General features: G+C 33.2%; 16 protein-coding genes, 1 long non-coding RNA gene and 1 other non-coding gene across 19 annotated transcripts in view; 10 read left to right on the top strand and 8 right to left on the bottom strand.

Annotated features, from left to right (window-relative positions):
* LOC122587259 (heavy metal-associated isoprenylated plant protein 7-like) overlaps window positions 1–648 on the bottom strand; it is a 2,254-nt gene extending 1,606 nt beyond the window's left edge. The window contains exons 1-3 of the mRNA XM_043759374.1: window positions 494–648; window positions 172–391; window positions 1–80 (exon numbers count right to left, since the gene is read on the bottom strand). The exon at window positions 1–80 is cut by the window's left edge and continues 123 nt beyond it. Coding sequence (XP_043615309.1) covers window positions 1–80; window positions 172–391; window positions 494–502 — 309 coding nt within the window. The 5' untranslated portion in view covers window positions 503–648. The remainder of the gene's footprint in view (window positions 81–171; window positions 392–493) is intronic.
* A 19,899-nt stretch (window positions 649–20,547) lies between these two features.
* On the top strand, window positions 20,548–22,371 carry LOC122588393 (UDP-arabinopyranose mutase 1-like). Its single transcript, XM_043760498.1, has 4 exons — window positions 20,548–20,927; window positions 21,233–21,483; window positions 21,556–21,724; window positions 21,820–22,371. The coding sequence occupies exons 1-4, from the start codon at window positions 20,604–20,606 to the stop codon at window positions 22,177–22,179; spliced, it is 1,104 nt and encodes a 367-aa protein (XP_043616433.1). The 5' UTR covers window positions 20,548–20,603; the 3' UTR covers window positions 22,180–22,371.
* A 158-nt stretch (window positions 22,372–22,529) lies between these two features.
* On the bottom strand, window positions 22,530–26,897 carry LOC122587487 (SUMO-activating enzyme subunit 1B-1-like). Its single transcript, XM_043759673.1, is given in 11 exon segments — window positions 22,530–22,817; window positions 22,901–23,005; window positions 23,091–23,194; window positions 23,271–23,337; window positions 24,419–24,469; window positions 25,040–25,156; window positions 25,306–25,385; window positions 25,503–25,698; window positions 26,503–26,554; window positions 26,673–26,692; window positions 26,694–26,897. Coding segments are annotated over 11 exon segments (960 nt in total). The 5' UTR covers window positions 26,757–26,897; the 3' UTR covers window positions 22,530–22,712.
* A 3,277-nt stretch (window positions 26,898–30,174) lies between these two features.
* LOC122586703 (squamosa promoter-binding-like protein 13A) lies at window positions 30,175–31,722 on the top strand. The gene is made up of 4 exons (XM_043758686.1): window positions 30,175–30,474; window positions 30,595–30,862; window positions 30,971–31,083; window positions 31,174–31,722. Exons 2-4 carry the CDS (start codon window positions 30,693–30,695, stop codon window positions 31,536–31,538), a joined length of 648 nt encoding a protein of 215 aa, XP_043614621.1. The 5' UTR covers window positions 30,175–30,474; window positions 30,595–30,692; the 3' UTR covers window positions 31,539–31,722.
* Window positions 31,723–31,938: 216 nt separating this feature from the next.
* On the bottom strand, window positions 31,939–35,616 carry LOC122586702 (gamma carbonic anhydrase-like 2, mitochondrial). Its single transcript, XM_043758685.1, has 2 exons — window positions 35,156–35,616; window positions 31,939–32,504 (listed from the first exon to the last, which is right to left on the bottom strand). The coding sequence occupies exons 1-2, from the start codon at window positions 35,538–35,540 to the stop codon at window positions 32,128–32,130; spliced, it is 762 nt and encodes a 253-aa protein (XP_043614620.1). The 5' UTR covers window positions 35,541–35,616; the 3' UTR covers window positions 31,939–32,127.
* Window positions 35,617–42,661: 7,045 nt separating this feature from the next.
* On the bottom strand, window positions 42,662–44,485 carry LOC122586705 (truncated transcription factor CAULIFLOWER D-like). Of its 2 annotated transcripts, none has more exons than XM_043758687.1 (8): window positions 44,277–44,485; window positions 44,085–44,166; window positions 43,867–43,928; window positions 43,666–43,765; window positions 43,495–43,536; window positions 43,201–43,242; window positions 42,990–43,066; window positions 42,662–42,712 (listed from the first exon to the last, which is right to left on the bottom strand). In XM_043758687.1, exons 1-8 carry the CDS (start codon window positions 44,456–44,458, stop codon window positions 42,670–42,672), a joined length of 630 nt encoding a protein of 209 aa, XP_043614622.1. In that variant the 5' UTR covers window positions 44,459–44,485; the 3' UTR covers window positions 42,662–42,669. The 2 variants fall into 2 exon arrangements, with proteins under 2 accessions (XP_043614622.1, XP_043614623.1); XM_043758688.1 differs by having other exon boundaries at window positions 42,990–43,060.
* A 9,338-nt stretch (window positions 44,486–53,823) lies between these two features.
* Window positions 53,824–59,398, top strand: LOC122586920 (CBS domain-containing protein CBSCBSPB1-like). The gene is made up of 15 exons (XM_043758946.1): window positions 53,824–53,985; window positions 54,090–54,242; window positions 54,777–54,945; window positions 55,030–55,162; window positions 55,252–55,422; window positions 55,795–55,873; window positions 55,989–56,102; window positions 56,205–56,271; window positions 56,354–56,459; window positions 56,651–56,709; window positions 56,974–57,083; window positions 57,187–57,317; window positions 57,410–57,495; window positions 57,568–57,657; window positions 58,958–59,398. Exons 2-15 carry the CDS (start codon window positions 54,130–54,132, stop codon window positions 59,156–59,158), a joined length of 1,629 nt encoding a protein of 542 aa, XP_043614881.1. The 5' UTR covers window positions 53,824–53,985; window positions 54,090–54,129; the 3' UTR covers window positions 59,159–59,398.
* Window positions 59,399–68,190: 8,792 nt separating this feature from the next.
* LOC122586960 (non-specific phospholipase C6) lies at window positions 68,191–70,529 on the top strand. Its single transcript, XM_043759005.1, has 3 exons — window positions 68,191–69,447; window positions 69,532–69,708; window positions 70,074–70,529. Exons 1-3 carry the CDS (start codon window positions 68,349–68,351, stop codon window positions 70,370–70,372), a joined length of 1,575 nt encoding a protein of 524 aa, XP_043614940.1. The 5' UTR covers window positions 68,191–68,348; the 3' UTR covers window positions 70,373–70,529.
* Window positions 70,530–70,935: 406 nt separating this feature from the next.
* Window positions 70,936–71,017, bottom strand: TRNAS-UGA. The gene has a single exon. It is a non-coding gene; the product is annotated as a tRNA-Ser (tRNA).
* A 909-nt stretch (window positions 71,018–71,926) lies between these two features.
* LOC122586961 (mediator of RNA polymerase II transcription subunit 30) lies at window positions 71,927–75,177 on the bottom strand. The gene is made up of 3 exons (XM_043759006.1): window positions 74,758–75,177; window positions 72,370–72,453; window positions 71,927–72,270 (listed from the first exon to the last, which is right to left on the bottom strand). The coding sequence occupies exons 1-3, from the start codon at window positions 75,115–75,117 to the stop codon at window positions 72,172–72,174; spliced, it is 543 nt and encodes a 180-aa protein (XP_043614941.1). The 5' UTR covers window positions 75,118–75,177; the 3' UTR covers window positions 71,927–72,171.
* Window positions 75,178–79,459: 4,282 nt separating this feature from the next.
* Window positions 79,460–83,156, top strand: LOC122587342 (protein NUCLEAR FUSION DEFECTIVE 4-like). The gene is made up of 3 exons (XM_043759478.1): window positions 79,460–79,988; window positions 81,188–82,104; window positions 82,427–83,156. Exons 1-3 carry the CDS (start codon window positions 79,656–79,658, stop codon window positions 82,902–82,904), a joined length of 1,728 nt encoding a protein of 575 aa, XP_043615413.1. The 5' UTR covers window positions 79,460–79,655; the 3' UTR covers window positions 82,905–83,156.
* Window positions 83,157–93,755: 10,599 nt separating this feature from the next.
* On the top strand, window positions 93,756–100,606 carry LOC122588439 (protein NUCLEAR FUSION DEFECTIVE 4-like). Its single transcript, XM_043760554.1, has 6 exons — window positions 93,756–94,266; window positions 94,726–95,636; window positions 95,729–96,963; window positions 97,185–97,500; window positions 100,086–100,188; window positions 100,277–100,606. Exons 1-3 carry the CDS (start codon window positions 93,934–93,936, stop codon window positions 96,186–96,188), a joined length of 1,704 nt encoding a protein of 567 aa, XP_043616489.1. The 5' UTR covers window positions 93,756–93,933; the 3' UTR covers window positions 96,189–96,963; window positions 97,185–97,500; window positions 100,086–100,188; window positions 100,277–100,606.
* Window positions 100,607–103,803: 3,197 nt separating this feature from the next.
* Window positions 103,804–109,815, top strand: LOC122590212 (probable stress-associated endoplasmic reticulum protein). Its single transcript, XM_043762546.1, has 3 exons — window positions 103,804–103,927; window positions 107,886–108,042; window positions 109,467–109,815. Exons 1-3 carry the CDS (start codon window positions 103,925–103,927, stop codon window positions 109,511–109,513), a joined length of 207 nt encoding a protein of 68 aa, XP_043618481.1. The 5' UTR covers window positions 103,804–103,924; the 3' UTR covers window positions 109,514–109,815.
* A 4,232-nt stretch (window positions 109,816–114,047) lies between these two features.
* Window positions 114,048–116,349, top strand: LOC122586589 (acetolactate synthase 1, chloroplastic). Its single transcript, XM_043758572.1, has one exon. It carries the CDS (start codon window positions 114,191–114,193, stop codon window positions 116,150–116,152), a length of 1,962 nt encoding a protein of 653 aa, XP_043614507.1. The 5' UTR covers window positions 114,048–114,190; the 3' UTR covers window positions 116,153–116,349.
* Window positions 116,350–117,391: 1,042 nt separating this feature from the next.
* LOC122589889 lies at window positions 117,392–118,858 on the bottom strand. The gene is made up of 3 exons (XM_043762219.1): window positions 118,706–118,858; window positions 118,531–118,608; window positions 117,392–118,440 (listed from the first exon to the last, which is right to left on the bottom strand). The coding sequence occupies exons 1-3, from the start codon at window positions 118,754–118,756 to the stop codon at window positions 117,508–117,510; spliced, it is 1,062 nt and encodes a 353-aa protein (XP_043618154.1). The 5' UTR covers window positions 118,757–118,858; the 3' UTR covers window positions 117,392–117,507.
* LOC122589890 lies at window positions 118,003–118,690 on the top strand. Its single transcript, XR_006322372.1, has 3 exons — window positions 118,003–118,064; window positions 118,150–118,257; window positions 118,347–118,690. It is a non-coding gene; the product is annotated as an uncharacterized LOC122589890 (long non-coding RNA).
* Window positions 118,859–127,167: 8,309 nt separating the features above from the next.
* LOC122589960 (probable methyltransferase At1g27930) lies at window positions 127,168–128,254 on the top strand. The gene has a single exon (XM_043762289.1). It carries the CDS (start codon window positions 127,225–127,227, stop codon window positions 128,107–128,109), a length of 885 nt encoding a protein of 294 aa, XP_043618224.1. The 5' UTR covers window positions 127,168–127,224; the 3' UTR covers window positions 128,110–128,254.
* A 9,483-nt stretch (window positions 128,255–137,737) lies between these two features.
* LOC122589722 (protein indeterminate-domain 16) lies at window positions 137,738–138,488 on the bottom strand. The gene has a single exon (XM_043762048.1). The coding sequence runs from the start codon at window positions 138,439–138,441 to the stop codon at window positions 137,896–137,898; it is 546 nt and encodes a 181-aa protein (XP_043617983.1). The 5' UTR covers window positions 138,442–138,488; the 3' UTR covers window positions 137,738–137,895.
* Window positions 138,489–144,179: the final 5,691 nt, after the last annotated feature.

The following is a 144,179-nucleotide window of genomic DNA, read 5'->3' as shown; positions in this document are numbered from 1 at the left end:
TAGAACCTTTAATGGATCTGCTTTTTCTCCTTTCACAACAACCTTATGTGTCTTACAATCTGTTTGTATATCCTCCACACCTATAATTATTTTTAATTAAAACTAACATTAATTAATTACAATTAAATATAATAAAAAGTTTTAAAACCAAAACAAATTCAATTAACAAACCATCAAAGCCTCTAAGGCAACGACGGACTTTCCTAGCACATCCTTCACAATGCATGAAAACTCTCAAAACAATCTCTTGCGGCGGAGGTGGGGGCGGCGGCGTCTCTTCTTTTTTCTCATCCGCCGCCGGCGCCGCCTCCCCCTTTTTCTCTTCAGTCTTCACAGGCTCTTCTTTTTTCTCTTCCTCTGGTTTCTTTTCCTCCGGTGGCTTTTCAACTTGCTGTAAAAAAACATAACCACATCAGATATATAACAAAGAAAAAAAAAGATTCACACTTTAAAAATAAAAATAAAAATTAATGTAAAGATACAAAAAACAAACCTCCCCCATTCTCTCTTTTAAGAAAAAAGGATTAAAGTTTGAGCACACACACTTTTTAAGTGTGTGTAAATGTAATATATATTTGTTTTTATTTTATTTTTTGAAAGTAGTGAGAAGGGAATTAAAGGTTGTATGGTATGGTGTGATGATTAATAAGAAATAGAAATGGAGATGGGAGATCTACTATAAAAGAAGGGCACTCATTACCCGTCATCACTGCAACCGACGTGGCTTTTTTTATTTATGCCACGTGAAATTGGGCTATATCGAGGACATCGTTCACGTACATCCTCTTTTTCTCGTTCATTTTTTCATAAACGAATCCCGTTTATAGCTGAAAATGATTTGCATTACTTGCTAATTTGTGTGTTAGACAAATATATTAATAAAATTGTTGTAAATGAATAAAACTGATCATATGAGTTAATCACTATCCAACCGTTAAAAGTAACTATATATAGATAATTATCAAATTACAGTACTTTTGCTATTTTGTTAAATCTTTTAGGGAAATGTTAAGGGCTGTATTTAACATGCATAAAAATATTTGTACCTTTTATATTAAAAGCTCACCCCCTGATTTTCATGGTAAATGTACAAATAGTTTATGCACCTTAAATACAGCCCTTGTATTTAGCAAACCCGAAGATTTTATATACTTCTTTGGTTGATTTAAGCTAAATTACAAGTACTGTATCAAATACTTATTTTTTAAGTAAATAAATGATCTAGATTACAATTTTGATTATAATGTATAGTTACCATTACAACTAACACAACTAGTAACAACTACCCTTACTACCTGTAGCTGGTTTTTGGCCAAACTTAATTTTTTAAACAAATTACTAATTTTTATTATGTAGAATTGTATAAGGTTAAGTTTTAGGGTTGATTTGTGATTTATACGGGTTTTTTTATTGCTAGAAAGATTAGTTTGCTATTATAACTTTATAAAGATTAGTTTGACCTATGATGTAAGGAAAATAGAGTATGTAGACTATTTTCGCCGAAGGTTTGTTACAACGTCGTTTGTGTAATGGTGTTTATTTTTAGAATAATATCGAGTACAATTGAGTTGCAACAGTGGTCCCCAGCCATATCAATTTATATACCCTCTGATGTGATAGCTACATGGTAGATCAAATAGTCAAATTATTGACTTTACGGTCTAGTGGCGGGAACTATTTTACCACCAATAGTAGTATGCCAATATTAATACACACAAGGTATTTTACTATTTTGTTAATACAAAGTTTAAAATATGCATGGCATCATAAAACTTACAAAAAGTCAAATGTACGTTTCGTATTTTACGAGAGAACATATTGTTTACGTATTTATATATATACTAAAAACAAATTGCTTTTTTACAAGTTTCTGGTACAACTATACATACATGCAACTTTGAACTATTTACCTTTTAACCCCTTATAGATTTTACCTTTTATATTTAAACCCATCACCTTTTACTACTTTACATTTTAACTCCTTAAAGTTTTCTCTTTACTTTTTAACCCCCAAAGTTTTTTCTATTTACAATTTAGCCCATCAACTTTTACATCTTTACCTTTTAACCCCCTAAAGTTTTTATCTTTTACATTTTAGCCTATCAATAAAATGCTTTATTGTTACAATGTCAAATAAATGTTTGTTGGTGATTTTATCAAATTTGTACCAAAACATTGTCATCTGAAAAGATAACCTACTTGAGTCTCGCCGCAAAATGTGTAATATAATCTGCGGCAACGTGTTTAAGCTTAATGAATCATTGTCCACGACGTTACTATAAGAGCTCCGCGGCAACACGCTGGTGTTTATTTCTAGTGTTATACTAGCTCCAACACTAATAACATCTATCTTCAGATATCACATTATATCTGTACAATTTATTTTCTAACTATACAACATCCGTACATATCTTAAGATACGCCAAAACGTTACATAAAAAATTCTTTAGCTTTGTACAAGTTAAGAACATGCCTTTAATTAAGTAAAAACATACACCAAAAATATTTAGTTTTATACAAACTTCAATCGCAAATGATATCCATGCCACTAAAGACACCTAATGACCTTGCATTGGAGATAGTCTTAAATTGTATCTATATATGTACCGATTCTATGACAGTATGCTTATATTATTATGTGTATAGGTAAAATAAAACGCACGGTGATCATATGCTAGCGAAAACTAACAAAGATATTATATAGTGTGATGGTTTAATTTTGATAAAATAAAATTGGATTCTATGTGAAAAAGGTATATATGATACATATGGAAGGTTAAAATTTTGTGGATGTGATAGATATAGTGATTGAAATGTTTAACGAAAGCGTATTATGTTATTAACTCTTAACATGAGGCAGTGTTGACTTAAGGTTTTGGGGGCATTAAACGAGATTAAATTTAAATGCCTACTACATTAGAATGTTAGTTAAAGTAACAAAAAAACAGTAGCTTAATTAATTTATGATGTTAAACTATTAATAAAAAATGTGTAGAGGTTGATACACAAACCAGTATAAGTCCATACACTGAGCCTGTTATATAAAAATTGGAGGTCTAAAGCGATTGCTTAGCACCTGATAACTATTGAGCCGCCTATGACATGAGGTAATGATTCTCAATTCAACGGCCGAAATACCTAATAGCTGCAATAAATAGTGGAGAAATAATATGTTGAAGTATCATAAAGAACACCATATTGGGGTTCTTAACTCTTAACTTGTGAATAATTGATCAAATGTGTTATTAAAAGAAAGAAAAACTCTTAAAAATGATAAGACTATAATTCATTAACGAAGTATATATTTATGAAAACACAAATGATATCTACCAAATAAAGTATGATATCCATTAAAATAATCTTATTAACCTAGCTTTTTATGTAGAACAAACGTACAATTTTATGAATATGAATGGGACCTTAATTACTTGTTCTTCAAACTTCATTTTCATAAGCTCTCGAACTCACGTGGCTTTTACCTTTACAAAATACATAATCTTGGTTTTCTTTCAGTTTAAAATGCTAAATACATAGCATACTTTAGCACAAATAATCACTTTATGACAAATCCACAGTCACTTTCAATGTAATCGTCACAATTATGGTATGTTACAACTTACAAATAATAAAAGATACGTATAGATAACGGAAGGAGAAAAAGAAAAGGTAGAACACAATACGGAAAAAGAAGCCATACACAAAATGGGTTAGGCAAATATAAAAAGACGGATGACAAGATGTATACATAACATAACATGAGGACGAAAAGATAAAAAGTAGCGAGAGTAGTATTGTCGTCGTCATGTTTTTGTCGCCACCACTGGAATCATGAGTTTGTTCAAACATTTTGTTCATGATATATTGAAATAAGCTTTCCATATCAACATTTGGCTTTTTTAAATTTATTTATTGATAACTCTAACTGTATTATTGTCATGTTCGATCACAAGAACTTGCGTTTTCAGGAACATGACTTCCTTGATTTCGTTTCCCTTTCTGTTCATATTAAATAATTGTTTTATTTGGTTTAAGTTATAGTATTAGTTTTGAATTGTAAAAAATATTAATATTTGTCTTCATAGTTAAATGTTGAGAAATCTACAATGCTAAAATAAAATTTTGTCGTACTTTCTCTTATAGCTCAATGCATCAGTTTTTCATTTTGGAAGTCTCGAGTTCGAGTCATGTGAAGAATATTCTAAGGTGTTTCACAAATAAAGTCCTCCAATGAAACAGATTTGAGTCTTGCAAAGGGGACAACATTTGATCCAAATTAAATATCGTGCTTTCGGGCGGTTTAGTTGGGGGTTTCTCCTTATACTTGGTATTAAGGGTGGGGAAGCTCTCTAGTGATATATATGTCATATGCTAGTTAACTATTAGTTAAGTTTATATCAAGTTAACTCATAATTAAGTAACAAAAACTCGAATAAACTACTCTTTTGGATAACAAACACATCAACTAAATGCTCCAGTAGTCATTAATTAATCAGTTTTGTTAATGACACTCCTAAAGATTGTAGGGTTTGTTATGTGAAAGCCTGAGCATGTGTTTTTAATGTATAGAGTATTAATTTTTATGTGTGTAATAAGCTAATAATAACAACCATTAGTTAGGGATATCATTATCATTTTTTATAATTAATTTAAAACTTTAGGCCATTTACGTCTAATAAACGTCGTCACGTACTGATTAGGTTGCCATCAATTCTACAAGCACAAACAAAATATTTGAAGTTATTGACTAATTGATTGAATTCAGTTGCCACATATTAATCATAATTAAATACACACGATTTGTCTCACTTATAATGTTGATTGAAACGTTTATATCGGAAAGAAAAAGACAACAATGACACAACAATATTGACATGCAATCAAAAAAGCATTTGAGAAAAAACATTTTCCATAAAAAGTGGCAAGTCATATGCAAAATAAACCTAGTATTACAATTGGGTATAAAACCAAATTAGCTCGTACTCGTTTCTTGCTACCATTCCGTGGCCAAGTGAAATTGGTTTAACAAGGACAAAATAATAACTAATTTAATAATAAGGTTATTCTTGTATTTTGTTCGTAAAAGGTAATCAATCTATCGACTATATTGAGAACAAGCAGGACAGCACGCAACTTTGAAAAGCTCATAGATTTCATTCAATCCTTTAGAAACTCTTAATTGAAAATAAGCAAATTTATCGGTCTATATATGAGACACTTTGTCGCATGTATTATATATGTCAGTGACGTGGTATTTGAGTCGGCCTTTTTGTACGTGTCTAGTCCAAACAAATTCCAAGCTTACCAATCCCTTCTATTCCAGATAGCGGCCATGTATTATGCGAGTAAATTTTATCAGAATTATGAGACTTTTGTCTATACAACGAGTCTTTTTTAATAATGGTATTAGATAAATTTGCTTATGACATATGGCCGGTTAGGCTTTAGATTGCACCAGCGGATAATTCATCTTAGCGGAGCAAAATTAATTTGAAATGTCGGACAAACTAGCTTGTGAAAACTGAAAACTAACCTTATATTTTTTTCAAATCAAACCATCCAAACTTATGTATGAGACTAAAGAATCACAAGCAATCAAGCCAATTTAGTTCTTGCGACAGTAGTAAGTAGTTACTAATATTTATAGTGCAGCAAATATGAATTAACATGTAAGTAACTAAGTACGTACCATACTAATGTTTACCAACTTCATATGCTTCATAGAACATATGTCAAAACTACTAATCCATTGATTATCCATGAGTAGAAAGTAGGAGCAATATTTTGACTTATTTAAGTATACTACGAGTATAAAACTTTGCTTGTCCATAAAAAGAATTCATGCTTTCCTGATATAAGTCTTAAAAATGACAATGTATGACATTGACACCAAATTATATATATATAAAATAAAGAATTCATGCTAGAGTATAATTTTTGTCTTCATTTGTAGTTTTAAGTTAATTAAATACAATAATTGTCATATAAAACAACAAAGTACAGCTTGGTGTGGTGTTTTGACTTTCTCCGTAATGAAGATGAAGTCGTGGGTTCAAAACCTTTCTCCTCCATTTTTTTTTCTTTTGTTGTTTTTCTTTTTACACTTTGCTCCCTCCTTTTCTTTCCTGCTCCCTCTTTTTTCTCTTTTTTTTCTTTCCTTTACTGCTCCTCCTTTTCTCCTTTTCTTTTTTGCCCCTTCTGTTTTCTTCATATTACTTTTACCCCCTAACCTTGTATAATTTGAGGCTTAACATTTGTTTTTTTTATACCTTTTTCTACACTTTACATTTTGTTCTTTTATAACTTTTAAAAATATTATATATTTTATTCAAGTGTTATATATTTATTTTTTATAAAACTCCCGCAACAACGCACGAGTTTGTTTTCTAGTTACGAAACATAGAATATTGGCGTACGTACATAACTAGAAAAAGCAGAGAAATGGTTTGGCTATACTAAACTTAACTTCAAAAATCGAAAAAAAGTTGATAACTTCTAAATTTTTTTTTACCATCCAACGACTGTGATTTGACGGGTTCATTTACTTTCTACCACACCGTGTGCATCAGTTATTTAATGATATATTACGAGAGGAGATTCTTTCAAGTTTCCCTAACATAACATGTTAGGGTAATCTTGATATTTGGGTAAAAATTAAAGGCCAAGATTCAAAAATATGACACTTCTTATTTATAAAAAATTTAAACAAAAATTAAAAAATATATAAACTCTGCCACATAATTTTCACGGGACTGCTTGTCATAAAGTTAATTGATGTTTTACCACATACCAACCAAGGCATTATCAAGTTATTCCCCATTATTGTAAATCCATGAAATCATGACTAAAGTTGTAAGTTGTAACCAATCTCTTTTTATGGATTTTGTACCTTTCTAACAAATTGTTGTTGAATAGCCTTCACTTCACCAAAAACCTTATATAGAATGAATTCGTGCATTTAACGACTTTTATCATGATGATGGTTGGATGATGTGAGAATGATTATTATGTTGGCATGTTTAATATGCTAAATGACAAGGAGATCGATGAAGCTCTTCCTCTAATCAACATACAGTAAATAATGTATACATTATTAGATTATTAGGCAGGTACTCGTACAATGTAATAATTGCGGCGCAGTGGTGGTGGTGACGGCAGTGGTGGCGGCGCGGTGGGCGGGGGCGGTGTGATTACTGATGTAAAAGTGATTGATTTAAAGGGTTAATGTATTTATTTTTATGGATGAAGAATGTATGTTGTAAAGTATGTCATTAAGGGTATTATAACTATATTAGATAAGCATATATAAATTAATGAATAAAGAAAATGAGTAATTTGGATTTAGCACGTTTTTTATAGAAAAAATAAAATCTTAAAAGAAGTATCTACCAATAAACTAAAACATTATTGAGATATTTTTGAAACGACACGTGGCGCAATCTTTGATCGACACTTATCTTTTTAATTTTATTTTTTCTATTAAATTAACTTTTTTAATTGTATATAATTTCAGATAATTATTAGAGTTAGAATTAAACTCAAATTTTTGATAGTCTAGAAATCTTCAAAAACCTTCTAAAATTCTAACTCTTGCAATTATTCGAATCATGTATGAGATTATGAGACATATTTGAATTTTTTAATAATACAATCTATATAGTTACTGTACATTATACGGGTATTAGAAGTAGTATGATATATATAGATTAATTATTTTGAGAATGATGAATTGCAAAGAGATAAAACTAACTATTCGAGGAGTTATAAATCTTAGCTCGATTTCAGCTATCAAATTAAACAACACAACGAATAAAAGCACAAGATTTATTGTTCACCGTGTGGTTTGGCTTTCTCTTTGTGCCAAATCACAATATTTTTATATCGAGATAACAATTTAAAAAAGGATAGATAGGCTCGGAAGAATGATATATGGCGTTTTGCCGCTAAGAGCATCCATATATTCTTAATAATTTCTTTATCACGTGGAATTCACTTCAGTAAATTACATTTGATTTTCTGGAAGGATTTTTGTGATAGAGAGGTTTCAATCTCTATAACCTTTTAGAAATAAAGAGGTTCTTTAGGCCCATCCTTCATGCGATGTTTACGTACCAACCCCTAATAATATTCATCAACAAAAAATTCACTGGGCTTGTAAAAGTAAAAAAATGATGTAACTTTTTAAACTTTAGCTTAATAATCAATTTTTCTACTTCTTTGAAAATTTAACATATGTAATGCATTTTTTTTATTATCTTATTATTTGATTTTTACATATATCATATTTATATGATTAAAAAATTATTAAAATGACAAATTATAACTTTTTATTTTAAAACGACAAGTGTTAGATGTTAATGATTCGAAACCCCAACAGTGATATCCAAGGTGTGCAGTATGCTGGAAGTTGAGACCCGCGTACTCCTGCAGAACATGAGTGATAACACATATGCCTACACGGTAAAGAGGTAAATGTTCGAAACCATGAATATTCAAGATTTGATCACAGGTCTCCAAACCAACATTGCCTCCGCCAGGTTAGATAATTTATAAATGGATAATGATATATATACCTAATTTATATGCATAAAGATATGCATACTCCATACATTAGATGACACATGTTTTTCACTAATTCTCTTTCATCATTGTTATCTTTAATCTTGCCCCATGATTTGATCTCTTTTAGGTATATCTTTAGATATATCAATTAGACATGTTAATCATTTTTCTTTATAATTTATTAGCTGAAAAATGAAATTAAAAATCCCATAACCAATGATGACCATTTATTACAAATTAACAAGTCTACCTACAACTAAAGTTGCTCTAGTATTTGTTTAACCAACAACTCTAGTAAAATTTCCTAAAGTAAAAAGTTGTAATAAAGAAACGAGAAATGATGACGAGTTAGAATTTGCGGTCTAATGAAATGACTTTGGAGGTGACAAATCAGCTGATTCATTTCCGACCCTCGTACTACCTTTCTTTTCTCACTTACTACCACCATAGGCTTGCATTTATACTCCCTTTTTTAACCACAGATTCCTAATACCTCAATCATCCTATACGGCCGCCCCTCGGTAATATAACAATAGTTTAAGTTTATTTTATTGAATAATGATTAATATTTAATAGGACCTAATAACAAGATGATTATATATTACATAATGCATGGTAAAAATTAGGAGAGAAAAAAAAGGGGCGGGGAGGGGCGCCTCACACCTCGAGTTTTTTTTTTTTGCGATTTAAGGGGTATATTATTTTTGTGTAAAAAAATTTCGATATACTCGGTTTTAACCTCCCATTTTTAAAAAAATAGTGTTAAATAAAATTTAGATCCCAAACCCCACTGAAAATTTTCAAGCTTCACCACTGCTTATGATACACATGTCAAATATCTATTTCATTAGGCATATTTTTAGGTTCATGTTAGAAGGATTTTTAGGCTATTTTGTTAAGAAGATTAATTATTTTCCTTATATTATATTACCAATTTGTACCGTCACTACACAATCTTTTCATTATATATGTTTATAAAAAATGATGATAAGGATATCAAATATTTTTCATTTTGATCTAGTGCTTCAAGGAAGGCACAAGCCAATAAATTTTTGATAAAGTGCTATAAAATGACATATTTTCTATTTAAAAAAAAAAAACTAAATTCAAATCCAATAATGTTTTATTACTAATTTTAGGATAACTAACTATAACCAAGGCTGAGGAATCCGTGATTTGGATTCGACTATGCAAGAAGGGGAGTCAAGAGTTTTGGAGAACCAGGCTCGACTCGGGAAGAATTTGGATTGAAATTTTATATACAAACATAAGTATTTTTGAAATGGGGAAAGTGAATATGGGGCTGGAAAGCTTACCAACATATTATTTCTCGTTATTTAAAGTTCCGGATAAGGTAGTAAACGGATTGGAGGTCATTATTAGAAGGTTTCTCTAGAGAGGATTGACAGAAAATAAAAAAATTCACTGGGTTGCATGGGATCGTGTCGCTTCACCTATCGCCTCGGGTCGGGTGGGGTCGGCCTTTGTAAATCTAAGGATTATAATTTAGCTATTTTGTCTAAATGGGGATGGAGATACCAGAACGAAAATAAAGCGTTATGGAAGGAAGTGACAAGATGCTTCACATAACACGAAAAGATGTTAGGAACCTTTACCAGTGAATCATTCCATCACCTGGGTCTGAAAAATATTGTGAAGTCAATAGGTAAAGTCACTGTGGCAGGGGTTAGATTGAATAATATGTTCAACGGTCTCTGTGGTTCGCGCACTCACATAAGGTTCTAGTTAGACATTTGGGCATGAGAGGTTCCCTAAAAAGATCGTTTTCCGAGGCTTTTTATGCTGGACAAAGATAAGAAAGTTTGTGTTGAGAGTCGCATATGTAACACAACGGGACAGTTTGGAAGTAAATGTAACTGGTCTCGTGATCCGGTTACTGTGGAGGAACTAAATGAGTGGCAGAATATTTCGTGTTTACTTGATGATGTGGTTATGAAGGGTGGCCCAAATAAATGGGCTTGGGTTGGAGGGAATCAAGCCTCATTTACTGTCAAGGGTGTAAAAGACTTCCTTAGAAGTGGTTCTGACTACAGTGGCAGGTTCATTTTTTAAGTGGTCAAAATGGGTAACTAAGAACTGTAACATCTTTATGTGAAAAGTCTCCATGGATAGGCTCCCTACCTTGGTCGCCCTCAAATCTAGAATCTGTTTTTTCGACGACATTTACTGCCTTCTATGCGATGGAACTGAAGAATCATTCTTTGTAGTTGTGAGTTAGCGACTACCATCTGGTACAGGGTGAGCATATGGTGCAAGGCACGTCCCATTTTTTTTCTTTTCCATTAAAGATTTGTTCGAGATACACAAATTCGTGGGGCTCGGAAAAAAGGAAAGAAAGGTTTTCAAAGGTATAATATTTCTTTTTTGCTGGTGTATATGGAGGGAAAGGAATGAAAGGAGGTTCAACGAGGGGACATGTAACACCCTAATAACTTTAAGGTAATAAATTAACATTTTTATAGTTTTGACGTTAAAATAAGTTTCTAGTATTTTATTTTTGGATATGAGGTTAATTTAGTTGAAACTTTAGCGCATAGCGGGTAATATACCCACAAACTTGAAAAAGGGGCGTGGCAAGCCCATAATGTGCCAGCCATCCTTTTCCTTGTGAGTCATATTTTTCCACTCACTCAATCCTTTCCTTCTCAAATCTTTTCTTCTCATTTCTTCTAAATCAATCTTAACTCTTCAAACAATTAAAAATCTTCTAATCATCAACAAGAATAATAACAACCTTATATCATTCAAGAAATTGAAAAATTAGGGTTTGTGGTGATAGTGGTGGTGGCCGAATTTCAAGAGAAAAAAAAAAGAAGGAAGAAGAATTTTTAACCTAGAGTCTTGAATTAGTTCATTGAATTCCTTGAGGTAATGATTCCTTAACCTAATGTCTTTCCCCTTTTTAAGAATTAAGGTTCTTAAGAGGTTGAATTTGGGGATTTTGCTAGTATTGGGTTATTATATGATTTTCTCCTAAATTCCTGTATCCTATAGTTTGTTACTGAGTTGCTTGATAAATTTAATTATGACTTTGAATGTTTGGCATTGAAACTTTGTTTGTGAAAGAATGGTGATTTTTGTTAGTTGAGTGGAATGATGATGAACTTGATGAGTTGAATTCATTTAAGTAAATTTTTGAAAGAAATGCAACTCAATAGCAAAATAAGATGGTTGGGTTAGGAATGTTAGTGAATGGTTAGTTTGGCTATTATGAAATAGCTAAGAATGTGAATATTGTCTTATATGCGTATTATGATATTTTGATAGGTTGAAAGCTTGAATTATTGGATTTGCGGTTATCTTGATTTGATTGTTGTGTCGCGAAAGAGGTGAGTATACTTGCATATCTTTGTATATTCGTCGGGTCAATTACCATACGATGGTGGATTACGTGTGTGGTAATTGATTTGGCGTTGAGCCTAATTGGGGGTCGTCTTTGATTACAGGCCTAATAGGTGGCCATAGCTCATGTGGAGCATTATTACTGTATAATTTGATTGTGATTGTAATCATTTGCTTATATGGATCCATGTAATGCGTTGGCACAAAGGTGAGTATTATAGATATGACACGACGGTGTCATAGTCTATATGCAATAGACTTTTGTGCATTGCCGTCCTTCATTTATATGATTGTATGCAAGCATATTTACTAAGCATTCACTTACTTTTTAGTTGTTTACCATTTTATAGGTAGTTCCGAAAGAAGGAACTAGTGATAGTTGATTTGGATTGCTAGTCGATTTGAAGGTATTTTGACCATTCGTGGAAGAATGGTACTCTTTGGTTAGAGACTTAGATATCCTTCCTCACTATGGCTCTTGGCACATATTTGGATTTTTGGTAGTCATGTTTTGGTACATTTCTGTAAATTGACCATATGTAGGTCTTTTGGTTTTGCAAATCTTGCATTTTGGTTTGAAAAGTGTCAATTTGGGTAAACGACCCATATGGTTGTGTAAATGAATGCGGATTAAATGGATGTTATAAATATGTTTGTAAACGTGTCGAATACTTGTATGAACATAGAATTGTGGGTTATGAAGCTTGGTTTCTGAATTGGAAAGATGTAGGTTGATCAAAGAGTCAAAATTTGAAGTTGTGTTGTTGCTGATCTGGGTGCCCGCTGCGGCGCAGTGGGGATAAGTCCTCCCATTGCGGCGCAATGGGAAGTCTCGGCTCCGAGGGGGGTTTTGTTCCCAGTTCCCACTGCGGTGCAGTGGGGAATGCAACCTCCCACTGCGGCGCAGTGGGATACTACTGTTAAAAAAAAAATCTTAATTATTTTAAATCGGGTCGTGTCGTTTCAGGACAACATGTAGCGGGAAGATGTTTCAAGATATCAAAATTACTAGCTTTTTATGGTACAAGATCAGAACTAGAGATAGTTTTTTATTAGTTGGGACGATTGGAATCGTTTTAATGTGGGTATGTAAATGAAGGTACTCTAAAGTGTATTGTTTACCACTCCACATTTTGTGTGAGTTTTGGCTCTGTGAATAATAGTTACTTTAAAAAAAAATGTAACAGAACTTTAAAAATATATTATAAACTTCAAATTTAAACATAATTGTTTTAATTAAAATATTAACATAATAATTAAAACTTGAAAATTAAACATTAGATATATTAATTGATAGATTAACGCTTCATCATCATTTTGTTAATATTTTTCATTATAAAAATAAATAATATAGTATATTTCATTTCAAATTAACCAGCTCGTTTTGATAGGCATAATCATTTTTTTTGGTCTTCATGAGTTAATAGTTATCATTTTTCATTTATGAAATAAATAAATACACTTCATTTCAAGCCAGTTCGTTTTGTTATGGATAATCATTTTATTTTTGTCTTCATGACTTATACCAACGTGTAAAATGTTTTGCCTACTCATATCAGAAACTGTTGCATTTTTCAATAGATTGGTTTCCGTCGTCTTTTTATTTGAAAAAGAAAGTTATTTCTGAATTTTATCTATCAAACAAATAAAGAATAATGTATTTTAAGTTTAGGTTATAAGAAGAATGTGAGTCTTCCTACCAAAAACTAGAAGTCGTAAAAATCAGGTTAAGTGTAAAGAATGATCTTGAAAAAATGTGAATGTTTATTCACCTAGACACCTACCATTTACATGTTTTTTAAGAGTTAAAAAAAAGGAAGTTAAAGGAGAAAATGATACAAGAAGCTACCAAGAAGGAAGTGAATAGTCTAGTAGTGTAATTTTGGCCTACTTTTACATTGGGCCAATACTTATTCCGGTTGAATATATAGTTATATACATGTGATTTACGTGTTGGTGGGTGATGCACCACACGGTCTCTATAGTCTACACAAAGGCTTAGTTGTTACAAGTCATTCACTGAATCTGTATTTTTGATTGTCATAATCATTCCATGCACGAGTTACGACACGTTTAACTATTTAACTCACGTTGGTGTTGCCAGATATTATGTAGTTTTCGATAACTTTGAGATGATAATCTTAATTAACAAGTGTTTCATGTCAATCTGACCGTACAACTCTTCGGTTTTAAAATTTTGAAAATACATAGAAAACTTTTAAGAATTCATGATAAATTTTCAATTTCGAAGGAAACATTAGCCCCCGTTTCACCCTTTGGCATTATCTTTGTACGTAAGTTCAAAAGAAAATGAACCATCATAATAAGTAAAATTCCCTATAACTTTTATATAAGATTTCGTGTTTTTTCCTACACCTAAAGTAGAACCAAAACTGCAAAAATTTTAGTTTGAATGATAGCTAACGACTACAACTTCCAATGAAGACCTAATACATAGTTTTTGTCTACGTATAAGTTAATAGTAATGATAGACATCTAAGACTAGAAATAAAAAGGGCATTAGTAAAACTTTTCATCTCAATCTAGCGACACACTGTCCGACAGTGAGACTCCAAAAATCTTACACTTTTATTCTGTAAATTTATACTAACAATTTTTTGTGGCATTACCTAGCTAATATGTTAGTTTCTATATATATTTTTTAATTTTATCTTATAAAACTTTTATTTATTTATCTATATATATATATATATTTAAAATCTCTCCTAGCTTCCATTATTTATATGTTAGCCTTAGCTTGGAAATAATTGTGCTAATATTGACACCAAGGTACGTTACACTTACACAATTACATTTAATGAAAATATATGTAAAGTAGTTATAGTTACTTTTACACAAACAAATCAAGACACCAAACATGTAAATGGTAATCCCTATTGGATAGTGCATCATCTCCTTGTTTGGTGGAAAATGTCGTGCTATACATATATAGCTTGATTACATGTAGGTGTGTAGATTCAAGTATTCCGAGCAAAGCAATCAAATCATCATTGTTCATTTGGTTTATATAACAATTAGTCAATGCTTTCTTCCACTTTTGATGTTTAGTGGGATCAACTGAAGCTAACAGTAATTTTAAATCAATCATATATATTCCAATTTCAAAGTGATTTAAGTTATTAAAGTTGTTTGATTGAATGTTATTACGTACAGTTTCAGATACATTAACAAACTAATATTTAGGACTGAACAATTAGCTATACGTACAATCTTCTAGATATAAATATACATAGTCCATAAAGAGATTGAAGTTGTCATGTAATTTTGTTAGGAAAAACAAGGCAAACATTATGTATGTAATGTATGTATGGGGCTTAAAAGATAACAAGCGATAAAATAAAATTAATGATTGAGACATAAAATGAAACAAGTGGAGCCAATGACATGATAATAGGAACCACTTGTGACCCAATAATTTTATTCCATTTTATCTTTTTAAGAATGTGTGGATCAAGATTGATAGAGATGTTTCGAGGTCAACATTATCTCCGTTATCGTATTGTTCTATTTTCCTCTTTATACTATATGTATATTAATATTAGTTAACATGAGATGCATGATTAGATTTTGTTATACATATGCATTAATATATTATATTTTTCAATCTTTTTTTAAATCTCATCAAATGGATATATTACACTAAAATCGAGAGTTGGAGCATCATTCATATATGGATAAATAAATGAGTTATCAAACTAAATGTGAAGATGATGTTTGGAACAAGTGGACAGTACTACTGGACAGATGAAGTGGTTCGGTTCCACATACATCTTTTAAGTTAAAGGCTTCAAAATCATTGTCGAGTTTTGTTTTTCATTTCTTGCTGGGAGTGGGACCTATGAAGTCCAAAAGCTTTAAGTTAGGGATTATTCATGTCAATTCCAATGATTTAACAAATTTTAGTTACGGATCAGATGAATATTTTGTATATGTATATGATTCAAGCGACCCTTATGATTTTATTGCACTAAAAGAACACATTGTGAATTTTGATCCTTCTCATTTCTCTAGAATAGTTTCATATACTGTATCCAGATTCTTGATATTAGTAGTGGGATCTCATACTATTCAGATAGACTGAACTTGTCTGAGTATTTGACTCATGTGACATTGTTACTCATTCGTTGCAACTTACCGTTTTTATTACCATTAGAAGTTTGAAATCCACTAAAATTTGCAAATAGGGCTAAGTTGAAGTAGACATAATTCAGTAATCGGGTTAGTATATGGATCGTGGGCTTGTAGTTAGTCCAAAACTTACTAACCTTTTGGGTTGTCAAACAAAAAAAAGAGTTGTATGTAGATTTGGGCTAGCATTGAGTTTGCTCTTAATTTCTAAATATGTTATCCACAAGACCACAACTCTAAATTGCCAATCTCAAGTTTCGTGGGCTGCGACACATCTGGAGAAAAAAAAATATATATACTCCTCACTCCCATGAAAAATGTCCAATTTTAAATATTCAAAGTTAATATTTATAATCTTTGACCATAAATATATTTTTTTGTGTTATATATAACTTGATTAAAGTTATACTAAAGAAAACACCTCTTAAACCACAATCAATTCATATAACTTTCATCAAACATTATCTAACACGAAGAAAATTAAAGAAGGTCAAAGTTAGAAATATTAGACTTTAAAAATTCATAACATGACATTTTTAGTGGGATGGAGGGAGTAAAACTTTTAATCTCTAGAATAACACTCCGGTGAGAACACTTTTAAAATAAGAACGGTGAGAACATTTAAAAACATCATTTTGATGCATTAATAGTCCATAAAACTAACATAGTGCATAACTAATTATCATTATTTAAGTGTTTAACAACACATTGATCCTTCAAAATCGTAAAAATCACTTTTTTTTGTGCATCTATCTTGGATGCATATTATCAAAATGATGCATCTAACAAAAAACGTGATTTTTTTCGATTTTGATGGATCCATGTGTTGTTAAACACTTAAATAATGATAATTAGTTATGCACTATGTTAGTTTTATGGACTTTTAATGCATCAAAATGATGTTTTTAAGTGTTCTCATTTGTTCTCATTTTAAGTTGGTTCTCATTTGATTGCCACCCTTCATCTCTATTTTGAAGGTTTTTTAAAAAAAGTTTCTTCTACAAAATACTTTTTTATATCATTCCACATGTGATCCAATACATAATTTGAGAGTTCTTATGATTCTTACAAAACAAATGATTCTCAAAATAAGGAAAGTCTATATGTCTATATATATGGGAAAAGTGAATATGAGGTTATTTTCCATCTAAGCTTAGATGAGGAACACCTCACAATCAAATATTTTAATATTTTTTGTAATTTAAATAAAACCATGACCCCCCACAATTTTTTTGATTAAAAAAATTAAATGTGAGATGTTCCCCATCTAAGTTTAGATGGGGGACAACCCCATACTCACTCCCATATATATATATATATATATATATTTAAATTTATGTATGAAACCTTTCATATTTTAATATTTTGATCTATAAAAAAAATGAGACCCTAATAATTTATAGAGGTGTTATACCTAAACTTAGATATATGACAACCTTATATTCACTTTTCTGTATTAAGTTAGGAATCCGAAAAACTGCAGAAACTCTCAGGGTGCGTTTAACTGTGCAAAATGCTTTCTAGTTTTTCATTTATATTTTTCCAGAAAAATGGAATGAGTTTCCATCTCTTGAAAACAAATGAAAATTTTAAAAACGCATTTAAAACTATTACATGTTATTTTTATTTTCCATATTAAAAACATTTTATAATATACTTGGTTAAGTGGGAGGTTGGGGCGGGGGTGACGAGGGCAGGCCGAGAGGGGACGGGGGCGAGAGAGGAGAAAGGGAGAGGAAGGGGGGGGGGGGGGTTTAATATAATTTGAAGGGGGGGGGGAGGAGCAATTTTTCTTTATCATGAAAAACATTTTTTAAAAACTATAATTTAATCGTGTTTTATGTTTTCAATCTTTCTTGTAAAACAAAAATGAAAAACATAGGTATTTTCTCCAACTAAACATCCTTTTAGAAACTTTTTAAATAATCTAAAAAAAGCAAAGTTAAAGAATCCATAAGAAAAAAATATCAAAAAGGGACAATTTAAAAATACATTTAAAAAACTTACAAATCCATTAAAAAAAATTCTAAATTTCAATGATTAAATATAAATTTTAAGGGGCATTGACCTCTCTCACTCCCCTCTAGTACCACTCTTGTGTAAACCTATTGTTTCATAATATCTGAATAATTATTAGCATTTTAAACTTGTTAATAATTACCTTTTCAAGTCAAACTATAATTTTAATAACCCCTTCCTGTAGAAGTGTTTTAGTTTAAATTTTTAAAGTTTTTTTTTTAAATAACTTTTTTTTGGTTATATAACATTTGGTGAAAGTTATATGAATTAATTCGGTTTTAAATGTATTTTTATCCGTATATTTTTTATCTAAATTTTATATAACACAAAAAATTATATTTAAAGTCAAAGTTTAAATAAAGAAATTTAAAAATTCAAACTAAGACCGTTTTCATGGAACGGAGGGAATAACATATATTAGGCTAACTAATTTATACTGCTAGGCCGGATGTATATGATTTGCTTCTTACTCCAGTTTCATCAATCAAATTATAGATTTTGTTGTCATTTTCAAGGTACCGACGACCACTTTTGTTATCATCAAATAACCCATTGTTGTCACCAACTTCATCACAAGTTGTTTTTTTTTTTTTTTTATGAAATATATATGTCATGATAAAAGTTGAAAAAAAGTGACAAATTGGTGAAACACGACATGGGTTTCAAAAACCAACAAATTACATGCGTTTTCTAAAACACACATGTTACATGTTCATTTTACTCGTATATAGCGTACTTGTTTTGATTATTGAAGTAACTTTTTGACATCTTGTAAGGAAAATATATTGAGTATGATTTTAAAAAGAACTAAAGGACTAAAATGAAACCTAACTTAGTGTCGAAAAACAAGATTTAGAGGGTTATAGCGACTTACCTTTATTGGTCACATGGGGCATGTTATTAATTTGCACTATCCCAAGCAAAGTAACTCCATTCCTGAATTAACTCGTTTTATTACGTGACCCTTAAGCAATTACTTCTGTCAAACCAGTCGTCCTAGAAACTTACAATCATTTATTGTCATTGTTATACATATATACATACAAGGACAGTCATATATCATCCATTTAAATCTGCCAGTCTTTTCACATGGTTTACATAAAACTCTATAAATCACACAAAAATGAATATAACTTTTATTGCAATCGGTAAATATATATACAGACTTTTTTATTTGATTCGACCCATATATATAGGGTAACACTCTGGTAGAACACTCTTAAAATAAAAATGGTAAAAATACTTAAATGCATGATTTTGATGTATTAAAAGTCCATAAGACTAACATAGTGCATAACTAATTATCATTGTTTAAGTGTTTAACAACACATTGATCCATCAAAATAAAAAAATCACGTTTTTTGTTGGATGCCCATTTTGATGAATATCTAAGATGGATGCACAAAACACGTGAGTTTTTTTCGAAAAAAAAATAAAAAATGATGCATCCAACAAAAAACGTGATTTTCCAATTTTAACGGATCAATGTGTTGTTAAACACTTAAATAATGATAATTAGTTTTACACTATGTTAGTTTTATGCATCAAAATGATGTTTTTAAGTGTTCTCACCGTGTTATTATTTTAAGGGTGTTCTTACTGAAGTGTTACCATATATATATAGTTTTAAAAAAGTTATATATGTTTAAAATCATTATCTTTAAGTATTATAAAACAAGTCAAATGTTTTAGAACGTTTGGCTTTATACACTAAACATTTTGCTTTATACACTAATATCAAACCATCAAAATACGAATGAAAAAAAAAAGAAAAAAGGGCTACCCAACTTCTTTTCTAAAAGTTTGTCTTGTGCGGAAATAAAATGTAGATAGAATAACACTATCTAAGATTATGTTCACATACCAAACGATAAATGTTTATAGCCATAAGTGGATTTGTAATGAAATTTTGTGGAATTAGAAAAGTGCATCGATTCCAAATGTAAATTTCGGATTCAAATGTGTTTGCATCATACATTCATTATGCGATTTCGACAATATAATCAAGTTTCATGTTTTTTCCCTCCTCAATTTACAATATAGATCTAGACCAAAAAAAATGACAGCAAAACATATATAGCAACTTCCAAGCATATGTTGACACAAGTTAAAGCATATATAAATGGAATCAAAAATTAAACGTGCAGGACAACATGAAGAGGGGGGCACATTCATGATTCAATCGCAACTGCTCTCTTTGTAGGCATATTTTTGTTCGACAGCTGTGTCTTCTTAATTATTACCGAGTATTATATATAAAAATTTAAAAGTCGCTAGTAAAAATTATATTGAATATTTTAATTTTCTAAAAAGAATAAAAATAATCACTACGTAACCCCCCCCTAGTTAACGTGGTTACACCACTGCCCCCATGTGACTTCACATTTCTTCTTCACCTTCATTCCTTGTATATAAATATATAGATATGACTCCCTCTCTAATACAGTATCAATTACCATCAAAACACCACAACTCTCTTTCTCTCATATTCGCTCCATAATAAGAATTTCGATATGTCTGTGCCTGCGTCGACCGTGAAACCACCACTGGCCGATGAGCTAGATATCGTGATTCCTACGATTAGGAATCTTGATTTTCTTGAGCAGTGGAGAGCTTTTTTCCAGCCTTACCATTTGATCATTGTTCAAGATGGAGATCCTACTAAAACCATCAAGGTACCTGAGGGTTTCGATTATGAGTTGTATAACCGTAACGATATCAACAGGATCCTAGGTCCCAAAGCTAGCTGCATTTCCTTCAAAGATTCCGCTTGCCGCTGCTTTGGATTCCTCGTCTCCAAGAAAAAGTACATCTTCACCATTGATGATGATTGCTTTGTAAGTCTCCAAAATTCACTAAATTCTTAATCAATCACACTAATATGATAGATGTCTGCTAGCACGATTTACACTAAGGGTTGTATTTTATATCTTTTATGCCATATCCTCATACATATATGATGACACGAGTTAAAATGTCACCCAGATCTAGATATAGATATAATAAGTCTAGGTAGGAAGGAAATTCCTAATACTAGTCCTTCGGTTACAAGTCGAAGCATTGTAATTTAAAATTGGATATTTTAGCTCCGGAAGTAATATATATATTTAAATAATAATAATAATTTTGTGTTGGAATGAAGGTAGCTAAGGATCCATCTGGACAAGAGATCAATGCATTGGCTCAGCACATCAATAACCTGCTAACACCAGCAACACCCTTCTTCTTCAACACATTGTATGATCCATACAGGGAAGGTGCAGATTTCGTTAGGGGTTACCCCTTCAGTTTAAGGGAAGGTGTTACCACTGCCATCTCCCATGGTCTTTGGCTTAACATCCCCGACTACGATGCACCAACGCAACTAGTGAAGCCCCTTGAGCGTAACACCAGGTCTGTGATTCATATCTCTGTATATCATCTTGACTTAAGTCGATCAGTAATACCCTAATAATAATAATGCAGGTATGTGGATGCTGTTCTGACAATCCCTAAAGGAACTTTGTTCCCAATGTGTGGGATGAACCTTGGGTTCCACAGGGAATTGATTGGACCAGCCATGTACTTTGGTCTCATGGGTGATGGTCAGCCTATTGGTCGTTACGACGATATGTGGGCTGGTTGGTGTGCTAAGGTTCGTAGTCTATATCTGTTTCATGTATATAATCAAATCATATCAAGATAACGTGGTTATATGTATTGATGGAAATATACGATGAATGAATGTAGGTGATATGTGACCATTTGGGACTGGGGGTAAAGACAGGATTGCCATACCTATGGCATAGCAAAGCTAGCAACCCTTTTGTTAACTTAAAGAAAGAGTACAAGGGTATCTACTGGCAAGAAGAGATCATCCCATTTTTCCAATCTGCGGTTCTATCAAAAGAATGCACAACCCCACAGAAATGCTATATTGAGCTCTCTAAACTTGTGAAGGAGAAGCTTGGACCTATTGATCCTTACTTCGGGAAGCTTGCAGATGAAATGGTTACATGGATCGATTGCTGGAATGAACTCAACCCTGCCACCAATGGAACCGAAGTGGCCCCAGCCAAGAAGACCGATGCTGCACCCAAAAAGAAGTAAGCTTGGTGCAAGAGTGGCGTTATTGACCTATGGTTTACCATCCTTATGATTCATTATACTTGGTTGCTATATGTTGATCAATTTTTAGTATTTATCATTGTTGGAATAATGTTTCTTCAGAAACTGTTTGTTCAGCGGCGTTTATTAATCTTTTGAGGATATTAAGGAGCTCTAACTTATTTTTCTTTGAAATTCACATATGAATCAATCTATAATTATATTTTAGTGATGCTTGTGTTTTTGATATATATTTGAACATATAAGAGTTCTCCCTAATATATCTTCGAATGCAACGCATTGATCACTTATAACCTGCCTGGCATTTGGAAGTGTTGAAACTATCAAGAGCATGACAGAATAATAATACTTAAATTTGATTCTCATTAAACAATGTCACCATTAGAAGAACCGATAAAAGCTGCCCCCAAAGAGGATATCCCTTAACTAAAAACAGATCCCTCAAATCTAACAATTCAGGTTACAAACTTCAGCTAGTTTCTAGAGTTAATTCCTGACCTGGATGGATCTCAGTTTTAAAATGTGGAAATGTCCTCTATGACACCTTTGCCGTCCACCGAGTCAAAGAAGAAGAAATTTTTTAGAGGATCACCTTTGCCAGATATCGCTTTAATTACTTCCTGTATAATAAAATTGAAATGAAACAGGGTAAGTATAATCCAAAAAGGCACACACAAAAAAAAACTAGATTAATAATAATAACCTGGCCGAGAATTCCCCCAAGTACTGCAGAGACAGGAGGAAATTCTTTTGATGACACAACCAATCTCTCTAGAAGAGGGTCTGGAATCTGTGATTCGTTAAGCGACTGCAATATCACAAAATAGCATATATGAAAAGAGTGAAATCAACTTTTTTGGTTGACCAAAAAAGAAAAATCTGATTAGCATTACATGTGCTTGGCATAGTTCATTTCTAAGCTTCAAGACATTTGGCAGATCCTCAATGGATGTCTCTCCAGGTTTGCGCCTTTCCACCTCTTCAAATCTTTCAACCACTAAGAAATAATAAAAAACATAAGCATTTTTAACTATAAAAGGAAACTAAAGCTGAAGAATGCACAGTTCACTTACCTCTCATTGCAAAATAAAGCTTTGCCACTCGCTTTGGAAGTGACCTCCAGGGTATTGCAATTGCTTCCTACAAAATAAATACAATTTTCCTTTTTATATACTTGACCATGTGCAATTATCTTCAAACTGATTATTCAAGAAAAAAAAAAATAAAGTCTTAAAAGCATATTCAACAAATCACAGATGTAGGACTGTCAATGGATGGATATGGATCAGATAATAATCCGATCCATAAGTGATATGACTTAATGGAACATATCTGATCCATAATCCGACATAAAGAATAGCAATCCGATCCATATCCAAAAACTTTAGACGGATGGATCACGGTCTGCATCGGTCCATTAAAATCATATAAATTTTTTTAACAAGTTTAGTTATGTACAATTTTTTGTTTTAATAGTTTTATACTTATTCTTATCTTCGATCAATTCAAAAACTTTTAGATATACAAAAAGAAGTTTATTTCTGTCTTTAAGCTGCATAATCACAGTATACCATAATTATATCAAAATTGATATGAAAATTGTCAAAGGAATCTACTACAAAGCCGATGATGTTAATTACTCTGTCTATTATACAAAATAATAAAAACATTATTATTACTAGTATTATAATTATTTATTTATTTAATATTAAATGCATACCTATATCTATACTCAACAATTAAAATAAATCAGAGATGCTGCCAGAGTAGCACTAAAAGGAAAAAAAGTTGCTATTAATGTTGGAAAAGACGACCTCGATGGCAGACTTGAAAGTGGGGCAGCATTTTTTAAAATTGATAGATCCGGCTGGATCATTGATCCAAGTAGCTCATTGGATAAATCGGGCAATCCATTGGACTAGTTAATGGATTGATTGATAAAGTTTTTGATCCATTTAGTAAAATATATATGGATTGGATCAGATTGGGATTTTGATTTAGATCCAATCCAGTGACAAGCCTACACAGAAGTATTCAAAAGTTACAACAATATATGTCTTACGTAGTTCCTTATTCTTTTTATATGTCGGGTTTGTTAACAACTACCAAATCTTGTATAGAAAATATGTCACAAGCGAGGAAGACATAATGATAGGTCAACTTGAACCATCAAGGTGATCTTAACAAGACCGTGTCAGAATAGTACTCGATTAAATCATACCTCAAATGATGGATAGTGCAATTGGCATTCAACGGTCTCATCGGCCTTTTTCTGCAGGGAAAAAAAAATTAATATTAGAAATAAAATATTCTTCGCAATCTAATTACCATTTCCAGTGCTTGTAGTTTTTTCCCCTTAGTTATGATACTGAAGCAAAATTCAATACCAACAGACTTGTGTGTGTGTGTGTCTGGGGGGGATGATGTAAGAAATGGGCTCTGAAAATGCATGTTTTATCTACTAATGTATCAGATAGAAATTAGTTGATTCATTTGATTAACATATGAAGACAACACACATGAACTAGTAGCTGGAGGCATATTCACACAAAGTACAAAATATTAAACCCAGATTTGACGTAGTAGACGATCTACAAACAAAAAGAGTTGCTACAAAATGTGTTATCTGATCTTTACTAGAAACCTATTTTTTATGTTCTTTAAATATTAATTCCAACTTTATTCACAATGAGGTTCAAATGAAGAAAACTATATGTTGAGGCAAGACCAATACGTTTTTAACATAACTAAGACCAACCGAAAAGTTACACAAGTAATATCAACCAATATTGAAGTACTATACTCCAAGAAACTCTAAGCAAGAGGTAAATAATGACTTCACCTTGGCATAAGAATAGTTATGCAGATCCACAAATATTTCACCACAAGAGTCTCTACAATCTACAGTGTAAAACGCAACTCGCTTAGACAACTTGCGACATTTCTCGTTAACTGATTTCTGTAGCATAAGAAAAACAGAATGAAACTGGTTAATGGATGCAATGTCTATCACCAGAGGTACACTCATATAGGTATGCAAATAAAATACTACAAACACATTGGGGTAAAATTTCCTTTCTAAAAGCTAATACGAAAAAAGAGCTATACCTTGGATGCAAGTGAGCAGCAACTGATGACCACAATGTCGAATTTTTCAAAAAAATCTACATCAAAGCTTGACAAATCACCTGTAAAAAGAATAATAACAATATGCACTTAGTAGGCTTCAGCACCATACTCATAAAAAAGAGATTTGTAACATATATAATGCGGTAAGGCTAAGACCAAATAACCAAAAAGCGAACCTTTTTCAACAGAAACATGAACCATCGGATTAAAATCTTTCAAAGAATCACAGCAAAGCTCCGCAAGAGAACCTCCACCACCCATATTTTCATCAAAGGGAATTAAGAAATTAGCAGCTAGTGCTTCTCCTGTGACTGGGTTATCATCGTTCAAGGTCAAACTTCCTACCCCTGCCAGAACAATGTTCTTGCAGAACTGCACTCATAAACCCACAACAATTCAAAATGTTATGATATACATTGACCTATTAAAACAAGACCAATATATAATGAAAATCCTTGCATAGATTAACTTCGAAACTTTTATAGTAGTTAACTTCATATATATAATCATATACACACAAGAAACGTTTGAGACATACATTAATGTCCAAGCTTAGTCAGTGTACTTTACTTATGTAAGAATTAAGAAAACTTGTACCAATTATTATTAAAAAAAAAACTTTCTTACTAGTTACACATAACCTTTGGAACATTCCATCCCTTACGTGTTTTCGGTCCAGATACAAAATTCTCCAAAATAGTAAGTTGTATGCACCTATTTTTGCAAAGAAGTTCACCTATGGTACGAGTAAAGGGTAACGTCATATACTCCAAAACTTGCTTTACACGTTACTACTTTGATAAAAGAAAATTCTCACACACCCATAAGGCCATAAACACCTACGTCTCAACCCCGAGACAAAAACCCACAACCACTTAGTAGATGGGTCACCAACATACCGCCACACCAAAGGAATGTGACTCCTTTGAAGATACTCCTAACAAGCATTTGACACAACATAAAGAATTATTCATAAATGAAACATGATTTCTATTTCTAATAAACCCGACTTCGAACCTCACTGGCTAAACATCTTTGGAATGCCCCCCACCCACCCCCCAAAAAAGAGTCTACTAGACGGACACGAAAATACTGGTTAGGCCTCAAAGTCTAAATAAACATAATACATACATACATATCTATATCTACATGTGTGTGTGAGAGAGATAAAATTACCTCAACAGCAGTGCCTTTGAGTCCACTGACAAATACGTGAGATTTGCTCAGCCTAAAATAGATATATATATATATATATATATCAAGGGAAAAACCATATATCAATTAAATCACATTTCATATTATAATGATAATAATAACTCTTAATCGAATAATAATAATAATAATACCTTCGCTGGGCATCAACCCCCCCAAACCCTAATTTGGCGATCATACAAAGCGGTTTCCTGCTCGGTCAACTCTTCTCCGTTCATTGCCGCCGTCAGTCAAACTAATCAGACTTTCGCTGAATAATTTAAAGAAATCAAAAGATACGTTCTATTACACACCGATGAGAATGAGAATTAAATTAAATTAGAAGCTTCTATATTTGGTTGAAAGTATTTAATTTATGTATAATGCATCTATTTATCTATGGCCTATATGGGGATGGGGGTAAAATTTTTAGACTTCGGATTAAAAACTTTCAGAATCTTTCGAATACTTTGGGCCATTAGAATTAGGCCCAACATATTTTATTTCTTTTTAATTTGCTTTTTAATAAAATTAAATCTTAAAAAATTAAATAAAGTATATGACATCATCATGTTGATCTAATATCTCTAATTAAAACTTAAGGGTTCAAACTTCTCTATTTTAAAATTAAGGTTCTCGATCTTTATATATGTTTAGAAATATAAATTTTCTTCCTAAGAAAATATCTTAATCTTAATATGTACTATTGTGATTCTCATGATCGCATTGAGATTCTACTGAATCTCATTACCATTCTAAAGATCTCATTACAATTTTGTTGGTTTATTGCGATTTTTTTAACTATTTTGTGAAAAGCTAAAAAACTTGTTTTTTTTTTTTTTTTTTTTTTTTTTTTATGATGATGAGATGTGCTATTCATGTAAATGTTTTGATTGGTCTCAAAATTCACATGAATTTTCTCACATATGACTAATTTTTTTATTACCTACATTAGAGTTTTTACTTTTGTCTTTATCTCATCGAAATATTTCGTATTCATACTCCATTAATAAGCAAACCACCTCACCCACCTTTTAACACCTCTACCTTTAAAATGTCTTTTATGTCTTCCTAATTTACACTATCCTAATTTTCTCCATCACGCTCATTACACACACATACGTTCATCCGATTTCCGATTTTCTCTCCCTCCCCCCTTCTCTGATTTTCTCCTCCCATAAACACCATCCACCACCGCCCCAAATACCACCATCCACCGCCGCAATCTACCTTCTATGTACGCTATCCCCCATAAACACCATCCACCACGGCCCCAAAAACCACCATCAAACCACCATCCACTGTCGTCGGCTTATTTTTTTTTTCTTTTTCATCGCCGCCGCCCCACAAACCACCGGCGTTTTTTTTTAATTTCCTGCTGCATCGCGCGGGTACAACGCTAGTAATCCAAGAAACAAACTAAATTGACATACGAGTATTTTGTTAGGAAATATCTACATGTTGGGTCAAACTAATTGAGTGACGAGTGAAATTGATGATAAATAATCAATGTCACTACTTTGTAGTCCATCTTGAATTTTGTAAAAAATAATCAATGTGTGAAATGCATTTGAAAGCCTAGTACGATTAATAAATAATAACTAGTTTTTTTTTTTCCACCGGCGTTGCCCTGTGAGACATTACATAACATCTACACATGTGACAAAAATTATATAAAATGAAACTTGCGTGACAAAAGTTAAAGTGAAAAGTTATGTGATAAAAAGTAAAGAAAATAAAACTTTGGTGGTTAAAGTTGAGAAATTTAAAGTTATGGGGTAAAAAGTTAAGAATATAAAACTTTGTTGACAAATGGAAAAAAAATCTAAAAGTTATGTGGTCAAAAGTAAAGAAAATGAAACTTTCTTAAAAGTTACAAAATTGAAAGTTATGTCGCAAAAACTCAAAGTTATGTGGTAAAAAGTAAAGGAATATGAAACTTTGGTGACCGAACTTGAAATACTTAAAGTTATATGGTAAAAGGTTAAGAAAATAAAACTTCGTTGACAAAAGTTATAACTCTAAAAGTTATGTGGTAAAAAGTAAAGAAAATGAAACATTCGTGTTGATCAAAGTTATGTGTAAAAACAAAGTAAAATGAAGCTTTCGTGGCAAAAAAATAAAAAAAACTAAAAGTTATGTGGTAAAAATTAACAAAAGTTATGTGGTAAAAAGTAAGCGAATGAAGTTTTCGTGACAAAAATTAGAAAAGTAAAGGTATAAAAGCTAGATAAATAAAACAAAACTTTCATTCGAAAAGTAATATAAACGAAAGTGATGTGACAAAAAATAAAAGGACGAAAACTTTAATAATTTATGTGATAAAAAATAAAGAGAATGAAACTTTCACGGCAAAAATTAAAAAAAACGAAAATTAATTAAAAAAAATAAAAAAAATAAATTCAAACCGGCAAACAGACTGCTCAATCAGCAGCCCTGGTTGCTCTACTGTTCCTAAGCGGACTAAATAATAATAGTAGGATGCAACTACTCCATGAAATATTGTTCCTTATATATACATTTCATTGGCTAATTAAGTTATTGTAGCTAAATCACATAAGTTATCAATTTTCAATTTGATTGAGCCATTAGGATGAGAGTGGATATGTGGTGGTGAACAACCTTTAATTTGGTCTCTCTCAAGACCCCTTACCAAATACCGACCTTCGGTCTCGGTTTACATTACAATACAGAATTGTTAAATGATGTAACACCACCAAATTAACTATTTCCTTTATTTTTTGTCATTAATTTATAGACCATTATTATGTAAAGCATAGAAAAGTTCTCCTTTTATTTATTTTTTCTTAAAAAGCAACTGCCATAGCCATAGCCATAGCCATTAGCCCCTTCTAGTTCAAATGGTCTAAAATTTTGAGCTACCGTGTTTAGCACCTATAAGTACTTATGGGTCCTTATTGTGACAATACCACTGAAGTACAAATTTCGGCCATCAACTATTCACCAAAAGTGGTATACCCTTTTTATGGCGGTTTACATTGACAGGTCAATTACATGTTCATTTTGAATGTCATTAATCAAGTGTACCCCATAGAAGTTGGGCCAAATTTGAACCGTAGACCTATGGTTTATATCGTAATTCTTGACGTTTAAGATCACGAATCACGCAATCACTAAAAAAAAAAACGAAAAATCTATATCTAATGATATGAAAGTAGTGATGTAAAACTAGAAATGAATGGAAATCCGAAATAAGGAACTTACGATTCAAACGACATAAACTAACTAATGTCATGGAATGTTAAATGACCATTTCCTCTTTGTACACAACATGCAAAACATTATGTCAAAAAGAGGATGCTATAACCTTACATTATCATTTTAGATTTTAAAAAAAAAAAAAAAACACTTAATGCATGTGTGTCAAAACATTAAATATCATTACACAATGTAATTTGCTAATTTTTACCGAAAAAGCAAACAAACACTTAACATTCTTAAAGAAAAAACAACACATAATGTCATTAATCATTATCATCCATGGACAGTCATTCGAAAATGAGAAAATAAAAATATCAAACTAAGACAGCTTTCCAAAAATCAACAGGAAACCAACCTCACTAAACAAACTCTATTATTATTGTTTAACATAAATAGCCACTTCCCTAGTTCCCTTCCTCCCTACTACCATTTTGGAATACAGTAGTAAAAATACTGCCCAACCCCCCTTTCTTCTTTTGGATTCCCTGCTGCACAATTGATGTCAATAATTTCTGCATAATCCAAGATGAGCCCATCATGTGAAATAGGTCCCAGAGGAGACAGCTTCATATGATGCACGCCATCCTCAACTTCTTGTCTCTTTCCTTTTTTCTTTTGACTTTAACTGCCATCTTTCCTATTAGGGAATATCCTTTTTCACAGGTTGCAAAACATAATAGCACTTTTTTCTTTTTGGAACATACTTAGAACATAAGAGTCTTTGATAATTTCTAAGTAAGTTATATATGTTACTGTACTCTATTTGGTTAATTAATGTTAACTGCCTTTGTTTTACTATATTTAAAGAACCATATATGTTTTTGTGATGTTTTTTTTATTACTCTATGATTATAGAATAAGTAGCTAAAGATTGGAAGATTATATCACATTAGTGGCCGGATTGAGTAAAGTGTATTGATTGTTTGAAGAATACATTTATAAGTTCGTCCAAAATGGAGCTTTCGCCTGCAGTAGTAGTCATTTGTATTGTGGATGGATGTGGATCAGACCTTGGTGACTGCAGAAAGTATTACCAGCGCCATAAGGTTTGCGAACTGCATTCCAAGAGCCCACAAGTTTCGATTAATGGCCAACACCTACGCTTCTGCCAGCAATGTAGCCGGTACCACTTTGTTAATATATATCTCCATGTTTTTGCTTCCAAGTTTGGTGTTGTAATTTCTAGTGCACTAAGAATCAACAATGATTTTGTGACTATATATATACATAGATTTCATCCGCTAGAGGAATTTGACAACGGAAAACGAAGCTGCAGAAAGCGTCTTGACGGGCATAATAGAAGAAGAAGAAAGCCCAGACCGTATCTTTTATCCCCTCACAATGGTCTGGCTTATATTTTTTGTATGGCTAAGTTATACTAGATTGAATGTTGTAGCATTTTGTTAGCTATACTTAAAAGTTGTTACCTTTTAGGGATCAATATGTTGCAGCTTACTAGTCCACCGGTGCACCCAGCCATATCCCTCACGACCCCTCTATGGAGCGGTGTTGTGGAGTCTCCAGCTTGGATAAATCACTTGGACTACGCTCCCTCTCTTCTGTCATCATCTGTGTCACCACCGCAGACAATTGATACAACCCCAAGCCACGTGCTGCACCCACAATCTGGTCCTGCTTCAGTTTCTACAACGGAAAGTTCATTGGATCCAGGACAAAGTTCTGGCGGTTGGGAGAATGATTGTGATGTGGGTTGGGGTGGTATGACCGATACGAATACTCATCATCAAGCGTCTTTTGATCACGAGAATCCTGAAAGATTTCCCTTTGATTGGCACTGATAGCAACTGCATCTTTTTCATTCCATTTTCATATGTATCTGAATAAATTGATAGTATATATGTTTGGTTGGCATTTGTTTTAGCAGGTGACTAGATTTAAAAACAATGTCTTAGAATAAGTAGAACAGTTATAAACCACCTTATCAGATGGCAAGAGAATTGCATATAAATTTTTTTATATAAAGGTATGCTTATATATCGATATATAGTTATAGGTATGAACTATAAAGGTATTGTCCTTATTGTGTGTGCGAAGTAAAAAATTAATTGGTGGCAAATCAAATCCCTTATCAGATGATCTTATATCTGATTTTAGGTGCCACTTTATATTTCTTGCAAGTTCGCACCTGGTATAACTGTCTGAGAATTGGTTTATAATTTGCATCAACACGGTTGTAAATTTGCTAGTACAAGCTTGATGTCATGAATATAAGCCCAGAAAGGCCAAAGGAAGTCACCAAAGAGTCGGGAACCAGTCCTCGCACTGGTTCTTGAAATCAAGATACAAAAACAAGCAAACTCATTTAGATAGTCCCCTTAAAGAGTTTCTTATTTCTTCCTTTCAAGGAAAACTGATACAAAAAGAGTTTTAAATTGAAATCCCATGAGACTTCATCATCTTCTCGACTTCCAAATATATGGTTGAGTAAGGTAAATACTCATTGAAATATTCTTTGCTGAGATCATTTATGGCAACAGCAAGTTTTGGGATTTCCAAGGTTTCTTCGTGAGTCAGTTTCCTCACAAACTTAGCAGGATTACCAGCCCATAATTCACCAGTTGGAATTCTCCTTCCTGGAGGCAATACGGACCCAGCTTCAAGAATAGAGTGGGTTTCAACTAAAGACCCTTCCATCAATATTGAATGTTGCCCAATTATGCACTCTGGCTCGATTGTGCATGACCTTAATAAGCAGTAGGCTCCAACTGTCACAAACCTTTCGATCATAGTCTCTGCTGGTAAACCTATAAGCCAAATCACAAGTTAAGTGACATATGATGATATGAATAGTTCCATTTGTTAATAATGTATGACCACCTCTACTGGTGAACAACTTCCAAAATAATTTATGTTATAATACGATTAAAATAATTAAAAACTTTTCATGGTTAGAACATAGTCTGATCTATGCTCCGAAGTAGAAAGAAAAAAGAGTGGAATTTACAGATGTCAAATAACGATAATAATACACTGATCCTAGCATCAATCTAAGTTGGTTATCCAGTAGGCTGTAGTATAAACTAGTTTTGTCTATTGTCTACGCTAGCACAAAACATAATTCCAATATAAACACAAATAAACAATCCTTGTTATTTGGTTTGTGGGTAGGGGAAGGGGACTAGCGGCTTGCTCACCCATACTATGACTGCAAGTCTCATCTTTAATTTGGTATATGTAAGTGTCTAAAATGTAAGTATGAAACTGACCAAAATATTATCTGCCTATTCTACTCAGCTATCCAAGTATCTTTCTTGATATCCAACTTGTGGCTATATATTTTGGAAAAGCAAGGAAACCAAAAATGTTGAAGCTATCTGGAAGCTGGGAACAGAACCTGATACTTCCTATGGAAGTATCCCAAGTGTTTGCCACTTGGCCATGCTAAAATAGCTATATGTATATGTTTGTTCCCCAATATTTACCCCGTTAGCTATAGTATGTCAAAGCTGCAACCTGCATAGCTTATAAATTTCCTATCACAAAAGACCATTAAGCCTGTATGTGCATGCTTGTTCCCCAAATATTACCACGCAAGCTATGGTGCGTCAAGGGCCAACCTGCATAGCTTGTGAATTCCCTATCACAAAAGACCATTGAGCCTGTCATCTTTTTATCCACCCTACTCTTTTCCTATCTTTGGCATTTTATCGTTCTAAATTGTGAATTTTAGATCATAAAAAAAAGCTCCTAGTAACTCTTCTGTAAAAGCGTACTTAACACTTGCTACACTGATCATTAATGCCGCTGGTACAGTGGTACTGCCATTCATGTATGCCACTGATAAGTCTCCATATTATTTATTATTATTAGTATTATTATTATTAGGAAAGTATTTTATTGATTAATTTATGATATATTTATTAATATTATTATTTAGTTAGCTGGCTAACCAAGCTATAGGATTAGTATAAAAAGAATATTAGGGCTGTAATTCTGGAGTGTGGAATATTATTATCAGTTTATTGTTCTTGTTTAATCAATTTAGGAGTTTACTGGTTCTCGAATACCAGCCTATCCTTCTTATTGTTCTTATCATTTGATACAAGCCATTGGTTCATATCAGCCACTTTTTTCCAGATAAACCTAACATCGTATTCACGAGTTATTTTTTTGGACAGAGAAGAGACAAAGTGAAAAAGGAAAAGAGACTAGAATTTATGTCTGGTTAGAAAAAATTGGAGTGAAGAAAAAGGAACAAGAAGGGATAATCTGAGTATTATTTCCCACCATAACTCCTGATTTAACTAATCCATCTAGAAGTTGAAGGGTATGAACCTCGGGTAAAACTCAACAGATCAAGCATAAGCACAATGTCCAGTCTCATTAATCAACAAAGATAGCATAAATATAAGGAATATCTGTTTTTCATGCATACACCCATATTCAAAATCAAACTAAAAAAGATTTTAAAGATAGCGATTGATGTACCATAAAGTAACAAAGAAAAACAGCCATCACCCACACAACATTAAACTTATCACTATGGTATCATACATATTTGCGAGTTCCTTCACCTTTCATGTCATACTAACCTTTTTAGGTTCCTTGTATGCACAGACTGGTTAATAAAACAGTGTCCGTTGTAGATAGATAACGAATAAGATAGATCCAGTTCAGGACACTGTGCTCTACACACTTTACCTATGTTCAATGAAATACCGAATTCTTTGACACAAGTCTTGCTAACATTAACAATATCATATCATACATTTCTTTCCTCGATAGTGAGAGTATTTTTTTCACACCTCTTCTTTTAAGTAGAAATAAAACAAGGTACCACTCCTCAATTTGAGTGAACATCGGTTATGACTTGAGGATACAACTAGACAGTCTACTTAGCAGCTACCTTTTCAAGGTGATTTCAAACTCTATCGAAATGCCATTATATCCTTATGATTTACCTACAAAATTAATTCCTTCACATCCAACACCCGAACTCTTTGTATGAATATCATCAAGTTCCCACTCTCCTTAACTACAATCATTGGACAACTTATTATACAAATAAACCATTCGTTGTTCCGTAATATCATTTCTTCGACTTGGGGATGGCGTTACCCATCTGGATTAGTGCCATAAAGGGGTTTTGGAACCACAAAATGGTTTGGAGGGCCGCTGGGTTTGGCAATTGGCATCCGGCTCCTCCCCGAGATCATACCCCATGGCCCTACTAAACGCTTAAAATTACTATGTAGTTACAAAATCAATTGTCTCATTTCTAAAAGTATTAAGTTCTAAATTCAATAGATCCATCTATCTATATAACATATCACTTAACTTATTTTCCTGAAAAAACAAACAATTATTCTAAAAATCAATCAAGACCCCAAAATTTAAAAAAATTAAGTAAACATAAAAAAAAAAAATCAAAGATCAAAAAGGAGAAAGGTGATACCAGTGGGAGAAGACCAAGCAGCATGAACAACACATTTTTCTTGAACATTAGAGCAAAACCCAACAGTTATCTTATTAAGATCTCCTCTCAAAACGGCGCCGTTCCACACTGAAGATCCATCAAGAACGTTGACCTGACCAGCCAATACAACGTTAGGTGCAACATAAGCATCAACCGCTATCTTGGGTAGCCATTGACCTAAAGGAATGATCTTTCTTTGTCCTCTGTAGTCCCATTTCACTCGATCTGGATTTTCCGTTATCTTTACTGACGACGGCGGCGGTGGGGATTGTTTCACGGCGACTGCTTCAGTTGCAAGTGCACGGCTGAGCAGGTGGCGGTGGGTAGTTAGGGTTTTTCTTGTTAGCCGTGATAGTGACGCCATTTTTGTTTGTGTTTAGTTATTAGTAAAGAGGACCTGAAATGTAAGAAGTTAACAGAGAAAACACTACTTGTGTAACATCTCATCTTTCCTTTTTCCCTTTTGTTTTGGATATGTGTTTGTGTGCCTTTATGTTTACAAGTGTTACACATTAAGCCCTTTGAAAGATTTTGTTTTACTATGTGATAATTTAGGAGTCTAAACTTGATAAGATACCTCGCGATCGGCTCACGACGGACTTGAAATTGAATCGACTTGAGTCAATTTTATCTTGAAATCAAGTTACTCAACTCTTTCATGTCAACATAAAGCCAGTGTTGGGTTTGTCTTTCCTTAACCCATGAGATTAAAACCTACATATTAAGCTCATATCCAAGAGTTCTTTGACTTTTTTTGACTTATAACTTTAAAGCATCACTCGATAAGGTTTTGATACAATCATTTATCAAGTGTACACTAAAAAGATCAATAATAGAAAGAGAAAGATTGTAACACCCCAACAAGACGGAATAATGGGATATCACAAGAAAAAGCACAGCACGACATGGAAATTAAGTAGAGACAATCCTAGATGCATTAATAGGATTGGAAATCCATACAATATAACCAATTACAAATCCGATATCATACAAAAATGCATAAGGAGCATGACCATCAAACGTTTACAAAAGAGAGTACAAAAGATGGCAAAAGATCCTAAGCATAACCCATGAGCGGGAACTATGAATCACGGATCCATGATAAAGCCCAAGTCCAATCCTAGCATGCAAACAACCAATCATCATCCAACACGTCTTTGATTTACCTGTTCACCTGAAAAGTGTACTAAAACGGGTCAACATAAAGTTGGTGAGTTCGTAGGTTTGAGTAATAAGAGTAAGTGTCGGGATAACAACCGTCAACAATTCACGTGGAAGTTAATACCTAGTCACATTCGTACCAATCAACACAACCAACGTTTACGTTTAGTGATAGTTAGGCAAGGCACGACTTACATAATAAATAATGCGCGATAACCGGCACAACTTACATGATGAACAATGCGCGATAACAGGCACGACTTACATGATAAACATTGCGCGATAACAGGCACGACGTACATGATAAACATTGCGCGATAACACGTTACGACTTACATATATTTCAAATGCGTGATAATAGGCACGACTTACGTGATAAACATTGCGCGATAACATGTTACGGCTTACATATATTTCAAATGCGTCATTTCACATAGCATGGCATAACAATCATTACAACCGATAACCGTTAAGTAAAGAGTACACTTTTCACCCCGAAATATAAGAGAAAATGGGGCTACGGAACTCACCTTTGCCTTACGTGTTGTAGGAGTTGACTAAGCAGGTATGCGGGGAGCACGACGGTCACAACCTATTATAGAATTATTAAGTCATCACATTAGGGTCTACGTTACAATATAAGTCACTCTAGGCCTTTAGAAGACACCCCAAGGTCGGATGTTGAATTCACGGTTGGAGAAACGAGGGATTCGGGAAAAATGGTGATGGGTTCTCATAAAAAGGATGTTACTACGAGAAACTAGACTCTCATACGATTCTAACGATAGGTCATACACCTAAAACGGACTTACGGATCAAAAGTTATGAACGTTTGAAGTTGACAAAAGAGAACAAGTGGGTCGCAGATTCTCACTGCGCCGCAGTCAGGACCAAGCAATCCCACTGCGCCGCAGTGAGACTCGAAGCAGTCAAGGCCGTGAAATACCACTGCGCCGCAGTGGGTTTTGGTCTTTCCACTACGTCGCAGTGGCCAGGTACTGAAGCCAGACAGCAGTAGATCAGCAACAAAAACAACCAAAAATTCAACTTTTGACATCCAAATCGACTAGTGGCTGCTTCAAGACTAGCTTTTAGGCTTAAACAAACATCATTAAGTATAACTAAACATATTTCATCCATCAAATCCAATCCTTTAACACAATTACATGTCCAAATCGTTCTTGACCCAAACTAACCCTAATGAAACCCTAAATTGACCCATTTCAGGTTTTAGCCCGATTTTGACCAAGGGTTTCTTAGACATGACCAGTAATGATGTTATAAACATAAAGGAAAGGATTTAAGACGAATTTAACTTACCAAGAGGGTCGAAATCTTCCAAATTCGGGTTTAGGGCAAAAACTTGTATGAACACTTTTAAACCTTGATTTTTTTGAAGAGTGATTATTATTATTATTAGGGTTACTTGATTTTGTTAATTTACTACTACTAACACAAGATTTAGGGAAATTATGGAGAATTTATAATGATTTTGGGTGGTGGTTGAAAGAAAGAAAGAAAGAGTAAATGAGGGAGAGAGAGAGAGATGAAGTAAATGGGTAAGGGAAGTGAATGAAGTGTGTGAGTGAGAGGGGAATGGGAGCCGGCCTAGGGAGTTCATTTTTGGGCTCCCGCTCCGCTAAATTCGACAAATAGCTAAACGTTAACCATTTAAACGCTAAAACGAGACCGTTTACACAATTAGACTTCACGTTACGTTACTATGCAACAAAACGTTCGATAATTCATGTAAACTAACAAATTCGCTCATTTTCAAATATCATTTAGTTACAAGTCAATTAAGTCAAAAATCATGAGTGTTACAAAGATCAAAAGAGAAAAGTTTCATATCCCATTTTTATAAGGACCGGACTCGATAAATCGAAAATACTTAATTTTTTTTTTACCCCCACTGCGCCGCAGTGGTTTGAGAACTCCCCACTGCGCCGCAATGGAAAAACTCGGCACAGGAAGGAAAGAGCCCACTGCGCCGCAGTGGGTTTATCACACTCCCACTGCGCCGCAGTGAAAGGAATATGAATTCTGGTCCGAAGAAATCCACTGCGCCGCAGTGGGCAAAGCTAGCCTCACTGCGCCGCAGTGGCCTATCTGAACAGCAACCTTCAAAAAAACAATTTTTGAACCAAACCAAAACGCCCCAAATTACAACCCAACTTCAACATCTGACGTATAGCAGAATTTCAAACGAGTATTCGACATCATAACATACATATTCACCAACATCGTTTGACCCAAGAACAACTACACCATCAATTGGGTCAATTACCCATTTTGACGTTTTCATAACCATAAGGAGTAAACTTTGCCAAGTTCACAAGACATAAAAGGAACCATTTACAAGAATGTACCAAAATATGACATAAAACTACCAATGTACCAAGAGCCAAAGTCGGGAGGGACGTCTAAGTGTCTAACCAAAAGAATGCCATTCTTTCGAGAATAGCCAAATACCTTCCAAACCACTAGCAACCTTCACTCTAGCTTCCAACCAATTCAAACCTAGTTCCTTCTTCAGGAACTACCTATAACAAAAGGAAAACATCTAAAAGGTAAGCGAAAAGCTTAGCGAATATGCTTGCATATAATCATATAAACGAAGGAGGGCCAATGCACAAAGGACTATTGCATATAGACTATGACACCGTCGTGTCATATCTATAGTGCTCACCTTTGTGTCAAGCGCATTACATGGATCCATATAAGCAAATGATTACATAAACAATAGACATCACAATAACAATGCTCCTCATGAGCTATGGCCACCTATTAGGCCCGTAATCAAAGAAAGCCACTACTTAAGCTTAACGCCAAATCAATTACCACACATGGAACGACTCAACATCGTATGGTAATTGACCCGACGATTATACAAAGATATGCAAGTATACTCACCTCCTTCTCGACACAACAACAAATCAATATAACCGCAATTTACAACAATTCAAGCTTTCAACCTATCAACATATCATATGCACATATAAGATAACATTCACATTTCCTAACTATTTCACTAAAGCTAAGTCATCCTTTCACTAGCATTCCTAACCTTAATCCCTCCCATTAAGTTAGTGAGTTGCTTACTTAACAAAAACTCATATTAATCCAAGAATTCATCATCATCATCAACATCATCATTTAGCTAGCAAAGTCACCATTTCCATATTTGGGGTTTTAATACCAACATTCTCATTATTAACGATTTCAACATGCAACTCAATGACATAATCATAATATACAAGAATTTTGGGGAAAAATTCATATAGACACCCATTACTAGCAAAATCCCCAAATTTCACCTTACAAGAACCTTAATTCATAGAAAGGAAAAGAAATTAGGTTAAGAATTCTATACCTCAATGATGGAAGATAAAAGATTAGGGTTTTTGAACCACAATTCCACCCCTTTTCTTCCTTAATTTCGGCACCACCACCACACTCCAACTCAAACCCTAACTTTTTGATTTCTAATTTAATTTGAGATAGTTAATGTTATTAATCTTGGATGAATTACTTGAGTTGCATGAAGGGAATAGATTCTTGATTGATTTGAATTAAGAGGAAGGTTGGAGAAGAGTTCTTGAAGGAAATGGAATTATGAGTCATAGACAAGAAGTTGGCTGGCACTTCTCCTGAGTGCCACGCCCTTACTCACAAAATAGAGGGTATTTTACCCGCTATCCACTAAAGTTCCAACTAAATTAACCCCATATCTAAAAATAAAATACTAGGAACTTATTTTAATGTCAAAATTATAAAAAAGTTAATTTATTACCTTAAAATTCTTGGGGTGTTACAATTTTTAACTACAACAATCCAGAAAACTAAAGATCCCTAGAGATTGAACTGTTAGATCGTCTTGGTTTTTGGTCAGTATGTTCCTATCATCTAGGCCAACATTTTGGAAAGTTGAATTCGTCCAAAGTGTTCTAAAAATTCGAGTTACAGTGGTTGTTAAAGAGGACAGAAAAATTGGTGATATTGTTCTTCTTTTGTCTTTGTTTTATTTTCATACATCTTGATGTTTCATTCCAAGTGTATGATAATTGTTATATGCCTCTAGTATATCTAGGGAAGTTCTGATTTATTGCTTTTATTATTGGTAGCAGTAGATTCTAAGCGGCCTAAGGGTCTCGTGGTTTTTACTCTCACTTTGAGAGGTTTTCCACTAAAAGATTTTGTGTTTGTGTGTATGCTTGCTGATTTTATTACCTTTAGGGGCTGTTTTGGGTGCATTTGATATTCCCTATTTGTAAGTTTCCCATTGGTTTATACGGGTTGTGAAAGTGTTGCCAAACAAAAGGGTTGTTCAGTATTTGTGTTAAGAATGAGATTCTCAAATAGACATTCAAGTTAAGGTCGAGAAACAAAATACTTGGCTTGATCCTCCTCTAAATATCGTGCTTACTCAGATTCTGATTGGGCATCGTGCCTTATTTCCGTCGTTCAGTCATAGCCTATGTTATTCTATTTGGATGTTTTCCAATTAGTTGGAAGTCCAAAAATCGGTCTACCATTTCTGGTTCTTCGTTAGAGGCTGAATATCGTGTCATGGCCAATGTTGCTGCTGAACTTACATGGCTGGTTCGTTTATCGGAAGAGTTTGGTGTCACCAATTTAAAACCAGCCACTGCACTCTTCATTGTGATAACCAGTCTGCTCTTCACATCGCGAAGAATCATGTTTTGCATGAGCATATGAAACACACATTGAGCTTGATGGTCACTTTACAAGAGAAAAAATCATGAAAGGATTTATCAAGGTCACCTACCTACCAACACATAATCAAATCGGTTTCAACAATTGTTATCCAAATTGGAAATGTCAAAATATCATCCTCCATCTTGAAGGGTGATATGTAGAATTATGTTTATATATATTATATGTATACTACTATAGGGTCTTTTGATCATTAGCTAATAATTATAAGCTAGCTAGACTTAATTTGTAATTATTTTGTTTTTCATTGTATTTAAGCTAAAAAAAAGATAGAAGTAATGTTATAAAAGATTCTTGATCATGAATAATTCTCCTTTTCTATCATTTATCAACATCAAAACTATATTTTTTTGGTTATAACTATTACAGCTTTAAGGGTTATAGCAATTAATATTATTTAATACGAGAATAGTACTCGCGCGTTACGACAGTGATGTAATGGTGGCAGTGACGGGTGGTGGCGGTAGCAACGGAGGTGCCAACAGAGATTGGTGGTGGTGGTGACGCCAGTGAGTAGTGGAAGTTATTAATTTAATGTGGCTATGATGTATGATATATCATGCAATAGAATGTGTACATAGTTAAAACTTAAAATAATATTGAAATTTTAAGTTCAATGTTGAAAATCAAAAGTAGATTTGTTTTATAATATAGTATAGATAGATAAGATAGATAGATAATTAGATTAGGGTTTGACGATAGATTTGTATGGATTGAAATTGTTAGGGGTATTTTAGGTACACTAATGGATAGTTGAGAAAAAAAAGTTTAAATTGTGGGGGTAATTTAGGTATTTCAAAATCTTAATTAGGTAAGGAGAAGAGTTGGGTTTGTTTTATAAGGAATTATTATGTTATAAATAATTGTATTCTTGGATGTGAAAATGTATAGTTTTTATAATATGCATTAACTACATACATATATCCATTATGTGGGCCCTAGAGATGAGTTTTTCCCAAGGTCTCGGGTTCGAGTCTTGGGTTTCTGATTTCAAGGTATTTTCCATAAGGTGGGGGGTTGGAGGTCCAGTGATTTGTTGGTTAAAATTGCCTCCAGCACATCTGAATCAAAACTAACTTTAAAAAAAAACAACTACGTACATATATCCCTTAATTAGGGTTGTTTTAAATAATTTTTTTGTTTTCTTTTAACGACCAATAAATAAATTCTGGTTATTGGATATCATAAAAAGGGAACTTTGAACTCATATGCACAAATTAAAATACATCATAACTTGTATATATACCGAAATACATGTGTGAACATTAATTATTATACATTGCATGCATTCTTTTATATGCATGGACGAGAATTTTGTATATTACAAATCCAAACTTACGGAAGTATCACTCGATATACTATATAGCAAACAAGCTTAATTATAAACATTCATTCCCACTTTTGTAATGATATTGAAGGGAGATTCTCGGACGGGGAAAAGCGGCACTCAACATCTATTAAACAAGACCAAGAACAAAGCTATACCATGCCCTCGGGAGAAACTAGTGATGATTGCCATACATATATGATGGTAGTTAAATAAACATATATGAGACAATCAAATAACCAGCTGCATATTTTATAAACAAGTTGGGTCATGTTGGGAGGTGAAAGAGAGGCTGCCCTTCTGGAATAAACCTGCAAAATTCATCATATTGATTGTAGACTAATTAATGTTAACTTCTAGCTAGACGCCGTCTGAAGCTTATATGGGCCTAAGCGAAATTTGAAATTAAAGTAGGGTCTTTTGTTGTGGTATATATATAGTACTGTATAAAACTATATAAAGAATTTTTCTTGTACATTATGTAGAGTCTAATTAATGTTTTATCAACTTAATTTACTTTTAATTAAGACGCCGGTTTGTCAACTAAACTTAATTATCTGTGTTCCCAAGACTAAAAAAAAACACTACCTTTGAATAACATGATCGGATGATGAATCTAACTCTGAGTTTTCATCAGCCTCGCTCTGCAGCTCACATAGCTTGATCTCAAATATCCAACAAAATATGCCTTTCAGTAAAAGTTTATATAGACAGTAACTAAATAAAGCCAATAGCGTAAAAGTGTTTTTAGATAACATTTAAGTATATATATATATACTCCAAGGGAATATATGCTCACTTTTTTCTGAAGATTGCAGTTTTCTTCTTGCAAAGTTCTATGCTGCACATAGACACAGTAGAAAAATCAAGTTATTTTAATTTACTTATTTCCGTGAAGTTGAAATGGCAAAATATATCTATAACTGTATAGACAAGTCCAACAAAGGATCAAAGCCGCGATATGTAAAGAAAAATACCAGTATATAGTAAAAAAAAAAAAAAATAGATCTATAACCAAAATAATTATTTGTAAATTTTATTTGCACATATAGGTGTATCTTAATTTCTAATTATAATTTTAAGAGTCACGTACATTTCTCTTCAACATACTTATGTGCTCCGATAAAAGACGCCACTGTCCAAATTCATTTATTAAAAATATATTAGGATTTCACAGATGAGAATTATTTATAGGCAAAATATCACAAATGATATGCAATAGAAATACTTCTTTCGTAAACATATGTATATATACATATAGTACCTTCTTAGAACGTACACGATCAACTCCGATCCTCAGTTGGCGCTCGAGTTGTTTCAGTTCTTTTATACCTAATGTTGATAGATCCTCTCCAGCCAAGTGCCTTCAAAAGTAAAACATAAAGATATATATATAGCAATGTATTAGTATAATTAATTAATTATGTCGATCAACTGATGATAACTAATGATGCTTGATTAATACTTGTGTTTCATTTCTAGCGTGTCGATTGTTTTCTTCATCTCATCCATTTCGTTCTTCCACACCTTTAACACACCAAATCTTTTCTTAATTAAACAGAACGTGCGGCATATATACAAAACTATTGAAAACATAGACGACACATATTTTTAGTTAAATAGCTAGCTAGATCGATACAATTAATCATATTTTGAAATGACTCTGAACATATAGCTAGATACCTCAGTGGTTCTGACTCCATGGCTGTTCATATTATGTAGATCACCCTTTTCATTTCTGTACCTCCTGATTGTCCTATCCATGCTGCAACATATATATATATATATATATGTTGAGAAATTAATTAAGATGTATATATATGTAGATAGATAGATAGAAAGATACTGCGCGCAGAGAGTAATTAGTACACGTACTCATGGCTAGAGAAGTGATAAGCTTTGCCAGAGGGGGAGAAGATAATAAGAGCAACCTCAGCATCACAAAGGATAGAGAGTTCAATGGCTTTCTTGACCAAACCATCTCTTCTTTTGGAGAAGGTGACTTGCCTATTGGTTGGGTTTTCTATTCTCTTTAGCTCTACTTTTCCCCTACCCATACTATTTTCTTCACTTCAATTCTTAGCTAATTTCTGTCTTCATCAATGTCTTATGTGTGTCTATATATATATAAATATGCATATGCATCTACTAACTAACTTGCGTTAAGTTTAAAGTGAGCTATTACCCACTTGATGATGTAATTAATCACGTAAATATATATAGATTAAAGAAATGCCAAGTAATAAATAAAGTATATAAATATTGACATGCCAGTAGCTAGTGTCTCTTTAATTTTCTTATATATATCTCTTTTGTGAAAAATTAATTTGTCTTATGATATGACTTTGGCACTATATATTGGTAGGCCAGTTGTTTCAGGTACATATAGCATTTATACGAGGTAGTGATTCTCCTACCAAAGTATCAATATATCAGCTTGTCGTTAGTGCTCCAACACTATGTTTACAAAATATACTATAGTTTTTGCTAGAGACATATATACTCCGTATAAATTTAGTAAAACATATATATCTCCAAGATGCTGCATGGCTTATCTAGCTAGATTAGACGTTATACCTACAGAGGTCAAATGTTCGATCCCCATCCTATACAAAGGTAGAAGGTCAATTTCCACCATTTAAGTAGAACATAGAAGCAACCTCTAGGGTCTGCCTACATGCATCTTGTCCTTCTTTTACATCGCAGTGAGCATGAATTATACTAGCTAGGTTTTAATTTTTTTTTGGAAAGGCAATACTAGCTAAGATTAAATGATATTGACTTATTGAGATCAAATAACTGATGTCATTTGTAGAGTGTAAAGGCCAAAGGGGACATAATTGTAGTCTATTTAGGAGCATAAGATGCTTAATGAATGGGATGAGTGATCGAATAGATACTTGACAAGTGTCATCCAAAAGCAAAGCTTTAACCTAGAAAAATCCGAAAGCTAGATTAATCACTTTAATGATAATATAAGGATGCATGATATATAGGTACATCATATCCTGCTACATGGGAACACCTCCTCCCATGATCAAAACTATCTATAATTAATACTAGGTTGATTTCACCAGTATATTTAGATGTATAATTGTGTTCGAATAACTCTTTGTCAGATACGACCAATATATGTCTTCCACGTGTCAATCTCTATTTTTTTTTACCGGCCTTTTCATTTTTACTTTTTAACAGATCGATTTTACCTTATTGCCGACTGCAAATTTAGCTCACCTGGGCACCTGCAGGCTTAATAAAAATTCCCACCGCAATTGATTTTACGCATCAATGGAAGAACATTATTATATATGTTCAAAATGCTTGTCAAAACAGTTCAAAATTAATGATCCACTTTATTTTTGAATTCCATGTGAATTGTCTAGAGATTTTAAAGCTACTTTAATTGGCAAATTACTTTGACAGTTTGACTTAACAGTTTAATCATTGGATATTAAGTTAAAGAAGATAGATATAGTTTTATATGTTCCTGATAATAACAAGATAATTTAACTTTACGTAAAGTTTAATTAACAATTAGGAAGTACTGTAGTTTCCTCTAATAATATGAACGTCAGACCCTTACTCGATTAAAAGCCGTCAAATGTACGTATAATTAACTTTATAACTTGACCTTTTAATTAGAAGAATAAATAAATTAACATTCTTTTAGTTGCATGCATTAAGTACTTAATTAGATTGCACTGTATAGTTAAAGATAAATTGTGCTGTGTTCGTTTTATATGATATCAGCATATAGTCGACCATTAAGGTCAAATAAGCGTCACTGAATTATTTATTATTAGATAGTATTTTATCTGGTGAGTTGGTGTCATGCATAATTACAATAAAATAATCAGATATCAGTAGAAAATGGTGGGAAAAAGTTGGGATAAGATAAATGGGCTTGAAAATATTATAAAGCCTCACCAAACAAAACGGAGACACGTCAAGATATACTTTTTGAAAAAAACATACAAAGATGGTGAAAGTGGGCCACTTGTGTAAGTATAGATTACACTAGCATGAAAGCCAATATAATATTATGTAACGTTCTTCGGGACATGATTTGAGCTAGTGGGTCGACTTTGACATTAATGGTGGGCCCATCAAACTTAAAAGGCCCAATAGAAACTCGTTATTTTGTTTCAAATTCCTTGTTATCACTTTGAGATGGTTGCAATACCACCTTAAATTTATACTCGTATTTTACAACATACATGTTAATTTACACAATAGTAGGGTGATCATCAAACCGTTAAAAATGAACCAAATCGGAGTATATGGATTAGTTTAGTCGAATTGAATTACTAAATTCTGACAATTTTTGTTTTGAAAATTGGGTTCATTGGTTCGATTATGGTTTAAACAGATAAAAAACCGTCATAAACCGAACCAGACTAAAAAGTATATATGTATATAACTTTTGATGGTATCTAGCCATTATTAAAAAGGAAAAATATATGTGCATGTATTTTACGATAATATGATGGTACTTCAATGGATATAATATAACTTATGTAAATATTTTATTTCGACCTTGTATGTTTGTTGAGAAATTGAACTTTTGACTGTAAATCAAATTACGTGGATCTATATGGAAAGTATTATATGATTAATGTCTTCTGATTGTAGGCTTACATATATTGTGTTCTAATAATGTCATAAATGTTTTAATTTTAAGTGTTCGTTATGACTCCTTGTCACAAATTACACAAGATTATATGGAAATAAAAGAAGGAAATAAGATTTTAAAACCGTCAAACCGGACCGGCTCACATGGTATGGTCTGGTTCGGTTTGACAACATATTTGATCTGATTTGGTTTAATATATATTTAAACTGAGGATATCGGTTTGGTTTGAGATTTAGTCAAAACCGAACCAAATCAGTCCGTGAACACCCTACACAATACGACATAAATGTTAGTTGCGATGGTGGTGTGCTACTAAGGCTAATGGGAGCAAGGTTTTATGAGGAAGCCCCACATAGGGGCATCTTTTGACAAGTGACAATCTACTCATCAAGGGGCTTCCTCTCATTTTATTTTAGAGCAAAGCTTCTCAAAGGAAGCCCTTCTTGTGGGCCAAACTTGGGCCTTTGGTGTGGGGTTCATTTGACAACGGATATTTATGGAGCATTGAAAAGAGCGTTTCATTTGTCACGCCTCCTAACTTTTTTTTGTCCAATAGCGCCCTTTGGGGCAATGTACATAGCTTTCTTGGGCTTCTTATGGCTTCTTATAGCAAAAAATTGGAAAAATGGCGCCCTATAAAGCCTTATACCGTTTAGTCTAACGATGACAACTATAACTACGACTATTGTAAGTTATTAATATAAACTCATAATAAAAGAGTATTCTAACTATTTTAAGAGTTGAAATATATGAATTGTTTTTATTAAAGGTATTTTTCTATAAACCATGTTTATTAGATGTTAGTTATTTTAATTGTAAAAGTGCAATTTAGGCGTCATTAACTTCAATCTTTTAGCCGTGTATCCTTGACAAAGTATTAGAAACACATTCGGCTATGTGTTTTATACTTAACTTAAGGTCATTTCCAACTATATATTTACGAGAGGTGTGAAATTTTTGCCAACATTTTTCTACAAACTGATATGGACTGTGACGTGGCATATCCACATCATTTCACTCTTAAAAATATGTTGTTCCTGTTTTGACTCATTATTTTTTTTTCTCTTTTTAAAAAGACTAAACCTCCATCTTTTTCACAAAACACAAATCTTCAAGATTTCCCCCAACAACATAATTAGGGATGTTGGAATGTTGTGGGTTTTTGGCATTTATTGTTCTATATCCACATCATTCCACTCTTAAAAATATTTTGTTCCTGTTTTGACTCATTATTTTTTTTCTCTTTTAAAAAAAACTAAACCTCCATCTTTTCCACAAAACACAAATCTTCAAGATTTTCCCCAACAACATAATTAGGGATGTTGGAATGTTGTGGGTTTTTTGCATTTATTGTTCTAGGGTTTTATGCTACTATGAGGTTCTTCACATGAGCATAGTTGGTTAGTGCTGACTCAGTCTATAATTCACGTGGAGTACAACGTGGAGAAAAGTGGCTTAAAATTCTCGGTCAAATAAAGAACGTGTTAACGTTTTAGTTCCTGGATAATAGTAGGAGTTTTGTTATTCAGTTATTTTTTTATGTTATTAAAAGAGCATGTGGCCTAGTAGTTTTTTGCAATTTCCACTAGTCGAAATCTCCAGTGTATATTATTATCTTTCATTTGTAAACCCAAAATCATTTGGCTGAATTGTCATTTCACTTTTGTACATGAATTAAACCTTGTTTATCCAACATTTGGTATCAGAGCCTCGTTTAACCTTCCATTTTTATGCCAAAATTCATCAAAACCCAACAAATGTCAATAGTTACAACCTCTCAAAATCAACCCAAAGAAAGCCCAGTTTCATTTCAATGCCCTATCCTCACTTCTTCTAATTATACAACATGGGCTATCAAGATGGAGGCTATAATGGATGCCCAAGGGTTGTGGGAATCTGTTGAACATGCAGACGATGTTGTTGCAGACGAGAAAAAGATCAAGATGGCTCGAGCCTTTATTTTCCAGGCCATACCGGAAGATATTTTGATGCAAGTTGTGAAGAAGAAGACCGCGAAAGAGGTGTGGGAGTCCCTAAAAACAAGGTTTGTAGGGGCTGACCGGGTTCAAAAGGCTCGCCTACATACGTTGAAAAGCGAGTTCGAGGGGTTGCGGATGAAAGACGGAGAGTCCATTGACGAGTATGCTGGTAAACTCTCCGACATGATTTCGCGATACAATAGTGTTGGTGCGACACTTGAAGACGAAGAGTTGATTCGTAAGCTATTCGATACGGTTACTGAAAAATATATCCATCTCGTTGCGTCGATGGAACAATATTCAGATTTAGAGAAGATGCCGTTCGAGGAAGCCATTGGTCGGTTAAAGGCTTATGAAGATCGTCTAAGAGTATGGTTGGGTGGCCCGAATAATGACGGCGTGTTATTGCTTACAGAATCATAAAGTTCGGGTGGCGTTAAAGGCAACAAAGGTGCATATCAGAACCGTGGGGGTCATGGTTCACGTGGAGGAAGGTCCAGTTCAAAGGGAGGCAGAAACGAGGGTCGTGCTAGGGGTGACAAGAGTGCTATGTCATCTCGAGAGGGTAACACCTCTACAAGAAAGCCACGAGACAAGTCTAAAGTGAAGTGTTATGCGTGTAACCAACTGGGTCACTACGCATATGAGTGCAAGAATGAAAAGAAGCAAGACAATGAAGCTCATTTGACACAAGAAAGTGATGATGAACCTGCTTTACTACGCATATGAGTGCAAGAATGAAAAGAAGCAAGACAATGAAGCTCATTTGACACAAGAAAGTGATGACGAACCTGCTTTACTCTTGACGGTGTGTGGGGTGGAAACCGTCACAGATGTGTTCTTAGATGAAGAAAAAGTTTACTTGCACAATGAAGGTCGAAGCGATCAGTCCAAAAACACATGGTATTTGGATAATGGTGCAACAAATCATATGACGGGGGAAAGAGTTTTTCGCTGAGTTAGACACACACATCACTGGACATGTGAAGTTTGGTGACGGATCAAGTGTAGAGATTAAAGGAAAGGGAACGATTCTTTTTCAATGCAAAAATGGGGATCAATTGGTGGTCCGGGAAGTGTATTTCATACCTGCATTGAAGAGCAATATATTGAGTCTTGGTCAAATGGAGGAAGCTGGTTATAAAGTCTCCATGGAAGATGAGTTTTTGAAGTTGAGAGATGCAAAGAAAATGCTCCTGATGAAGGTACCAAGAGGTAGAAATAGATTGTACAAAATTGTTCTAAATTGTACAAAACCCATTTGTCTTGCAACTAAACTTGAAGAAGATCAGTGGTTGTGGCATGCAAGATTTGGTCATGCAAACTTTCAAGTGTTGGAAGAAATGTCAAAGGGGAGCATGTAGTGGGACTTCCTGTGATTTCACATCTAAGGCAAATGTGTGAGGCTTGTATGGTGACAAAACAAGCAAGGGGAAGTTATAAACATGAAGCACAGTGGAGAGCATCTCACCCATTGGAACTTATACATGCTGATTTGTGTAGACCCATCACCCCATCATCAATTGGAGGTAATGTTGATGAGGAACCCATACAAGGTTATAGATTTCTTGAAGAAATTTATGACAAAACAAATCCTCTAACTGAAGAAAAAGTTCAAGCTCTTTATGAAAATGAAGAATTGTTATTTATTGGTGATGAACCTAGCAATTATTCAGAGGTTGCTCAAGATGTTCATTGGAAGAAAGCTATGCAATCAGAACTTAATTCCATCATGAAGAACAAAACTTGGTCGTTGGCTAACTTGCCAAAAGATCACAAAGCCATCGGTTTGAAGTGGATTTTCAAGCTAAAACGGGATGCAACCGGAAAGGTGGTCAAGCACAAAGCTCGTTTGGTGGCCAAAGGGTATGTGCAACAGAAAGGTATTGATTTCGATGATGTGTTTGCTCCTGTAGCAAGGCTGGAAACCATCCGACTTTTGCTAGCATTAGCCACTACGGAGGGTTGGCTTGTGCATCAACTTGATGTCAAGTCCGCTTTCCTAAACGGTGAGCTTAAGGAGGAGGTTTATGTGACTCAGCCGGTTGGATTCAAAGTCAAAGGTAAAGAGACCATGGTTTATCGGTTGCATAAGGCTTTATATGGTTTGAAGCAGGCTCCAAGAGCTTGGAATATGAAGCTCGATAAAGCTCTCAAGAACCTTGGTTTCCAAAGATGTGTCCATGATCAAGCAGTTTACAAGTTGCATAAATCCAACTCAATTCTTATAGTTGAAATATATGTTGATGACATGATACTAATGGGTTCAAGTGAGAAAGAGGTGGCAGCTTTCAAGACAAAAATGAAGAGTATTTTTGAGATGAGTGATATGGGTAAACTTAGTTACTACTTGGGAATTGAAGTAACTCAGGCACCTGATGCAATTACTATCTCACAAGAGGCTTATGCTAAGAGGATTGTGAAAATGATGTGTATGAGTAATTGGAACCCAACTCAATGGCCAATGGATCCTAAGTTGCAGTTGACTAAGGATGAAGATGGCAAGCCGGTGAATGCTACGGAGTATAGAAGAGTCATTGGAAGTCTTCGGTATTTGATTCACACTCGTCCCGATTTAAGCTACTCAGTTGGGGTGGTGAGTAGATTCATGCAGTCTCCTAAAGAATCTCATTTGGCAACAATAAAGCAGATTTTGAGGTATCTTAAAGGAACTACATCTTATGGTTTGAAGTATTTTAAAGGTGGTGATGCTCGTCTTGTCGGGTATAGTGATAGCAACCACGGGATGGATGTGGAGGACAGGAGAGGCACAACGGGAATGGCTGTTTATTACTCAGGTAAGTTGATTACTTGGTCATCCCAAAAGCAGAAAACTGTAGCACTTAGTTCGTGTGAAGCTGAGTTCATGGCAGCAACATCGGCGGCGTGTCAAGCTCTATGGTTGAGAAGCTTGATTCATGAGTTAACGGGTAGAAAAGCTCAAAAGGTACTCTTGATGGTTGATAACGAGTCCGCAATCGCGTTGATGAAAAATCCCGTTTTTCATGGTCGTAGCAAACACATTGACACGTGGTACCATTTCATTCGTAAATGTGTTGAACGGGAGCAGATTGAAGTCAAGCATGTGAGTGGTGATTTGCAAAAGGCGGACACGTTAACAAAAGCTCTACCTCGGATCAAGTTCACTGAAATGAGGAGTCTTATTGGTATGGAAGATGTGAACTATGGAGCCAACACTAAGGGGGAGAGTGTTGGCTAGTGCTGTCTCAGTCTATAATTCACGTGGAGTACAACGTAGAGAAAAGTGGCTTAAAATTCTCGGTCAAATAAAGAACGTGTTAACGTTTTAGTTCCTGGATAATAGTAGGAGTTTTGTTATTCAGTTATTTTTTTATGTTATTTAAAGGGCATGTGGCCTAGTAGTTTTTTGCAATTTCCACTAGTCGAAATCTCCAGTGTATATTATTATCTTTCATTTGTAAAACAAAAATCATTTGGCTGAATAATATACACATTTTGATTATTTTGTCGTCACTTACAATTCATTCTTTAGTTGTCATTTCACTTTTGTACATGAATTAAACTTTATTTATCCAACAAGCATCGAGATTTTATTGATCGACTTTGATGTCCAGCTTCCTCCATTCGAAAGTCATCTCAAACCATGGCAAGGCCTAATATTAAATTTTAAAAAGGTTGTAATAATGATTACAAAGATCACGGTATCTTTTATTAGTATTCAATTGTTTAAGAATCTTTTTGCCCAATGTTTGTCAAAATTACAAAGCCATGAACCTTAAAATATTAGGAATTATAGCCACTATTGTTGCGATTGCCGAAAATATTGTAGTTGAATGTGGATACAAATGATTTACAATATCGAATCTTAAGTATATGAGTGCAGAGCAACACCTTTTAGATAATATTATAGAGTGAGGGAGAGAAAACTAATTATTGTTAATTTATTTAACCTAGATTAATTGACCCATTTAAGTAATAGAAAATGACGTGGATATGTCACATTACAATCCACGTAAGTTTGTAAAAAAGTTGTTAGTATAATGTTTGTCATTTTAGCATTTTCGTATATTTATTTTTATCTTATAATGATAAATACAATAATGTACTACTCTAAAAAGTGGTTTTTGAGTATAAGTAGTAATTTTTTGAAGTATAAGTAGTAATCTCCGATGTTCACAATTGGTATCTAAATATGAAAAATAATCCTTCATCATATAAAATCAATCTGATAATCTTCATAACAATTTGATTATAATATTTAGTAAAATCCAATATGGATTTAAGATATAAAATAAATGAATTATACTTGTCATGTGATTAAATGGTTAAGAGGACTATCAAGTTGATTTATTAAGAGATATTGTGTGAGTTCTAACTTAGAACATATTACCCACCTTAGATGTTATTGCAAGGTTTGAATAACTAACATCTAACATTTGTCATAAAATTAAAAAGATATATTATAATTTTTTTTATATTTGGAAAATGATATAAAGAGGTTTTTTTTATCCTCTATCTGCATTGTAAATTTGTAATATACCGGAAAGCCCATTTATTGGAAAGCCCAATTATTATTATTTTGATAAACTTTGAATCAGAACTAAAGGGACCAAAACCGCGTGTCTCTGGTTAAAATGTCTGGTGTAGCAATTAGTGATAAGTTGGACTTTGACTGGGTTGGTCAAATCATTTTGTAATCCCGCTATCATCAAAATATAAAAACTCCCACAAATATAAACACATTTCGTTTGACTTTCTTTGATTTCGTCATTTCGTGTGAAACCAAAATATCACGCACCAATAAATCAATATAATTTTATAAAAAAAATTAAGTTCCTATTTTTTTTTTTTCGAAAATAGATTGTAAGAAGAAAAGAAGATTCTTTCTGGCAGCGCAGTAACGAATTCGTGCGTCATCATCCAGTCAATCAATCAAAGTTTCTGCAACCAACCAACTAACTTGCTTGTTTTTAGGGTTTGTTTTTGCCAGGTGTGTTTACTTCATCTTTCCAATTCTATTGGAATATATATATATATATAATTTTATTATGTTTGTAACTAGAAATATATATATATTGGGTGATTGATTGATAGATAGTTGGTGGTGAATAATAATAATAAGAAGAAGAAGAAGATGAGTGGTAGTCAATCATCTAGAAGAAGCAGTATGGCTTTGAACGCTAGAAAAAAAACTTCTGAAAATGGTGCTGATTCAACCAGACGATCCATCACTACTCCCCGTCCCGTGTAAGTGTTTTTTTTCTTTTTTATTTCTCAATTTGTATTTTTAGCAATTGTTTGAATATAGAGGTAGTATGAGTAGTGAATGAACAAAACTATTGATTCATTATGATCAACCAACAACAATACCCCCAATACTCGAGTTCGGTAGAGAGATTATTGTTTCCAGATTAGGCTGACCATTTTTCATTAATCACCAGTCAAAACTAAATGATTAGGTGATGATTGCTGATAGTTGCAGATGACAGACAAACCGTACCGTTTCAAAAATATAATCGGTGTTTAGCCTTTATAATCGTTGCTTATATGCTTTAAAATACTCACTTTATTATGAAGTAACAAACCGAAAGTGGCTTTAAATCCTCTAAACAGCGAGGCAAGTATTTTCAAAACTCGAGCTCAAACACATACCTGACCAAATTTGCATACTACAGTATTATTTTGGAAATATCAAAATCGAGGAAAGGTTATAGAGTTATAGATGAATTAGCTTCACTTCGTATTGTTTAGTCTTTTTAAAACGTTGTTCTTTTTAAACAGGGGACTAACAGGAGAACGCACCGTGAAACGTTTGCGTCTCTCTAAAGCCTTAACGGCACCTGAATCTACAACTGTTATTGAAGCCTGTCGTCGCATGGCTTCTCGTAAAGTTGATGCTCTTTTGCTCACAGACTCTAATGCCTTACTCTGTGGCATATTGACCGACAGGGTTTGTTAATTGTTATTTTTGTTTTCTAATCGTTGTGTTAATTGATATCATGTTCTTGCTAACTAGCTATTGGTTTAAGTGAAGGATATTGCAACAAGAGTTGTTGCTCGTGAGCTTGATCTTGAGACCACTCCTGTCTCGGCAGTGATGACAAGGAACCCCATTTTTGTAATTTCAGATACTCTTGCTGTTGAAGCCTTACAGAAAATGGTCATAGGTGTGTATCAGTTTGATAAACGTGTTAACACAGTGACATTTGGAAGTTTCATGTTAAAAATTTGGAAATTTTAAAACTCTGTTCTGCAGGAAAATTTAGACACTTGCCTGTCATAGAAAATGGTGAGGTTGTCGCGATTCTTGATATAGGAAGATGTTTAAATGATGCAATAGCTCGTATGGAAAGAGCTTCTGAAAAGGGGAAAGCCATCGCTGCTGCTGTTGAAGGTGTTGAAAAGCAATGGGGAACCTCTGTTTCTGGTTGGTCGATTCTATTTTTTTTGTTTTCGCTTTTATATATGATGAAAGGTTGAAATACACGGGGCTCTTTAAATTCATTTCGAAACTCATTATATAAGATGGTAAATAATGAATTAAATAATTGGCCGTAATAGAATGGACTACAAGTTCTGGTGTTTGGATATGATTTTATTCTCTGGCAATCTGGCATTGTTCTAGTAAACTAATAAATAGAGCGATAAAAAGAATTTTCTTTTGTATTAATGAAATAGTAAATCTAAAAATCTCATAGCAGGTATCTCTTGAACTTTGAACTGACTAATCAAACTGTTCCACAAATTTGCAGAAGATGTTCTAATCATATGTTATTTTTATTTACTTGTTATTGTATAGGTTCAAACACATTTATTGAAACACTTCGAGAGCGACTGTTTAAGCCATCTTTATCGACCATAATCTCTGAAAATTCAAAGTAGGTAATACCTTTTTTTTGATAATTAGTTCACCAGTTCGTTTGCACAACCTATTTTGATGATTTCCACACCAGAATAAGTTACTTATTCTATATTTACTTATTTGTCTCCTAGGCTTGTGACTGTTTCGCCATCAGACACAGTGTTAATGGCAACAAAAGCGATGCTGGAGTCTCATATTCACTCTGCTGTTGTAACAGTAGATAACAAACCACGCGGGATATTAACGTTAGTCTCTTAATGCTACACATAATCTATATATGTATTTATTGAAAAGATACGTGGTTTAAGTTACCTACATCATAAAGTTGTGATTTTTATGTATAATAGGTCAAAGGATATTTTGATGCGCGTTATAGCACTGGGTCTTCCTCCTGATTCAACCTTGGTGGAAAAGGTTAATTACTATTATATTTCTTTTATGCAAACTAAAGTGTTTTTCCAGAATATTTTTTGTTCACGCTTCACTTATTACCCAGGTGATGACTCCAAATCCTGAATGTGCCTCCATCGACACACCAATCGTTGAGGCTCTGCATACTATGCATAATGGGAAATTTTTACATCTTCCTGTTGTTGATAGAGGTGAATGCTTTATAATAATAAAATCGTTTTCTTAATTTGTTGTTTGTAAGTTTCATTCAAAGCTTAATTGTTTCATACACCTTTTTTATGATTCATACTAGATCTGATTTAAGTGCAACTAAACTAGGTTGAGAAAAGTTATATGTCAGTTTAAACTATTGATCTCTATATGTGTTGTATGTTTGGTGCAGATGGAAATGTTGTTGCACTTACTGATGTACTCCACACCGTTCATGCAGCTGTAGCCTCGGTATGTGAAACTGTCGCTTGTGATTAGAAATGGCAAGACGGGTGGGTTGGGTAACGGGTCAAACTGGGTTCATATTCAGCTGAGCGGGGTTAATTTTTAGAACTTATTTTGGAAAATTGATATGTTGATTATGATTTGAAGAACAACAGTTTTACTATAGTAATTGAAGTTTTGAATACAACGAGTTAGGAGGTTTTTATACTATAGCACAAGCCTTTTGTATTTGAAGCTGATCTGGTATTATTATTCTTACGCGTAAGTTAGGTCGGAAGTACAGCTGGAATTGATAATGATGCTGCAAGTTCAATGATGCAAAAGTTTTGGGACTCTGCCATGGCAGCACCTCCCGCAGATGATGATAGTGATACTAGGAGGTAATTAATATGCCATGCCGGATTTAACTCACTGTAGTTTACAGTGTTTACTAGTTTTAAACCTATTTGTTGGTTGATATAAACGTAACTGGTGATTTTGCAGTGAGACTTCTTTCAAGTTGGCTTCTGAAGGCGCGGATATGGGAAAAGCTATTTATCCTTCACCTATACTAGCAAATACATTTGCTTTCAAGATTCAAGATAAAAAGGGTCGGATGCATAGATTTATTTGTGGTATGTCTCTTATTTAGTACAATCGCTATAAAAGTTGATGTTACAAGGGCTCATTGACCTGATCTAATGTTTGTTGTTTTTGTTGAGGTTAGAAACTCATAGTTTGACGGATCTTATCACTGCAATAGTACAAAGAGTAGGTGGTGAAATTGACCGCAACAACCTCCCACAGATTCTGGTATTTCTCATCTAAAAGGTGTTTCAGTTAACTTTGACAACTTTGCTCAACAATTTTCATTTTTTTTTTCAGTATGAAGATGAAGACAAGGACATGGTGATACTTGCAACAGATAGCGATCTTGTTGCAGCTGTGGAACATGCAAGATCAGCCGGTTGGAAGGTGCGTGCAATCTGCCTCTTTTTTCTATTCATCATTCTAATCTCATGGAGGTGAGGTAATGGGTGGGTTGGAAAATGGGTCAATACAACACAAGTCCAAATGGGTGACTTTTGTTTGCTGGTCAAATGGGTCTGCTGGTCTGATCCTTCAACACCCGGGTTCTTTATTCTTTCCATTTTTTTTGTATCTGAGAAAATTGATGCTGTAGAATATACGAAAACTATATTATTAAAAAAAATCGAATAAAGCTTTTTTAGGAAATTAACTAAAGACATTGTCGGCACTTGAGTTCAAGTTAGGCAATTGTTGACACAGTTATGCTTTTGAACCACTTTATCTTTTGCTAATATTCTATGTTTGACCGGTTATCATTTAAGTACAAAACTTTACACAATCAATGTGTGTGTTGAGATCGCCACCTCTTCAAGTCTGTAACCTTAATGTACATGTGCATCTTGCATCCCCATAGGGACTTGACAAATTCTCAGAGTTTAAGTTTAACTTTTGGAATAGCTTCTCATTTGTACAAAAAAAAAATGTGGATTTTTTTGGAACAAGGAATTATCTTCTCTTTTCCCTTCAAGAACAAAGAGATAAATAGATTTCAAATTACACCACAAATCTTAAGAGACCATTAAGCGCTAAAATAAACATCAACGCATTACATGATTATGAAAACTGCAACATGTTTTTGACAATATTTTGATGTGGCTGTTTGGATGCGTGATATGAAACAAATTAGCTGATTATCTCGACTTGAAGTCATGATGGTCTAGTTTTGGAGTTTGGTGTTTGAATGAGTGAGCCTCGTTATGGTTATCATTATTTAGGGACAAAAAAATCACTACTGGATTACCAGATGCTCAAAAATTATTGTTCTTAGTGAAAAACAAAAGTACTTATTTACTTTTTTTTATCTAGTCTATTTTAGATGATTTTCATCTATATTTCCCCTTTTCTTATATTACCGAAGAGAATTGTTTAAATTTTGTTTTTATAATAAAGTTACATTCTTGTAGCTAATAGAACATAACTTGTCATATTTTGAATTCATACTTTAGTTGTCCAATATAATGCCTTATATGGTCATTTTGTGTATTACTTAAATATATTAAAAGAAATGATCAAAGTATCAAATACTCGACTAATTACCTGATAATCACAAACAACAGTAGCACATTTTTGAATTCATACTTTAGTTGTCCAACATAATGCCTTATTTGGTCATTTTGCGTGAGCAATCTCTCTTTGATTTTGTGGTATATCAAGTATCTAAGTTGTTAGTGGTGAATGTGAACAGGGATTAAAATTGCATCTAGATTACTCTGGGATGCCTAGAAGTCAGAAAGGTAAACCAGCAGTGATTACAAGAGGAGGTGGGGGTGGTGGTCTGGAGCATGCTCACGCAGATGCGTGGGCTTCTGCATACAGTTCTGTTGCAGCCGGAGCTGCATTAGTGGCTGGTTTAGGCGTATTAGCGTTTTTGAAAAGATCTGGGTAATCACACCGATTTCTAATGTTTTTCTTTGAAATCTTTCAAGGATTATGCTTTTCCTTGTGAACATTGAGGCGGGGACTACAGTGATTGATAATGTCGAAAAATTACTTGATTAGTTGGCCAGGTTAACTCTGTGCCTATTCTTGTGGATCTAAATTGTATACAAAGATAATGAGATAAACAAGAATGCCTTTGTTTGGGTTTCTCTATACTTGAGAGTTTAATAGAAGCGCTTGTCTTGCACGATGATTGTATTTTACTTTGAGTTATGATGCATTTCAATTTCCTTTAAGAAGCAAAGATGAGCACAGTTCAGTTTGATTGGTTATACAACACTTATAACAAACTAGTAAGACCTGTTCGAAAGGCTCACACATCAGGATTGTCTAAACCGCACAAACTAGTTTAGGTTGGCTGCGTTGGTGGTTAGTTTCTATACAAACCCGTAAATATCTTCTTCTTGCAGCATAAACATATTTACGAAATGAGAAAAGTATTAGAAGATATAAAAGGGGTTCATAAAAAAAATGAAGAGCTGTCTGTCAAGTCGTAATCGTTACCGTGTATATTTATCGATACATTTCAGACATCATCACAAAATATTATAGTGATCGAAGACATGTTGAGATGTTATTCGATAATCCCAATCTCATGTCCTTTAAACAATGGGTGGATAATATTATTTTACTTTTTTTATGGAGTCAAAACGAAAGGAAAACACTAATACGAAAGTACAAATTGAAATAATGATCGAGCTTTCTTTAAAGAAAGAAATAATTAGAATTCTAAATCTTCTTGTTTAGTGAAGACCACACGCTGGTTGGACTTTGGGTGTAACCTATGGTCCCACCGATTAGGTGTCGTTGTCGGTGTTAAGTGTCGGTGCGGTGAGGATCTAATCTAACGTACCAGCTTCCTTCTATACGTAAATGCCAGACCATGTGATACTGCTTTTGCATTAATACCTTGCTACTCAATATTTGTAACCAGCTAGTTTTGTAACTTTGTCATTTATAAACTTTAAAGTACTACAATAAATAAGTTAAATACAGAATGTGGTAAAGATATTTAATATTTTGTACTTGTACACCCATACTAGCTTTACCGCCAGGATAGAGTCTCTTGGACCGTATAAATGAACCTAACGATATCTTGTTCATGTTTAATTACTCTGATACTCGATAGTTGTTCTATTTATCAATAATTTGCCATCAGTACTGATCATTATTTAATACTATACATATCGCACAATAGAATGTGCGTTTAGACCAGATCATATCCCTTGAATCAAATTAAAAGTTTGTGTGAATGTACCATCTAAAACCATTACGTGTAGATGGAATTTTACCAAATTATTTCTGTATGTTTACCAAAAGTTGACTTTGCCATAATATCATTCCGTAACCAAACAATTTGAAAAAAAACATTCATCTATAATTATATGTGTAGCAGTGTAGTGCATATATATAGTTTTATCAAAGCCTCGACGTATAATTTACATTACGATGTTATTTGCAAGTAACAATAATAAGTACTGCGCACTACTCCTTCAATATAGTTACACTTTTTTTTTTATGTAAAGATGAATGGTTGTTCTAAAACAGTTGCTTTCACATGATTGTGAGTGAATATGAGATTTGTGATGATGATATATATATATGATCAAGATACGCGAGATATGTCTTTGAAAATTTTAAATGATAACGACTTTCCTTTTTTCCAAGCTACCTAACTGTGACGTGAACATCTTAATATGGTCTAGTCACTAATTGCGCTACTTTTATTGAGCAAATATTCATCTATTTTTGTTATTAACAACATAATGTTCAAAAGACAAACTGAATAACATAAGTTTGTATGTAATATGTGACATGGTTTTGGCCGAGTGAGTATTTATCATTAGGGGTTTTTTTGGGGCACATGTTAAGAATCATTGAGTGAACTAAAAATTGTCAAATAAAAAAAATTTATTTAATATTTATTAATAAATTATTATAAAATACTCGTATATCATTTTGAGATATTGTTTATGCCAATGGTTATATACATATGTGTTAAAGATTACAACTCTAATTACCAAAATTCTTACACACTTATTAGTATTTTCAGGTTTGGATGCTATATGACAAGAGTTACATACTTGAAGGATAAAACGTAATTATGAAACTTTTAGACCAGTTGTGATAAAAGAAAAAGGAGGAGGACTGAATAAAGACATATGCATACTTGTTGTGTATATATACCCGATTAGGGTTTCTGGAGAAGTAGTTGAAGATATTTTACACACACATAAAGTTATATGGGAAAATGATCCGTACTGCAGACTTTACCTAAGCTTATGTACTGCCACATTAAAAAAAGTTACATATTAAACCTTTGAATTTAATAAACATACATAACCCCCCCTAAATTTTACATAAACTCCCCCTGAATTTTACATAATCACCCCCTGCTTTACCTAAGATAGGTACTGCATGCTTTATCTAACCTTTTCCCAAGTTATATTTGATTTTCTCTCATATATTTGTTCGATTATTATTCTGTATAATTTGATCATCTAGATCAAATTATTTTTCTGTTGTTGATCTTAATCTTGTGATTAAAGATCTTATATTCATATTGTAAGAACGATAAACATTAATAATAATAATAATAATAAGGTCGTCTTAATCGGGCCGACTGATTCATTATATTGATTGTTTGGATTTCGTTCATGGTATCAGAGACAGGTTACTCTGATTGGTGATTCTGAGTTAGGTTGTTTTTATTCAAGGCGTATTTCGATCTTCGAAACCCTGATTTGAAAACCCTAATTTTTAGGGGTTTTTTATTTGGTGTTCGATCTTGTTGATTCCGCTGCTTATTATTTCAGATCCTTCTTCTTATTGACTAAGCGAATCAAGAAGTAAGTTAGGGTTCTTCATCTTCTGATCCTGGTTGTGCTTATTGACTAAGTGAATCAAGAAGTAAACTAGGGTTCCTATTATTCATCCGAGAGCACTGTATTGTTATTCTCTTCCCTTTTCTCTTTTTATTTGTGGTTAAATATGTTTTAGATTTCTTCTCAGATTAAATTTTTCTATATATATATATATATATATCAATTTTTTTTAATCTTTTTCTCATAAAAACACCTGAGTTAATACTTGACCTACCTTCCTGAAAGGGCAGGAATCCTGTCACTGATTCTGGTGTGAGATTAAGATATATTTTATTAATTTTTTTTTCTCTTGAAAAGAAGTCATTAGTTGATTCTTTGTTTCTTATTTGTCTAATTGTGTGTGTTCTGTTTGCTTATTTGCTTCTTCATATTGGTTGTTTTAGTCTGTGTTTCTATTCTAAGTGATTATTGTTGTCTCTTTTTTGATTGTTTTAAAATGGTTAATACTCCTCCTGGTTCTGTTCATGGTAATACACCTCCTAATTCACCTCATGTTTCTGTGCATAATGAAAAGTCTGATTCTGAAAGTGAATTTGATAATCAAAGTACTAAGATAAGTAAACTTGATTTTGGAAATCCTTTGTATCTTCATGCTAGTGATATTACAAACATACCTCTCATCAGTTTGAAATTAAAAGGAACTGAAAATTACAATGTTTGGAGTTGTGCTATGTTGCTTGCATTAGAAACTAAGAATAAAAAGGGTTTTATTGATGGAACTTGTCTTAGGCCTGTTCATAATGATATGCTTGCCTAGCAATGGGATAGATGTAATGCTGTAGTTTTGTCTTGGATACTTAATTGTGTAACTGAAGAATTGTATCTGGGTCAAATTTTCTCAAAAAATGCTTCTGTTGTTTGGAATGAGCTTAAGGAAACTTATGACAAAGTGGATGGTGTTGTTACTTTTAATCTGCATAATAAGATTAACTCATTATGTCAAAATGGCACTTCATTATCTGAATATTATCATAAACTCAATTCTTTGTGGAAACAGTTTGATGCATTAATTAAACTTCCTGCTTGTGTGTGTCATGCTGCTAAAGACTTTCAAGAGCATAATCAATTAATTAAACTGATGCAATTTCTGATGGGATTGGATGATTCTTATAGTTCTGTTAGGAGTCAAATTCTTACTCATGATCCTTTGCCTACTGTGAAATCTGCTTATGCATTGTTGTCTAGAGAAGAATCTCATAGGACTGCTTCTGTTAGTTCTGTTGCTAGTAAATCTAATTCTAATTCCTTTGTGTCTAAATTTGTGGATAATAAAAGAAGGTTTAATAGTAACAATAACTATAATAGAGTACCTAATTCCATTCTTACTTGTACTAATTGTAAAGCTGTTGGGCATACTATTGATAGGTGTTTTGAATTAGTTGGTTATCCACTTGGTTATAAAAAGAAACCTGTTTTTCAAAATAATCAACATGCCCAAAGAAATACTTATAATAACAATGTTGTTTCTGATAAGATTATGCATTCTAATGATAAGACTGGTCCTAGTTCTTCTACTACTCTCTCTCTTTCTAGTGAGCAGATGGCTAAGCTTATGAATCTTTTGAGTGATAAAAAAGATATTTCTGTGAATCATGCCAATATGGCAGGTAATTTTTACAATGCTAATACCTATTTCAATCAAAATTTTGATAATTTTTTTTGTGCAAACAATGATAATTCAAAAGTTAAACATCATGGGTGGATTTCAGACTCAGGGGCTAATCAGCATATGACTTTTTGTTCTGAAAAATTTGAAAATGGCATTGATGTTTCTAATATGAATTTAAGTGTTGGTCTCCCTAATGGTACAGTTGCTAAGATTATTATGATTGGTAATCTAAAATTGAATAATATGGTTACTTTGTTTGATGTCCTTGTTATACCTGAATATTGTGTAAATCTGTTAAGTATACACAAACTTGCTAAAGATAGTAAGAGATTTATTGGTTTTGATGAAAACAAGTGTTATATTCAGGATTTGAAATCAAGAACAACTCTATGGACTGGTAGTCAGAAAGGTGGTTTATATATGGTTGATGATCATGCTACTTATCAAGGTGTGTCAAATAATTGTGTTTATACTTGTTATGTGTCTCAATCTCTTTGGCATAGTAGATTAGGTCACCCTGCAAATCAAGTTTTAACAATACTAAATGATGAGATCAATGTTGATGTTAGTTCTGATACTTTACCTTGTGATGTTTGTCACAAGGCAAAGCAAACCAGGGAGCCTTTCCCTTTAAGTGACCATACCTCTAGAAATGTTGGTGATCTTGTGCACATGGATTTGTGGGAGCCTTATAAGGTTATGAGTAAAGATGGGTACAGATTTTTTCTTACTATTGTGGATGATTTTTCTAGAGCTGTTTGGACTTATCTCATTAAAACTAAAGATGAAGTTTTTTTAAATGTTAAAAAGTATACTTTACTTTTAGAAAATCAGTTTGATAAGAAAATAAAAGTCATAAGAACTGATAATGGTACAAAGTTTGTTAATCTAAATATGAAACAGTTTTGTAGTGGTAGAGGCATTGTTCATCAAACTTCTATTGCTTACACTCCTCAACAAAATGGAATTGTAGAAAGGAAACATAGGCACCTACTAAATGTTGCAAGGTCCCTTATGTTTCAGGGGGGGATTACCTCTTAATATGTGGACTGAGTGTATTCTGACTGCAACTTATTTAATTAACAGGCTTCCTTCTTCTGTGCTAAATGGTGTTTCTCCTTATTATATGATTTATAATGTTAATCCTTCTTTGTCCCATTTGAGGTCTTTTGGTTGTCTTTGTTATGCTACTGTCCTAAATAATTTTGATAAGTTTAGTAATAGAGCTGAAAAAAGTGTTTTTATTGGTTATGGTAATGCTAAAAAAGGTTATAGACTTTATAGTTTGGATTCAAAAAGAGTTTTTTACTCAAGAGATGTGAAGTTTTATGAAACTGTCTACCCTTTTAAAATGAAACATTCTGAAAATATTTCAACTAATGTTGAAGATTCTTCTGTTAATCATTTAAATTTTTTTAATAATTGGTTTTCTAATAATTACAACTTTAATGATCACAATCCCTATGATGAAGAGAAAGACAAAGACATAAGTGATGGCAAGGGTTCTCATCTGTCTGGTAGTCATAGAACTCAGTCTAAATCTACCACAGTTCATGAATTGGATAATTCAGAACTGTCTGGCAGTAATAGTGAGGGTTCTAAGACTGTTACAGATCATGAATCTATTGCAACACTTGATGATAATAATAATTCTGAGGGAATCAATGCTGATATCTTTGATGAAACTATTATGCAAGAAAATAGTATTCAAGAAGCTAATGCTAGAAGATCTGAAAGGACTCATAGAGTGCCAAATCATTTTAAAGATTATGTTGTTGGAAATGTTAAGTATAACATTGATAAAGTACTTTGTTATTCAAATTTGAGTTCTGAAATTTTTTGAGGCTTCAAAAGACTTGAATTGGATTCAAGCTATGAATAATGAAATGGAAGCTTTACATAGGAATAATACTTGGGAAGTTGTTGATCTTCCTAAAGGAAGAGAACCCATTGGTTGTAAGTGGATTTATAAAATCAAGTATAAAGCAAATGGTGAAATAGAAAGGTATAAAGCAAGGCTTGTTGCTAAAGGGTATAGTCAAAGGGCTGGTTTAGACTATGATGAAACTTTCTCTCTTGTTGTTAAGATGGTTACTATTAGATGTTTACTTTCTATTGTTGTGCATAATAACTGGCCTTTGTTTCAATTGGATATTAATAATGCATTTTTGTATGGAGATCTTCATGAAGAAGTCTATATGTCTTTACCTGAAGGTTATTATGACAGTAACAGTAATAAGGTATGTAGATTGATTAAGTCTTTATATGGCTTAAAGCAAGCTCCTAGACAATGGAATGAGAAACTCAATGATGCTTTATGTGAATATGGCTTTACTCAAAGTAAAAGTGATTACTCTTTGTATGTTTACAATACAAATTTTGTGTTTCTTGTATTACTTGTCTATGTAGATGATATAGTTTTGACTGGTAATAATGTAAATGAAATTGACAAAGTTAAGAAGTTCTTGCAAACTTAATTTTTGATCAAAGATTTAGGAAAACTCAAATACTTTCTTGGTATTGAAGTTTTATATAATGATGATAAAATTTGCTTGTCTCAAAGAAAGTATTGTATGGAATTGTTAGATGAATTTGGTTTACTTGGTTGTAAACCTATGAGAACTCCCATGGAAGTTAATTATACTATTTCCAGAATCTCTGAGAAAAATAAAATGCTATCTAACATTTCTGTTTATCAAAAACTTATTGGGAAGTTGATTTATCTTACCCTAACCAGACCTAATATTAGTTATTGTGTTCATGCTTTAAGTCAATTTATGCATGCACCAACTGAAGAACATTTAAAACTTGCATTTAGAGTTTTGAGGTACTTGAAACTTTCACCAGGAAAAGGTATTCAGATTACTAAACAGGAAATTTTAGACTTGTGTGCTTTTGTTGATTCTGACTGGGGAAGATGCTTGATTACTAGAAGGTCTGTCACTGGTTTTGGTATATTTTTAGGTGGATCTCTTGTTTCTTGGAAAAGTAAAAAGCAACACACTGTTGCAAGGTCCTCTGCAGAAGCAGAATATAGGGCCTTGGCATCAGTGACTTGTGAAGTTCTTTGGATCACTCATTTACTTCATGACTTAAACATTGATCATATTATTCCTGTTAAAGTTTTCTGTGATAATAAATCTGCAATTCAGATTGCAGGAAATCCTGTTTTTCATGAGAGAACCAAACACTTGGAAATTGATTTACATTTTGTAAGAGAAAAGATCAATGCAGGTTTAATCAAAGTCATAAAACTTGATTCAAAGGATAACATAGCTGACATTTTTACTAAAAGCTTGTGTTTTGGTCAACATTGTATTTTGAGTTCAAAACTGGGTCTCAAAGATATGTTTGGTAATAAGGTTGAGGGGGGATGTTAAAGATTACAACTCTAATTACCAAAATTCTTACACGCTTACTAGTATTTTCAGGTTTGGATGCTATATGACAAGAGTTACATACTTGAAGGATAAAATGTAATTATGGAACTTTTAGACCAGTTGTGACAAAAGAAAAAGGAGGACTGAATGAAGACATATGCATACTTGCTGTGTATATATACCCGATTAGGGTTTCTGGAGAAGCAGTTGAAAATATTTTACACACACAAAGTTATATTTGATTTTCTCTCATATATTTGTTCGATTATTATTCTGTATAATTTGATCATCTAGATCAAATTATTTTTCTGTTGTTGTCTTAATCTTGTGATTAAAGATCTTATATTCATATTGTAAGAACGATAAACATTAATAATAATGATAATAATAAGGTCGTCTTAATCGGGCCGACTGATTCATTATATTGATTGTTTGGATTTCGTTCAATATGCAACAAACTACAGAAAACATGTATTTCAGGATTTGCGGTGAATGCTTCCCTTGCGAATGCAATGCAAAGAAAAAAAAGTCCAAATGTGTACCCAAGTACTGTAGCATGTGTTGGTTTTGTGTGCATACGGCAGTTTTGTTTGCAAATGCTTGGTTAAAGTGAGCGAGTGGTATGTAAAATCATTTGTTAATTTTTGTTCATATATGAATATTCACATGCATACATACATCCATTCTTCTCAATCAACCCTTGTGATCATCTTTGGCCCCATGTCATGTCTTTTATTGCTTTAGAAAAAGTTAAAAACATATGGAACATGATTCTAGCATACTATACGGTAAATATGTCAAAACAGACACATTTATGTTGATTGGACTTATATATATCTAAAGTAAATGTATAGTTGGACTTATATATTTTCGGTAACGGAACAACAAATTTTAATTACATATAATAATATCTGTATTATACAGTTGTATTCTATACATAAAATTTTTTAACTTTTTATAGATCATTAAATTTTGTTGTAGAAATAATGTATAGTTGGACTTGTATAGTTGTATATTTTAAATAGTTAACAATATAAACACCACCACCAAATTACTAGTAGTCCAACATTCTCTTGTGGAAGTTTTACATGATATAATACTTGTATTAAAAATTAACATTATTTAAACTTCTCCCTCCACCTTAAAATAAAGCCTCCATTTTTGTTTTGTTTTGGTTTGATCTTTGATGTCACTAATCACTCCCACTTCTTTAGCTTTCCTGTTGGACTAGTGAAAAAGCTTCTAACTTTACCAAAACCCACCATGGCAAGAACCACAAGAAGCTCATTATCTTCCATTTTCTTGATCTTTCTCACTGTTTCTTGTGCTCTTGACCCGACCCATTTCGTATTGGGTGAAGATGGGCAACAGCCCATTAAAAGCATTGTGGTGTTGGTTCTAGAAAACAGATCTTTTGATCACATGATTGGATGGATGAAGAAATCTATCAACCCATCAATAAATGGTGTCACAGGAAGAGAATGCAACCCATTTTCAACCAACATTACCCGGAAACAAGACCAAGATTCCATATGTTTCACTGATGATGCAGAGTATGTGGATCCGGATCCGGGTCATTCATTTGAGGATGTTGAAAAACAGGTATTTGGGTCTAACCAAATTCCTTCAATGACTGGTTTTGTTGAACAAGCATTATCGTTGTCTCCAAATCTTTCTAACACAGTTATGAAAGGCTTCAAGCCTGAAAATGTGCCAGTTTTTGCTAAACTAGTTCAAGAATTCGCAGTTTTCGACAGATGGTTCTCTTCTATCCCTGGGCCAACTCAGCCCAACAGAATGTTTGTATACTCAGCTACTTCTCATGGGTCAACAAGCCATGTCAAGAAACAACTAGCAACAGGCTACCCACAAAAAACCATATTTGATTCACTATATGAAAATAATAAAACTTGGGGAGTATATTTTCAAAGCATACCAACAACTTTGTTTTATAGAAATTTGAGAAAGTTGAAGTATGTATTCAAGTTTCATGAATATACAACTTTTAAAAAACATGCTAAAGATGGAAAGTTACCAAATTTGAGTGTTATTGAGCCAAGATACTTTGATATTCCTGGTTCACCAGCTAATGATGATCACCCATCACATGATGTAGCAAATGGTCAAAAGTTAGTGAAGGAAGTTTATGAGACATTAAGAGCAAGCCCACAATGGAATCAAAGTCTTTTGGTGATAACTTATGATGAACATGGTGGGTTCTTTGATCATGTCAAGACTCCTTATGTTAATGTTCCTAACCCAGATGGGAACACTGGTCCAGCTCCTTCTTTCTTTAAGTTTGATAGGTTGGGTGTTAGGGTGCCCACCATTATGGTCTCTCCTTGGATCAAAAAAGGCACTGGTAAGTTAAATTTCATATATATATATTTTTCATAGTGTAAGGATTCAAAAATTTATTAAGTGATTTTTTATGTGTGTTGTGTAGTGATTAGTAGCCCAAAGGGACCAACATCCAGTTCTGAATATGAGCATTCTTCTATCCCTGCTACTATAAAGAAGATGTTCAATTTGTCATCCAACTTTTTAACTCATAGAGATGCATGGGCTGGAACCTTTGAGCATGTGGTTGGTCAGTTGAGCTCTCCAAGAACTGATTGCCCTGGTAAGATTCAACAAATTTAGCAAACATCCAGTTTGAGGTGGCTATTTGGTCGATTTACTTATAAATAGATCGATTCATCACATTGTGTGTTTTTTTATTCGTCAGAACTTAAAAACCAAAAAAATCAGCTTAGAAGGAAACCAGTAGCTACTCAAATGAGATGAATGGGTTAAAAGTATTGCATAATCACCAGGCACATAAATCTGTCATTTCAAGGCAATTACTTTTACGGATAGAAAAATTTAGTAATTAGACCTCCCGAAACCTTGTGCTTTTGGTTTGAAATGGACATTTAAATTTGGCCCGGTAATAGCATAACTTTTTGAATCGTATCTTCATGGTTATGAAAATCTGGTTGGTTGCAGAGGTCCTGCCTGAAGCTGCACCTTTGAGAGAAACCGAGGCAGATGAATCAAGAGGCCTGTCTCAGTTTCAAAGCGAAGTGGTTCAGTTAGCTGCTGTGCTTAATGGTGACCATTTCTTAAGCAGTTTTCCAGATGAAATGAGCAAGAAAATGAACGTGAAGAAAGCTAATACATACGTGAAAGGAGCCGTTTCAAGGTTTATAACGGCTAGTAAAGAAGCTATCAACTTGGGTGCGGATATATCTGCCATTGTTGACATGAGATCCTCTCTCACTACCAGAACCGTGGTTCACAATTAACAATTGGCAGTCAAGGTTTTACTACAACTATATCAATGTATCTATAGTTTTTCCTGGTTTTAAACTAAAAGTTTCGGAGCCAGATTTTGTTTAGAACATATATGTAAGTATCATGTTTCGTTGGTTCAAGTTAATGAATGTGCAAAGTTTAACTACATATGTTGCATTCCGTGATCAATGTTGACTGAGTTCATCAATTGTTATACAAAATTTAGTCTGTTAAAAGGCAATTATCTATGTAAGGGTTAGAAACTTTGAGCCTAACTGACCATAATCTTACAAGATATAAAGAATTTCAAAGAGACTCTAAACGATTGACCATAATCTTACAGCAACATTAATAGTACAAAGTTACACAACCGACAGTAATTTTAATACTTACTACGACCCTATTGCAACTACATGAAAAAGCCAACCGAAACCAAAATTAACGAGGATATGAAAATCAAACAATCTATAAAACACATAACCACTTAAAAGAATGAAAATGAGTTAAAACCCAATCACGCTACTAAACCCATCGACCCAAATAGTTCATCTGTAAAATCTAAAGAAAAATAATACGTCGACAGCAGGGTTCGAACTTGCGCGGGCGAAGCCCAACAGATTTCAAGTCTGTCTCCTTAACCACTCGGACATATCGACCTTTTGTTTTAGATGTCATTTAACATTTATATATATTACTTTAAGTTAGCCATCCACCATGAATGAAAAACCATAGCATTTTAGGCAAGATATACTTAAAAGGGCAATGTAATTTACCACCTTTAATTTGATCGACTACTGCCCTAAATTATAAATGGTGCAGTATGATATTCAATGCTTGTTAAATAAGTTATTAGTCTTACATCAAGTTGACATTTTAATGGTTTCATAAGACTAATAGTAGTGAATTAGTGATCCATAACTAACCTTTAAAGAAAGGTCGACTCAGTTTAATGTATTTACATTTTACAGTTCCATACATTCATTTATAGCCAGTCATATGCTCGCGCGATGCGGTGGTGTACTAGCGCCGTTGGTGGTGACGAGTGACGACGATAACGGTGGCGGTAGCGGTGTGAGTTATTATTAATGTAGATTTAATTGATGTAAAAAGCGATAATGTAGTCAGTGAATGGTAGATGGTGTAAATTAAATTTCTTTTATGGTTTTATAAGATACTAGATGTAATTCAAATGTTTGATATTAGAATAGTGAATGAAAAAAAAAGACATTTTGGGTTTATTAACAACTTAATTGAAAAAATTGAGAAAATTAAATGTTTTATAATGTAGTATAGATAATTAGATATACAACTTGGTATACAACTTTCTATCTCGAAAAGATGCTTCGTCTGGAATCTTTGAGCATGTTGTTGGGCAACTAAAATCTTCAAGAACCAATTCCCCAAATAACGTTCACCAAGTTTGATACAACCAATTTGAAATTTTGGGTGTTATATCATGCTCTTAATAGCTGACTATCTTGACCTGTATACTTATAAGCAGGTCAATTTGGGTTTGGGATTGTCTGTAAAGGGACAAAATAAAAGATTAGTCAATAGTCACAAAAGAAACAATTTTCGGTCATGACTTTGTGTTATAATTATCCGTACTAAAAGGCACTATTTTACAATTTGGCTACAACGTTGATTACAAAGATCTATACCTAGGATAAAAACCGATTAAAATAAAATGTTTCGCTAGAAAGATTGAAAAAGTTGTCAGCAATTTAACTGTGATCATCTATTAGAGTTCATCATTGTAGCTTATGCAAACTACTACTTGGCTTCAAAGAAGACATTTTGCTAACGTGCTTCATACAATAACAGGACTCTGCCACATTGAAACATCTGTAATGAGCTCACGAAGCTGATCTATGAGAAGCTTCAAATGTTTATTTTTATTTTCAAGCTCCTACAATGGACAGAAAACACATGTTAGAAAAGGCTGCAGCATATAGTATTATGATATAAATTCTGCTTTTCATATTCAAGCTCCTTCAATGCAAAATACCTTTCTTAGAGCAGAAGCCCGCTCTTCCAGTTTATCACTATCCATCTCATCAGTTGACATATGATCGATATCATAAGCCTTGGCCTTCATTAAATGGAAACAAGTTTAAAACCAATCGCCAAAGAGAAAGGGAAAGGTTAGCATGGTAACTCTTACAAAGTTACAAGCAGATGATCAAACAAAACATTTGTTCACAACACAATCCATGATAGACCACAAGCTATTAACCACTTGTCAATGGTAGCATCTCCAATTAATAAGAAAGACAGGTGGACTGGCTCGACAGCTATTAACCACTTGTCAGTCTGTCCGGACTCCGGAGAGTTAAACAAAACTCTAGTTCAAATATTATAAGTGAAATGACTTTAGTGTGAATTCGTTTTGAATCCAACAATGAGAAAGAGGGCTTTAAATTTTAGTGTAACTCTCTACAAGTCATGTTTATCCTTGAATACCTGTTAAACTAAAACAATTTGGATCATCGCTATCATTTCTCCCTGGACACGAAAACCAAACCTATAGGTACTTCTGCCAACACACTGATTCCTAACGTATGTCCATTTAAAGGACTCACTTCTGTTGTGCTAATGATGTTTTAACATACAATAGTATGCGCAGGCAGCACCGACAGTTTTGAAAGCGCTAGTCACTATGAGATAACGGTCTGGGAAGCCAAGGTGCAAAAATAATTCAGAGTATAAACATATAACACACAGCTTTAGTAAATGGGAATGTGCGATTAATGATTTTTTATTATTAAAATGACAATTTTAAACTGTCAGATTAAGTTATTGTTGTAGGCATGGATTGCAAGAAGCTTCTTCTTGATCACATGAAGAAGCAGCAAGGGGTGGGCATCTGGTAATAAGTAATGTATAGATAATTATAACATTTGGTAGCAGACAAATTATCCATATAAACGTATAACATTTTTCACCATTGATCAGAATCCAATTTTGAGTTCAAATCGAATAAATTGTTGGTACATTTACTCCCACAAATACTCATGGATGGTTTCTTTCATTCCCCATTACAAGACCACTTACGCATAAAGCCTCAATAGCATAGTAGAAAATACAAGCATTATATTTTGTCAGGTAAAACACCAAAAGAATCAACCTATAACAATACAAACAGCTCACATCAAAGTGACCAGTCAACTAAAGTCAGCACCTTTCATAAAAAAAAGAGGGAGTTAGTTGTCTTAGTTGCTCAAACATTGGTGTACAACACATATCAAGTTACCTAAAGAGTCGTTTAGGGCAGGTTGAGTCAAGTATAAATAGTTACAAGTCTGTTCCTTAGCATAACTAGTAGGACTCAACTAAGCACTTTGAAGTTAAAATGGTCCAGGAAACCAAGGTGCAATAAATAATATACTTTTGTACGAATGTGAAGGTTTGTGTTGACCTGTACTCATGATGTGCCTCCGGCATCATGCACACAAGGTGCATGGTTTTTAGGAAAATGCTTATAAGTATGCTCTTGCTTATTCAATATGGATATACCAATTTTATATGCCTGACATCAGTCAGAGTAGCTAATCTTATAGCATGGAAATGTACATGTAAACACAAATAACTTCCTCAATTAATGGAATTCTTTGAATAACACCTTTTAAGTACACACCGTTTCAGGACTGTGATTTTATGAAAGAATGTAATCAAGGGTATAATAGGAAACTTGGCAGTGAGCTAAATAAGAACGGCGCGCACTTATTTTGGTATATAACTTAAATTACTGTATATGTATAGCTCGAGACAGGGGATAGCTATAGTTATTGTCTAGATACCAACTGTTGCAAACATAGATTAAGGTAGGCTTCTTCCTGATTTTTAATCAAGAAGGTGTAGGGGTTAGGACACTGGTTTTAGGTAACTCATAGAAAATGATAACATGGAGAAGCAAACACATTATCCACGTAAATGTATAACATTTTCTCTTTTCCAGCATACATCGATATAAATTGTCAGTTCGTTTAGTTCCACAAAAAACTCAGATGTACATCGTCTTTCTATCTTCGTTACAAGTTACACATAAAGCCTCAATAGCATTAGCATAGTAAGGAAAAACGAGCATTAGAGTTTGCCAAGTTAAAAAAACTAATAGAACACCAAAAGAAACAACATATAACGCTCACAAACAGAACAAACGACACATCTCAAAGTGATCAGTCAACTAAAGTCAGCACCTTTTTGCTAAAGGAGGGAGAGTTAGGTCTTAGCTGCTGGCATACAACACGTTAAATTACCAAAACCGGCATCAAAGCGTATTAAGAAATAACACATAATACCTAAGAAAACAAACCAATTGGTACACTGACTGTATCATTACAATTATGAAATCATAATATATATATATATATACACAGAGAGAAAGAGAATGTACCTTGCGAGAATTAGGAATAGCGGTAACAACGGAGCGAAGAGCGGAAATGGAGGACTTGTAGCGAAGACGGGCTTCATCGAGAGCACCACCGCCCATTTCAAAGTGATGGTGGTTGCTAGTATCAGATGAATTGGCATCGCCGCCTCCGTTAGCGACGCCGTTAGTTAGATTGGGGGATGTAGAATTTAAAGAAGAGGTGGACCATAAATTAGGGTTACAGAGTTCATCATTCATTGAAGAAAGGATTTGAAATGCGGATTCGATTGTGTCTTGTAAATGTATCTGGGCTTGTATTGCCAATTCTTGTGTTGATTTTTGGCTTGCCATTACTATCATTGATGTGCTGCTGCTTTCTTCCATTTGAATTTTTCCTTTTCTTTCTCATCAATTGCAAACCCTAACTTCTACTCGTATTATTAGATCAACAAAAACAAAATATTGGGAATAAATACGTCAATTAGTCAAACCGGGAATAATTTTTGATTTGGTCCAACAGGATGAGGTCTAACCAACTTATAGCCCAGCCCATGATCAAAACTTCTAAAGTCATATATTTGGAAATTTTGGATGCAATAAGTTTGATAAAATACACTGATTTGTTATTACGTAATAACTTATCTTCTTCATAGCCCTTTTTATTTTTGATAATCTTGAAAATATGGCACCCCTTAAAAATACTTTCACACACACTACCTTAATGATTAAATTACACTATCAATCCTTTATGTTTTAAAATATATCCATTAACCTTTTACATCAATTATATACACAACTCAACGTCGCTCCATCACCAACCGTTGCCCAACCATCACACCGTCACCGTAATGACTACCGCCGCATCGCGCGGGTATCGTCCTAGTAACAATAATAATCTTTCAACCTTTACAAATTACTCTTATCAAATAGTGCAGAGTCATGTATTTAACTAATATGTTTATTATTTATAATACCAGAATAGTATGTGTTAACGTATAACTCCACCATGTGTCTCCCCTTTGGACACAAAGTAGGTGTAGATACTATTGGTGCTAATTGGACTATCGGAAAGAAACATTAACCTTGACTTCGTGAATCGGTCACTAGTGACTGTCTGCCCGTATGAAAGTAACAGCTAGCCGTTCCGTGATACAAACGTTAAAAAAAGAAAAAAAACAAACAAACAACCAGAAGTTTTCTAATTAAAAAATACAATTTTGATAATCAATTTTTAAAACATTATTACTACTTCTTTTGCCACACATGTCTAAGAAAATCTTTTAGCTTATCCCCTCATAACTACAAAAGTAACAGCACGTCACCACAAACTTCTCACCAAAACCAACACAATCAATATTTTCCCCCTCTTAACTCATCACCTTCAAGTTAAAAAAATTAAATTAAAAGAGCATTTAACCTTCACCTAAAAACATACCACCGAGCCAACTACAGCCCGTTTAAGATGGTATAAGGTCACATTTGGCCATATGTATGAGTGATAGATGATGCTTGATTGCTTTCTCAATGACGTGTGGGTTTGTTGTTGCGTATGGTTCCAAAATGCCACTTGTTAGGTCAAAGGTCATTTGCATATGTTTACAAATTATGATTTGAATCGTGGTCCGCCCAATTGTGATATAAATATGCAACTCGTTCCCCTTTTTGTTAGTTTAACTTATAAAGATAGATTTGAATATGTGACCAACAACTAAAATTAATGAATTATGATTTAAGGTCTTTTTGTTCCACCCGAATATCCGATACATTTTATTAAATTTTGCTTAATAAATAAAATCTTTTGGGGAAGGTTTTCGTGAGAACCTTTTTATTACGAAGGGTTTTTTAATAACGGCTTTCTAGCAGGAAATCTATTAATACAAATGTATCTATTTCTCGACATTCACGAATAATTAAAAAAAATGATCTAAAGTTGTGGTCGTCTCGTTATACAATTACATATGGGCCCATTTAGCTAACATGCGTTCATGAATATTTTATATCTCGTTACTTTTTGTATATTGTTTTTAATATTGTATAGAATTTAAAAAACAGATAAAACGGGCAAAATGAGAACTTGGCTAATTGACAGCCAGTAGATACGGATCCAGTCATCCAACCTCACATTTATTAATTTTTTTGCACATGACCCTCTTGTCTACTCTATGATAATTAATTGTTTTGCCAATATGAGTTTTAATTTAAATAAAATAGCTGTTCAAAAAAAAAAATCAAATAAATATTGAATCATTTTTTTAAACTAGAAAGCGTTATACATTATAAATTTGTGTTACATCAATGTATACACGCATGCCTATCCGTTACAATTTTATCATGATATAGTAGTCAAATATATATACTAACTTATTGGAGATGTATAATCATTCTATCATTTTGGATCTTTAACAATTAGCATTAAAATGTTATTTTTTTTTACACATGACTAATAGCATTCAAATCAATAAACAACCAATTCTACAGATGCGCCAGCGGATGATGAGGGCGACGATAGGTGTAACAACGACAACAGCAAGGTGAAACATGTTACTTATGTAAAAGTGATTGATGTAAAAAAGATAATTTATTTATTTTAAAATTTAAAAAATGCACGTCATAAATTATTTTATTAAGAATATATTTTGTAAATGATATATGTATTAAACGATAGAGGTCATTAGAGCTCTCACAACAAAGTCGTTCCCCGCTCGTTCGTGCATCGAGGACGAGTGCACACCGTTAGGTGTGACTCGTCCTCGGTTTCGTTCTCCGGCTTCTGTCCCTGCACAGGCGAGTGCTGATCGATTTTTTTTCCCTTGTTTCAATGTAACGGATAAATCTCAAAAATTAAAAAAATTTACACTAATGGTCCCTGAAACGGCCATATTTGATAAGTTAAAAACATTTACACTTTTGGTCCCTATTTATCATATATATATATATATACAACCATTTACCATACAAACCATTTCTCTCTCAAAAAACACACTCTTCTACACAAATAACACACACTCACAAAAGAACCATGGCAAATAACATACCAAACATGACCGTTCACGCTGCAAAAATGGGCATGCAAGATCACATACTGAAGATGATACAAATAGATCTGCAGTTAACAATGTCATTGACAACTTGCATTCAAACATAGCGGCACTCACAACCGAAATTGAACGACTTCAAGCTGCAGAACATGCTCGTAACGCCGTCGAAGTTGAGTATATTATTTATGTTCGGCGGCACATCGACTGACTCAATCAAAATGTTTTCCAGCTTACCGCTGCTAGTAACACTTTGAACTCCACTCTAGACCACGCATTATACTGGCAATGCGCTATCGGTGGTGGTCGTCCTGGTGATTATCTGACTGACCCTGGGGAGGAGTACGCATTTTCGCAACCCGACGACCGTGTCGGGTCTCCTGAACCATATCGGACATCTATCGCAATGACAATGACAGTACTGTGGACTCGGACTACTCCAAGTGTTAGTCTTACGTATGGGTTTTTATAGATCACGTGTTAGTATTAAGTGTGTTTGTTAGTAATGTGTTAGTGTTAAGTGTGTTTATGTTTTTATTGATCACATGTTCGTATTATGTAGTAATGTTTTATTTTATTGTATTGTATGTTATTTATTAATGAAATTTTTCACTGTGTTTTTATTATAAAATTGAAGTTTTATAAGTTAGAGGGTTAAAAGTGTATAATTAAATAGATAATAGAATATTGGGTTAAAAAGGTAAAAATAAGTAAACGGTGGGTCCTAGACTAGTTATAACATTGTGGGTGTTTTGGGGAATTAGTCCTTGATTAGTCATTGGGCTGATATGGAGCTGATGTAGTGCTGACAGAGACTAGTTATTGGAGAATGAGTGTCTCCCACTGTGAAAGCTCTTATAGATTTTTAGATACATCAACTCAATAATGTGAAAAGATAGAAAAAAAAGATGGTTTTTGATAAGATGCATGTTGTAAATTATTTTATTAAATTTTTTTTTTTATAAATGATATATGTATCAATCAATAGAGGTCATTATAGATTTTTAGATACGTCAACTCAATGATCTGAAAAGATTGAAAAAAAAATGATGGTTTTTGATGTTTTATATATTAATATAGACTTTAGATATATCAACCATTTAATTTGAAGAAAGAAGAAAAAAAGGTTGACGCATGTAATGGCATTTATATGATTTTTTTAATCCATAATAAAATCCGTAATACTTGTCCTTCACTGATTACCTCAGTGGTTGGACACCTGGACGTTTATCCGTGAGATCTCAGGTACGATACTTTCGGGCGTGAGATTTACAGGCTTTAGGTTTTTTTGGACCTTCGTGAAGCATTTACCGCGTGGGGCGGGCAAGGGGGAGAGAAACGGGTCTTAGGTCCACGGTAACTGGTACGGATACCCGTGGCCCGACCCTTCTGTTTTAAAAAAAAAAAAAAAAAGTACTACTTGAGACAAGGAGGTAGGTGTGATAATGAAAACAGCTAGAGTTTCATGGCTGCCGCACGTTTAACAAAAGTGACATAAAATATCAAAAATCTTTAAAAGATCAGTAAATAAGAATTTTAAAAGAACATGAGACAGCCGATACATTGAGAAAATAATATACAATCTAGTAAATAATTGCAAAAACTGCAGAAGATGGCATAAAAAAAAGTCAAAAAAAACTAATAGTCAACAACTTACATTTGATTATTTCCTAGACCAAGAAAATTTCTTTGTTTAAAGTAACACAAAATTTGGCAAAAAGAAAGATCATTACAATTCTTTCTCATATGAAATCCCATAATCTTCTTTAATAAAAAGATTAAACCTTTATTACGTAAATCAAAAATCCCTTGCAGTTTTTGTCATTTGCATGCAATCTTGATCATCTTTTTGATCATAAATTTGAGGTTTTGAAACTGCAAAGAAACATGGGATTTCAAGAAAAGGCCAAGAGTTTTGTGAACAATAGATGGCTAGTATTTGTGGCATCTATGTGGGTGCAATCATGTTCTGGAATTGGGTATTTGTATGGAAGTATATCACCAGTGATCAAGAGTGCCATGGGTTACAACCAAAGACAGATTGCTATGTTGGGTGTGGCTAAAGATATTGGTGATGCTATTGGTTTTGTAGCTGGCAGTTTGTGTGAAGTTGCTCCCATTTGGGTTGTTCTTTTTATTGGGGTTGCTCAAAATTTCTTTGGTTATGGTCTTGTTTGGCTCACTGTTAATCATACATTGCCTCCTTTGCCTCTGTGGGTGGTGAGTCTCGCTATCTCTATTTCTGTATATCTAAGTTTACATCATTATATATATATATTAATATATACATAGGGTGGCTCAAATGAGAACCAAATTAAAAAAAAACAAATGAGAACATTTAAAAACTATATTTTGATGCATTAAAAGTCCATAAAACTGACATAGTGCATAACTAATTATCATTATTTAAGTGTTTAACAACACATTGATCCGTCAAAGTCGAAAAAATCACGTTTTTTTGTTGGATGCATCATTTTGATGAATATGCATCCAAAATGGATGCACAAAACAAAAAACGTGATTTTCTCGATTTTGACGGATCAATGTGTTGTTAAACACTTAAACAATGATAATTAGTTATGCACTATGTTAGTTTTATGGACTTTTAATGCATCAAAATAGTGTTTTTAAGTGTTCACACCGTTCTTATTTTAAAAGTGTTCTCACCGGAGTGTAGGTTTTAGGTAAAATAAAGCAACTATTAAAGTTAAACACATAAAACAATAGGTTATCTTCGGTGATAATTACCGTGCATCATGAAAATCATCGTACATTAATTACTTCGTGAATCTTCGTGCATAAATTTAACCATGATCTAAGGGTCAACTTCTTGTCTTATTTGTTTTACTTTAATACTTGTTTTACAATACTCAACCCCTATATATATATATATATATGTATGTACTGAAACATAGTAGTTGTGAATAAATTGTGATTAAAAAAAGAATCTTATATTGAAGATTGTTTATAAGTGTTAGTGATTTTTGTATATATGATTATCCAGATGAGTCTTCAATTAAGTGTTTAGATTAAGAATCCCAAGTACCATTCAGTTAGAGATACCATTATACCAAGTTTGGTTCTTGAAATCTATCGTTGACTTTTAAAAGTCAAATGCAATAGTTTGGTCTTTCGAGTTTCCAATTTGTGAACAATTGCTTTTGCTGCAAGAATATAATGGATGCAAGTCATGTAACAATTTTGAGGTTCATAGACCAAAAGCTAGATATAAAGTTTGAATCTTAAAAGTACCAAGTTTGACTTTATGAATATTAAAAGTTTTAACTCTTTTGGAACAGAATCAGCATCTATATGACTAAATGTCAATCCATATTCATGTAAATTTGCAATGTTTAGCATATTAAAGTGTCAAGTAAATCTAAAAGATATTTTTCTTCTAATTCCTGATTTTTTTGCAGTTATGCATATGCATATTCGTGGGAACAAATGGTGAGACCTATTTCAATACAGGAGCTCTTGTTTCGGGTGTCCAGAATTTTCCTAAAAGTCGCGGACCCGTAGTAGGAATACTCAAGGGTTTTGCGGGTTTGAGCGGTGCTATCTTAACACAAGTTTACACCATGTTCAATTTCCCCGATGAAGCCTCCATAATTTTCGTAGTAGCAGTGGGTCCCACAATCGTGATCACTGCAGTTATGTTCATGATTAGGCCTGTTGGTGGTCATAGACAAGCTAGACAATCTGATAACATGAGTTTCTTAGCTCTGTATGGTGTTTGTCTCATTCTTGCTGCTTATCTTTTGGCTGTTTTAATTCTACAAGATCTAGTCGATTTGAGTCAAACCGTCCTCACCATTCTCACAATGGGGCTCGTGATTCTTGTTTTACTTCCTGTTGCAATTCCAGTTACATTGGTGTTTTTCTCCTCTAAACCTGAGTCAGAGGAAAGCCTTCTTAGTGAAAGTCAGAAGCAAGAATCAATAGCTTATGACAGAAACGAAGTTATTTTGAGTGAAGTAGAAGACGAGACACCTTTGGGGGTTGATGCACTTCCAGATAATGAACGGGAAAAGAGAATATCGCACTTGCAAGCTAGATTAGTCCAAGCAGCTGCTGATGGAGCCGTGAAGGTAAAGAAAGGGCCGAGAAGAGGGGAGGACTTTACTTTGATGCAGGCGTTGGTGAAAGCCGATTTCTTGCTCATGTTCTTTTCTCTAGTTCTGGCCTCAGGGTCGGGTTTGACCATTATAGATAATCTTGGTCAAATGTGTCAATCTTTAGGTTATGAAAAACCTCATGTTTTTGTATCCATGATCAGCATTTGGAACTTCCTTGGTCGTGTTGGTGGTGGATATTTCTCCGAACTTATTGTAAGGTACGTTCACATATGTGGAACCCCGTAGCAAATTTTGTGAACTTATGCAGGTCATGTTGTTACCCAATCAGCTTTTGCGATGTGGCCAGTAACTTGAAAACAGCCAATCAATATTGCCTCAGTTTTTAATCTCTTTCCTAATGAGGCAACATGATTGAGAGGAATTAAGTTAGCGGCTACATGGTGCAGGTGTTGATTGGGTACCTTAGTTCCCTACCTGAGTTCACTTATGGTAATGCAGATTAAGCTGAATCTTCTTCCCTTTCAGTGATTAACTTTTGGAACCAGTAAACATAATGTTTGTTTTTCTTTTTGGCAACAGAAAGTATGCATACCCAAGACCAGTAGCAATGGCTGCGGTTCAAGTAGTGATGGCTTGTTCACTTTTCTATTATGCCATGGGTGCACCTGGGGCAATCTATGTTGTTTCAATAGTAATGGGGTCCTGTTATGGGGCCCATTGGGCCATCGTGCCCTCTGCTGCCTCAGAGTTATTCGGGTTAAAGAGTTTTGGTGCGTTGTACAATTTTCTCACACTAGCTAGCCCAGCTGGTTCCCTAGTCTTTTCGGGTGTCATTGCTAGTGGCATTTACGACTATGAAGCCAAGATTCAAAATGCGACATCCAATCACCCTCTCACAGATGGTGAAGCACTCAGTTGCTATGGGACTATATGCTACTCCATCACTTGTGGGATCTTGTCAGTTGTTTGTCTAATGGCATTTTTCTTGAGCATGATCGTTGTCTACAGGACTAAGAGAGTCTATGCGAAACTTTATGGGAACTCACAAGTTCGATAATCTCATTAGGAATCAGGGCATGTATGTTAGGCTCGAACGATTCAATTATCATAAGATGGAGCCTTTTTTTCTTTTGTACACTACTAGATCATGAATGTATGTTGGGCTCCAAAAGTAGTATCATACAAATTGTATTTGTTGAATGAATTCTGTACCAGTTTGATAATACAAGTGACATCACTAAATTTTGTGATAACACTTGTATAGAATTAGTGATTTGTTAAAGTTGGAGTTTTATTATCATTAGTGAAACGGAGTGAATTTTCTTAGAATGAAATAACCCCCATGGAGTTAACCTACTCGAGCATTTACAGATATCGTGTATGGTCGTGTTATCGATACACATTTGGATTCTTGAAGACATGTTATTTGAGTTACTCAAAATCCCTAACCTTTTGAGAGGTGACTGCTAATAAGCATTCTAATGTTCCCAAATCTTTTCAAAGTATAAGAAAGATGCTAATACACTAAAATGGAATAAAATTAGCTTGCAGCATGTGGCTTGATGACACTAAACTCACCAACAAAATTAAGATTAAAAAAAGCGAGCATGTTACTACTCTTTATATATCTTACCCGTGTCTGCAGTATCTGGTTTCTTATGGGTGTTTTCCCCTGGATCAGGATGTGCCCTTTTCTGCAAAAGTGGACTTAATTCATTTATGAACATTACTCAATCAGATTTTCATAACACCTTATCTGTTGGGCCTTATGTACTCACCAATCTCTTTATAATCATCACCAAGTGGTTTAGTGGCAAGGAGCCAAGGAGACGTGTATTTACACAAAGAGGTCTCAGTGTGAGTTTATTTTCCTCTGGGTGATACATCTAGGGGTTTTAATTGGAGATATATTCGCTGAGAGACTCTCTAGCATGAAATCGGTTAAAACAATGTACGTTAGACCTATTGATATTCGCCAACATTACGGTCAATATGGCAAATGAATGGCGGATCTTTAGCGGGCCACGGGTCCCTCCCCTTTTCCCGTTTTTTTTCCCACTTAGTAGTGTTATTTTATCCGTAAATCGTTCGTATAAATTGTAATCTTGATGTATTTTGTTTAGAAAGTGCATTACATTATATATCTTATTAATACGAAGTGAGGGATGAATACTAACCGTCTGCGTGGCGAGTTACTATTCGTCTGCAGTGCATCTCAAACTATTATTTGAATTTTGTCATATCATATCCCGTTTGAATTTTCAACTGCAGGTTAGTTATTGGTTTTTTGCATAGTCTTTTCCTCTTGGGATTCCAACTAACATATTGCAACTTTTTCGTGTCCACGATTTGTATACTATTCGGATTTTTATCATATCGCACCCTTTTCAGATTTTTCAACTACACGTTAACTATTGGTTTTCTACACAGTTTTTTTTTGGGGTTTCCAACCAATATATTACAATTTTTTCGTGGCTATATTATGTACCATTATGTAACATTATTTGGTTTTTGAGAAATTATCACAAATCGTCCCTGTGGTTTGCTCGATTCACATTTTCGTCCCTCGACTTTTTTTTTTTATCACTAAGTGTCCCTGAGCTATTCATTTTCATTGTCAGTCGTCCCTGCCATTAACTTCCGTTAAAAAATCTCCGTCAAGTTATCATGTGCATTGCACATGAGGGCATTTTAGCCATTTCACCTCTAATAATACACATTCCTATCTTGTTATTATCTCGTGGGCCTCCCTGCCTTCTTTTTCTACCATTATCTCTACTATCTAATAAAGCAAAAGCCCCTTTTCTATTTTTAGATATTCTGTCTTTGAATTACCGTAAATACCCTTGACATTTTATAATACCAAAAATACCCTTTTCGCCAAATCCTCTTCTCTTGAACCAAAAAACACACACATCCACCATCGGCTCTTTCTCTTCCTTTTCTCTGACTTCCCAGAATCCTCACCATCAGCCACCGTAGCCGAAATCCTCATCATCACCACCACCACCAAATCCTTCTATCTTATCCGTCGGCAATCATATCTTTGAAACAAATGTAACCGGCACCATGTCGTAACCACCACCGCAACCACCACACTGTCGGCGGTCGCCATGTCGTAGCCACCAAACCGACGTCACTATGACCATCATCACACATGCACAAAAAACAGACCCGCTACCCCTTCTTTATCTTCGTTGTGACAGAACCACCACCATATGCGCCGCCAATACCATCACCATATGCGCCTCCACATATCCAGGTCTATAGGGTTTTTAAAATCTTTTGTTGACTTCAAAGATATTGAAAAGTGATCGATGATATAATTAAATTTTTAATATGTTTTCATATTTTGCTTCTCACCGATTTGTGTTATGATGCAGATACGACATGGAAGAGTTGCGCAAACTATCTTTTACAAAAGTTAACTTTGACCACTCATAGGGTAACACATGTCTTATTTTTATGTTTCTTCTTTTTTTTTTCGAGTTTAGTACACGTTTGTTAGTTATTTCTGACCCAAAATTTGGGATATTTTTATGTCATGTTTTACTGTGGTTAATAAATGAGAAACAGGTTTGTGTTTTTTATCCCTTTTCTCCAAGTTTTGATTATTGGTTGGATTTTACTTCTTTTTGCTTAACTTTTATGTATTTGATATTACCATGCAGTAATAAGAGATGAAGGTAAACTATATTTTATTTTTGAAATTAATGATATTATGTGTATGTGCGTTTTATAGAATAGCATCAAGTAGTAACCCAGTTATCGATTTCATTTGCAATCTTGCAACCCAGTTAAATAGTGTGTATGTCATTGGGTACATGAGAAATGCCAGATTTCATTTACAATCCTGCAACCCAGTTTTTTTTCATTTCGTAATTAGTGACACATGATGTGAATATGTGTAGCTTAATTGAACTCTTTGATTAAATGCATTCCTGAGTTTTAGTTTAATTGAGATTTAAATGTCCCAAAACTGTTTGGCATGTGGTACAACGTATTGCATTTGCTGCAAGTGTGTATTGGATATGGAGGGAAAGAAATGCCAGGATAATTAGCCAAAAAAATGTTTCAAAGGAGATTCTTAAGGACAGAATTTTGGAAGGTATAAAGTCGAGGTTACTTAAATTGAGATTTAAAGAGTGTAGTGCTTATGAAGAGTTAAAGACAAAGTGGGAAATTTAGTGTTACAGGTTTATACTGGATGAAAGTGATATGGGCGTTTATTCAGTTTTTAGGTACTTAAATTGATGTTGGCATGTTTGTTTAACAGATGGTGTAATTTGCTATGACTTAGTGCAAGGGTGTGATTATATTGATTAGAATTAGTATGATGTAGTATAGAATTGTAGGATTGATGTACTAAAGTATAACATATGATAAATGTTTAGAGTATTGATTTTGTAAAGGGTGGGAATGTCCACCATAGACGAAGTGTGAATAGATTGTAATATTTTGTGATCAATAAAATAGTGCAGACGTTTTTCTAAATTTATCTTATCTAAATTAGTGCAGACATTTTTCTTTCTTTGGTTCGTATTCCACATGTAATGATATTTATGATTTCGTACATATTGTTAGGTAATTCGTCATTGGTTATTTTAGGTATGTGGTTAAGTAGACGGAGATTGACCATCTTTGTATCGGGAAGCATCATTTTTGCAAGTGTTGCGTGTTGCCAACTAGCTGGACATGACGTCTCAGATGTGAATCTTCAAATTTGTCACAAAATAAAAGAGGTGGTATAGTAACTTTATTGTTGAATTATATTTGAGTTCTAAACCAAAATAAACAATAAATAATAAGTATTGTGATGGAAGCTGGTCTAGATCCTTCGGGTTATTCTTTGCTTTTTTTTTATGTTGTTTGTCAGTATTAAAGGCTATTATTTAGATGCTCTTTGAACAGCTATTTGGGATGGTATTATTGTTGTTGGTTAATTTTTTTCAAGTTGTGGTTTGATTTGTTGGTCGTGGTTTAACGTCAGTTTTTTTTTGAATTATTACATTTAAACAACATTCTTTTAGAAGTTGCCGTCGCATCGTGCGGGCAACCATCTAGTCATATAAATTCTTGTCATGTATTCTAAATCCATCTAAATTGATGACCCCATATATAAATATAATCACATGAATCTTTTACCAAAAGTCATTCTTGCCTCTTCCATTTTCAATTTTTTATACAAAATTTGCAGACAATTTTAAATCCATGTACCAAAGATCCTATTCAAATGTTTCCAAGAGCTTCATCACCATTCATCAACTCTTCCACACTTTATAATCAAGATGCATTCGTTTTCTTCTTTCTTTCCTTTCACAATTAAAATTGATTTCTCCTTATTGAGAACACATTTTTTACTTTTGCTTATTCCATATCTAGTAATATATATACATATATATATATACATACACACAAGGGACAATCAAATAAGAACAGTTTTAAAATAAGAACGGTGAGAACACCTTAAAATCATCATTTTGATGCATTAAAAGTCCATAAAACTGACATAGTGCATAAATAATTATCATTATTTAAGTGTTTAACAACACATTGATTCATCAAAATCGAAAAAAATCACGTTTTTTGTTAGATGCATCATTTTGATGAATATGCATCCAAAATTGATGCACAAAACAAAAAACATGATTATTTCGATTTTGACGGATGAATGTGTTGTTAAACACTTAAATAATGATAATTAGTTATGCACAATGTTAATTTTATGGACTTTTAATGCATCAAAATGATGTTTTTAAGGTGCCCTCACTGTTCTTATTTTAAGAGTGTTCTCACCGGAGTGTTACCCCCCCCCCCCACACACATACACACACACACACACACACATATATATTTCGGCCACTAACAGCGCTGGGATACCCTCGTCGGCACCACGTCTTGCTAAGGACCACCACTACCGTCGCCAACATCCGTCGTTTACTTCTCGTCATCGTCTTCGACTTTCTCTTATAATCAAAACAAGCAAAAGTAATTAGAAGGTACATGATGTTTTATTTTTGTGATATTTTTAAGCACCGTGAAGAAGAAGATGCATATCTGATGGATGTTTAGATCTAGAAATATGAAAAAGATAAGGGATGTTCTCTATTTATTTTTCATATATGTGATATATAAGTGATATATATATACAAATCTTTGACTGGTTTTGGGAAGGATAATATAGATAAATAGATGCAAATGGGGATGAAGGTGAGATGAGGAATATAAAAGTGTAAAAATGGACATTTATATCCTCACGTGATATGCACGTGGGGGGTTTCACGGAGAAAAAATGACGGTTGTTAGTGGCAGGGACGACTAGCAATGAAAATGAATAGCCCTGGGACACTTAGTGATAAAAAAAAAAAGTCAAGGGACGAAAATGCGAATCGAGTAAACCACAAGGACGATTTGTGACAATTTCTCTTGGTTTTTTTTCCACAATTTTTTCCTTTTACAATTAATATACTAAAACAAAGTTTTTAGCTAACATATAAAGTGACATATCATCGGTAACAAAACATAGTCACAATATAAAAAACCTCGCAACAATCAAAAGGAAGCCAAAGTGGTTTTGTCTTTTAATAAATATATATTTAAAACAAACTTATCAGTGACTTATATTTTTTATTTTAGTTGTTGAAGGTTCCACAAAATACACTAAAATAAGTAACTGTTATAATACGACAACGGAAGCCCCACAATGTTGGGCCACATTTTGCTAGTTATTATTATTGAATAAGGATTCTTTAAAGGGGGAAATTCTTATACGGTATAATTTTTTTTATTATTATTTTCTTAAGAATCAAGATAATCTTCGTCATTAGGGGAACCTTATTTTGAGAACCCATTTTTCTGTAAGAACCTTGAGAACTCTTAAATTATATATTGGATCACATGTTATTTTTGTTTATTCACATGTGAAATAATATAAAAATACATGTTGTAGAAGAAAGTTTTTTTCAAAACCTTATATATACCCATTTGTTAACATGTGAACGAAAACGTTAACATATTCATTCACAAGTTCATAAAAAGCTATTTTGAAGGTTTTAAAAAAAGTTTCTTCTATAACATACTTTTTTATATCATTTCACATGTGAATGAATAACAAAAAACATGTGAACAAGTATATTATTTAAGAGTTCTCATCGTTCTTACAAAAAAAATGGTTCTCAAAATAAGGATTCTCTATATATACTTACCATACATCTTATAATAATTACGAGTAATGATGGATTCTTCTAATTAATCAACATAATAATCCTCCTAATTATAGGATCAAGCCACATGGAAAAATCAAGGGGATGGTGATGAAAGATAATTAGTGGATGGGTAATGATCAATCCTCATAAGTTTTTAGCGATTGTGATATAAGGAAAATCAGGGGATTGGTTACGAGGCTTTATCATTTTTCTTTTCCAATAATTACTCGTATAATGTTTCGAACATAATACCTATTGTACCAGTTATCGGCCACAATATATTGAAAACCCTAACAACCCTCTCCATATCTCTCTCAAACACACGTACGTCTTCTCTCATCTCTCTCCATTTGATCGATCTCGGTAAGTATATAACTCTCTTTGATTTTATCTCTTTCAATCCGATTACATATACATACATATCTAATTATCTTTATATCTATGTCTATATATGTTGTATTGGTCTGTAATTGTATCCTTATGATAATGTAAATTAATTATTGATCGATGTTAATTTACTGGGAGGAAGAAACTCATCTTTTGGAAAACAGTTAGGTTGTATGCAGCAACCTACATTCAGCATTAATTTAATTGCTGATTCAGTTTTTGTGCCATAATAATAAAACTCTGTTACATATCACGTACCTCTGTTAGTTGTCTTTTGTCTCTGATATTATTGATTGTCCACATACGCTTTCTGTAGTCAAACCAAAGATGGCGTTGTCGTTACAGACCATTATTAATGCGAGCTACAGCGATGATTCCTTGTACCGGTACATGATGCCAATGATGATAACAAGGATGGTGCCGGATCATGGAAATGTATATAGTCAACATGGTGGATGTTGCCAAAGCTTCGGCAAGGCCCCCTTCTTACATTGTCAAATATTTTGGGTATGAGCTTGGAGTCCATTCCAAGTTTGATCGTCGATGGCTATCAAAACTGGTCGGTCTTCTAGACAATTTCATTAAGACATATGTCCTGTGCTACGGTTGTGGCAACCCGGAGACTGAGATATTAATAACCAAAACTCAGACAGTTCAGCTGAAATGTGCCTCATGTGGTTTTCTTTCTGATGTGAGTATGAGAGACAGGCTGACATCATACATCTTGGAGAATCTCCACAAACACAAAAAGGCGACCCATCTAAAGGCAGCAGATGGTGATAAGCTAGTACGTGAAGAACAAGAAGGTCACTAAAGGTGTGAAGAAGACCAAAGATAATGATGATGATGTCCAGTGCATTATCGACCCATCTGCAGAAGCAACTCTTGAGCTTATTCAGGACGGACATCTGCCTTTTGATAAACTAAAGAAGAAGAAGAAGCTCACTGAAGATGATGACGTCGGGTGGATTAATTATTGACCCATCTGCAGAAGCAACTCTGAAGTTTATTCAGTAACGTCAGCTTAGTACTGACATGCTCAAGCTCACTGTAGAGAAGGATAGGAAGTTATGCCAAAATAGGAACTTTTGCGGCTCTTTCTATGCGTTTTATTAAGTACTTGTATATAAATTTGGTGGTCTTGTGTTTCAACTTCTCTTGTTTATCGTGTGTTTGTTATGCTTTTGAGACACCACGTTTTTGTTCGCACCTGGTTTGTTTTTTATAAATTGTGTTTGTGTTTATTATTTGTCTCTTGGTTTTTTGTTGGCAACAAGGTTTTTGCACCGTGGTTGGGTGCGAATGATGCATGTCTGAAATCCAGGTACGTAATGTTAATTCGATAGATTTCTGATCCGGAGAATTGAAGTTGGATCTTTGATATTGTTAGAAGGAAATTTCAGCTGATAGGGATGAATATATTGTTACTGTAATATGGACTGTATGATGCTAGCTTCTTTTCTTAAGAGCATTCATCTGCTAGGAGTCGAAGCTAGAATTTAACAATTACCATCTTATTGCAAAGACTGAGCTAATATTACCTCAAAATTTTGCATATTACTTGTTAAAACGTAAATACTCCGTATGTTATTTATAGTAAAAGATTAACATCGTTTTCTGTTCATAACATTTTTGGTAAAAGTTTATGGAGTAATAACTAGCTTAATACCCAATCGGTGACTTGGTTTGCAAAATAAATTTATACATGTATTACATGGGAAGTGTAGCATGATAAACTCAATCAAGTACAAGGTTAAGATAGACCGTTAACACTTGTACTGCATTTTCGAATATAAATAGAATAAACTTTTAATAAATCCTTTTTGTAGCTTAAAAGAGAAATAGCAAAATTCAGGCCCCATATTGAAACAGTTGTGTTATTTTAATTAGTGTATTCATGTTGAACTTTTAACTGCTTAAATAAAAATCATTATATCGTTGATAAATTTGTTTCCTTGTGCGAATTGCAAACTTTCAATCATTATTATCACTATATATGTTAGATAAAACCTTTAGAATGTGAAATACATATTTTTTTTATTTTATTATTTTTTTTAACGGCATGTGAAATACATATTTATTGGAACCAATACATATATTTCTTATGTAAAATAAATCAAAAATTAAAAATGAAAGAAAAAATGTTGAATGAAAGTTTTTTCATTATATTTGTGGAAGAAAAAAGTGTGAAAGAAACTGAATAGTAATACGTAATGAGATGAGATATGACCACAAAAAAGTTGTAGTATGTTAGTTGGGAACTCAAAAGAAAAAAAATAAATAATTAACTTGTAGTTGAAAGCTCGAACATGATACGATATGACAAAATCTGAGTACTGGTACGGGTGTGTATATGGTCACGAAAAAGTTTCAATATATCGGTTGGAAACCCTAAAAAGAAAAAAATATGCTTAAAGTCAATAAGTAATTGTAGTTGAAATTTTAAACAGAATGTGATATAACAAAATCCAAATAACGATTCCGGATATAACATGGACGAATAGTGACTCGCCACGCATACGAGATAATGTTCATCAATCCATCTCCATTAATAATATATATAACTATTAAAATATACGAGTATACAAGTAGGTAGTCTATGAACAATAATACCCATTATTATATTATATTATAATTCATTTAAAGACAATTCATGTTAACAATACTTTTGTGTGATTGGCCAATAAAATTATAAGTTATCAATTATTTGTAATTTCTATGGAATAGATAAACAACAATAAAAGTGGTAGAGGTAGCTATCTTCCTTTGCTTTGTCTTTTTTCACTTTCAAAGAAACGGGGTTCAAACCCACTCATCGACAAATTCTTCACTTATAACGCAAAATTTTATCTTCAGAAGGCCACATCCAAACCATTAGCTGTAAACTTTATAAAACATTTCTATTTATGTTTTACTTTTTATCCTGTAACATAATTTGTTATCCCCAGCCAAAGACTAGGTATAATGCTAGTTCTTTTCATGAACAATTAAAAAAAAATTCATTTGATATAATTAATCTCTTTTTATATTAATAAAATAAAATTGTGATTATGTCATGCCATTATAAAAGAAACTTACATGACATATTAATTTATAATCTCGATATTTTTATTCCATCATTTATAAAAATTTTAAAACTTATTTTAAGATATTATGATTTTAAAATAATTTTATTAGATAATCATGAAAGGTTTCTATTAAAATAGAAACAAATGTTTAGATCAAAATTAATTATTGTAATACTATTTTGGAGTTAGAGGTATGAGATTTGAATTATTATTAGATTTTTAACATAGTTATTGTGATGTATGATGTTAAACAAATTATAATCTTAACATCGCTTACTCAAAATATACAATTTAAAAGTGTTCAACATAATAAAAATTTAAACATAGTTCATTATATTATATCTTAAAAAAATCAAATTATATTCCTCTGCTTATATAATATGCGAGTTGAGAAGTTAGTTAATCTTAAAACTAAAATGTCCAATTTGATTAATAATCTCTTCTAGACTATAAATCATTTTTTTTAAAGGTGAATTTCGCTGAAAACTTCGTGTCGCGATTCGACAACGAGAGGTTTAACACACGTTGTCTTAACCGGATCCGCGCTAGAGAGTTCCATCGAAGTAGAAATGCCTATTTCAAATACCCGATGGGGGAAAAGCCCCCTACTAATCCGCCCGAAGACACGACAATTAATAGGAGTAAACCCTGCCCATTCAGACTTGAATTTGGGTAAACCCAAGCCAAACCCTCATAAAGAGACTTCCTTATGTCCTCCCCAAGGCTTGAACACAAGACCTCATGTATGGGAGGATGATTTTTTAACCATTGAGCTAATGCTCAAAGACGACTATAAATCATTTGAGTATTAATAGTTTACACTATTTGTTGTTATCATCTATCATCATCATTTGACTCACCACATTACTCTTATTATCACCAATGTTATCGCATGAATATCCACTTATATTAATAAAAATCATGATAAATAATATAAAGTAAACTTATATTTTGAACCCTTGTAAAGTTGTAATACAAACACAAATTGAGATCATTTAAAATTAAAAATAATTTCATAAGTAAATTCAAAATATTTTGAACATTGAATTAAAATTCAAAAATTAACTATAAATTTGAACCCTTACTTTTAATACTCGTTTAATGGTCAACATCACCTAATTTAACCCTCGAAATTGCTTCTACTTTATGACAAACACGCAACCAGATAATACTATTAAAAATTGGACCAGAGAATATAATACTATTAAAAAATAGTCAAGGTCCCCATTCATTTACTCCTCAGAAAAGGAAGCCTCATTCAGGAAAATGATAAAGCAAACCAAATCTCTTACATCATAATCATATTCTTCCATAAAAATCTAGAAACTTTCATGCCCGTAATTAAAGACAATCAAAGACCCTTTAAAGCTCTAATCTTTTTCATGGAATCTTGACCACCTTTTTGAGGTTTTAAGTTGCAAAGAAGATGGGATTTCAAGAAAAGGCCAAGAGATTTGTGAACAATAGATGGCTAGTATTTGTGGCATCTATGTGGGTGCAATCATGTTCTGGAATTGGGTATTTGTATGGAAGTATATCACCAGTGATCAAGAGTGCCATGGGTTACAACCAAAGGCAGATTGCTATGTTGGGTGTGGCTAAAGATATTGGTGATGCTATTGGTTTCGTAGCTGGCAGCTTGTGTGAAGTTGCTCCCATTTGGGTTGTTCTTTTTATTGGGGTTCTTCAGAATTTCTTTGGCTATGGTCTTGTTTGGCTCACTATTAATCACACATTGCCTCAGTTTCCTTTATGGGTGGTGAGTTTTTCGATTTTTAGTATAGCCATTTACTTAGGTAACTTATTTTTGTTTTGAATTAACCATTTAGTTTTATTAGCTATATATGGAACAGTTTGGAGGTGTTGTTAATTGAACAGTGGTTGCAACACACAGTGCTAATCTCATCCAAACACACTTAACTTGAAAGTTAACTGAATAGTGGTAACTAGGAATCTTTATTAGAATGTTTTGTTAAAGAACAGTTTAAGTTTATAAAGAGAAGTGGATTTTGAATCATGAAAGTACTAGGTTTACATTTAGATAGATCAAAAGTCAAGTCTTGTGGAACCGAAACAGCATTTAGATCTATCCATACGCATTTATGTTCACCATGTGTTAAATCTTATTTTGGATCCTAATGGACCAAATAGCACGGTAAAGGTTATATATCATGTAAAATAACCTTTTATGGAAACCTTACACCAACTATATTTGCAGCTATGTGTGTGCATATTCGTGGGAACGAATGGTGAGACCTATTTCAATACAGGAGCCCTTGTTTCTGGAGTACAAAACTTCCCCAAAAGCAGGGGTCCGGTGGTAGGAATACTCAAGGGTTTTTCGGGCCTGAGCGGTGCTATATTGACACAAGTTTATATTATGTTTAATTTTCCTGATGAAGCTTCCATCATTTTTGTGGTGGCAGTGGGTCCCACTATTGTGATTTTGTCCCTTATGTTCATTATTAGACCTGTTGGTGGCCATAAACAAGCTAGGCAATCCGATGAAACTAGTTTCTTTGCTCTGTATGGTGTATGCCTTATTCTTGCTGCTTATCTTTTGGCTGTTCTAATATTGCAAGATCTAGTCGATTTAAACCAGACTACTATTACGTTTCTCACAGTCGGGCTAGTTATTCTCGTGTTGCTTCCTATTGCAATTCCCATTATTTTGGTGTTTTCCTCTACCAAACCTCTATCCCCAACAGAGGAAAGCCTTCTTAGTGAGGATCAAAACCAGGAACAGAATGAAGTGATTTTGAGTGAAGTTGAAGATGAGACACCATCAGGGATCGATTCACTTCCTGCGGATGAAAGGGAAAAGAGAATTTCTCATTTGCAAGCGAGACTTGTGCAAGCAGCTGCTGATGGAGCTGTGAAGGTTAAAAGTAAGGGACCGCGAAGAGGGGATGATTTTACTTTGATGCAGGCATTGGTGAAAGCCGACTTTTTGCTCATGTTCTTTTCACTAGTTCTGGCTTCTGGTTCTGGTTTGACGGTTATCGATAATCTTGGCCAAATATGTGAATCATTAGGTTATGAAAACCCTCATATCTTCGTTTCCATGATCAGTATATGGAACTTTCTTGGCCGTGTTGGTGGCGGATATTTCTCCGAGATCATCGTAAGGTGGGTTCATGAGCCATGTGAGACCCTTGGTACGTTTTTCTACACCTTTTTGAACCATCATATACTTAATATATTGTCCTTTTTGGCAACAGGAAGTACGCATACCCAAGACCAGTGGCAATGGCTGCAGTTCAAGTAGTGATGGCATGTTCACTTTTCTATTTTGCCATGAGTGCACCTGGAGCAATATACGTTGTATCCATAGTAATGGGGTCCTGCTACGGAGCACACTGGGCCATCGTGCCCTCTGCTGCCTCAGAGTTATTCGGTATCAAGAGTTTTGGGTCATTGTACAACTTTCTTGCACTCGCAAACCCTGCTGGTGCGTTAATCTTTTCTGGTTTCCTCGCTAGTGGCATTTATGACTATGAAGCCAAAATTCAGTCTCAACAGACATATGGTGAAGCACTAACTTGCTATGGGACTATATGCTACTCCATCACTTGTGGGATCTTGTCGGGTCTTTGTCTCATTGCTGTCTTTTTAAGTATGACCGTAGTCTACAGAACTAAGAGAGTATACATGCAACTATACGGGACCTCACCAACTTGATTGTGTTCTCAAGGGTCGTCACTGAAAACCCACAAATATGAAGCCTTTTAGTATTCATTGTTTTGTGCACTACTACATCCCGTTTGTATGTTTTTGCTGCAAATAGTATCTGTACAAGCTTGATTAGGATCTTGATGTCCATGAATTTTTTGATGGACTTCTTATACAGATATTTTGTTGAGAATCGAGATTGTATTTTTTGGAAATAAAGAAGTAGAATGCATAATTGCTGCAAACAGCAACTATTTGCAGTTTGTTCCGTTAAGCCTTGACTAACAAATAAACAATGATGCGAACATTTTCAACATTATTAAGCTGCCATATTAGTACTTCATGAAGTAGAATACAAGTTAATGCATCTTTTAATGAAGTGTGGAAAATACTCTGGGTATAGTTTAGGAAATATTAGTGGTATTCGTGTGATGTGTCAATGTCAAATGCTTCAAGTGGATTCTCGATTTTTATAGGTTTTTTTTTTTGACATTTTTAACGATTTCTGTAGGTTTTATATGTTTCTAATGATTTTTACAGGTTTTTTGCGATCATCGATGCTAATGGGATAAGAAAAGGAGAGAAATAATAATAATGTGTCATATTTTTATTAGACGAAAAACATGATGATATGTTATATTTTTATCAGATACTGGAAGTGGTTTAGACGACAAGAAAGTTGAAAATCAATTGACAAATAAATTTTGTAACTGAATTACTTGTGGCCTACTCACGATTATCAATCAAGAAAAAAAGGGGATTTTGGAAGCGAGGCTGGTTCCTTGTAAGTTTTCCGCATATCTCTTCCATTATGTGTATTATATATATATCATTATCCTTCATTAGTGAAGCCCAGCTCGATGATATTTTGGTTTATTTGTATGTGTATGTTGGTTGTATCTGATTAATGAAGATGTGTTTTTAGAGATGAGTTTTTTTGTTACATTATTGTCTTTGCTCTGAACCAGAATATGTTTCTCACTTCACATCTTTATTATGTATCAGGGTTTGCGCAATGAAAGATTTAAGCTGTTTTTGTCAAATCGGTTTTATGTATGCTGGTAGATACGTCGCCATATGATTTGATACATAAGTGTACGACATGGTGGTAGCTCTTGGAGACTATATACAGGACAAGGGTAGCGATACGCACCAACGTTGTTCTTTTCGAGTCAACATTTCAGTATGATAGAAACTTGGAAGATTTTTAAACAAGTGACTTATTTGATCTTCTTGTAAACTTCACATATGGTAGAACGATGATGGCAAAAAGCTCAAAACTTAAAGGGAATTTAATGATGACAGATAAATCTGTTTCAAGGTTAATCTCCCTTATTCCTTCCTGTATAAAGTGTTTTCTTGTTTCTTATTGAAAATTCGTTACATACTTACATATACAGCAACATCAGTTATGTACTTCTGGAAAGAACCAAACTTGTTCTTTAAACAATTGATAACTTCTTTATAAGAGATAAGCTGATGTTTATGCGAAGTTTTTTATGTTTGGTGCATTTTATAATATGAAGCCATCTTTTCACCTTTATAGTATATTCTTTTGTTTCCGATTATATAGTTTTTGTTCTAGATACAGATGCCATATAGAGTCGTGGTTTTTGTTACTTAAGTGTGTATGTTCTAGTTCAATCTGCTGCCCTATAGAATATGTCTGCTCAACTGTAGATTAATGTTCTTATGGGTTGTTTTTGAGTAGTTTCCTTGAGAATTCTAGATTAGTCTACTTCCGAGGAAAGATCATATTAGTTGACTCAGAATGATTGACAAACAAGATACTCTATAAAGGCCCTACACGATATTATAGACAGATATAATATTATCCAACACTATATTGTTCAGTTTAAAGTAAGCCTAGTGCTTCAGCCGAGCCGACATAAGTACTGTAGAGTCTTCGATGCTTGGTACCGTTGTACCTATTAGAGTACTTTCTACAAAAGTATCTTTTTTTGCATGTATAACTGACTATCATCTGTGTATGCTCTGTATGCGAAAGATGGCAGACCTATATGTTCTTAAGATCAACAAATGTAGCGATGTGGATGTTGTTGCGTATCTAAGCACAATCATTGATATGTTAACTTGATGGAAGTTCACAGTATAGTGATATTTTTGAATTTTTTCACAATTTCTAGAAAGCCAGATAAGCTTTTCTGTTATACATGTTAATTAACTATTTATGGTAGACTGTGAGGTTTAGATTCATCTTTATATCTGTTATACATTTTTTGAATGTTAATTAACTAAACCGAATCAGATTATCTGAAGTCATGCTATATCTTCACCTAAATGAACTAAGTATAAGTTACTAAAATAGGAAACTAGAAGCAATTGAGCTGGTTACGAACGTTTAATAGAGCTTTTTGATTTTAAGAAGTATCTCCAATCCAAGGAAATATTAATAACACATTGCATGTAAATTATCATGTACTGATTCTCTACATGTACTAATTCTATCAGTATGTATAGATCATCTTTAGTTTGTTACTTTTTAGTTGGATGCCATTGGTTTCTGCTGTAACTGATTTTTTTTGTTTTTTTTTGCTGTGACTGATGTTAGTGCTTAATTATTGTTGAATAATAATTTCAAGTTGTTGATATAAGCTATTCTCTACCCAACTATTGTTTAAATTACTGTATGTGGGTCGATTTCAATATCAATCGGTGTTAATGATGCTTTCATTAACTTGTTGCCTTTTGTCCTTTTAATGATTTGTTGCAATTCTGTGTGTAAGATGTTAGGCCTCAGGAAGACCTTTGACCCTAAACTTTAGGAAAGTAATGCTGTTTGGAGTTCGATATTGAGTCCTAATGCATAAACATATACGTGTTATGAACTAGTTTTTTGAAGATATGCATATGTCTGTATATAATATTTTGAGAATCCTTTGGCCACTGTAAAACCATTGAGCCAAAGGCCCCTTGCTAGACATCCATAATTTGATTCTTTTTTGTTTTTTTTTTGTGTGTGTGTATGTGTGGAGTTATCTTTAAATCAGCTGATGGGTTGGAGTTTTCAAAATTCCGAATGTATTAAAATTAAATTTCAATAGGATATCTATTTTGTTAAGATCATTAATGAAAACTTCATTGTGAATGCATTAATGCATTCTGTTAATAGTTACATTTTAATTTAATGCATTGTGATAATTTTACATTGTGGTCGATGGGTATCCAATTGTGGTACCGGGGCTAGGGTTTCCCCCATTACCCTTTAATTTTACATTGTGACTTTTTTTTTTTTCTTGAGAATTGATTTACACATTTCTCAGATTACAAGGAAGATAAATTTTGTAGTATTTGTCTTGACTGCCAATGCATGCACATGCTTTATTCGTATTCTTACCAGTACACGGAAATTCTAGTGTTACCGAGAGGATCATTAAGGCAAGTAAACGACGGGCCCATAACACGTGATACAAAGATCTCATATCCTAGGTTTAGTTTAGTATCTTGTTGCATTGGACTACTTTAAATGAAAAATGGTAAAAGATCAGGAAAAGAAATATTATCTAAATACAATAATGAAATTTCTATATTAGCTCGAGCTCATTTAGGTGATTTGGCATTGTTTAGTTTTCTAAGATAGTGCCTTTATACCTGAATATATGTAATTGATATTGTATTACATAATTCCTGACTAAATGTATTTAAAGCATTTATATTACTCCAAACCTTTTAGGAATTTATAAGAAATTTAAAATTACATAATCAGTTAAGGTAAATCTTTTAACCAATGTGAAAACATGTATTAGGTTTGTGAACCACAACTAACTGTGTATCTTAGCTGGGTGCTAGAAGTGCTCGAGGTAAAGACAAGAATGTGGTTACATTTTTTTTTTGTTTTTTAGCTCGTAATATTCTTATAGTAATGATGAATTTGATATTTTGCAGGGTTTTGAAGATATACATAAATAATTATTACGTATATATTGAATATAAGGGGGGTAAAGCAAGGGAAAAGTTCTCTCTTTGGTTCTGTTCTTGAAAATATCAGGTGATTTCTGATTCTTTAATGTTTACATCTGTTCAAAGATTTATTGTCTGTGCTTGGTTTGAAAGGCCTTCTACAATTTGTATTTTAGTTGTATGGCCAGATTTTCATTTTCAATCTGGATGCTACGTCGTTTACTATTTCGAGTTATAAGTTGGTGGCAATTGCTCCATGTTCGGATATACAATTGATGCTGATGCTGATGTTCAAAGCCAGAATTGAGATCTTGCAACAACTACATATGGATAGGCATAGACTCTAGTAGGAGGGTGTTTTTTGGTCATTTGACTTCTTTTATATGACTGATGTGTTTGGTAAGTTGGATGTTTTAATTAATTTGGTGATATCCAAGTGAAACTTGTGGTGAATTTTCATTTGTATTACTACTGTTGGCATGAAGATATTAATGTTTGCTGTTAAATTTTGGTCATATTCTGGCACAAGGTATTGTGTTTTATTCATATATGAAGTAATTCTTGCCAGTAAGCCTGACTCTTTTTTTTTTTTGTGGTCACCTGTTAGATCATTGACTTTGAACGTTTATAGTCTTCGGACTTTCTCCAAATCTTTCAAAGCCAATCCTTATGAGCTGTGAATGAATAGTCAAAGGGGATAAAGGAGGCCCTCTGACCTTACCACCTTCAGCGAGATGTTTAGAAGTTTATTGACATTAATGTGAATGTTTACCGTCTAGTCGTGAGCCCTAGTGATGACCCTGGGCCATTTGATATATTTTTCCTATATTACCTCTTTTTCGTGCCTTCATTTGTTCATGCTTAGCCGCTTAGGTAGTTAAGAATGCTATGAACTGGCCTATAGAGGACCTTCGGCCATATGTCATCACTGTCATTTCCGTCTACACTTAAATCTTTACCTTTTTTTGGAGATCTGTTTAGTTAATAAGTCTACAAGGTCCGAATTCTGCATTTCAACCGAGACTAAGAAGTTGCATAAAGTTGATCAAGCCTACAAGTTAGAACTCGTTCCATAAAAGCGTCGTAAGTATGCTTAGTTTTGTTTGTAGAATCGGACTTATTAGTACAGTATTTCCTTTATAAGTTTGACAATATATGACAAAAAAGGTTATAGATCATTATGAAAAATCTCAAAACTAAAGAAGTTAGACACTTGTTTATTGAATTATTTTGTTTCATGTTGCACGTTGATGTTTGTTTAGCGCGAGGTTTCGTAGTTGAAACTTGAAAGGTTGCCTAATTTATTTATACATTACTCCGTATTTATTAGAGAAAGGTACCCGTTGCGACGGTGATGGAGGTAATGGCGTGGCGTTGATAAGGTGATCTACTTGACGGGTTCCGCCTTTAGCCGTACGGGCTTCGCCTTTGGATTTTTAAAAGTTCGTCGAAAGTATGTTGAATGACCACTCTAATGAAAAAACAGAAATTTTAAGAACACCCATATAATTTTTATAATTTATCGATGTACGGTTTTTGAGATAAAAGATTTTGAATGAATTAGATAAATAAAATAATTTATGGAGGAAAGAGATAAAATGATTGATTGAGATTTGAGATGAGAGAAGAGATATTATAGTTATTTTAGGTAAATATAAAATAGATAGGAGTGACATTTTGAGAAAATAAATGTTGAAACTTAAGATTTTAGACGGTGGCTATTTGCTTTATAATATATACGAGAAAAGTACTCGCGCGTTGCGGCGGTGAGATGGTGTCGTATGGCACCGTCCTCGGATTTAAAAATTCGTCAAAGGTATATCGAATGATCTATCTAATGAAAGAACATGAAATTTTAAGAACACCCATATAATTTTTTTAATTTATCGATGTACGTTTTTTAAGATAATAGATTTTGAATAATTAGAGGAATAAAATGATTTATGGAGAAAAAAGAAAAAAATGAGTGGTTGAGATTTGAGAAGAAGAGTGAAAATGTTGAAAAGTTGAAAAAACTTGACGGAAACAAATGTTTTATAATGAAATAGAGATTATTTATTATGTTGGATAGTATGTTGTTTTGAAGATAGTTTTTTCATAACTCCTTTAATGGCCTTTCCGTTAAAAAATGGTTAAAATTTTCCTTGTTAGTGCTCTTTCATCAATAATGAATATTGAGTGTTAAAAAAAAAGGTTAAATTTTAATTGGGGCGCCTTCTCGTCTAATAATTATATCAAATAAAAAACCGGTATAAAAAACCGGCCAGTTTTATAAGAAAAACAACTTACAAAATCAAATTTAACAAAGCCTAATGGGGATTATATAAAGTATGTATTTTTCGTTCAAACATAAAACAAACACATAGAAACATCTCTTGGCATGATTGGTATGAGCTGTTGTAAGTATTATATGTTTGTAGGATTTAGGTAAAATAAAATAAGTATTAAAGTAAAACAAATAAAGCAATAGGTTTTTATTCACTGAAGATCACCGTGCATCATGAAAATCATCGTGCATCAATTGCTTCGTAAATTTTTGTGCATCAATTTAACCATGATCCAATGGTCAAGATCTTGTCTTATTTGTTTTCCTTTAATACTTGTTTTACAATACCCAACCCTTATGTTTGTATATGTACACTACTGATTTACCAGGGTGAGTATGAATATAAGATTTACTTTTTAAAAATCAATAGACTTTTGTTTATAACTAAATCATCTATCTACACTTAGGTGAGTTAGCCAGTGGTATTTTTTAAATTCACTATGTGGGTCCCGGAGGTGAGTTTCCCCAAGGTCTCAGGTTCGACTATTGGGTTTCTCATCTCAAGGTATTTTCCATGACGAGGAGGGTTGGAGGTCCAGCGACTTGTTGGTTAAAATTGTCTCCAGCACGTCTGAATTGAAACTCATTTACAAAAAAAATCTATCTATACTATATTATAAAGCAGATTTCCTCTATATTTTCAATATTGATTTTAAACACATTCCCAAAATGTCTCTCTCATTTATTTTATATTTACCTAAAGTAACTATAATACTTTTTCTTTCCTCAAATCTCAACCAATCATTTTTTTTTTCTCTCTTTCATAAATAATTTTATCATTCTAATTCATTCAAAATCTTTTATCTCAAAAACCGTACATTGATAAATTATAAAAATTATATAGGTGTTCTTAAAATTTCATGCACTTTCATTAGAGTGATCATTTGATATACTTTCGATGAATTTTTAAATCCGATGGCGGAGCCCATACGGCTAAGGGTGGAGCCCGTCAGGTAGATCACCCCAACACCGCCACCGCCGTTGCCGCCATTACATCACCACCCCGTCATCGATCACCTCCATCACCGCTGCAAAGCGCGGATACCATTCTCGTATTTATAATACCAAAAAAGTAACTAATCTTTTAAAATCTCATAATTGAATTACCTAAAATATCTCACTTTTTTATTCACTTAATTACACATTTTTCTTTAACATTAATTATTTTTACATACATAATAATTGTCACTCTCACCCCTCGTCAGAGCGAACACCATAACCGCGATATCACATGGACATACGATTCGTTTCTAAAAAATTATATTGGTCCAACCACAACATTTTATTGGTTTTAAAAAAAAAACGTTATCGTTTTTTAGTGCAACTATGGAATAATTCTTTTGGGTGGCCCACCAGCATTACACATTGTATATCGCGTGGCACAAGAGTTTGTTGAAAACTGTTGGCGGTGGTTTCGCAATAAAAACACATTTGTTGTGTTCTTGTCTTCTGGATTTGCTTCTTTAACACAAAACCTACCTTCCTTCCTGCTTTTACAATGGTATGTAATTATTTCGATCTGCTTAATTTTGCTTTCCATTTTTCATAAATTCATCGATTTTACTTGTATATATATTCTGTTCAGATCTGATCTGATTTTAGCACTATTCTGATGATCTGTTCATAACTTAAGAAATCTCAGTTACAGTACCTCTATACGTATATCACTGTCTAGTCATCTGGTTTTTATATTTAACAATAGTAATTTTTTGAATCCTATTTAACAATAGTAATAATCACTTTAATTATATATCTAACGATAGTAATAATCACTTTAAATATTAACAAGTAAATTTTGGGTCCTGCGTTGTGAGGTCTTTTATTGAAACGGTACGTTATTCTAGTAGAATTGTGTTGAACCTTCAATCGCTTAAATAAAATTCATTCTGTCATAGATATGTTTATTTGAAAGTATGCAAGAAACCAAGATGTAAATTGTAATATAAAACCCGAACGGGTTGCAATGTTGCCAAATCTTCATCATATTAGCTGAGAGTTCAAGTAAGATGCCATGCGACAAAATCCGAATAATGACCCAAAAGGAAAAAATTGAGAAAAAAACCAACAAGTAACCCATTACAGAAAGCTCGAACTGAGATGCGGTGTGCAAAATGGTGCCAAAGCGGATAATATCTGATACGGTGGCTTGAGATGCTATAGATGGTATTAGAGCCGGAGTCGAGCCAATATGCCTCCCCTAAAGGAGTAGATTGTAACATCCCACATCAGCGGGAAAGGGAACAAAAGCTTTCTTATAAGGGGGCTGGATAGTGGATACCTACCCTATCAGACACGTTATGAGAGAAGCAAAACCGTGAGGCGGAGGCCAATGCGGACAATATCTGATACAACGGCTTGAGCTGTTACAACGTGTCGAAAATATATGGTGTTCTAATCTAATATATCCAAAATTTTCTGAAATTATCTAATATGTACAAACCTACAACGCACTTCAAATCTAGCCTAACAAAGATCCGTATTGCATTTCAAATCAATTCAATTCGATCCCATAGTATAAAACGATAATCCAAGTTTGACAGTTACAAACAATCTCGTAGCAATCTTACAAACAAAGCTTATAGATTTGGTATTGTTACAAACAAAGCTTATGTCTACATTGATATAACTCATTACTCATAATTGAGTATGTACTCATTATAAAATCATAGCCGTGATTATGGTTTGTAACTTTGTATAACCAATTTATGTTCGCAAATCTCAGCCATTTCATGGTCCTTCAAAAATCCATTTTAATATATAATTGTATATATATAATTACTTATGATTTTTCGGTTAACGTGAGATCCATTTTAACTATTGTCCATAGATGGGTTACTTCTTGATTTTTTTCACACTTTTCTTTTGGGTCATCCAACTTTTTTGTGGCCACAACCCGTACCACTACTCGCATTTTGTTACATCGCATCCCGCTAGAATTCCCTATATTGAAGACGTTTTTAGATCGCATCCCGTTCGGGTTTTCCACTACGGGTTACTTCTTGGTTCCTGGCGCACCTTTAAATAAACATATCTATGAAAGAATGAAATTTATTTAAGCGGTTGAAAGTTCAACACAAGTATAATAGAATAACGTAACCGTTTGAAATCTTAGCTGGTGCATTAGTGTTAGATGCATACGTAAATGTGGTGGTATAAGGCGTTTTAAATAAATTGTTAGTGTAATCATGGAGATTCCAAACCTTATATCTCTTAATGTGAGCTATATCCACAAGTGTTATAGGCCTAGCAATTGCACAGTAGTCTGATTATGTAAACCGTCTATAAACAGATCTATCTAGCAACATATGACAAACATTAACTTAATTATTTGCTGCCATGCTTCTTGTCAAATGGGCAAGAACATGTCAGATCGCTATCTTCTCAATCAAACGCAAGTCCTCGAATCCATCACCATCAAATGTAATGTCAGGGAATTCAAGCTTTTAGTTCCTAATACTTGTTGAGCAACTTAAGAGACTGGATAAAATCCATTAACAACAAATTTCTATGTTGTGTGAGCTCTGAAGTACATGCTTTCTAGTTTTATATACTACGTTTTTAACCAGCGAGTAACGTACAAGTCGACTTGTACAAGTAGAGTCAAAAAACGCCAAAAGAGGGGGCGACTTGCTGAGTGACGTGATTACGTGAAGCTGCACCTAACTCGGATCCTGACTTGGGATTTACTCCCTAACTCGATCCTAGTCTATTTGACTCAAAAGAAGCAAATAAACCCGAGTTGAATCCTTTTCTCCATCTCTGTACCTTCATTTCAGTATCTTTCTTGATTTCCAGCTTAAGAACTTAGTGATCATCGTTTTCGTGCTTGTTGTGAACCATAGTAACCTAGCATCTGGAGGTTGCTGAAGTTAGAAGATGCTTATCTGGTTGAAGAGTTAGACAAGAGATAGAAAGACAATAGTTTCTATTGTGATGATTTGAATGTTGTATATCACCTAACAATTGGTCGTTTCATAGTTGTACTATACACATCAATATGAGGCATCCTTTTATTTGTCAAATGAATGATGGTACATTGTTAAATAAATCCATGCTTAAATCTGAAACTTTGCCTAACTTCAATTGGCCTTTTGATTCATTGATGAGTAAGGAGGCATCACACTAGAGAGAGTGTGGTATTGATGACATAGTTCACTGGTGTAGTTGAATTGCCTTGTATCGAAAGCCTTCTAACTCCGTGTTCGTCAGATGGTGTCTCCAAGTATTATTGGTGGTGTAGACAGTCATGAAGTGAATCTTAGGATAACGGTTTGGAGTAAATCAATCTTCGAGTGGGAGATTGTTTGTGATAAAACAAATGAACTTAAAAAAGAAGTGGAGCTGGTAAATAGCATCATCACAACTCTATGGGGAATTGTTCGGCAAACAATCCAACAAACATTTGGTCAGTGACACCTTAGCATGGCACAGTACCTGACGAGATTTATTAGGTTTTGCTTCTTGGGTAAGTTTAGTCATCCTATAATATCAGATGGTGTGTTGTAACCCTAGGCCACAAACCGATCATTCCTATTGTATATAACGATGTAATTTCTTGTAATGGTTTATCTCGTTCTTGAATGTCCGTGTATCATTTTGTGTGGCGCAAGACTGTTTCTGTATGTTTTTTGGTGCCCTAAAAAACTTGACAACATTTAACATTTTAGTAACCTGTTTCTTATGATTCCGCTTCTTTTTATCCAAGTGTTACCAAGCATCCTTTCTTCCCCTCTCTTGCAACTCAACCGCCACTACCACCCACACCGAGGAATGCCAATCACTAGCTCAAATCAATGGGTATCTTTGAAAGCTGGCGTAGACCGCTAATTCTTTTTTGAGAAAGCACTAGAATCTTCCCTTGGCTGCCAGTTTACTTTGGTACTATGCTAGTAATTATAGGTGTAAGTGACAGTAGGGATTTTTTATATAGCACCACAATTTACCTCATTTTTGCCTGCATCACATTAATTCTATTGCTTTCTTTTTTATTTTAGTGATTGTAGTTTTGTACGTATTGTTTCATTGCAAAATGGTCTTCAGATGGTTTAGTTCTTTATCCTGTCTAATGGAGGAAGTGGGATAAAATTTTCATGGTCATCCTTCCTAGTACTGCATTCTTTGTTGTAAATATGTTGTCCATGTAGCACAGTTCTTTTGATAATATATTAAGTATTGAAGTAGAATTTTTCTAACTCCTATCAATCCTTCTTCATGTGTGCCAACTTCACACTGTATTAAGTTATAATCCTCTTTTTATTCTTATTTCTGTCTGTTGTGTAATTCTTGATTAATTATGGATAAAGAATACATTGACTTGAGAACTTTCAATACTACTAGATACTTCAATTATCTACAGTATCATATGAATCATGGGGTTTTCAGTTGTTTTTCATTGTTAGATAGCCTTACGGCTTAGCTTTTTTTAATTAACAGATTTATTGCTCTTTTGTGAATTGCAGACAACATCCAAGCGTCTAGCAGATAGAAAGGTGGAGAGGTTCGAGAAGAATATCAAGAAACGTGGTTCCGTGCCTGAAACTACCACAAAGAAGAAAGACTCATACCCTGTGGGACCTATACTGCTTGGGTTTTTCATCTTTGTTGTGATAGGATCCTGTAAGTTGATCTCTTATATTAATCTTGTTACTAACCTTTTTTTTTTTGGTATTCTGATCATATAAATATAGAGTTTTCATACTTTCAACCTGTAAAAGCTTAAAGTTTTCTCTGTACAAACTCTTAATTGCTCAATTGTATTTCTAGTGATTCAATATGTTTATTTTATTTATTGCAAAGATAAGATAGAATGAGCATATATGTGATATGTTAAATGTCTTTGACATTCTTTTATGGGCTAATGCACTTTTTATGATTTTATGTGTAACAAACCAAAGTTTGTTACACTATGCTTTATATATTATGTAGGTTAAATGTAAATTCGAGTTAGACTAAAATTATATATATAAAGTCGGGTTTTACTTGGAGTACAAGTCAAGTAAACCGATTAATATGGAATGTCTAGGTGTAAAAGTTTAGTTTGTTTTAGACTATGAAACTTCCTAGGATGTCTCCCTCTTCTATAAGTAGATTAAATTGTACCATCAAATGAATTAAAGCTTGGCAAAATAAACAAGAATTATTCGGATACATTCTCTTCTTTGTCTTTTACGGCTTCTTTTATAATAGGTGTTTGGTTTCTTTGTTGCATTGAATATAATAGGACGCCTTGGTGGCTACTAGGCAATTTCTGTAGAAATGGAACCTATCAAGATGTTCATAACCTACCAGTTTGCTCATGTTCTGTTAGTTGACTACATCCTTGAAAACACGTGTATCATCCTACCTTTTATTAATATTTGCCCTCTTAATGACACTTCGAACAAATAGATACTATTGTAGAGAAACCATATACATAATGCTCTCAATGGGAGACGTAACAGTGACAAGAAGCTGTCTTATTATAGAAATAACAGTGTAAGTTGAGTGACGAAGGTTATTTGTGTCCTCTATGTATTTTGATTTTCAGAGTACCAAGAGCAACAATGTGCCACCTAATATGTCTACTTAATTTTAGGAGCCTTTATGCTCGTGTGTCATGGTTGCTCGGTAAGTTATGTTATGATGCGTTGCTATTGAAGGTTTTAAGAGTTTCTGATAAAGTAGCCGAAGTAATTCCCTCTCATTGTATCTATTAGAGAGAATATTAGGTGTTTAAAAGCATCTTATACTTTGTAATAGGGTATGAACGTGATAGCGTCAATTAGAGATGCCAGTTTGAACGATTTGCTTAAAGATGGTTGATTTGGGATGTATCTACCTCTTAGCGTATGTATGAAGTTTTGTTAGCCTATGTAAACAGGAAACGGATCAAATGGTCGGTTAGGTTTTAAGTTATCAAATTAATTTATTGACATTTTGAAACAAAAAGAAATGGACTAATATGCTTTTATTTTCTTTCTGATATCCATAAACACTAACACTAGTACTAATATTGGCTGGCATCTGATTTGATAGTGATGATAATCTCTACTTTTTGGCAGCTTTAGTTCAGATAATTCGCACTGCAACAAGCGGAGGGATGGCTTGAAGTGTGAAATCATCAGAGTTTATGAGATTGAGATCCAATAAAGTTAATATCAACTTTACTATTAAATTTAATGATCTTGACCATTGAATTAAATCCAAGGGTCAAGATGTCTTCAACTTTACTAGTAAAGTTGAAACCAACTTTAAAGGATCCTCATTCTAGTGTATGTCTTGTTTGTTATCGAGGTAAACGGGTGAAACGTGTAAACGGATTGTCACTAGTTTCTACATTTTTGCGTAGGTTCGAAACTTGTTAAAAGCAAGTGAAAAAACTATATATGTGACTCATGTGTGTTCTGTGCATTGTGTTATGGCCTTATGGGTAAAAAATGGTACATTAGATAGGATGGTTTTCAATTATTTACCTTTTTTAATTCTGACTTGAAGTGCAAATGTTTACATGGATCTAAAAAATCTGCCGCATAATTACCAGAAAAAAAGGTTGGTGTCCAATAGAACAGAACCATATTTATCTCTTTCTTTGCTTTTGTTAATTGTGTTACTAAATTTATGAACGAAATTTCTGTTATTTAAATAATCAGTTTTTGAAAGCCAAACTTATTATATACTATTCACTTATTTATATGTTATCGTCTACAAGTCATGTTAATCGTGTTCAACTTAAAAAGACTAAATTTATGAATATGAATATTTTGTTTCTACATTTTCCAGGTTAAAAGTCTCAACGACCCACTAAAATGCAATCTCAATGGCCAACCCGTCCTCCTACGTGTTGAAAGTAAATCTCACATCATATTAGTAATTTAGTATTGTTTAGTACTCATACTAGTTATTAGCAATCAATATTTTAATTTATATGGAAGTGACAAAATTCTCAAAGTATTCAAAGTCAGCGTGTAAACTACTAAACTTTATTTGTTGAACTGTAACCTACAAAGCGCAAAACTTTTAAAATTATGGTAAAATTACACTAAATAATATGAAATAAAATCAGTTGAGTTTAATCTTTGACTGACAAATCAGTTGCCCATACTTCACATAAGTATAAAGTTGATCTTCTCCAACTATGACTCTATGAGATATGTTAAGACTCGGTAGTGGTCGATATATATTATTAGTAGATAAAATAAAATATGGTCTAGCGTATAGAGAGAGACATCAAATATTAAATGACTTGGAAATTTTGGACCACTAGCTTCCATCAAAAATCATATATTATTGGCCTTTTCCTAAACAAAATCTTATGTATATTTCTTTTTTGTTCACAAAAGTTAATAGATTTTGTAATATTAAAAAAAATAGTTGTAATATAAGTTGAAGAACCATGCTAGCCATAACTTTTAGAGCCAGGACAGTGTTATTCATGACAGTTGCTAATTATTTTTTAAAATGTATTTTTTTCGTACAATATGTTATTTCGCACTATAATCATAAACTAATTGAAAGCAGTAATATAGTCGTAATATTCTATACACATGTGTATTAATAGTTTTAAAGAATTTTTGTTATTCATAAAAGAATAAATCTCAATGATAAGTTATATCAATATTCAATTTATAATGTTTCCTATCTCTTTTTAGTTTTTAGCCATATGTTGTGAAAATAAGCCTTTAAACTTTGTTAACTGACATTAATCTCGATTACGTGTTTTTGTACTATGTATAGATTACAAACATAGGCAGTAAAAATTTTAGATGGGGTAAAGTTAAAAATTTTGTGAAAAATAAATCTAAAAGAGGACAAAATGTTTAAAACCTATAGAAAAAATTTAAAAATCTATGAAAAATTTAAAAATACATGACAAAATTCAAATTTTGAGGGAGGCATTAGCCCCCTTTGCGCTCCTTTAGTACCGTCCCTGATTACAAATGTGATGGCGTTTATGATATTATCAATTTAGAAAGTTGGGTGTAAAGTTTATACGGGAAGTTATATAGCCTGATAATAATGAAGTAAACCGATACTCTTCTAACGAGAATAAGTACCCGCGCGTTGCAGCGGTGAGATGGTGGGGGTGATAGGTCATAAAATGTGATAGGTCATAGAGTGTGATAGGATGATAGCCAAATGCCTTAACCATACGGGTTCCGCCTCGGATTTAAAAATTTGTCGAAAGTACGGCTTTTAAGAACACCCATATAATTTTTTATAATTTATCGATGTACGGCTTTTGAGATAAAAGATTTTGAATGAATTAGAGGAATAAATGATTTATGAAGTAGAGAAAAAAAAATGATTGAATAAGGAAAGAGAAAAAGTATTATAGTTATTTTAGATAAATATAGAATAAATAAAGGGACATTTTAAAAAAGTAAATGTTGAAACTTAAAATGTATACAGGGGAGATTTGCTTTATAATATAGTATATATATATATATATATATAGATAGATAGATAAACATCAAGAAGAATCAATGTGAATGATTATTATTATCAAACTGACAAAAATATCTATTAGGTGGCTAACCATATTAACTATGAAAAATATGTTAAACCAAATTGAAAATTAGAGGCAAAATGAGTAAGTTTGTAGATAATGCTCAACTATATATACTGGAGAAACAGAAATTATTAGACCACAATTTGTCCACTATGGCATGTGATATGCAAGTTGTCCCTTTTGGAGATTGTGGTCTCCCTTTCTTGGATGATTGGTTAAATTTATTGTTTTTATATTTTGTCACTGTACGCACAAAATTAAAATTTAAAAGTACTGGATGTTCAAAGTTAACAAACAAGATAAAAATAATATGTGACTTGATAAACCATATATTGTTGTCTATCGAGGGTGATCGACCTGCATCTTCATATCCCTAGTGTTGTGTCTCGACTTTTTGCATGTGTCATCATTGTCAAGAACCAATTCTATTGTATCATAACGTTTACACTAGCTAATCAACCCAGGTTCTACCTGAGCATTTTATTAAAATTTTAAAAGCAAAAAAAATTTTAAAAAGTGTATATAATTTTTGTTATTGATATATTATAACTCGGTTTTGAGATATTAAATTAATTAACATGATAATTTATATATATTAGTATATATTGCATTAACAAAACATAAAAAGACATTTTATAATATTATATTAAAAAAAATTTACTTTGATTCGAATAAAAGAATAAATTTGTAGACATCATAAATAAAAGAAAACATTTTGAAAATATTTAATGGGCTATTTATCTTTAAAAAGATTTTTGATTAAATATGACATCATAAATAGATAAAACATTTTAAAGAAATTTGTAAACATGACACATCATAATTGTTTTTAAAAATAATTTAAAAAGAATCCTTCTTTATTATATATAAAGATTACATATTAAATATATGTTGTTTCAATCTTACCTTTCTTTTTAAATAAACTTAGCTAACTTTGATAGTTTGTTTTTTATTTTTTTTATTTTTAAACAACAGATTGATTTTATTAATAGTTGGTTGAAAATTGATCAACCAATAAAAAGAAAAAATTAAATACAAAGAAGAGGACTTTTCAACCATTCATCCCAAGATATTTGCTTCTTTTTATAGCGATACCATAAAAATGAATGAGTTATAATCGAATCAACAAGAACATCATGTCTTTTATTGGAGCAACCGAAGACTTTATAACTTTGATAGTTGAGTTGCGAAAATTTATTTAAAGTTCGACTGGGATATTTCTAATCTACTAGCTACAAACACTTGAGCTAAAATTGAACCTTGAACATGGTAAGTAAATCATTTTGGAGAGATTTCATGCTTTCTCTGTATCTTAATTCTATTTGTCTAATTGGTTTGGTCGCAACCCGAAACATGGTTAGAATTACATAAAAAACACAACGAAGTGAAATCCGGTAGCTCGACCTTCGTTCGTTGGGAGTTTTTCCTCGTGTCTTGGGTCACTGTAATTGGCACGAGGTTTTTTCACTCCTTTTGTAGTTCTTATAGTTAATATTTCGGAAAGAGTCTAAATTTATTGTATTGCTTTTTTTAGATTGTAATTATAATTATACCCTATTACAACTAGTGCCTTGCTAGTTGTTTATTTTAAATAATATTTTCTGTCGTTCTAGGAAAAAAAAATTGAACCTTGAACACTTAATGCGGAAGTAGTTAATACTTGCAAACTTAAGGAATAAGTTAAGTAGGCTTTGATGCTATAGATAGTCCTAAGCCATCACTCTTCAAAACACAATTTACACAATATTTCTAGAAAAATCAAAACTTCCATAGATATGTGAAAATAATAAATGGATGTATATACAAAAAAAAAAACATAATAAAAAATTGAAAAACTTATACACGCGTACAAGCCAATGATTATAGTCTAACTGGTTAGAGACATTTTAGGTTTATCTAAAGTTTTGAGTCGATCTTTAGGAATGATAAGTTTAGGTTTTTTTTTTCTCTGAATATTTATAACGGTCCATGGTCAACATTTTGTTTTCTAAGATACGTGCAAGACTTACCATTATATGGTGATGTTTCTCTAATGTCACATACCGACCAAATGTTTGTACAAAAATAAAAATAAATACGTGTATAAAAGTCGGCAAACGAAAATTAAAAAAACAGGATCTCATACATTCACTTCCACACACACTCCTCCTAGCTCTCATTTTTTATTTCCTTTTTCATCCCCAGCAAAAACACGCACACATAAATTAAATTCAAACGAATCAAACCCTAAAAACAACAAAAAAAAAATAATACAATCTCACACACACATTTTCAAACATGGCGGCCGTAACTTCACCAAACCCACCTTTCACCACCACCACCACAAAACCACCGCATTCCGCCACCACATTTCACCGTCCCACCACCACTCATTTATCCTTCCCAACCCCACCAAAACGAAACCGTTTCCTTCACATCACCAACGTCCTCTCGGACCACAAACCCATCACTACCACCACTACAACCACCGTTCCACCACCTTCATTCACTTCCCGTTTCGCCGCCGACCAACCCCGGAAGGGCTCCGACGTTCTCGTAGAAGCCCTCGAACGTGAAGGCGTCACCGACGTCTTCGCTTACCCTGGTGGCGCGTCAATGGAGATCCACCAAGCTCTCACGCGCTCCACCACCATCCGCAACGTCCTCCCCCGCCATGAACAAGGTGGCATCTTCGCCGCAGAAGGCTACGCACGTGCCTCCGGTCTCCCCGGCGTCTGTATAGCCACTTCCGGTCCCGGCGCCACAAACCTTGTCTCCGGCCTTGCTGACGCGCTTCTTGACAGTGTCCCCGTCGTTGCCATCACCGGCCAAGTTCCCCGGCGAATGATCGGAACTGATGCTTTTCAAGAAACACCCATTGTTGAGGTAACAAGATCCATTACTAAACATAACTATTTGGTTTTAGATGTTGATGATATTCCAAGAATTGTTAGAGAAGCTTTTTATCTTGCCCGGTCGGGTCGACCCGGACCCGTTTTGATTGATATTCCAAAAGATATACAACAACAGTTATGTGTGCCTAAATGGGATGAGCCCATGAGGCTTCCTGGTTATTTATCTAGGTTACCTAAGCCACCTAATGATGGTTTACTAGAACAAATTGTGAGGTTAGTTGGAGAGTCGAAAAGGCCGGTTTTGTATGTAGGTGGTGGTTGTTTGAATTCGAGTGATGAGTTGAGACGGTTTGTTGAGCTTACGGGTATTCCGGTAGCTAGTACTTTAATGGGTCTTGGGTCTTATCCAGCTTCGAGTGATTTGTCTCTTCAAATGCTTGGAATGCATGGAACTGTTTATGCGAATTATGCTGTTGATAAGGCGGATTTGTTGCTTGCGTTTGGGGTTAGGTTTGATGACCGTGTGACTGGAAAGCTTGAAGCTTTTGCTAGTAGAGCTAAGATTGTTCATATTGATATTGACTCTGCTGAGATTGGGAAGAATAAGCAGCCACATGTGTCGGTTTGTGGTGATATTAAGATTGCGTTACAGGGTCTTAACAAGATTTTAGAAGGGAGGCGTGAGATGAGTAATCTTGATTTTTCGGCGTGGAGGGCAGAGTTGGATGAACAAAAGGTGAACCATCCGTTGAGTTTTAAAACGTTCGGTGAAGCTATTCCACCGCAATATGCTATTCAGGTGCTTGATGAGTTAACGGGTGGGAATGCTATTATAAGTACTGGGGTCGGGCAACATCAGATGTGGGCTGCTCAGTTTTACAAGTACAACAGACCTAGACAGTGGTTGACTTCAGGTGGACTAGGGGCTATGGGCTTTGGACTGCCTGCAGCCATTGGTGCAGCCGTTGCAAGACCTGATGCAGTGGTAGTGGATATCGATGGTGATGGAAGTTTTATCATGAATGTTCAAGAGTTGGCTACTATCCGAGTGGAAAATCTTCCTGTCAAGGTTTTGTTACTCAATAATCAGCATTTGGGTATGGTGGTTCAATGGGAGGATCGTTTCTACAAGGCAAATAGGGCGCATACCTACTTGGGGAACCCATCAAAGGAGGCTGAAATATTTCCAAACATGTTGAAGTTTGCCGAAGCGTGTGATATACCAGCTGCACGAGTGACCCGTAAAGCTGATCTACGGGCGGCTATTCAGAAGATGTTGGATACTCCTGGGCCTTACTTGTTGGATGTCATTGTGCCGCATCAAGAACATGTTTTGCCGATGATTCCTGCTGGTGGGGGCTTCATGGATGTGATCACCGAGGGTGATGGTAGAACGAAGTATTGAGCTTCAAAGTCACAACTTAGTTTCAAGTTTCAACCACTGTATGTAAACATCTAGCATCTTTACTTAAGAGGTGTGAGCAGTTTGTTGGATTTGAAGTTAATTTCTTGTTGTGTATTTTAGTTTCTGGTTTTTTGAATGTTCCGTAGTAGTGTATTGACTGTTCTTTTAGTAGCCTCATGAATAAATGTCTTTTTTTCCTTGCCTGCGTAGTTTTGTAGAAGTAATCTTCTGTTTCTATGTTTATAGCAAGGACCAAAAGAAGAGTATTAGAGCCCCTGGTCTAAAAGTCGGATATCTGAAGTCAAATTTTAGCCCCTATTAAGATATGTCTCTTTTTGATTGTGGTCAATACTAGCTGTAAGATACCATTTGAGATCAGCAATTACCCGTTGCGGTTTCATTTTGGTTTGGTCTGGTCTGGTCTGGTCTGGTCTGGTCTATTTCTTGTTGTGTAGTTTCTGCTATTTGTGGGCTATATGTTCTGGTTTTCTTGGGTTACTGTGTTTGGGCTTAGTATTACAATCTATTAGTTTTGAAGTTGGTTCATATTTAGTAAACTATAAATTTTCAAAAACTATTCTTGATCGGTCCAGCATCAGTATATACTGGTTCAGAAACTTGATAGATGTTGCTCAATCTTTCCGTCCTGAATGGGGCATTGATTGTTAGGATGTTTTTGTATAGATTGACTAATATTTCTGGAAGGATGTTCGGTTTGGTAGTGTTTCCGAACAGGTGTAGGCTGCTTCTGAGTGGGCAGAGTACGTAATCTCATCACCTACTCCTTGGGGAGGGTTTGACTTGATTTTGAGTCAAGGGTATAAGTCTTGCAATTGTAGTTTGCGTTAGGCAGTGGTCAATGATTTATTACTAACTTAGCGTTATATTTTCCAGCTACAAGTGCTATAAGTTAATGATTTAGTACTAACACAGAATGTAGTTCATTTATGCATCAACGTAATTATTTTCCACACTAAATTTTTGTGTGTGAGATGACAATACCGGATGATGAAACTTTTTATACTAAGCAAAGTGAGTTTCTTGTTTGATCGAATGACTATGATTTATATATCACTTCCCAAATAGAACGCAATTAGGTGGTTTTAAGATTGGAGTAGAGCAGACCATCTTCAAGAACTAGTCCAGAGCGAGTTGGATACTGGGAGTATACATCTTTTGGGGTACAGTTTTGATGGCGTTTATTAATATTAATTTCAACAAACCATTTTACATGCTAAAAATAGTGGAGTACCTCAAGTTAAAACAGCTCAAACAGGTTAAAATACATCTAAGTTTAAGGCACAAAACTGTCTAAAAACTGTAAACATCTGTATTGCTCTAAAAAAAACTCCGATTTAAGGCACTTGTGGCACTGCTGTAGTTTCAAACGATTTCCTCCTAACAAGTAAGCACGTAATATTTGAAGAACGAGTGCTCATGTTTTCAGGACTGCATAACACAAAGTCGGGCCTGTGGAGTGCTAAGTGGAGGCGATCTTCGCCCATAACCATTGCAGTTGCATCAAGCAAAACATGCCATTGGTTTCTATGGGCTTCGGACACCCAATGCATTGAGTAGTGGGTCCCATTTACATTCGCAGGATAAGAGAACAAGCCTTTTGGGCTTTGCTTACTTTTCCTTCTAAAATATTGACTGAGTTGTGAACCTTTGATCCTCAGATCTAACCATGTCTCGGGTGCTGATATCACTTTTGCGTCCTTGTAACCTGCAAACGCTTTTATGTAGTCATGTTCTTCGTTTATGATTGTCATGTAGTAATTACCCCTGAAAAATGGGTAACTTTCACCCACCAACATCATGGCATCACGATAGCTTGAGGTGAATAAAACAAGATACTCTTCATCAGGCAACCCACACTGCTTCAAAACTTTGTTTCTTGCTTGAATTTCAGGTATTGAGATGAAGCTTCCAAGATATGATGACTTTTTAGTAAGGATATCCAGTAATCTTGATGGCTCGAGCTGAATTCTTACCAGATCATGGAAATTACTTGCAAACGTTTCACGAAATACCCCTCTTGGTGATTTCTTCTTGTCATCTGGTGAAAGTTCTGCAGGCTCTTCTTTGACACAAAGCTCATTAAGGTCAGTTTTATCTTTTCCTTGGACAAGTGCATTTGAATATTCTGGATACTTTGCAACAACGTATTCTTCCACATATTGCATTTCTGCAGGCGTGATCGGTCCTGACCATCTTAGGTCCACCCCATGTAGAGTTGATATGGCTTCTGCTATGATATGTGGAGGTATGATGACTCTATGTTCTCTCTGTTGATCATATTCATAATTAGATCATCTTCAATCTCATAAAGTCCCTTAAAAAAGGATACTAAAGAACAAACTCAAAGCAAAACTTACCTTAATGATCATGCTATTTGGTCTCCCAGTTTCTGTCGTCTTGAAAAGGGATTTCAACATATCTCGTTCAACTCCTCCCTGAATTGTGTCAAGTTTCTATCATAAGCTAAAGTTTATAGATGATATCATAAGCTCTAATACATGTGACAAAAAAGATCAATAAAGCAGTTTATACCTTTTGTGTAGTTTGAGTTATTCTAGTCTCTTCATTGTTTCTCCCCATCATAAACGATCAAGAAGATTGCCTTTGGTTGATGAACAAGTTTTTTGTATCTAAAAAACCGAAACAAAAGCCAGGAATGGATCCTTTTCGTGTAGAAACCGCTTCTGTTTGATAATATTATAGAGAGGTTTGGTGACATCTACAATGCAACTAGTAGTACTCTTATACTCTTACTAATAGCAATGAAGTTGCCAAGAAATAGGATTTAGAAACAAAGAGACCTGGTCAAGACTTAAGCCAAAATCCTACACATTTTCTTGTTTTAGATAGTGATTTAAATTATAAACAAATCTCCATTCATTTAAGGTTTTGTTTAGACTAGCTTTTCACAGCTTGGTTTGACTCAGTGAGTTGTAGGTGAGTTAAGGTTTAAGAGCGGGTCGACCAATTAGATGCTGACAGTGTGTGTGATTGCGACGGGTTTAGGCTATTAGACCAGAACTGAGTTGGAACTTTGATTGTGGATCCGGTTTGAGGTTAAGTTCACACCGCCTATCAATTATAAGAATCTAATGTAGTTTATGAACCCACTAATCATATTTTATTAAGAAATGTCATCCTTTGAACATATATAAAAATGACACAGAAAACGACTCTTTTCCCCCTTTTGAAGTACAAGTGAACGATTAATTAAATAGCTTTGGGTAATGGCCAGAAAAATACTGTAATACGTTTGCATGAAAGATCTGATCCCAATCTAGTTGAAAATAGCTTTCAAGTTTAAATAATATTACGAATTAAGATATGGCTAATTTATGGAGTAAAAGAAAAAAGTGTGAATTAATCACGAATGTCGAGAGGTCTAGAATACGTATTCTTAATCGAACTCGTGCTAGACAGAGGCGATACCAGGAAAAAAAATCCGAAAGGAGACAGTATTAAAAAAACCATGAAAAACAAATACAAAAGAGAGCAAAATGTTAAAAACCTATAAAAAAAAATTTAAAAATACACAACAAGATTTAATTTTTGAGAAGTGGCATTAACCCTATTTAATACCACCACTTGTGCTAGACTGCTAGAGATCCTGTCCAAAAGGAGAACCCTTTTGCCAAAATTTGAACTCAAAATTTTAGGTTTCAAATCCCTGAATAAGAAAAAAAAAACCCCACCATCTCGGATAATTTAAAACATTGTGCCCGGAGCGAGCCCTCCATAGTGAAGTTGGGTTATCATGATAGTAATTAATAAAAGGTATAATAAGTAAATAATAAATGTCTTTTTGTAAAAATGGACAATTATACATTATGACAAACACAGAAAATAATGTAATCAATAATTTATTTTTTTTAAAAAATAGGATAGGATGAATAGAATAAATGAATAATAGCTAATGCAAAACCAGTTTATCATCAGTTTCATAAAAAATGAACCAGTTTGAGTGACATCTAGTCATTTAGTTCAAATAAAATGCGTCCGTACATAATCATGATTGTTATGTCCAAATACTTACAAGCGTTATATGTTTATTTTGTTGTTGGTAATTTACCTTACTGTTAAATCAATTTGGACCATTTCAAAGGTTAAATTTGGTGACATAATGATGTTGTAATGCCAATGATACGTTTTTTGGAAAGTAATTCGATGGCTGAAGCGATGACGAAGAAGTTGGAACACTTGTTTGTTGAGGAACGAGTTCTTGATTTGTTTTGACGTAAATAAATTGTAGTTTTTGTAAGTACAATTGTCTTGTGATAATAAGGATGTCATTTTGGAACATGTTTTCTTTTGGCTGGAAATTCTATTATTATATATCTTGGCGTTAATTTGTGTAAGAATGAAAGGTAATAAGTACTACATGTATGCTAGCTACTTGTATCTACATTTATATACTCCGTATAAGGCAAGCGTTGTATGCTAATGATGGTTAGAAATGTTTTTTAAGCAACATGTTATGTATCTTTGGTGGCGACAAGTTCTATGTTAGATTAATTAGATGTGAGATGCCGTTAGAAAGATGCGTTTCGGTAGGAGACAAGAAGTTTATGGGAAGAGGCTGGAGATGACAAGTGATATCCTCACTTATGGAGAACAAAACTTTTTTTTTTTTTTTAAACAATCAGATTGTATTAATAATGAAAAACAAAGTCTTCAGCAAGATGCTGAAGAATTACATAAAAAAACTTGGACTAATAATCCAAGTGGACCACGAAAAACTAAAAGACTTGCAACGCTTGGACACCCAAAGAAAAGATAACAAAACAATCGATGAGAACACTTCGTAACTACTAGGTTGGCATGCCTCGAAGAAGACATCGTTTCTGGGCTTCCAAATTGACTACCACCACACGAAACAAATAGCTTTAACCACATCTTTAGCACACCTCGTTCTTTGGCTTGATGCAATCCATGGCTCAATCTCAATAGGTAGCGTATGAGGGATTGTGATCCGCAACCAGTGGCTTATATGATTTCTTACTTCTATAGCAAAAATGCAATCCGTAAATAGATGTGACACGGTATCAACACCGATTGGGCAAAAAGGGCATTCATGAGAACAAAACTTTGTGACACTCCTTTCTTTATTGCAAACAAGCTTTTCACTTACAAGAGTATATATAATATGTTTTAAAAATTATACATTTTTCAGTTAACATATAATAAGAGCGCATATTTTTACTTTTATATATTTCAATTGAAGTTTGAATTAATAAAAAAAAATGACATCTAATTAATTGGTTAACAACGATTTTTCTTAAATTATACGAGTATATGTTAATTTGACGCTGGACATTTACTTTGAGAAAGATAAACGTCTATCAAGATCAAAATGGACAATAATATAGAATGGAGAAGCAAAGCAATGATAATTTAGAGGAGTAGAATATGAAAGGAAATAGAATACATGTATAGATAGGTTTATTGTTTCATTTAGTTCTTTGATTGGTCATGAATTGTAATCTGGTTTTTTAATATAATAATAATAAAAGATAATCCAAAACCGTAAATAAAATAAATAAATAAATAAAAATGGACAATAATATATTATGACAAAACACAGAGTAATTTTGTGTTAAGAATTGACTTCTTTCTATAGATAAGTGGGTCAAATACCATTTTGGATAAATATTAGTAGATAATAAATATGTTTTAAGTTATGTATGCAAATTCAATCTTAGCCGTTGGATAAACGTTAAAGTCTTTAACTTAAAGAGAAAATATATGAATTACGAGTACGAAGTTTGCAAAATGTATAAATTTTGACAGTATAACATTTGGGAAAATAATAGCTACTTTAATAAGCAGCCCTTGCATTTCCCTTTATAAACCAGTTATCTATATTTTATAAACCAGTTATCTATATTTCTCGTGTGATTAAGTAACATAAAAAAAAGTTAAAAATTCTTCTTGTCATGTGAAAAGGAAAACAGACAATTATTTTCTCTTTGTTTCAACAGGAATGTTATTCTCACAACATTTATAAACTTATTGCTTTCGGTTAGGAGTGTCATGTCGAACATTCTAATTTCTAAATTTAAGAAAAGATATATCGGAGTTCGGAGTTCCACATGTTTGCACAGTCAATCTAGCTGATTACTTCCTACGAGACAATTTAGGTATGCAACCAGGCATATGTGGTAGTTGCGTGAAAAAAGTGTCATCGTGGATCCTTTATGCAATTATGCGTAATGTAACATGATCCAAGTCATCATTTGACTTACGTGGCTATGTAGCTAGTTGCTAGCTATCTGGTATCTAGTCTCATTAAATGTAACAAATTGGATATTTTGGAAACTTTTTTTTATTTTTTAGACAATATTTTTTTGGATTTTTTTTTTTTTGAAATCAAAGTAAAAACTCATCTTCCATATTGCTAAATGTAAAATTTAAATAATTAATGTATTACGAGTACAATATTACAATTGGGCCTATGTGTTGAGTATCATTTTTGAGCTAATGTTAAATCAGATATACAATCATTCGAGCCTTGAAGGAGAGGCTTAATGGACTCGGGCTGCAGAAAGCATCGTTTGGACCAACCCATATTTCACATTGATGCTATAAGATTAAAAAAGAAGGGAGATGAATGTCCTCTAAAACTCAACCTAATGATTTCAATAGTCTAATTATGTGATAAGTGTAATCTTTTGATTTTCTTTTCTTATTTTATATTTTGTTCTTACAAGTGTCATGCATGATCAATTTGTTAAAAAAAATTATTAGAATAATTGTTTGGAAAGATATTGTTTTCTAAAAAAAATAAATTATATAACATGCATATAACTATATAAGCTTGTAAGTTGTAACTTGTTAAGTCATTTCTTCTATCAAATAAAAGTAAATTGTTAATAAAGTCTCAACCAGAAATATTTAAAAACAATCATCAACAACAACATGGTGATATTATGAAAAACAATCATAAGACCCGAATCAGTTTGACATGGTTGACTTCTACCTAAGGTGATATTACAAAACGGAAGTCTGACTTTTATTTGAATCAGACAATTTACCGATTCAACAATTAAAGTATACTAATTAGTTGCAAGCTCCACCAAATGAGACATTGAGCGGAATAAAATTAGATTATTGTATATGATAGTAGTCAGTCGCATCACACGCGACGTATACTTTGGGTTGCCATTACTTTGCTGTTTTTTTTTTGTTTTTTTATTTTTATATATAACTAGATTTTGTACCCGGGCGTTGCCTCGGGAAAAATAACAACACGTAATTGAAAGTTAAAAAAAATAAAAGTATAAAAAGTAAATAAAACAAAACTTTTTTGTGAAAAGTAAAAGAAACGAAAGCGATATGGTAAAAAGTAAAATGAAGAAAACTTTAGTAAATTTATGCGATAAAAAGTGAAGAAATTGAAACTTTCGTGACAAAAGTTAGAAGGATGAAAGTTTAAAAACTAAATAAAACAAAATTTTCATGCCAAAGGTAAAAAAATTAAAGTTATGTAACAAAAAGTAAAAAAGTTAAAAGTTGTGTGGCAGAAATGAAAGAGCCAAAAAGTTACTGGCTGACAAAAGTTAAAAGAACAAAGTTACGTGGTGAAAAGTAAGATAATGAAACTTTCGTAGCAAAAGTTAGAAAAATATAAGTAAAAAAATAAATGAAAACAAAACTTTCGTGTGAAAAGTAAAAGAAACGAAAGTTTTGTGGCAAAAAGTATAAGTGCAAAACTTAAAAAGTAATAGAATAAAACTTTCGTGACAAAAGTTAGAAAGATAAAAGTTTAAAACTAAATAAAACAAAACTTTCGTCAAAAAAGTAAAAAAATTAAAGTTATGTAACAAAAAGTAAAAACTTAAAAATATCGTGGCAGAAATGGAAAGAGTCAAGAAGTTACTTCTTGACAAAAGTTAAAAAAATAAAGTTATGTGGTGAAAAGTAAGATGATGAAACTTTCGTGACAAACATTATAAAAATAGAAGTAAAAAAAAATATGAAAATGACCTAAAAGTTTCATTGTAATTACGAATATGCCATTGGGTATTAAAAAAAGGCAAAAAAATGGAGTTTTTTTTCCAAATTAGTATAATGGAGAAACTTATTTACTAAACTAGTATAATTTTAAAATTATTTACCATTTTAGTTAAAACTTAATTTAAACTAAACTCATTCATTAGCTATTCTCCATCTCTGTTTTCTGGATTGGATTTAAAACATTTTTTCTCTGTGATGATTGTCTTGTGGTAACAATTGTAATATTCCCCATGTATCTATGTTTAATTACGTACACATAGCAAATTTGATAGTGACATTTTTTTTAATCTTAATTTTTTTTTGTTGGTGTTTTTTCATCTTTATTGTGATGTTTTTATGGGCAACTAATACAATGAACCAATTGAACATGGTCTTTTACTTGACCCGAATTAAAATTTTCAATATAATATATATCTCGTGTTGCTGTTGCGAATAAATTCGATGTTAATAATGCTTTAAAAGATGAAATTAATATGGATGATGTTCTTGAAAAAGATGAAATTGAGGATGAAAGTGAAACACAAGATCATCGAGATGAAATATTAGATGGTAACATCGAAATATCTTCCACTTACACCAGTTTAGATGAAAATAATTATTTACAAGTTAATAACGATTGGTTAAAATCATATTCTAAGCGTAAAAATAATTTTGTTATTGAGTTGATTTTTTTATTTTCAATATTGACACTTGAAATCATTTCATTTGAACTATACTTCTGTTGGCACTTGGTATCATATTAATAAAGTTTTGATGATGATGATGTTCACATCTCAAGTGTAGGTACATGAGGATTGACCAATGTCATATTTTAGTTGTTGGAGTAGTCTGTTGGAACCACGTTAATGTGACCGTCACTGATCGTTTATCATTCGTGATATGATAATTGACGATAACTGAAATCCCTATGTCTAGTAACTATACGATGGGCGTATTTACTCTTAAAGACATATTATAGGGTTTCCCATTAGATGATTGGAAATACGGGGACTTATATTGCATATACTAAACACCAGAGGGCTAAAGTTGTAAATGATCTCTTTATAAATAGAGAGTCATTTCCAACCATTTAACTCTAATCTTCCACCTTTTTTGTGTGCATTTTCTCTCCTAAAACTCATATCCCATCTAAATACAATCATCTCATTTTGGGAACCTGACAATCAATGGCAAACGTTATTGCTCTTACAAGGTCCACTGGATCAGGTATTATTATTATCATATTTTCATTATATTTACAATACGAATCATAATTATTCCAACATAGTCTTGTATCATATGTTACAAACTCATAGTATGGTCTTCGTAAAGTGCCAACGGATTCATTTTTCAAGTTATATTTAATGTTTAATAAGGTTTTAACTAGAATGGTAAATATTTTTGAAACTATACTAGTTTGATAAATAAGTTTTCATATTATACTAGTTTGGAAAAAAACTCCAAAAAAATGGACAGATGTGAGACGGCACGCAAATTCATACTTCCAGTTTTATTACTAAGTATAATGTAAGTTTTCCAAGTACTATGCATTTTATTAGTTTTATGTATACATGTATATTAAATTTGTTTTTCTGCAGATCATCATATTCTTGAGTTTATCACTTGTTAAGTTTGTTGTAATTAGCAATCATGGAAAATATAGTGGTCAAATGTTTAATATCTTCATAAGAGCTATCCAGTTTAGAGCTAGCTCTTTAGGTAAGAAACTTGGAGTGTTCAAGAAAAATGTTTTAAAATGATTGAAAGTACTTACACTGTTTAACCATTTTGGTAGCACAATGATAAAGTATATAATTTTGTGACATAAACAGCTTTTAACGCCTTTTGTTATAGGGAAGTGATATATATCTATAACATAATTTAGACATCTACAACAATACATGTTTTATACAGTTGTACACTGCGTAATATAATATGTACATTTGTTGTAGACGGTTAAAACATATTGTATCACTCCCCTTTATAACCAATGCGCATTTTATATATCTTTATCTATACTATCTAATACTAATAAAAACAATCCATATTACAAAGAATTATCTAAAATACTTTTAATAATTAAATTTCATTATTAGTCTTTTATTTTTTTTTAAAATTTTATTAACCTTTTACATCAATTACTTTTAAATCAATTATCTACACCACTCGACGCCTCCACCACCACCACCAACAGTCGTCTTACACGACCACACCATTGCCGCCACAACCACCTCCGTAATGCGCGGGTATCATGCGAGTCTATCTATTAGGAGTATATATAGAGATGATGCGTCGACCTTATTGATAGATAGTTAGATACCTTCCGATTTTCGCTTAATAAAATAAGAGGGGCCCAAATATTTTCTTAGCCTCAAATTGGAAAGAAAGTCTACAGCGAGGGCGGCCTTTTAACCTAACTGACCACCCCCTTCCAACAACTCAGATAATCCAATTAAAACAACCCATATTGTAATAAACAACTCATATTGTCGAATAGAACGGGTGCATAACAACAAGAACAATACCGGAAGCGTGACATAGAGTTGAACAATGTAAACATCTCTATTTGATAAAAAGGAAAGAGTATATAACCACATATACGTATTTCATGTAGTACTTTTACAAGAAGTCAACAATTGAAGTCACGACTTTTGGTTAAGTAGACTTTAGTACTAAATCTTGTGGGTTTATTGTGCTGAGTTGGGTTTATCAACTCATACATACACATAGAAATTGAACACATATGTAAATTAAATGACGCATATGCTTTAGTTATTAAAACATTGAAATACAGAGAAAAGTCGATTACACCTACAAAATTCAAGCATAAGATCTGTTAAAAAGGTTGGTGTTACCATACTCTAATCACTAGCAGTTTGGTGACACTCTAACACTTGCAATGCTTCAAAACACAGCAACACTAATTCTTCATTTTTACTCAATTCAAAACACTCCTAAAAACATACAAAAAAGTTGTATATTTAGTTTCAATTCTACTGTCACTTGGGTCTACACAATCTGTCAACCAAAAACGCTTACTACTACTACTACTACTAAAAATGCCCCCTCAAGAGCCTTCATCCCATCAGCCCAATTCTTTATTCTTGTATATTCTTCCCCAAAAATCGTCTCTCAAACTTACGACAATTCGAACAAAGTCTTCATTAAAAATGAACCTTACCAAGAGAAAATTAATCCTCCTCCTTGTTTTTGTCCTTGTTGGTGCCTCCCTCCTTAGAGTACTTAAAATCACCATTAGTACTTCATATTTTCCGACTTCGGAAATGGATCAAAATACAGGCAATCATCCGAGTCCAGCATATGGTAACAAAATATTATCTGAAAAGGAACTGCAGTTTCTATCTGATATAGTTTTGCAAAAGTCTCCGTGTAATCTTCTTGTATTTGGGCTTGAAGATCAATACCTTAAGTTACCATTCATTAATAAAGGCGGTTCTACTGTTTTTCTAGAGGACAAGCCGGAAAAACTTATCAAAATGAATGGTAATGTGGACGGGACACGAGTTTTCAGGATCAGGTACAAAACTTCTGCAAAGGAAGCATATAAGTTGCTAAAGCATGCAAGAACACACCCGAGCTGTTCCTTAAGGTCCGGGATCAGAATGCTGACTTCCAAATGTAAGATTGCATTAAACGGCTTTCCTAAGGAAGTGCTTAAGACTAAGTGGGATATAATTGTTGTGGATGGGCCAGGTGGGGACGGGCCGGATTCACCAGGAAGAATGGGTGCTATATATATGGCTGGTGTCCTTGCACGAGCCGGAAACAATGGGACTAATGTGGTTGTACATGATGTTGATCGAACGATTGAGAAGTGGTTTTCTTGGGAGTTTTTGAGTGAAAAGAACCTGGTTTCTTCTAAGGGGAAGTTTTGGAATTTCAGGATAGCTCAAAAACAGAAACTGGGTTCTTTAACATCTTGAACTACCTATATATTAGCATTTAATCGATTTTCTTTTGTTTCCCATTTACTTTCAAGGTAATTGCATGCTAGCTAAATGATAATAGTTGGCAGATGTAAATTTGAACAAGGATTGTTCCGAGGGTAAACACGAAACTCTAAATGTACCCTTTAGATTCTGCTAATGAAATTTCAAATAATGCTGGTATGCAAAACATAATACAACAGCAATATAGGCATAAAGAATGACAACATAACAACTCCAAAATAGAAGTATGCAAAACTTAATCCACATACAATTACGATATATAATGAAACAATCATGTTAGCTAACAAGGTGTAATTGAGTCAATTAAGCAGCTATAACTTTTTATCCAAGAAGAGTACTTATGAAACCCATGACAAGTTAATGTGTAAGCAGTACTATAAAACTTGAAGAACTCCAATATTGCTACTCCTACTCCAGACAGGATGATTGATAATTTAATAAAACTTGAATGGTGAGTTAATATTACTTTTAGCCAAGTTTTCTCAACGGGCCGCGGATGGGACCTAAACCCTCCACCACTTAACAAAGCTAGCTAGGTAGGGCAAAGGCATGTAATTAACCTGTTGTTGGTTACTTTTGGCGAAGTTGTATCCCATCTATTCGAACCTCATTTTCATATTGACATCGTTTCGTGGTCCAATTAGTGGTCCTAAAACTTGTTCACTGTAAATCGATCGGGGACCTTCACTCCTCACTGGTATGCAATCATTTCCTAGTGCAATAACAGGTAAACCGGGGTATAAATGCAATTGAAACAGTTATAATTCATATATACTGATTGATAATAATTATAACGGTAGTCATTCATCTCCCTGCTGAGTGCTGAATAACTTTTGACCTCCAAAAATTTTGAACAAGTGGATTTAGATTTACCGATTCCTTTTTTTTCACAGCTTCCATCACATTTGGTAGTCTAACTTTTAAGATAAGCTATGCTCGTAACACAATGCATATCTTCCATCCAAACTTTCAACCGATTTTTGTGTTGATGTCCGTTTTTTTAATAAAACGAACGAACTTTCCACTAAATGACTCAAAAACCATATGATGAACGTTCGTTCGCTGATCACATAGTCAACAAAAGTAAGAAGCATATGTCAATTCAAATTCTTGATGTACTTTGCTGCAAGTTAACATAAGGCTCATTTTCAGCTATTTGTTTGGGCCAACATTTGGCCCAAAAACGAAGTTTATAAATACAAACGAATTACATTAAAGATACGTCACTGGCTCATTTTTGTCTACTAATAGTATAAAGAGTTGCAAAGTGGAATTCTTTTTAAGAGCATGATCTAATGATTGTACAAACTTTGAACATTATATCATGCTAACCTGAAGATAGGACTTATTAAAATCAAAAGACAAAATTGCCCCCACTCCCTCTACTCATGTTTGTCCACTTCAATGTAACATAGCTATTTCTCAATGGGTGTGATCCACAATTTCCATATTGTATAAGATTCCAAATACAACCCCACCACCACCACCATTTATTGATAAAAGACCATTCTTTCCATTACAATTATAAAAGTAGTTTTCCCCTTTGTTTTGGGGGTTTGTAGAAATTGAAATTGACTGTTCAGATGCTAATCATTTACTCGTTTGTTGTTTCTCATCTCTATCCAAGGCCAAATGAAATGATAAATGGTAATAATTCTTGTAAGATAATATAGCAAATGCTTATTACAGTTTATGAAATTGGTCATATATAGCTAAATAACTTATGAAAAATAGTGTCATTTCTAAATATAACTTATGAAAAGTAGTAAATAAATTATTATTTTTTTCCGTTCTTAAACGTTTATTAAATACCATGGTTTTTACCTGCACGATGTGCGGTTATTTAAAACAATCAATTTAATAAAGTTTTCATTGATATTCTTTATTTGGTAGATATATAAAAATAAAAATAAAACAATATCATATGTAATTATATCTAATCACATGAATAATATCATCAATAATAATACTTTTCATAATATATAATTATAATAGTATTAATAACACGAAGAGATGTCCACCAGCTACCACTTTCTGGGAATAACTTGAGTTCGAATCTTGTCAGAGGCAGAATTAAATTTAAGTGGTTGACTTACCTTGACACTATCTTTGTTGAAGGTTACGTGGGTACCAATTAAATGCATGAGATCAAAAGGTTCTCATCAATTCACCATTTTTTTTAGTATTAATAACGTCAAGCGGCCACATAAATCAAAAGATGGTGCATTGAAAAAATAACAAAGATATACGAAGTATAAAAACTGCGAAAAAAATAGAATGTGAAACTTGAACTCTATTAAATAACAAATATAGTTCGCGTCCATTTCACTCTCCAGCTGATAGCCTAATCAAAAGTTAATTGAACAACAAAAGTCAATAAATGTAAGACCCATGTCAACAACGATTAACAAGAAATTAACAAATCCTTAATGGTTTATGTATGTAACTAAAAAGAAAGAGACAATAATACATACCCTTAGAAATTATAGATAAATGAACTTTACATCTTTTACTCCCATCAATGATCGCATCTTAATCAACTATTGCTAAAGTATCAAACTAAAGATCTGAATATAAGGAACTCATAAACTTTGAAAAATCATTGTATTAAATATATAAAAAAAATTATAAATATAAATTAAACTACAAACCAATAAAACTAAAACATGTAAGAGAAACATATCATATATTCATATTGAATTGGAGATGGATCATATATATTGAGAGAAAACCAATTTAATAAAAACATTCTTACGGTGATATGATATCATCAATAGGATTTAAAGTATAACGATATATTTTAAGTAATATAGAAAATTCTTATAATGTGATATTTCAAGTAATATAGAAGAATTATAAAATCTAACCTAAAAAAAGAGTCTTAAAGTAATATAAAAGATTTGTTTACAGTAATATACGTAACTTCTTATTCTTATTATAATGTAATGTATTAAATATCTAATATACTTTTAAAATCAAATATATATGGTTAATTTGGAAGGAAATAATTTTATTTTATTTTGAATCTATAATAATAAATAAAAATTAATAAATGTTGAAAAAAAATTGTAGAGATGCCACATAGGATAAAATCTTATGTGGTAAATTTATAAAATAGGTTAGATTTTTTAGAGGCTCTAGAATCGTTCGTTTTCTTACTGTTTTAATAATTATATAGATTGCTCATTCAGTTCAGATGTATTTTAATACTTGAAAAAATGGTTTGTTCTTGTTGTTACATTCCAAAGGGAAAGATTGCAAAAAAAAGAAAATAAAATAAAAATAAGAAGGGAAGCTGGGAAGGATTAAAGATTGAACTGAGAATCCTCACATGGAAGAAACACCTCCACCATTATCTGTCCCTTGCCAATTTGCATTGCATTGCATTCTCAATTAAGTAGCTATTGTCCAAATTGATTGTTCCAAATGAAAAAGGTGGAACACCATATTGTGCATAACACCAAAGATTTCACCCATTGTGTTTGAGGAAGAAAGAAACTCTTTACTTTCATATTTGCCTTTTCATCATTTGTTACTTTGACTCATTCAATTCACTACATCACAAGAGGCTAAAAAGTCTGGTTAAAACAACACATGCATTTTTTTTATGTCAATATCTATATATCTATAGATAGGTATTATTGAAATGAGGAGTTGCCAAGTGGTAAAGGAAACATTTGGTGACCTTAATTAGGTCTCAAGTTCAATCTCCGCTTAACACAAAAAACAATTTCTTTATAGTACCCGTTACCAATGAAGAATAGACCCACATGTAAAGTTCTAAAAAGACGCGGGTTTGATCATTCAGGGTGCCCAGGTCATGTGAGGATTAATATATGGAGGTACTATACCAATATAATATGGCTCATACGGAGGAATCAATGAGTATCCAATTGTGGTACCGGAGCAAGGGTTTCCCATTACCATTTTTTATGTATAAAAATACATAATAATGTTGAAACATTAGCTGAAATACTATATATTTTCATTCATACGTGCGATAGTCCTCTAGTTTAATCCATTATTTTTCTCGATTCTCTACTTGCATGTTTTGAGGCTTTATTAATTTGCTACTAGAAAGCTTGAAATTTTCATTATCTCTCATGCTAACTATTGATGAATATTGTGTCCTTTCTCCAACATTGATTGTCGTTTCTTTCCCTTGTATGGGGTCGGTCATTGTTTGGTTTTGAGTGGTTTATAAGTCCGAGTTTTTGACACGAATTCAAGATGTGTATTTAACGTGTTTGGGTCGATCGAAGAAGCTGGATCAATATATAATATAATTATAATGTAATATAAATAATTGTTGTTAGTGTTTGTGTACCCATACATCACCATCTAAGTAGAGATGGGAAAGCAACATTTCATTAGATAACAGGGAGAAAGAAAGATGACACCAGGCCGGCCATGTGAAAAGACAAAATGTTAAGGATTAATTGATAGCCAAGAGGTACGTAGGGGTTGATGATTTTCCAAAGAAAGCATGTCCTACATATACATACTTCTATTCCATCAACGTATCCATATCAAACATAAGAGACAAATAGTGTTACAAATATGTGGACTTGTTTTGCTATTTACATAAAGCTAGCTATTAATTTTCATATATATGCTTTATTAATTAAAATGACACTTTTTGACAGGAAAGAAAAGATATGACCCGTCGCTAACTTATTACATATATGATTCTAACGACTTTGGTTGGCGATAATTAGTTTGTTGTGTATATGTTTGCCGACGTGCGTGTTTCATTTATACATAATAATGATCAATTATTAGATTAAGTTTGATTAAAAAAATATGGTTTTTATCACCATTTAGCTTATTCATATTTACCAAGAATTGAATGAAACATTTTTTCAAGAACGGTTTAGTACCGATACGGATGTCTACATCAATACATCATACTTATTCCATTGCTAGCTACACCTTATTTTGATGATGAAGTACAATTCCTTTCCCGGCCTGTCTCTCCGGCCTTTTCTATAAATAAATAAATAAATAAAAAAGGCCACCAAAATAATGATCAATAATAGAAATAAATTTGATTCAAATATGTTTTTAGTCACCATTTTTACTCATATTTACCAAGAATGAAACATTTTTTCAGAAACCGTTTCTTAATTATTAAAGTAACGATAAGACAGTCTACATTATATGTATTCCATTGTTACACCTTATTTTGATGATGAAGAAGTACAGTTGCTATCCCGGCCCATCTCTCCTTTTCTATAAATTAAAAAAGCCCACAAAATTGAGCATTTATTATGTATATGTATATGGAAAAAGAAAATATAAGGTTTTCTAACATTTAAGTTTAGGTGTAGAACCCTCACATATCAATATTTTATTATTTCTTGTTTAATGAATAAATGTTTTGGCCCCCATGATATTTATGGTTTAAAAAATTAGTATGTGAGTGTTCCACACCTAAGTTTAGATACCCGACAGCCTTACATTACCATTCCCAATTTATGATATATCTCCCTTTCTTAGCTGGATATCAATGTTGTTCGGAAATATCAATGTTATTTCAGATAAATCTTTTTCAAGATGATAACAACCGCTGCTGTACATGAGAACAGTGGACATCTATCTCTGGTCCATCACACCATTTTGCTACCTTAACCACATGTATATGTTTGTACTTCTTCTAGATAGTAGATAAGAGTGTTTTATAAAAGTAAAAATGATAATCGTTCATACCAATAATGTTGATCGAGCAAAAAACTTTAGGTTAATTACTATCACAATCACCATTTCCTACACCTTAAAACGAAGAAACCAAACCAGAAGTTTAGTATCTGGCCGGCATCAAGACCTTGAATTCGAGATCTTTTAGGTATCCGCCAATATTAACTTCAAATATGACACATATGATGGGACAGAGGGAGTAATTGTCATCATTTAACTACTCGATCGTATTAAGTTTTTAATGTGTACGTTTCGTTTAGGATTTATAGAATGACATCTGATCAAAGTAAAAAATACTACGAGTAGTACGTACTTCATATTAATTTGCCTTGAGAAAAGTCAAAGGATGAAGTTTAAAACTTTACCACGCACTTACCTCCCCTTAATTTGATATCTTGCATATATAGAAAGCTGCATGTCGATTTGCTCTGACTCTGATGATGATGCTTTTTAAGGTGTCCATATATCATTCTGGGGATGTACCTGAAGCATGAAAATTTGTACTTTTTTTACATGGAGGAGTGTGACAAATAATGATAGATTTTAGTGTTTGGAATCAAATTATCAAGGGAGACAAGGATAGTGCGTGTTTGGTTTGAATATGCCTAAAAGCTGTGGACTCCATTTCCCTTTTCTACTCCATTCTTTTCTTTTTTTTTTCTAAGTTTTTTTTGTCATGGGTTTCTCGTTTTTTCTCCTTGTATTTTGCTATTATCTGATGAGTATTTTAGATTTTTAAAAAAAATGAGTATGGGTCTTTCTTTTTTTCTTTTTTTATATATATATATAAGACATACAATTGGCAAAGTAGTTAATATAACATTAAATTGTATTTTTATCTTAATGTTTGAAGCACCTACTATACTAGGACAACTACGTACATGAAATACGGATAATGACTAATTATCATCAAAATTTGGATACTGATAACTAAAATATAGATGGTAATCGGTCGGGAGAATATGACTAAAAAAACATTATTAGGAAGCTAGATTGTTGTAATCATTACATGGTGGTTATAAATATATACTCCTGACCCAAAACCCGTAGAAGACGGTATTGGGAGTTACTTACTCCTAGCTTATATATAACCCATAGTTTACATTGTAGCCTTGTGACAATAATAGTTGCACCATACAGCCAATATGTCCATTTTCTCTTTCACTCTCTCATTACCGATCGAGAAACATATTACGAGTACTTATCATTTATCGAGATTTATTAGTTAAACATAAACTCAAAGGTCAAGAAGTTCGTAAATATTATACTCGTAGATGTTCTATACGTAAATCAAGAACCTACACATTTAGCACGCATCTTTGAGTGGACATATATATGCTTTCATAATTTGGTAAGTGACAGTGTGACACTCTCTCTCAACACTATTTTCATGCAATTTCGGAAGACAGGCCAGGGATTAATTATATTAATTTGGAAACAGGTTATTATAACAAATGCAATAGGTTCTTTCATTCCCCATCGTAGTACATATCTTTCGGCGTATTTTCACAAAAGAACGCTTTCTGGCTATCATAAACTATCATAAATTAAATTAAGGGATTCTTCTACCATTCAGTACTTGCAAAGGTCGTTTCGCATAAAACCACACTATTTTTTTTTTAAACTTGCAAGGATGCACCTGCCATCACATCATTTAATTTTCTCCTATTTTCAACAAGTCTCAATCATTATTATTATTATTATTATTATTATTATTATTATTATTATTATTATTTATGTTACGTACTCTTCGGTTCTTTATTCGCCTGTTGTCACCAACGCATTGTGCAGCATACACCTTAACATAATATATATATATATATATATATTAGAAAAGTGAGTATGGGTTGTTATACACCCAAGTTTGGTGAAAAACCCCTTACATACCAATATTTTAATATTTTGAATAAATGCTTGGCCCCCATGATTTTTATGGTTTAAAAAAAGGTATGTGAGGGGTTTTTCACCCAACTTAAGTGCCTAACAGCCTCGTATTTCCTTCCCTATATATATATATATATATATATGGTAACATTCTAGTGAGAACAGTTTTAAAATAAGAACGGTGAGAACACTTAAAAAACATCATTTTGATGCATTAAAAGTCCATAAAACTAACATAATGTTTAACTAATTATCATTATTTAAGTGTTTAATTAACAACACATTGATCTGTCAAAATCGAGAAAATTACGTTTTTTGTTTTGTGCATCCATCTTGGATGCATATTCATCAAAATGATGCATCCAACAAAAAACGTGTTTTTTTCACTTTTGACGGATCAATGTGTTATTAAACACTTAAATAATGATAATTAGTTAAGCACTATGTTAGTTTTATGGATTTTTAATGCATCAAAATGATGTTTTTTAAGTGTTCTCACCGTTCTTATTTTAAAACTGTTCTTATTTGATTGCTCCCCTATATATATATATATATTATGCATCATTTTGAAGAATATGCATCCAAGATGGATGCACAAAACAAAAAACATGATTTTCTTGATTTTGACAGGCCAATGTGTTGTTATACACTTAAATAATGATAATTAGTTAAGCATTATGTTAGTTTTATGGACTTTTAATGCATCACAATGATCTTTTTTAAGTGTTCTCACCGTTCTTATTTTAAGACTGTTCTTATTTGATTGTCCTATATATATATATATATATATATATAACCTCTACGTACATGATTTAAGTTTTTCATGTTAACCCCGGAACCAGTCAATAGAGAATTATTAATAATGAAGTTTACGTTATCTAAAAGATGTACTCTCTTACCGCTGAAGTTTACTTTCTAAATATTCTATCCCCACATTGTATGAGTGGCTCAACAATAATATGAAACTAAGCCCTCGAAAATTCAAGACCTTAATATGTTGTATAATTTATTTGATGTTTGGACTTAACTAACTACCATTATATAATTTGCATTACGGTAACATCCTTATTGGTTTTTCATCAAAATATGTATCTTTTTATTACTAGTAGTTCAATAACATAAGTCGATTTACTATTTTTTGTTTACTTTAATTTATATACTAATGAACCAGACCCCAAAAACTTACTTCATTTAAGACCTCCAAAACCCTTTATCCGACACTTTCACATTATATGGAAAGCAACAGTCAATTCCATCATATATAGAATTAACCAGTACTTGATTTACATACAGATTTAGGTACATGCACGTGGTCGTAGTATAACTTATTTTGTGATGAAACATCGAATTTATTTATTGCAAGAAAAATAAATTAAACTTGAACAATTATAAATTAAACATATATCAAAAATGTAAACTTAAAAAACGAATTTATTAATTTAGGTCACTTTACAATTATTTGATGAATGATACATCCAAAACTTTAATTCATCGCATTCCCCACACATATCGCCATATTCCTTTGAGAGAAAAAAAAATTAAAAAAATAATAATTGGAATTAACTAGAGCATCAAAGTCCTTCATACATCGCTATATGTACTCGGCACATAATTAGTCATTGTACTACCTTTTCACATACTATTCACGATTGATGGATTTTTTTCCAGGGTTATAATCTTACCTTTTATATACTATTTGTTTATTTATGACATGTGTAGTACAATAACAAATACCCAAGTGTTTTTCCATCAAATATTTGTACACCAACAAAATAATAACTTTATATAAATAGCAAAACAAAAAATTAATTTCCTAATTATGAAACATGCAGTATCTTGATGATCAATTCATGTGCGGATTAATAATATATAATTAGGAAGAATAAATTAAAGAAAATAATCCAAATTAATTGCCTAATTAATCTTGCTTGTGAATAAATATTCCTTCAATTCCGTTATCAAATCATAGATCATCCCCTAGCTCTTTTTAATCATGATTCCTATTCAAAACTCACGAGCATAGCAACATGGTATTGGATTGGATTAGGTAATTGAAAAAGTTTAAAGTTGATCATATATATTATGACCGTTTAAATAATAAGAATCAGATAATTTACGCGATATTCAATTTAAACTGATCATGAAATATCGAATCGTCGCAAAGAAATTAACGATCGATCAATGTCGAAATGTTTGCCTACAAGCTTGACAAGTAATCTCCAGACAATTAGTAGAATTATCAATCCTTCGAGTAGCTCTTTCTTTCATCTTCTCCACTCTTTCAACCTCTTCTCGTGCTCGTTCCCACATATGCCTTGCCCTCGAAAATTCGGATTGTGCGAGCTCCATTTCGCGCTTTGTCATCTCCCTTACCCGCTCCGCATACGCTTTCTCCATTGTTGCTATCCGAATTTGATCCGCTGCTTGCCATTTCAACCCTTCAACTCCTCGTCCCGCCCCCTGCTGCTGCTTATTATTTTGATCACTTTTCGACATATAATGATCTTGTGGGGGTTGAATTGGCCGAAGACTAATAGATAGTTGCAAGTCTAGACAAGGACCATTATTTGTAGAATTACTGCTACTCTCTAAATTGGGGAAATGGATATTATCTGATCGGTATCGTATCGTATCTAACGGCCACGATGGTCCGGCACGCGCATACGGACCTCTCGTGTACTGTGGCGTAGGGAGGAGCTGTAGCTCTCTTTGATTGTCTTCCATTTTTTGAGATAAAAAAAAAAAGGAAAGAAAGCGTTTTTGTGTGTTAATTTGTGTGTGTGAAATTGAAGGTGGCAATGGGATGTTGTTCTCTTATATAACACATTTTCTTCAATTTGGAATTTACGAAAGTAGCCCTGGCTGCCATGCAAAATGACAAACTGCGGCTTACGAAATGACGGAAAGACCCTTAATAGATAGGTTGTTTCCATTTTAAGGAGTGACGTAAGATGGGTATAACGGTCAAACACAACAAAAGCACATTTTTTCCGTTGTACTGAAATGGGGTTGCAAGAAACGGATCGCGTTATTTGGCAATAAGTGGTTTCTTTTAACTTTTTAGATAATAATAATAAGATAATTACTTTGTTAACAAGAAAGGAATTGTCTGCTCATTTCATTCAAGTCGTAATTTAAACTTAATATCTATATTTAGCAATTATTATGTGTATTTCCTTAAGTTAAACCACTACCGATATATCTTTTTGAGTTAAATGCAAGAATGGTCCCCGTGGTTTGTCCCCTTTTGCAACGGCAGTTCCTCTTTTGATTTTTTAGCAACCAAGGTCCCTGAAGATATGTTTCAGTTGCAATGTTGGTCCTTCACTAATGGAACCGTTAGTTAGTGTCGTTAAGTTTCTCATGCGAGTAGCACATGAGAGGTATTAATGTCCTTACTCCTACATAAACAGAGGGTTGTTCAAAAGTATCCGTATCTAAACCATGATCCCAAAATTCGATCTTATTTTCTATGAAAAGTTGGATACAATAAATTTTGGATTCAAATTCCGATAGTAATTTTTAAAAAGTTTCAGATATTTTGGATATCTAAAAATATCTAGATTTTTTTTTGTTAGATTTCAATATCATTTTTTTTATTTCAAAAATATCAAAAGATATCGAAAAATCCTAGTTTCAATATTTGAAAGTATTCAAAATGTTAGTCTCAATATCTAATAATACGACAATATCTATGATATATTTTTTTTCTAAAATTCAGATACTTGAGATATTTTTTTTCTACGATGCTTTTTTTTTCTAAAATTCGGCTATCCAAATTACGGATATTCAAAATTTCGGATAGTGGATTTGAATATCTGAACACATATCCAAAGGTTTTGGATATCCGAAATATCTAAAACTTTCAAGATAAGATAGGCATAATATCCTTTTTGGATATCCGAAATTTGATTTAGAAGGTTTTGGATATCCGAAATATCTAAAACTTTCAAGATAATATAGGCATAATATCCCTTTTGGTTATCCAAAATTTGATTTAGAAGTTTAGGATATCCAAAAGTCGAATATCCGACTTTTAGATACTCGAATATCCGAAGTTTTCAAAAATCTAAATCCAAATCCGAACCGGGATTTGAATCTCCGACATTTCAAATAACGGATTAGATTTTTTAATAACGTGTTTGGATACAAATAATTTTGAATACCCCTACGTTTGTGTAGGTGGAAGGACATTAATACCCCTCATGTGCTACTTACATGGGAAACTTAACGACACTAATTAACGATTCTGTTAGTGAGGGACCGCCTTTGCAACTGAAACATATCTTCAGGGAACACAGTTGCTAAAAAATAAAGAGAGGGACTACCGTTGCAAAAAGTGATAACCACGGGGACCATTCTTGTATTTAACTCTATCATTTTTAATATTGTCCTTTTGTTGAGAACTTTATGCATGTTTCATGTTATGCATGATTAATCGAAAAATATGAAAAATGAGAGGCTCTTATATACGTTTTTATCATTTTTCATCAATGTATATATGTACAGGTCATATATATGTTTTGTTTGTTATATAACGTTTTTTTCCAATCATTTTTAAACGACAACATGATAAACGTTCTAGTCTAATCAAATGATCAGCATGACTAGATAAGTAAGTAGATTTATATCTATTTAAAAGATTTTGCCTCAATGATGGAATAAAAGTGAAAAGTGCAGTTATATACTGATTAAGAGTTTTTAGATAAAAAAAAAAAACAGTCCTTATATCTCATATTAAGTAAGTAGTATGATTTTTTTTAATTTTTTTTTTCACCTTTGATCATAAATATTTTTGTTTGTGTTATTTGATATAACATATATAAATTGATTGAGTTTTAAATGCAGTTTTCATTGATATAACTTTCATCAACTAATATATAACATAAACAAAAATATTTACGATCAAAGTAAAAAAAAAAACTTGATAAGTCAAAATAAGACAATAAATTGGGATGGATGGGTAATATGCAAAAATTTAATTACATATGAAAGGCCATTAACATATATTAGACAGCCACGCCATGCACCGCTGATCAGGAACGGAACCAGAAATATTTTTGTAAAGTGACAAATTTAATATCCATCAAAGTCATACTAAAAACGTAAATAAAAAAATTAGGCCTTAGCTGGAGAATAGAAAAATGGGCCCCTTAAAATTGTTACGTTAGATTTAGTAAAGTTTTCAAAAATGAGTGTTAAAAAATCCGAGTTTAGCTTATGTGAGCGCCGACTATGTAAATGTCTGTCTTTAAAATAAACAACAAAACATAATTTCAACGAAATCATTTAATTTAGGATTTTCATTCTTTTTTAAATATCCTTTATTTTCTTATTCATTAGTTTCCTAGTCAAGACCCGGAGGGTTAACTGTTGCTGTAATCATAACCATCGGAATCGGGCTTGCATCGATCACTGCGAGGACAGTGAGACCACCTCAGCGCAGATATCCTTTCAGAGTGACATAAACTACCATTCAATTTCACTCTCTTTAATACACTCCCTTTTGATGTTAACGAAGGAAGAAGAACGTATCTTGGCCGATATTCCGCCACCAGCCTTCCACTTTTTACTGAGCAAGATGCATTGCGATTTCCTCTTCTGTGGACGCACCTATGACCGGGGACGGGAAGATATGCTTAACACATGCAAGTCGAACGTTGTTTTCGGGGAGCTGAAGGAAATGTTTGGAACAGGGAACCTACAATAATACAACGCCGCATTCACGGCAAAAATCATAAGAGAAGAAAAGTTCATAGAAGGTTGAGAAGTAGTACGCCCGGTTCACCAGGTTACAGGTTCGAATCCTGTCCCCGCCTAATCACTTGAGATCTTTTTTTGGGTGAGCAAATCGAGAAGTCCTTCGAAAGATAGAAATCCTGGGTGATGGGAACCGTTTCAGGAATCGAGTTTTCCAAAACAGAAATAAAATTGATATTTTAAAAAATAATTAGTTTATACATATTTTTACTACCTTACTATATATTGTGATTATAGTTATTACTTGTTTGAAATAAACATATATTATAATAACTTGAAAACAAATTAATTTTTTCACATACAACTATATTATTGACATATTACATATATATATATATATACTTGAACAAGGAGAAAACACTTTTTCAACCTCTTTTTTCTTTAATAAAATTAAAACAACTCAAACTTTTACTATACTAATATAGAAATTCATCTCAAAACTAATGCTGAAAAGATTAATGATTTCTGAAGATCAGATTTATGACAATGAAGGTTTCAATTGTATGTATTTATCAAATATAACTACAAATTTAATGATGTTCGAGATCTAAATTTAGGTGTGGAACCCCTTACATACAAAATTTTTAATATTTTTTGATTAATGAATAAATGTCTGAGCCCATAAACTTTATGGATTAAAAAAAACAATATGTGAATGTTTCACACCTAAGCTTAGGTACGTAACAGCCTTATATTCTCATCCCCATTAGGGTGGGGGGGGGGGGTGTTTCACCACCCGTCACTGCCCTTCCCCGGTTTTTCACTTCCTCCCCGCCCACTCCCTAAATATATGGAGTGCTTCACCGCCCCTCCCCACCCTTTTTTATTTAATTCAATTTCTATTTAATTTAACAAACTATATAAATTAAAACTTTAACTTAAATCAAAAATACAACCACAAAATACAACTAAAACACATAAATTTTTATTCAACACACAAATAGGAGGAGGTGGCATTGAATCATGATTGTTTAGGGGGTGGGTTTTTGCGACGTTTGGGAAGTTGACTAAACACTGAATCTTTTCGTTTTTGATTACCCTTTCCTCGATTCATTTTTGTTAATATTGTTTGTTTGAATGTTAGATTTGAATCAAAGAAAAAGAATGAAAAAAAATGGCAGAAAACGAGATGCAGAAAGAAAAGAAAAGAAGAAGAAGAAAGAAAAAAAAGAGAAAAGAGAGGGGGTAACGTTCGGATAGTAATGGGCCCCGCATGACTTTTTTTTTTGGCTTGTAATGGTCAAAAGGGATCGAGACGGAACCGGGGACAGTGATCTCCATGCCGGTCACCACCCAATTAACCCGTACCGATACCACGGGGCAGTGTTCCCCGTGTGGTGCTTAAGCCACTTCGTCTAGCCTTATATATAGTCTATCACTCACAAGTCAAAACCGATTTGGGCCTTTGGGGCCAGGCGGCCAGCATCTTTTGGAAACAATTACACTGTTTATTTGTTTAACAATCTCGTCAACATATGTTATTCCGCACTTTCTCGAAAGAGTTCAATTTTCGTACCATGTTATCGTTGTAACTTAAATATATGCTTAATTGAAGAATATTAATACTTTAATAGTGTATTTTTCCGCCCATCGACTATATACAAATTCAAATTCGGGGTTATTTATATTATTTAATAGTTAACAGAAGTAAACCATAAGTTTTTTGAACAATTAATACGTATTGGATACATAATAATGGTTATCATTATAATTTTAAAAAGTTAATTAGTTCTTTAGCTCAAAAAGTCTGAGAATACATTTTCTTCATTTTATTTAAATGGAGCATGCAGACCACTTTGGTATCTTTGACAATGGAATCCTCGTATGTCATCCATTCTTGATAGTGCAATGTATGATAGTGCAATATACAAAGTCAACTCATTCTTGATCAATTAAATGGATAGCGACTAACTGAGTCATGGTCAGTGGTGGAGTCAGGATTTATACTCTGAAGTCGTCGAATAGTTTTCATTATACCAGCAAACGTAAAAATTATACTATAAAATTAAATTATATGCCAAAATACCTTTAAACTATATAGATACATAAAAATAGTATTAAAAATATAAAGTTTTATAGATATTTTGTGGTCACCACATAGCTCCGTCACTAGTCTTGGTGGAACACAATCACATGAAACTGGCTACCGAATGATTTCGGTTCTGTGTCCTGAAAGTCGATAAGTGAGCTAGTCTATGATCGATTTGGTACGATGTATTATATATAAATTTGATTTGATACGATGTACTCGCACTAAATGAGTTTAATTGCTACTCGAAGAATATTCTCCAAATCTACATATATACTTGAAAGGAAATTAAACATACATGATGCTCAAATCCTCGAACAATCTAATCTTCATCAAGAGATTTTCCCTTTGCATTATGTCTTTTAAATGATCTCGAAGTGCCAATGAAGATCAGCCTAGCTGATCGGAGACTCAGAGACATTCTCGATTTTACCTAAGTTCTTGGATTCGATCTTTAAGGATGACAAAACCTTAAGGTTTTTCCCTCTGAATACCTGTAACGACTCATGGTCAACATCTTGTTGTCTAGAGTACGTGTAAGGCTTTACCATTATACGGTAAGATTTTTCCGATGTTGTATACCAAACAAATGTTCGAAAAATTGATCTCGTTGTCAAAAGCCTTTTAATTAAGCAAGTACTAATTGACTAATCTGGATTCATATGTATTCCAT

Source organism: Erigeron canadensis, chromosome 2 (genome assembly GCF_010389155.1).
Source record: "Erigeron canadensis isolate Cc75 chromosome 2, C_canadensis_v1, whole genome shotgun sequence".
NCBI classification, from domain to species: domain Eukaryota; kingdom Viridiplantae; phylum Streptophyta; class Magnoliopsida; order Asterales; family Asteraceae; genus Erigeron; species Erigeron canadensis.
This window is presented reverse-complemented; position numbering and strand designations above follow the sequence as displayed.

Coding starts and splice junctions, on each gene's coding strand:
- LOC122588393 (XM_043760498.1), top strand. CDS start 20,604: ATGTCTGTGCCTGCGTCGACCGTGAAACCACCACTGGCCGATGAGCTA. Junction 20,928..21,232: donor CCATTGATGATGATTGCTTT/GTAAGTCTCCAA, acceptor GTTGGAATGAAG/GTAGCTAAGGATCCATCTGG. Junction 21,484..21,555: donor CCCCTTGAGCGTAACACCAG/GTCTGTGATTCA, acceptor ATAATAATGCAG/GTATGTGGATGCTGTTCTGA.
- LOC122586703 (XM_043758686.1), top strand. CDS start 30,693: ATGGAGCTTTCGCCTGCAGTAGTAGTCATTTGTATTGTGGATGGATGT. Junction 30,863..30,970: donor TTCTGCCAGCAATGTAGCCG/GTACCACTTTGT, acceptor ATATATACATAG/ATTTCATCCGCTAGAGGAAT. Junction 31,084..31,173: donor TCTTTTATCCCCTCACAATG/GTCTGGCTTATA, acceptor GTTACCTTTTAG/GGATCAATATGTTGCAGCTT.
- LOC122586702 (XM_043758685.1), bottom strand. CDS start 35,540: ATGGCGTCACTATCACGGCTAACAAGAAAAACCCTAACTACCCACCGC. Junction 32,505..35,155: donor TGCTTGGTCTTCTCCCACTG/GTATCACCTTTC, acceptor TTTGGCTTATAG/GTTTACCAGCAGAGACTATG.
- LOC122586705 (XM_043758687.1), bottom strand. CDS start 44,458: ATGGGTAGGGGAAAAGTAGAGCTAAAGAGAATAGAAAACCCAACCAAT. Junction 44,167..44,276: donor TATCACTTCTCTAGCCATGA/GTACGTGTACTA, acceptor TATATGTTGCAG/CATGGATAGGACAATCAGGA. Junction 43,929..44,084: donor ATGGAGTCAGAACCACTGAG/GTATCTAGCTAT, acceptor GGTGTGTTAAAG/GTGTGGAAGAACGAAATGGA.
- LOC122586920 (XM_043758946.1), top strand. CDS start 54,130: ATGAGTGGTAGTCAATCATCTAGAAGAAGCAGTATGGCTTTGAACGCT. Junction 56,710..56,973: donor TTCATGCAGCTGTAGCCTCG/GTATGTGAAACT, acceptor CGCGTAAGTTAG/GTCGGAAGTACAGCTGGAAT. Junction 57,496..57,567: donor ACAACCTCCCACAGATTCTG/GTATTTCTCATC, acceptor TTTTTTTTTCAG/TATGAAGATGAAGACAAGGA.
- LOC122586960 (XM_043759005.1), top strand. CDS start 68,349: ATGGCAAGAACCACAAGAAGCTCATTATCTTCCATTTTCTTGATCTTT. Junction 69,448..69,531: donor TTGGATCAAAAAAGGCACTG/GTAAGTTAAATT, acceptor TGTGTTGTGTAG/TGATTAGTAGCCCAAAGGGA. Junction 69,709..70,073: donor TCCAAGAACTGATTGCCCTG/GTAAGATTCAAC, acceptor GGTTGGTTGCAG/AGGTCCTGCCTGAAGCTGCA.
- LOC122586961 (XM_043759006.1), bottom strand. CDS start 75,117: ATGGAAGAAAGCAGCAGCACATCAATGATAGTAATGGCAAGCCAAAAA. Junction 72,454..74,757: donor CTATTCCTAATTCTCGCAAG/GTACATTCTCTT, acceptor CATTTAATGAAG/GCCAAGGCTTATGATATCGA. Junction 72,271..72,369: donor GGGCTTCTGCTCTAAGAAAG/GTATTTTGCATT, acceptor TGTCCATTGTAG/GAGCTTGAAAATAAAAATAA.
- LOC122587342 (XM_043759478.1), top strand. CDS start 79,656: ATGGGATTTCAAGAAAAGGCCAAGAGTTTTGTGAACAATAGATGGCTA. Junction 79,989..81,187: donor CTCCTTTGCCTCTGTGGGTG/GTGAGTCTCGCT, acceptor ATTTTTTTGCAG/TTATGCATATGCATATTCGT. Junction 82,105..82,426: donor TTCTCCGAACTTATTGTAAG/GTACGTTCACAT, acceptor TTTTGGCAACAG/AAAGTATGCATACCCAAGAC.
- LOC122588439 (XM_043760554.1), top strand. CDS start 93,934: ATGGGATTTCAAGAAAAGGCCAAGAGATTTGTGAACAATAGATGGCTA. Junction 94,267..94,725: donor CTCAGTTTCCTTTATGGGTG/GTGAGTTTTTCG, acceptor CTATATTTGCAG/CTATGTGTGTGCATATTCGT. Junction 95,637..95,728: donor TTCTCCGAGATCATCGTAAG/GTGGGTTCATGA, acceptor TTTTGGCAACAG/GAAGTACGCATACCCAAGAC.
- LOC122590212 (XM_043762546.1), top strand. Junction 108,043..109,466: donor CTTTGTTGTGATAGGATCCT/GTAAGTTGATCT, acceptor ACTTTTTGGCAG/CTTTAGTTCAGATAATTCGC.
- LOC122586589 (XM_043758572.1), top strand. CDS start 114,191: ATGGCGGCCGTAACTTCACCAAACCCACCTTTCACCACCACCACCACA.
- LOC122589889 (XM_043762219.1), bottom strand. CDS start 118,756: ATGATGGGGAGAAACAATGAAGAGACTAGAATAACTCAAACTACACAA. Junction 118,609..118,705: donor TAACTCAAACTACACAAAAG/GTATAAACTGCT, acceptor GACACAATTCAG/GGAGGAGTTGAACGAGATAT. Junction 118,441..118,530: donor CAAATAGCATGATCATTAAG/GTAAGTTTTGCT, acceptor TATGATCAACAG/AGAGAACATAGAGTCATCAT.
- LOC122589960 (XM_043762289.1), top strand. CDS start 127,225: ATGCCCCCTCAAGAGCCTTCATCCCATCAGCCCAATTCTTTATTCTTG.
- LOC122589722 (XM_043762048.1), bottom strand. CDS start 138,441: ATGGAAGACAATCAAAGAGAGCTACAGCTCCTCCCTACGCCACAGTAC.